This window comes from Macrotis lagotis, chromosome 1, assembly GCF_037893015.1.
Source record: "Macrotis lagotis isolate mMagLag1 chromosome 1, bilby.v1.9.chrom.fasta, whole genome shotgun sequence".
NCBI classification, from domain to species: domain Eukaryota; kingdom Metazoa; phylum Chordata; class Mammalia; order Peramelemorphia; family Peramelidae; genus Macrotis; species Macrotis lagotis.
In genome coordinates, this window is record NC_133658.1 from 291,417,488 (window position 1) to 291,561,666 (window position 144,179).

The following is a 144,179-nucleotide window of genomic DNA, read 5'->3' on the forward strand; positions in this document are numbered from 1 at the left end:
GGTGCCTTCCATAATCTTGTGGAGAAATGGAGTTGAGGAGCTCAGTTGTACTTCTTCCAGTTAATCTGCCATCTCTTATCTAACTTTTTTTAGGTTTTTGCAAGGCAAATAGGGTTAAGTACCTTGCCCAAGGCCACACAGTTAGGTAATTATTATGTGTCTGAGACCAGGTTTGAATTCAGGTATTCCTGACTCCAGGGCCAGTGCTCTATTCGCTGTGCCACCTAGCCACCCCCTCCTATCTAACTTCTAAAGAGGTTTGTGAGAAAAACCTTTGATGATTTATCTTTGACTCAGTAATACATTACTGTATATGTGCCCCAATGAGATCAGAGACATAAAGGCCTCATATTTACCAAAACATTAATAGCAGCCTTTTTTATGGCAGCATTTGCTTCTGCTGGAATTGTAGCCACATCTACTAAAGACTGGAAAAGAGAATTCTTGCCACCAATGTGCTTGGCATTGCCAAGTGATTAAATGCCAGATATAGATATAATTTAATTAGAGGAAATAACATTAAAGAAGATGCATTAGTTTTGTATTTTACTTCTACATTCTAAGAATCAGGGGACATTTCCACTGGAATTGAAGCTGAAACCTTCTGTATGTATGTCTCCCTCTATATGGAATGTGAGCTTCTTGAAATCATGACTATCTTGCTTTCCTCTTTGGATATCCAGTGCTTAGCAGAGGTGTTTTGCATATAATAAATGGTTAATAACTTCTTCTATTCATTAATTTTGAGGGGAGTTTCTGGAGGAGTTATATTTTCTATGGAGAGGGCTAAATCCCAAACTCTTGAGCTTGGAATTATATGTGGGACAACTTTCCAGACTAGCACTGTCCAGGAGATTCCCCTCAGCTGGTCAGATGCCTAAATTCTGAGACTGTGCTGTCCTGGAATTTCCCATTTCTCTCTTTGGGAGACCAGGGTTCAGGAATTCTCATCATTTGTCCACCCATTTGCCCTCTGTTGCTGCTACATGGTTGACACAGCCTTGTCCTTGTTTCTGGATGGTTGGAATTCAACAGTGTCTGGAACTCTCCTCTGGAGCCACATGGATGAGTATACAAAACCCTCATGTGTTCTTTGCCCAAAGAGAGTCTCTAGTGTTTCTTAGGTATTGGGGAAAACTTACTAGAACTTAGTCCTGTTCCTAGCTCAGCTAGGTCCTCAGGATTTTAAAGATAAATTGAAATGAGCGAAAAGAGAGCCAAGGGGGTCCCTCAGTTCCTATTGAGTGACCAGTATCAAGAAGTGGCTCTACCATATCAGTCCCATAAGAGTCCGAAGCTAACCAAATTATTCCAAGCTAGTCAATGAAACCCTGATTCCAAAAGTGCTTGTTCATATTCTCTGCTAGCAAAACATAAACAAAAACCCTGAAGGTTTCACCATCCTCCAATGCCATTAAGATGATCAATAACTCCCTCAATTAGGCAGCTAGGTGGTGTAGTGGATAAAGCACCGGCCTTGGAGTCAGGAGTACCTGGGTTCAAATCCCATCTCAGACACTTAATAATTACCTAGCTGCAAGCCACTTAACCCCATTTGCCTTGCAAAAAAAAAAATAACTCCTTCAATTAATCCCCTATTATGGGGATCCTTGCTCCCTGGTATTGGTGGAAGAACTGGTGAAATTCTTCTGTGATCTTTCTCTCCAAGTTCAAACTTTTGGATGTGAACTGAATAAGCTATTGCAAATAAGATGCCTTATTTGTTAACCACTTGTTAATCAATCAATTAATTAATTACTTAGCATTTATTAATTTCTTGTTATGTGCCAGGCACTTTGCTAGGGTTAAAAGGATGAAAAAGAAAAAAAAAGACAAAACTCCTGCTCTCAGGGAGATTCCATTACACAAAGGGAGAGATTTACTTATACAAACATATAGAGAATACTGTAAATATAAAATAAATACAAGTTGGGGAGAGCACTAGTATTTGAGGATCAAGAATGGGCAGTGAGGTGAGGCAATGGATAGAGCACTGATCCTGGAATCAGGAGGACCTGAGTTCAGATACAACCTCAGACACTTAATAGTTTACCTAGCTATGTAAAAAAAAAAAAAAAAAAAAAGGCTTCATGCAAAAGATAATTCTTGAGCTAAATCTTGAAGGAAGAGAGGAACTCTGTGAGCCAGACCTGAGGAGGGAGGGTCCACTTGGCATTGGGGATGACCAGTGCAAAGGAACAAAGATGGGAGATGGAGTGTTAGAGATTGTGGAACAGAGAGGACTGTTGGTGGGGGGTGGGGAGGTGGAGAAAGAGAGTATGGGAAGGGGAGTAATGTGAAGAGCCTGGAAAGCAATTCTTCCTCACCATCTTTTCCCTTTCTCACCATAAGATACTGTTGAGGTATCAATCTGAAGTAGAAAGATTAGCTTATATTTAAATGAATGTATTTATCACCTCTAGCATCCATTGTGTATATCAGGTAGACTCTACAGAGGATAGAGCACTAAGTCTATAGTTTAATGTTCATTTGTCTAGTCTCTCTCTCTTTTTGTATTGATATTATGTTAAAGCCTCTGAAAACTATAATGGGACAGCTAGGTGGCACAGGGGATAGACTAGACTTGGAATCAGGAAGACCCTTCTGCATGAGTTCAAATCCAGCCCTAGACACTAGTTGTGTAATCCTGGACAAATAACTTAATCTTGTTTGCCTTGGTTTCCCCATCTGTAAAATGAACTGGAGAAGGAAATGGCAAAACTACTCCAGCACCTCTGTCAAGAAAACCCCAGGGGTGGCTAGGTGGCTAGGTGGCGCAGTGAATAGAGCACTGGCCTTGGAGTCAGGATTACTGGGGTTCAAATCCTACCTCAGACACTTAATAATTACCTAGCTGTGTGGCCTTGGGCAAGCCACTTAACCCTGTTGCTCTGAAAAATCTAAAAAAAAAAAAAGAAAACCCCAAAAGGCATCATGAAGAATCAGACATGACTGAATTGTCTGAACACTAACAACAAAACTAAAATGAGAGAAAGTCTAAACCCAAAGTCACACAGCCTGGCTATCATGTAGCAACATCAAGAGGAAGCTGGCTTTGGTGAGTCTTCTCATCTCCCTGAGCCTCAGTTTTTCTCATCAATAATAAAGGATAAGGATACTACTACTCCTTGTCTCACAGATTAGCTTTGAAAACCAAAAAGTTCTATAGAAATCTATGTGGTCATTATTATTATTATTATTATTGTTGTTGTTGTTGTTGTTGTTGTTGTTGTATCATCATCATACCAGTGTATAGGATGATGCAAAGTAGGGATTCTAATTCAGGAATGAGACAGAGGGAATTGCCTCTGCCAGAGTCAATAAACCAGCTAGCAGGTGAAAGGAAGAGTAATGGAAATTTCACTGCTGCAGAGTGACTGAGAAACAAATCCTACTTTCCCCATCTGCTTAGGGCTTCCTAATAACCTTTCTCCTCAACTCAGTGTTAATTATGACCCTTTGAGGTGACCCAGACACCAGTCTTCTGATTAGTCTTAAAAGGTTCTTTAGAGGAAGCCTGGTATAGTGGAAAGAACATTCAATTTAGAATTAAAAGATTCAGAGGAATTTGTTTGCATTCCAGTTCTGTCTGATATTAGCTATGTGACTTTGGGTAAGTGACTCTCTGAGCTAAAATTTTATCAGTTTTTAGATGAGGGAGTAGGATTAGATGAATTTTAAATTTCCAACCAGTTCTAGAATTCTTTGAAACCTGTTTAAAATTCATTGATTTTTAAACTCATCATAATGTAGGGTCTTTCCAATCTTCTTTTTTATTATTATTATTTTAAAAGACATTGATTGTTTATTTAAAAACATTTAAATTTCCAATACTTGTAACAAATTTTCACCTTCAGTTTTTACAGTTTTGATTTCCAAATTCTCTTTCTTCCTCCCTCCCCTTCCCTCATGAAGAAGGCAAGCAATTTGATATATGTTATACGTGGGCAATCCTGTAAAACATACTTACATATTAGTCATGTTGTGAAAGAAAACACAGACAAAAAATACAAGGAAAATAAGACTAAAAAGCAGTATGCTTCAATGTGCATTCAGATTCAAACAATTCTTTCTTATTTTCTAGGCTTCTTACCCCTTAAACTTACTCCTGATCCCCCTCCATATCACTTTGATCTACTGACATTGTCTTAATGATCCTATAATAAGATACTCCAACTCCCAATTCAGTTCCTTTTCCCTCATTGTCACCCATGCCTAGCACGTTCTCTCTCTGTTTCCTCATCTCTGCCTCCTGGCTTCTTTTAAGCCTTGGCTAAAATTCCTGCCTTTGCCAAGAAACCCTTCCTGAAATAACAGAAAGGAAAATCTCATTCCAAATAGTTACAAAATGCACAAAGTATCTCAGGATTAATCTACTAAATCATTCGAAAGACTTGTATAGATTCAATTACAAAAAGCTTCTTAAAGAAACACAAAATAGTTTAAATAGTTGGAAGAATATTCAGTGCTCATGGATATCCCATGGCAATATAAAAAATTACAATATAACCAACATTAATTTATACATTTAATACATTATCTATCAAATTATCAAAGGAATATGTAATAGAATTTGAAAAATAATAAGAAAATTCATTTGGACAAACAAAAAATCTAGGATATCAAGTGAAATGATGAAATAACGTACAGAGGAAGGAACATTGTACTTCCAATTATCAAACTATAACATAAAGAAGGAGTCATCAAAACCATCTGGCATTGGTTTAAAAATAAAGAGCTAGAGATCAATGGAAGAGACTAAACAATGGAGAGTTAGAAATAATGGAACTTAGGGGTGGCTAGGTGGCACAGTGGATAGAGCACTGGCCCTGGAGTCAGGAGTACCTGGGTTCAAATCCAGCCTCAGATACTTAATAATAACCTAGCTGTGTGGCCTTGGGCAAGCCACTTAACCCCATTTGCCTTGCAAAAACCTAAGGAAAAAAAAAGAAATAATGGAACTTAATCACCCAGTTTTTAGCAATGAGAAAAAAATATATTACTTAGAAAAGACCTCCCTATTTGATTTTTAAAAAAACTGCTGAGAAAACTGGAAAGTAGTCTGGCAGCAATTATGCTTAAACCTACATCTTACACCATACTCTACAATATATTCTAAATGGATATGCAACATTTATTAAAGATATATTAATGATCATACGATTAAAAAATTAGAATAGAAGCAGATCATATACCTCTCAGTCATGGGAAGGATATATATTCTTAATCAAATACAGGATAAGGGCAATGCAAGAGCGAAAAGATAACTTTGATTACAGACAAAATTAATGCATTTTGGGTAACAAAAGAGGCAATTGAATGGGAACAAATCTTTCTCATATTTCTCTGTTAAGGTTTTTATATGTAAGATAGAGAAATAATTAATGGACACAGATAATAGATATAGATAATGAATACAAATCTATTTCTCTATTATTGATATAGATGTAGCTGTATATGTAGACATATATATAAATTTGTATATAGATTTAGCTAATCTATCAATCTATATATCACTAAAAGTCATATCAAACAAATAATTTGAACAAATAGTTCTCAAAAAATGAATTCCAAAGTATTAATAACAATAAGAAAGAATTCTCCAAATTTCTAATAATAAGAGGAATACCCATGAAAACAACTCTGAAGTTTTACTTTATATCCTTAAAATTGTCAAAGATGAAAAAGGATGAAAATAGTCAATTTGGGAGGGGTTGTGGGAAGATAGGCACACTGGTACATTGTTGCTGAAGCTGTGAATTAGTAAAATAATTTAAGAAAGTAGTTTGGAATTATGCAAATAATGTGACTAAATGTTCATACCTTTTGTCCAGATATTACTGGGTTTATACCCTAAAGAGGCCATTGATAAATAAGTGTCCATATTATATCAACATATTTATAGTAGCACTTTTTCTGTTAGTAAAGAATTGGAAAGAAAGTAGATGCTCATTGACTAATGGCTAAACAAATTATAGTATATGAATGTAGACTATTATGGGCTCCAAGAAATAACAAGTATAATGAATACAAAGAAGTATGGAAAGAATAAAGTAATTATAGTCAAGAAGCAATATGTACAATTACAACAATGTTAATGGAAACATTAGAAAAAGATGAATCAAAAGTGAATTTTATAAAATTACAAAGAATCAGTATGGCTCAAAATTAGAGGAAAATACCACCTCTTTGGAGAGTTGGGAAGTCCACAAGTATTGCATATTGCACATATTTTCAGAGTTTTTCAATGCATTGATTAATCAGTTATGCTGGGATTTTTCCTCTTCTTTTTCTTTCTTTAAGAAATGCTATTTGTGGGGGTGGCTAGGTGCTATAGTGGGTAAAGTACCAGCCTTGGAGTCAGGAGTACCTGGGTTCAAATCCGGTCTCAGACACTTGATAATTACCTAGCTGTGTGACCTTGGGCAAGCCACTTAACCCTGTTTGCCTTGCAAAAAGAAACTAAAAAAAAATGCTATTTGCAAGGCTGCTAGGTGGCGCAGTGGATAAATCACCGGCCCTGGAGTCAGGAGTACCTGGGTTCAAATCCGGTCTCAGACACTTAATAATTACCTAGCTTTGTGGCCTTAGCAAGCCACTTAACCCCATCTGCCTTGCAAAAACCTAAAAAAAAAAGTGTAAATTTTATCACTTTTGATCCTCACAAAAACCCTGTAAGGTGGAGCTATTATCATTATTGTCATTTTAAAGATGGGTAAACTGAGGCTTACAAGAAGGCAAATGGCAACCCTAGAGAAAATACAAAGAAATATTAAAGATTGGTTTGAAGTCTTGCATGCATTTCTGAAACATATTCTAAAATGTATGTTGTATGGTGTAAGTCAATGGAAAAATACTATTCCAAAAGATGAAATTTGTTTCGTGTCAGTTTGGGGGTATCTTACTTATAAAGTGCACTTGCATGAAATAAGTCAGGGTGAGGGAGCAGGAGGTGGGCCATCAGAAGGAAAAATAGACTTGGAATAAATTGTTCTGTCGTATAACAGGTTCTGGGCTTCCTTTTTGTCTCCTTGCATCCCACCCCTTGCTCTGCCCTCAAGCTCATTCCCAAGGGCTGTGGGAGTGATTTATCCTGGCCTCCATCTGGGGGTCTTACATAGTGACAACATTTTCAGAACCAAACATTAGGATACATATTCTGACAAAGTATGTGACCCTGTGCAGGTCAAATAATCTTCCTGCCCATCAGACAACCCTCTCTGGGTTCTAAGTTACTTACAGATTGTGGTATGCCTTTGTAGGGGAATTTCCCATATTGGTAAATCATTTGTCATATATTCTTTTGCCCTTTTTGCCCCCTCCTCCATTTATGATTTTAATTAACAATTTTGCCTAGCTGCTAAAATTGTACGCTCACATTTGGCAGGGTCATTTAATAAACATTCAAAAAGTAAAGGGTCTAGGAGGAATACAATGATAATGCACAAGAGCCTTGGTAAAGTGGGACAAATGACTGTTTTCCTGGGTGGAAGGTCTTTCTGAAGGTGGGTGAGAAGGGAGCATAGACCTAACTTTGGGAGTCCATCCTCCTCCCTGTCATTTTATAGAAGAAAGTGAGGCTGGGAATTCTTGAAGGGGTTAGCATTCTAGCTTTACCACTAAGAAATGTCAGAGCCAAGCAGCCCAGCCATCTGTCACCCCAGTTGAGCACATGCTCAGCTATGTTCATGGTTATAGATGTATGTAATGTGGGTGAGGGTGTGAATCTCAATGTTTCTTCAGTCTGCATTTCTCCATCTTTGGTGACTTATGTATATTTTTATTGCAGTGCTCACTGACTTGATTCATTCAGTCGCTATTTGCTGAAATATAGGAATTTCCTTAGCATTTCAATGGTTTATGGGGAGAGACAGCATGGCATAATGAATAAAGAACCAGCACTGAAAAAATTCAGAGATTTGCCCTGAGTCACGAAAACAGAAGAGATTAAGACAGGATTAAGTGGGGCAGCAGATAGAGCACTGGTCCTGACTTCAGGGGAACTTGAGTTCAAATGTGACCTCAGATACTTACCAAGTGTATGAGTCTGGGAAAATCACTTAACCCTCTTTGCCTCAGTTCTTAATCTGTCAAATGAGCTGGAGGAGGAAATGGCAAACCACTCCAGTATCTTTGCCAAGAAAATCTCAAATTGGGTCAGGAATAATGGGTAGCTAAGTGATGCAGTGGATAGAGCATTGGTCTTGGAATTAGGAGGATGGGAGTTTGGAACCAGCCTCTGACACTCACTAGCTGTGTAACCTTGGTCAAGTCACTTAACCCTGATTGCCTCACATCCAGGGCCATTTCCAGGCATCCTGATTTAGATCTGGCCACTGAACCCAGATGGCTCTGGAGGACAAAGTGAAACTGGTGACTTTGCACAGCCTCCCCCCCACTCAAATCCAATCCATGTGCTTGTCATAACTGCCTTCCTGATGTTGTGGTCTTCTTTGAAAATGAAGGACATACTGGAAGGCAAAAGAGCTTAGAATGCAGCCAAGAATCAACTACCCAGCAAGGCTGAATGTCCTCTTCCAGGGAAAAAGATGGACTTTCAATGAACTAGAGGGATTTCAAATGTTCCTGTTGGAATGGCCAGAGCTAAACAGAAGGTTTGATCTTCAGCTACAGGACTCAGGTGAAGCATAGAGATTGGAGAAGAGGGGGAAAATATGAAGGACTTAATGATGATGAACTGTATGTATTCCTGCATAGAAAAATGACACTGATAATACTCATATGAACCTTCTCAGTTAATAGAGCAGGTAGAGGGAGCTTTTATAGTTGAAGCACAGGAGAAAGCTGAATTTGAAGATAAAATATGGTGTAAAAATGAAGTCAATAGAAAAAAGGGAAATGTAATGGGAGAAAGAAAAAGGAGAGGGGGAATAGGCCAAGATATTTCATATAATAAGATTTTTCTTTATTACAATGAGATATTGCAATGATATGGAAGGGGGGAAGGCAAGGGGGAATGAAGAAATCTTCGCTCTCATCAGAGGTGGCTAGGAGAGGAAACAGCATATATACTCAGTGGGATATAGGCATCTGGAGTAAGAAGGAGGGGGGAGCAGGGGGAGGGGGGGAATGTGAGTGATGGAGGAGAGGATGGACCATGTGGGGAGAGTGGTCAGATATAACACATTTTCTTTTTTACTTCTTGCAAGGGGCTGGGAGTGGATGGACTGTCTGGGACCATAGGGCCAGGTGGATGCTGGGCCTAAGGGGTGGTATGGGGGCTCAGGGCCTTGTGGCCCCAGGGCCAGGGATCTGTCTGCTGCGCCACTCAGCTACTCTACAGCAGAGTCAGAGTGAAAGGAGAGAGAAAATATAGTACACGGTAGTGGGGAAATACGAAAGGAGGGAGTTGTGATCAGCAATGGCAACGGTGGAAAAATATGGAAGTAACTTTTGTGATGGACTTATAATAAAAAATGTGATCCACCTGCGACAGAGTTGTTGGTGTTGGAACAAAGACTCAAGCACATTTATTTATTATTATTATTATTTTTTTGGGGGGGTGCAGGGCAAATGGGGCTGGGTGGCCTGCCTGGGGCTGCATAGCAGGGTGATCGTTGGGTGTCTGAGGCCAGATTTGGACCTGGGTGCTCCTGGCTCAAGGGCCAATGCTCTGTCCGTCACCCAGCCACCCCTACTATTGTTACTATTTTATTTTATTTTGGGTCTTTTTTTTTCTTTTTTTGTTTTTGCAGGGCAGTGGGGTTGGGGTGGCTTGCATGTCACACGGCTGGGTGACTTTTGGGTGTATAGGGCTGGATGTGGGCTCGGGTGCTCATGGCTCAAGGGCTGGTGTTCTGTCCATTGCGCCACCTGGCCATACCTACAATTATTACTTTTTTTAATTTTAATTTTTTTTTCCTCTCCCCTTTACTTTATCGCTCAAGTGAGTCTATATTTATAGGGAGAGGGGGTATTTCATTTACTCTTAAACAAGAATATTTTATTAATGTATAAAAAATTATTCGTATAAAATGAGAATAAATATTAAATTAAAAAAGATAATTAGGCATAAAAAAAGAAAATGAAGGACAAACATTATTATTAGTTGGTCATGACTGAAAAGACTCAACAACAATGATGATTTGCAGTTTACTGATTTTTGAGGTGTTCCTGCTTACAATAAAAGTTTAAAAATTGGCTTCCCAAGACTATTCTCTTTGGCTTCAGCATACTCCTGAGTATCTTCCCAATACACTCTTCATCATTACCAGTTGATAGCAGTTTATCAGCTAGACTTAATTAGCATTTAGAAAGGCAGATTCTACTGAAGCAATAGAGGAAGAATAGAGTACCACCCCCTGCCTCTCCACCTTCCTACCCTCACTCAGTGTATGATATACTCTCCTATCAGGACCTACAAAGTCCAGAGTAAAGTTGGCTGAAATTTAGGGACTACATGTGGCAAAAGGTCATTCACAGCTTCTAGTGCCTGGAAGTCTTTTTCCTGAAGTTCTCACAGGGATGGTGAAGCTTTTATTCTGGGCTGCCTCTCAGGGTTCTGAAGCTGCTATCCTTCAGAGTATCTGGTTTGTCCTAGGCTCTTGATGCAGAAACTTCTGACAACATCTGTTGTGCTGGGAAAGGGCTTTCAAATCCTCCCCCTCTGAAATTTGCAAGGGGGAAAGGGAGAAGGCAGAGATTGAGGCTGATTTTTTTCTCAGTGGTTTGTCTGGGATGACTTCCACTACTAAGTAGCTGGGAGCACAAATGTTCAAATTTAGATTACTGTACTAATTTTATATAAAACCTCCGGGGTATGACTGAGTCCCTTGATTAATGAGAACAGCCTTCCTGTCACCCCAGTAGACATGCCTTTGGTTGATTTAATAGCTATATCTAGGCTTTGTTTTCATCTATTCACCTTTTTGATTGATTGACTCAATGTGGAGGCGTTCTTTCCTGACAAAGGTGTTAGGGCAGAGCTTCTTGTTAGTTACTTTAAGTGTGTAAGGACTAATAGGTGAATACTCCCCTTTAACATACATAATTTTGCAAACCTTAAATCACTATATAAATGAAAGTGGTTAGTGTTATTTCAGCCTGTTAGAACCTGCTAAGGTTATGCTCACTAAAATATTCAAGAACCCAGTCACACCACCACCACAAAGCATCAGAATAGGGCTTTAACCACACCAGTTTCTTTCCGACTGTATTTCATACTGTCTTTCTGGACATCCTTTTTGTTCAGCCAGAGATGGACTACTAGCTCTTCTAGCTTCATTCTTCCTCCTGCCACTTGCATGCATTCAGCTGTCCCCTGGGCTTAGAAGACTTTCCTGTAATCTCTTATTGTTATTATTTTCCCAATCCTAGCATGACCTTCTCCTCTGTGTTTTCTCTGATTCCCTCACTTAGATGTAATTCCATCCTTAAATTTTTAATCAATCTTTTGTATTCTATTTATTTGTGCAGAAGTCTGATTCCATCTTGTTTGACCAAAGTTTCAGGAAGGCAGGGAGTATGCCTTTTTGTATCTTTGCACTTATCCATGGCCACCTGGTGCCAATCACAGGGTCTCATATACAGTAGGAGCTTAATCAATGTTTTCTGAATAGTTGAGCCCGAGGGCTATAATTTTGAAGTCATGCTGCCTCCTTGTGGTCCTTGTGTAATGTATCCTCCCTTGTTTGATGAGAGCTTTTCTGCTTATCTATTAGTAGTTCCACATTCACTGAAAACCTTGTTCAGACTAGACTGTGTAAGAATGAAGAAAAATAGACTAGGAGAGCTCAGGGCATCTTCAGACCCTTATCCTGTCCATGACCCCATCCCAGTCACCATAACCATTCACAAACAATGTGGAGCCTGACGTGCCAGAGAACTGTTTGAGATCAACCGTCAGAGCTAGATGGGACCTCAGAACAAAAATCTTGTCCCTTAGTTTTATTCTTGCCTCTCCAACTACTGTCTACACAACCCCACCTAGACTGCCCTTTGAGACTGAGAATTCTACCTATCCCAAATTAAATTCATCATCATGTTTCCCTCTAAACCTGCCCCTTCTAACAATTTCTCCTCCGTATTCTGTTGACAATGTTGCCTAATTATGCAAACTCAAAACTTTGGAATTACTTTTGACTCTTCCCTCTTCCTCCTCCCTCTTATCTCCAAGTACTATTGACAAAACTGCCACAATAATTCTTGTAACTGTCCCCTCCTTTTCCCCTTTCTTACTGCCATCATTATGGTGTGGGTCCTAATCATCTCTGACTTGTACTAATGGTAATATTTTTAAAAAATCAATCTTTCTCCATTCTCTTGGATTTCCTATTTGTTCTTTACAAGCTTATCTGAATTATCTTCCTAAGGCTCAATTCACATCACTTTTGTCTCAAAAAACCTTTAATGGCTCCCCATTGCCCTTTGGATGAAAATATAAATTCCTTAGTCTTATATTTCAGGCCTTTCACAATCTAGTACTAATATACTTTTCATACTTCATTTCACAGTATCCTTCTTCAGTCATTCTCTACATCAGTATGGGTATTCTTCCCATTCCTTCTCATTTTAATCTTGAAATTCTACCTTTCCTGTAGCAGTTCTTTTTGTAGTAGAAAATGAACTGGAAACTAAGAGGGTGTCCATCATTTGGAAAATGACTGGACAAATTTTGATATATGAATAGAATAGAACACCATTGAGCCATTAGAAATGATGAAAAGGCTAGTTTCCGGAAAACCTGGGAAGATGTTTTTTGAAATGGTGCAAAGTGAATTGAACCAGGAAAACAATAACAACAACATTGTAAAGAGAGAGACCACTGAGAAATGTAATGATCAATCCATGTTTCAGAGGACTGATGATGAAGAATGTTACCTACCTATTGCCAGAGGGCTGATGGACTCAATATACAGAACTAGACATACATTTTAGGACATAGCCAATGTCGGAATTTATTTTTTTAGCTTCAATTCAATTCAATAAGTATTCATTAAGTGCTTACTTTGTTCAGCACTGTGCTAAGCACTGGGGTACAAATGAGAAAGGGAAAGACTAATTCTGATATAAAAAGGCTTAGAGTGACATTATAATCAGGGAAGATAGATTTTATTTTTCTTTCTTCCCCCCCCCCCCCAAAGGAAGGTTGTGGGGATGACAAAAAAATTTTTTTAATTAAACATAATTAAATTGTTGGAAAAAAGAGAGAAAATTCTCTTTACTCTTGATTCACCTTGGGTATCACCGCTTCCATTAAACTTTCTCTGATTCTTTTATCTGAAAATGATTGCTCCCTCGTCACATTTTGCTAGAGAACTTTGACTAGATTTTTCCTTTGTCCCAATCATATTCTATGTTGAATTTTACTCTATAAGATCATAGATTTAGAAGTAGAAGGGAGTTCTAAGACCAGCAGGTCCAATTCCTTTATTTTACAGGTGTCAAAACAGAGGCAAAATATTTTAAATTGCTTGATCAGGGTTAAACTTATTGATATACATTTCTTATATCCCTGCAAGGCCATCTCCAGTGTTCTAATCTGTATCTAGAAAATGGACCTAGATGATTCTGGAGGTGAAAGGGAGGCTGGTGACTTAGCACAGCCCTCCCTCACTTAAATTCAATTCACCTGCATGTCATGACATCACCTCCCTGATGTCATGATCCTCAGAGAAGGAAGGTAACCAGCAACAGATCCCTTCTGTAGTCAGGCCTGTGTAGCAGGGTTGCTGCAGCTGCCACTGAGACCTTGGGATGTCATGAGTTGCCTCTAAAATCTTTTCTAGCTCTAAAAAGGTGAACTTAGGTTCTTCTGTATAGGTATCACTTTTTCCACCTTTTATATCCACAATGTCTAGCATGGCTCCTGTCTAGCATGGAGACTTTAATTAAAGTCAGATGAATGGAACTTTGTTAAATACATTTTTTTTTAATTTTGGCCCCTGTAACAATTTCATTATAGGACAAAGAAGGAAAAACAAAGGTAAAAGCTATCATATAAACTAAATTACAAAAACTTTAACTCTTTTTCAAAAAAAATTTTCCCCCTTGTTTTTTCACATAGATTTTGTCAGACCGCTTTTGAAAACCGATAGGTATGCTTTACCATATATCGAAGATTACAGGTTTCCACCAAAAACAATCCAACAACCACCATCCCCCCGAAATAAAACTTTTATACTGAATGAATAGAATGTCGGGAAATAAGATGTCACAGTTATGAGACACTTCAGGCCCCTCATTTTACAGATGAGGAAAACTCAAAGGTACAGGCGCCAAGTCGCTCAGTGCTCAGCCCAAATTCTGCCTGCCCAGGGATGAAGGAGGGAGAGATGCCCGCAGCCACCCTGCGGCGGCCTCAGATAACGGGAAAGCTCTATGCCGCCCTGCGCCGCGCCGTGCGCTGCACCTCCGGGCCTCCAGGGGGCGCTGGCGGCCAGGAGCCGGCCGCCCCACTGCCGCTCCTCCTCTTCCGGTCTTTCCCCGGCTACAGCCGCAGTCACTTCCGGTGCCGGGTCCTGCTGCCTCGGACGCGGGATCGATGAGGGTGAGCGGGGCCGGCCGCCGGGGCTCCGGGGGCTGCCGGGGGCTGCCGGGCCGGCGCAGGGCGGGGGGAGGCGGGCCGGCCGTCGGAGCCGGGGTCTCCGGAGGGCGGGGCTGGGTCGGGCTCCCGCGCGGGCTGGGCGCGGACGGGCCTGCCGGTACCTCCTTCAGGCGCGATCCGAGGGGCCCGGAGCCGCCCCCGGCCCCCGCGGCGGAGGCGGAGCTCATCACCCGGGCAGCTCCCTCCCCGGATGGGCAGGCTGAGCCCCTCGCAGAGGGCCCGGAGCCTTCATTCATTGCCCGCTCTCACCACTCGCCAGCCTTTAAAACCGGCCCCTGCCCCGTCTGCAGAACCTCCCTCCCCTCTCCCAGTGCGCACGGCTCGTCCGTAGGGACGCAGAGCTCTTCGGGAAGCTGCTTTGGCTTTGATTCTTGTCCCATTTTTGTAGATGTGGAAATTGCGGCCCAAAGAAGTAAAGTGACCTGCCTAGGCACAAGTAATTGTCAGAGGGAGCGCCCCGTTGCCCCATTCAGTGCCTTGCCCTCTCGGGTAATAGCAGGTCTCTGCCCAAAGGGATGTAAATTTTGGTGGTGGTTGTTTTTGAGGAGGGATTAGGTAAAAGAGGCCAAACTCTGCCTCATAACTCAAACTGAGACCTGTTAAAGACCTTAGCTTAAAAAGCCCAAGGTCTTCGGTCTTCCCCTGCATTCAGGCCCACATCCAGTTGCTCAGATGCATATTCGATCCCTGGACCTAGATGGCTCCAGAAAAGAGATGAGGCTGACTTTGCACGGCCCTCTCTCCTATAAATCCAGTTCACTTGCAAGTCATGCCTCACCTCTCTGATGTCAAGGTCTCTTCCAGAACAAAAGACAAAGCAGCAACAAATCAGCCCATCTTATTCTGTATTCAGAGACACTGTATAAATAGTTCAATGGTACGAATGGATTTGAAGACCTGATTATTGTTTTGGGTATCATTTCCAAGAGTTTTAGTTTCTTTTCACAAGATTACAAGGAAAGTGTTTTTCAACCATTTCAAATACTGTGGAATGCATTATTACAAATAATAACTCTCCCAACCTAAAGTTCTTTGCTATATATCTTTAACTGATACTACACGGTAAGCTTTCTACTTATTTACTTAACTGGGGCAAATAACTTCCTCTCTTTATTTTCCAGTACAAGCTTAGCAAATGTTAAATTGAACTGGACTCTGTCTCCTTGGAGCTTGGAATCTCAATTCTATACAATTAGTGTATATGCTTTACATTGATTGGACATATATTTATGTTGCTATGTATAGAGCATTGCATCCCACAATGGGAAGAAAAGCAGGTAGGATGACACAGTCTTTGCTATTGTGGAGCTCAGTTTGGTAGGGGTATCAAAAATATATTAATATATGTAGAAATTATGCAGTAGAACCATATTGTAGGAAGTATGTCTTGTTATACTTCCTTGTTATACTTCCTTCACTAAATATGAAGAGGTAACAAGGAGAATATATATATATATATGGAAGAGGGATTAGACATGCTCCACATGAAACTTCTAGAGGGCAGACCTAGGAATCAATGGGGTAGAAGTTATAAGGCTGCTTTCTGCTTCACATAAGGAAAACTTACCAACAGTGATGAGCTGGTCTGTCTCCAGAGATCACTGGGAAGGCTAAATGACCGTTTCTTGGGATGTGGTCAAGGAAATGCCCATTCAGAAATGGGTTGCATTACATTTCCTTTGAATCCCTTTTAACTCTGAGAAGATCTGACTAAATACCTTAATTCAGCAAACATTTATTAAGTATCTGCTATGTGACCACACTTTCCTACATGCAGGGAGAGAGACAAAGATGAATTAAATAAAAAGCTTCATTCTCAAGGAACTTAGAGCAGTAGTTCTTTTTTTAAAGAAATATTTTTATTTATTTGGTTAAATATTTCCCAATTATGTGTTAAAAATTTTTAACAATCATTTTTAAGAATATTGAGTTCCAAATTCTCTCCCCCTCCTTGAGCAGGCAAGCAATTTGATATCATTTATATATGTGAAGTCATGCAAAACTTATTTCCCTTAGTAACCATGTTTTAAAGAAAACACAAACAAAATAAAACAATAAAAATAAAATAGATGACATTTTTCATCATGGCTCTTTTGAATTGCCTTGGATCATTTGTTGTCTTGATCAGAGTAGCAGCAGTAGTTTTAATGTTGTAGTAGCCCCTGACAGCTTGACTGCTACTGACTCTCACTATCTAAAATGGTAATGGTGATACACAGCAATAAACCACTTAGAGACTTCTTACAGGCCAAAGAAAAGAACATTTTTATTTGGCTAGGCTAAGGAGGCATTCTGATGGAAATTACAAGTAGAAATTACTTCCTGGGCTAGAATTCAGGAGACATGGTTCTGATACTCTGCTATGCCAGCAGGAGCTCTATGATCTTAGGAAAGTCACTTGACTTCTGGATCTTTGTTTATGTAGCAGTCAAATGAGGAACTTTGACTGAAATGATTTCTAAATTACTGTTCAACTCTTCATAGTCTGCGGTTCTGTCTTTTTTTATGCATGTCTTGTTTTTTGAAGTGATGTAGAAGTGCTCACAGACTCCACTGAGGGAATGAACCCAGATCAATTTCTTGATTTCAGAAAAAAACAGCCCTTAACTCTTGCGATTGATGCGAGTCTCCTTTGGGAACTCCAACCAAGCTACCACAATGCCCTTTCTTCATGGCTTTCGGAGGATCATTTTTGAGTACCAGCCTTTGGTAGATGCAATTTTGGGATCTCTGGGGATACAAGATCCTGACAGACAGGACAGTCTGGAGAGGTAATTTAATTCCTTTCCTCTATGGTTTGTCTAAAGCAATGAAGACTACCTAATGGTTATGACAAGTGGGAATACCCCCTTTCTGACAATGGATTTTGTAACTGGGACAAAGATTTTTGTAACCAGAGAGCCAGTGCCAGTCTTTATGATGCAGTGAGTCAGGAGTCAGGATACTATATTCAGGAGAATAGTCCTGAATTTTAATTGACTTTGTGGTTTTGAAGAAATCCACATTCTTACTTCAGTTTCTTCCTCTCTATTTCTTAATATCCTCCATCTGTAATAGAGATGAATGGGAAGAGGGCCTTTGTGTCAGTACTTCATAGTCAAATATGCCTCTGAAGTTGTTCGATCTGGTCATCAAATCTTTTTAAAGGGTATCGAAGGAGCAAACCCTTACAGAGTATTATGGTAAATCCTTTTGGAAGGGAAAGATTCACTCTCCTTATATGCCTTCTGCTACAACTTACATTTTCATTTATTGTTTATTTAAAAATTGAGGTATAACTATATTCCTTTATTGTCTCAGGCAAAATGTTACAGTAATATTCCTTTAAACACGGGTGTTATTTCAGCATTTAGAGTTCTGACCAGTGGGAGTGAATGAACCCCTTCTAGGAAAGTCTCCATTTATTCTTTAGAAAACCATTTGTGGCTAAAAAGCACCTTTTTTTAAAAAAAAAAAAAAAAGAAAACTATGGGGCAGCTAGGTGGCACAGTGGATAAAGCACTGGCCATGGAGTCAGGAGTACCTGGGTTCAAATCCGGTCTCAGACACTTCATAATTACCTAGCTATGTGGCCTTGGGCAAGCCACTTAACCCTGTTTGCCTTGCAAAAAAAGAAAGAAAACTATGCTGTTTTAAGAGGAGGTTTAGATGATCTCAAAAGATTCCTTCCATTTCTGACAGTCTTTCTTTTGAGGAAGTAGTGTGTTTTTTACAATAGTACATGGTAGACTTAGATGGGCATTTCCTTATTATGGAATTACTGGGAGTAGTGACAAAAGAAGGTAGATTGAGTTCTTGGTACTGTATTTTTTTTTAACTTGATGTCTCAACTCCTTGATATTGATGACCAAACAACCAAACTAGTCCTGAGTGTACAGGGGCATACTAAATATGACCCATCAGGCAGTAATTTGAGAAAACAACTAGAGAAGTCAGTGACAGGAACCTATAACTTTGCAGATCTCCAGTATTCAACACTGGCATGACATTTCATTCAACAGATAAACATCGTTGTACAAAAAGTTGTCAGAGAAAATTTTCTTTAGGGGATGAGCAAATACTCAAATGGGCAGTTTGAATACAGGACTAAATTACAATATTGAAGCACTATTTTTTTTTGTCTTACTAGTATTTTATTTTTCAATTACATATATTATAGTTTTCAGCATTCATTTTTGTAAGATTTTGAGTTCCAAATTTTTTTCCTCTTTAAGACAGCAAGCAATCTGATAAAGGTTTCATATGTACAGTCATCTCAAACATATCTCCATATTATGTTGTGAAGGAAGAATCAGAACAAAAGAACCACAAAAAAGAAAAAAAATTTTAAGTGAAAATAGTATGCTGTAATCTGTATTCAGATTTCCATAATTCTTTCTCTAGATGTGGATGTCATTTTCCATCGTAAGTCTTTTAGCAATGTTTTTGATCACTGTTTTGTTGAGAAGAGCCAAGTCTATCATAGTTGATCATCATACAATGTTGCTGTTACTGTGAACAGTTTTTCTGGTTCTTCTCATTTCACTCAGCATCAGTTCATGTAAATCTTTCCAGGTTTTCCTGAAATCCACCTGCTCATGATTTCTTATAGAACAGTAATATTACATTCATATACTATAATTTGTTCTGCTTTCCCCCTCAATTTCCAATTCTTTGCCACTATAAAAAAGAGCTGCTATGAATATCCTTGTACATATGGATCTTTTCCCATTTTTTATGATCTCTTTGGGATATAGACCTAGTAGTGGTATTGCTGGATCAGAGCATATGCAGTTTTGTAGCTCTTTGGGCATAATTCCCAAATTGCCCTCCAGAATGGTTGTTGCAAGTTCACAATTCCACCACTGGGAAGCACAGTTCTTAGATATTTTTTTTTTTTTAGATTTTTGTAAGGCAAACGGGGTTAAGTGGCTTGCCCAAGGCCACACAGGTAATTATTAAGTGTCTGAGACCCGATTTTAACCCAGGTACTCCTGACTCCAGGGCCGGTGCTTTATCCACTACACCACCTAGCCACCCCAAAGCACAGTTCTTTTTAACATTCATTAGGAATGTATTTCCATTCATACCAGATGTCTTATGTTTAGGTCTCCTCCCAGTGTGTTTCCTTCTAACCATTTCATTTCCTTCCTGTGTCTCAGCCCAACTTATCTGGCTGATGATGGAAGTCGGGTCCTAGTTCTCAGTGAGCTATTGGAGAGAGAGGCACATTCCCCCTTTTACCAGGAAGGTGTAAGCTATTCCCTGCTAAAGATGGCAGAGCTTGGCTTGACACATGCAGCTGACACCCTGTTGCAGAATGGAGCCAACCTCAACTTTGAAGGTCAGTTGATTAGTGATGTTTCATTCTAAAATGATTTCTCTGACAGGACTAAGTAGGCAACTTAAGAGTGCGACCTTACCTTGGTGTAAAGTCCAGGCCTTAGATGTTGTTTCTGGTCCTCTGATTCCTCAGGTATCACTTTAATTTTTACTGCTTAATCTCTGAGAGCAGCTACATTCATTTCAACTTGTGGGCAAATGCCTAATGAGGTGGAGAAGAGGACTTGGCTGAGTGCCTCCTCCTCTCCCTGCCTTTTAAATGGTTCTCTTGCCACCTCTATTCTAGCTGAAGCCCTGTCTTTGCTTCAGCTCCTCCTGTGTGATTGATTTTGCAGCCTTTCCTCAAGTCCCCAGTTATGTCGCCTCTCCCATTAACGTTAATGAAAATGCACCTGCTGGCACTGAGCCCAGGGCTAAGAGAAGATAATTTCTTGCTGCTTTTCTCTGAGCTGTCTTGCAGTTTATTTGTTAATACCGTGTGGAGAGGAGAGCAGATAAGCTGCTTTGGGCATAAATCATGGCACGAAGGCGTTAGTTTCCTGTCGTGTAAATGGCCACAGAACCAGGCTGCTCCATGCAAAGGAGAATGTGGTCCTTGGATTACATGGGGTAGGTAGGGCCTGGGCAATGGGCAGTCATGAGTAATGTATGGCTGGACAAGGCATTTTAACACAGTTGTGCTACTGGTGATTTGTAGCTGCTTTAATTACAGATAGAGGGGGTTAGAGCATGTTGTGCTTCTCCTTGGGGCTGGCTAGGTCTGTATTACTAGTATTGCACTTTAGGTTTGTTAAAACTTTACAAGGGAGGATTTGGCTGAGACTCACTAGCTTAAATTTGAACCACTAGGAGGGAGGGGAAATCCTGGTCTAAGACTTAAGTTTAGGGGAGGAAAGGTCCTACCTAATTACCATAGGACTGGGTAAATGGTTCTGTTAATCGGGAACAAAGCACCTACTGGTACCTCAAATTTTGGTTATTGTTCCTCTTAGATCTTTTGCCCTTGATACCTTGATGTTGTGACTGGCAATATATCTGTAGAACCTATTACTATGAGACCAAAAGTGGGTTCTGGAGCTAGGTGTGTGGGGTAATGTATGTATGTTGCTTTGGACACTGAAGTCTCATAGCCTCTTTGTCTCTAGATCCTGTCACTTATTACACTGCTCTGCACATTGCTGTCCTTCGCAACCAACCTGACATGGTAGAGCTGCTGGTGCATCATGGAGCTGACATTAACAGGAGAGATCGGGTATGCTGGTCCAGGAATAAAGAATGAAAAGGCTTGGTAGTTTGTAACCACCTCCACATATTATAGCTAACTTACATTGGCATTTCTCCAAAGCTTCTTTTAATGTCCCATCATCAGGAACCCATCTAGATTTAAATCCTAACTTCATGTCCCCCAATCTTCCCCCTCCCCCCCCCCCCCATTTGCAACCACTGGTGGCTTTTGGCTAACCACCTGCCCTGCCCCACCCCCTTCTGTTTTTTCTGCTCAGATCCATGAGAGTAGCCCACTGGACTTGGCTAGTGAGGAGCCTGAGCGGCTGCCCTGTTTGCAAAGACTACTGGATCTTGGGGCTGATGTTAACGCAGCTGACAAACATGGTTGGTAGCTCTTGGAGGATAAGATGAAGACATTCTATGAAGATTAATCCCTCCCTCAAACTCTTCCCTTGCAAAAAAAAATCTAGAATTAGGCAAAATGTGAATGGTAGTTTATTGTTTTAGCATAGGCCCAACTCTTAAGGCTGCCACGTTCTTTTCCAGTTACCTTTGCTAATTCTGTTTAGCCTTTCTAAATAAGGTACTAAGCATCCATTTTCTTCTCACAAGTGTCAAGTAATTCTTCTGAAAGTAACATACCAAACTTTATTCCCCTCATAGTTGACAAAGCAAACTAAAAATTAAGTGGCTTAAGAGCTGGAAGGGACTTAAGAGAACCAACAGTGGTCTTCAACTATCATGTCTAGATTCATAAAGGGGTGTTATCGAGGATTTTGTCCACCTTTTGTGGGCTACCAAACTAGTCCAGGGTTCACCTTAGGCTAGGGGCTTCAAAAATTAAAGGGTCTGTAAGTACTACTGTTTTTTAAAAAATATTTTGATATCTGAATTTTAATATAACTGGTTTCCTTTGTAATCTTGATGTATTTTATACATCCGAGAAGGGGTCTATGAACAGGATCAAAACAAAAAATACCTTTTCTGAAATATGTTCTCATCTTATAAAATCGTATTTAACTCTACGCCATCCCCTTAACCCAAGAACAGAGGACTAGAGGCTTTATTAGAGAGTGTTCAAGAGAACAGCAGCTCTAGATATAGGGGATATTTTAGAGGTAGCTTTTCCCCTATACATACAGCAATTCCTTGCTAGCCAGCAGTCTCCTTCATGAGGCTGAGTATGTTTACTGTTTTTTTTCCACAGGAAAGACAGCTTTGCTTCATGCACTAGCCAGTAGTGATGGGGTCCAAATCCATAACACTGAGAATATCCGGCTTTTGTTGGAAGGAGGTGAGTGGAGCTAGGCATTGTGGAAGTCCACTTTACCATTCATACTTCCTCCTTCTCCACTTTCTCACCTTACTTGGTTTCTTCAGATATTGGGTACACAATTTTACCATTCTGGTTTAGGTTTGTATCTGCTATGAATACCAGAGTACATTAATCTCTTTTAATTTATATATTGACCCAATTAGCAGTGTAATCCTCCTTTTATGTTCTAGGAGCAAACGTAAAGGCTACCACCAAAGATGGTGACACAGTCTTTACATGCATCATCTTCCTGCTCGGTGAGACAGTGGGAGGGGACAAAGAGGAGGCCCGCATGATCAACCGGTTCTGCTTCCGTGTTACTCAGCTGCTACTAGCCAATGGAGCAGACCCTAGTGAATGTCCGCCCCATGAATCTCTCACCAATATCTGCCTCAAGAACTTTAAGCTGCACTTTCCACTTTTGCGGTTCCTTTTGGAATCTGGAGTCTCCTACAATTGCTCCCTCCATGGTCCATCTTGCTGGTCTGGCTTTCATATTATCTTTGAGAGACTCTGTTCTCACCCAGGCTGCCCTGAAGATGACAGCCACTCTGAACTCCTGCAGAAAGCAGAGACTGTCTTGGAGCTCATGGTAGCTAGTTCTCAGAGAATCCAGCTGCCTAGCAACTTTGAAGTCAACCCCGCTGGCTGCTTAGCAGAAAAGATCAAGGTCCTGTACACTTCTTTAAAACAACTAGAGTACTGTCCCCCACCCCTTAAGCATCTGTGCCGTGTGTACATTCGCCAACAACTTCGACCTTGGCCTGTGGATGTTAAGGTCAAGGCCCTACCCCTTCCAGATAGGCTAAAGTGGTATCTTCTCATTGAGCACAGTGGTTCTAATGATGATGATGTTTGATATGATCCAGACAAGCTTTCATCTTCCCATTTGTCTCCCCCCCCCCCCCAGCCCTGTCCTCTTTCCCCTCCCCAGGATCACTTGAGATTTCCCAGGTTGAAAGACACAATGGTTGGAGCAGCTTTAACATGATAGTTTGACCATCTGCGCTAACTAAAGGAGTGTAGGTCCCTGGGTTCTGGGAGGAGAGAGGAGGTAGCCCTTTTCCTCATTTATCTCCATCTAAACAAAAAGAGGTTTGGGAAAGACATGGTTGTTGCTGGGTGCTAGGAAAGATAGGTGGGTATTCCCTAGGGTTTCTTGAGGTGCTTAATAGAAGCTTCATTCATTCATTCCTAATACAAGCTGTGTTATGTTAAAGGTGACCTTATGCCATGGGCTAAGGATCCCAACCTGAAGGGAACAGGCACTGGATTCTAGGTCTGGGAGGCACATTGAATGATATCCTTTCATTTTCATCTATTTTTAAGTAGTTTACTTGTTGGGCAGCAGTTTGTCCACTGAAACTTATCTCTAGAATAGTATTGGAGGGAACAAGAAATCTATGTTGGTACAAAGACAGTAGTGATACTGTTCTGTGAAATTCTTTAGTATTTTAGCAAGCACTTGGGTCTTCTGGGAGCTGTAGGAAATTCACAATTTTCCCTAATGGAAAAGCCGCTTATATAAGGTGAAGGGAGTTTAAGCCAGTCTCTTCCTATAATCGCTGGAAACCCAGAAATAAGTTCTATTTCAGAATTAAGAGATATGGGATGGGGCAAAGAGGTCAGACGTGTAGTCCCTTTGCTATTTTTTTTTAACCATGGTCTCTTAACTAATACTTGGCAGCTCCTGCCAAAGTGCCTTTTGGGTGGCAGGGGAAATAGCTACTGAGTGAAAGATAAGCTTCAGACCTCTTTCTAACAAACTGCACTCGAGAAAATTATTAGGTCATAGTGCATCGTATTAAATCAGGCCAGTTTCAGCTACCTCAACTTATCAATAGGCTGTAGGTAGTCTGTACAGAGCATATTAACATGTTGATAGTCTTAACTAACCAACCCCAATGTTAAGTTTATGGTTAAAGTGCCAAAACCAGGAGCTCTTATTTCACTTCTAGAAAAATAAGGAGCTATATATAACTTGTGTTTAAAGGCAATTACAAGTATATTTAAGTATATGGCCCTATTATCAAAGTCAGTCTTGTCTTTTGTGAGAGTTTCAACCAAGTATGGGAAATCACCATTTAGTTAAAAATCCAGACTGTGAAACTTCACTGCCAAAACCCAGTCATTATTCCCGCTCCACAAAAAAGTTAACACAAAATTTTTATTAAAGACATGCTGGCCATTTGAAGTTGTATAACACTATATACTATGCTGCACTGATGTTTGAAGTAAGCTAAAGTAATTAAATGAGATCATTTGTAAAATTAAAGATTGACAAAGTCTCTTTCTCTCAAGTTTTAGAGACACATTTCCTATCTTCCATTGTAAAGAACAGGAAAAGTTTTACCAATATACTCAGTAACCAGTGGGAAAAAAGTAGTGAACTATCAGATGAGAGTTCAGAAACAGCCCAGGCCAAGATATCAGCAAGAGTGTTTTCTGCTCATGAGCAACAGCAAACAACATTTTGATTCTGCCTTACATGGGGGTTTTAACACCAAATGAATTTACTTTTTATTTCTGACTGAAAACAACACTGCTAACAGCTTGCCACAGAAGAACCACATTCAAAAGCAAGGCACAGTGAGTAGAGTAAAACCACAAGCAAATTCTCTGCTCTAATCTTAGAATAACTGTGGGGGGCTTTAACCCTTTTCCTAATTATTGTTACATTTCTTAAGGATAGGGAGATAAGCACAAAAAATACTTAGTGAAACATTGAACAGTCCCACAACATGTTAATAGCTGTGAAAGGAAACAAAGCCTTAATATAGGTATTTTAACAGGATGGGTACAACTTGCTTCCCCCAGTTAGGTAAATAATGAAATCTTTTTTAAATTTCATCAGAAGCAAAGTTGAAGGTAATTTTACTTCCTGTTAAGAGAGCCAAACCTTTGACTTAAAAGAAAACAAGTCATCTGGTACAGGACCATGTTTTCCCAGACCCATGCTCCTGGAAGAAAAATAAGTCTCCAGACAGGCAAAGGAAGGGGTGGTAGGGAATGAAGAGATGGTTATGATCCAGGTCTACTTTCCATATTTGTTCACAAAAAAGCTGGTTTGCACTTCACTTTGAAACCTTTTCAACTCACCTTCCATCCTGTCCAGTAGCCCTTCACCTCCTGTGTCTGGTTTTTCTTTTAAATATAGAATCTATACAGAGTAAACTGACAGCAAACATATAGGTGTATTTGGCAGCCTTCACAGGGCTGTTTCTATCCTCTTGAACCATAACAACACAGCTGGACCCAACAGCTGTCAGTTGGTTCCAGTCCCCCTCCCCCCCAAATCCACACACTGGTCCCTTCTTGTGTCTTTCATGTCAAACTGGGCCTCATCTCATAGCAAAGCTGTAGACTTGATAAATCTCATCAGGGAAGTTTTCCTGCCTCTCTTCAGCCAGGAGGTTAAGACCTGCATGGCGGACAATCCTGCGTACCACCTCCTGGTCCCGACAAACACTGCTATCCACATCATCCATGATCACTCCTTCCTGAGCCATGTTGTCCTTGATGACAATGATGCCATTGGGCCGCAAGCCCACTTTGCACCTACGTAGGAATTCAGCAAGGTGCTGATCAGTAAGGTGACCTGAAAAAGACAGACAGGAATTAAGAGGTGGAGAAAATCTCCGTTACACAACTCTACATAGTGTGAAGTTCATTAGGGTACTTTCTTTCAGACAGCTTTATAAATATGATCACAAAGAAAGACAATGAGAATAGGTTTAGGAATGTGGGGAGCAGAACACAGGTTTTTTCACTTTACTTTTGGTGACAGCATGATTTCCTGTGAGGGATACTATGGTTTGTCATGGAAGGAGAACGCTCCATGATAGAAAAAGGGGCACTGCTAGTGGCTCAAAAGGCATTCTCAAAGAGGACTGACATAGTAAACATCGCATTACACAGCAGAGGCACTGAGAGTACAGTCTTCCTATTTCGAGTTTCAGAATTGGAGTAATGATGGTGTTAAATAAACTGGAGGCAATAGGTACAAAGGATTGTCAAAGCTGTATTTTGGCCTGTAGGATAACCCTAAAGAAATGAAAAAACGATTTCTCCTGGGATGAGACTGGAAGCCTAGGGTTTGAAAATTTCCCCTTGGTTAATCTACTGCATATGGGGTATATCTGTTTCTGATAATAATAAATCTTAGAGATTAAAAGTTTCTCCAAATGAACTATATTAGATTAAATAACCAATAATTGGGATACCATGGCAGAAACAGAAAAGAAGATCAAAGAATGTCCTACAAATTAGCAGAAACATTAACTGCCTCAATGACATTTCCTTCCTACTTCCAACCCCACCCCAGTGTAAAAGAAACCAAAGGATGATAGACCTTACCTATAACCCACTGGATCCAAATGACATCATAGGAGTTTGGCTCTGGACTGAAGTCCTGTAGGCCACAACAGAAATAGTTCCTCACCCTCCTGCCCTCTTCACCCAGGTAGGTTTTGGCCTTAATCAAGAAATCTTCAGTAACATCAACCATATCCACTATTTTAAACAGTGGCAAGAGCAGCCTTTTGGTGATTCGACCAATGCCAGCTCCACAGTCCAAAGCACAGTTAGTTCCTGTTCTATTTGGACCTTCCTGAAAAGAGGAGAATAGAATTAGTAAGAAAGATCAATGAAATCTCAAGGACCCTTTCAAAACAAACGGGGAAGATCCAGAAGCTGGGGATGAGGGAAAAATTGGAACTAAAAATAGTAGAACAGTTCATCATTAGAGGTACCTATGGGATCTATTTATTCATAGTCCTACCACTGCATTGTTGTGTTAACCTTAGCACATAGTTTTTCTTGGTGCTTCATTTTGTAAATTAAGATATGTTTTTCAGGGCGATTTGGGGTTACATGGTGACATCTGTAAGAGTTTTCAACATGGAAAGTATTTCAGATGAGTCATTAAAAAAGTAGGTTTTCTTTGTGAACTTTATGTTGAACAGATGATGGATATTATATGTAAGAACCTAAGTGCTATCTGAATATTTCTTTGTCATAATTATATAGAATTTAATTCCAACAATTTGACCATAAGGGGTATAAGTGGCAGACTGCCAATAAAGCATATTATAAATAAAAGTATCCTAAATCAATTAGCTATGAGACAGTGAGCTTACTACTACCCTACCATTGAAAAAGATCAAGTAAACTGGAAAGTAGCTGGATACATGGCCCATGTAGAGAGGTAGGAGGGAAACCTACAATATAAGAATGTGGTTGCTATGTCATATTACTAAGTTTAGAGTCAAAAAAGTAGTGGAAGATAGCTTTTCTCAAGACTGGATCTGGATATATCACTGAAGTCTCCTTTTATTGTCATGGATTTGAAAGGATCCTATGGATTCTTTTATAGTCACCTATACATCAGTGAAAAGAGAGAAGAGTGATTTTTTTTGGTAGCTGGTAATAACTAGGAAGCCTGAAGTGTTGCATGTAAAACACCCAGCTAGTTTGAGCTCCAACACATCAGAGCAGCTATTTATTCCCATTCAAATCACATTTTATGATGACAGACAATATTTTTCCACCCCATACCTGCCTGTGGAAAATCCCAAGACCTGCCTACCCTCAAAAACCTCTGCAGGAACTTCCTGGAGCTGTTGATGTCGATGTTGGAGATATGGCCATACCCCCCAAGCATGCCGTCCACTGTGGGAGGGACATCTTTCCAGTACTTCTCTGCCTTTAAGTAGAATTGGCTTTCATCCTCCACAACCTCACTTGTCATGATGCAACCAACTCAACACAGGCTGTTTCCTGGACACCAACACAATCAGCTTTGGATCCTCTCAAGAAAGAAGAAAAAGATTAACTTAGCACAATAGGAGAGATCAATTATCATAAGGTTCTTTATTCTGCACTCACAAAATTTGCCATTTAAGAAGGAAAGATAAGGGCAGTGGATAGAGCACCAGTCCTGGAGTCAGGAGTACCTGAGTTCAAATCTGGCCTCAGACAATTAATAATTACCTAGCTGTGTGGCCTTGGGCAAGTCACTTAACCCCATTGCCTTGCAAAAACTAAAAAAAATTTTAAAAAAGGATACACTCTCTTTTGGATAATATTCCTCTGTAATAAACAATTTCTACTAACAAATAAGAACAGAACCCAGCTGATAGAGTAAAAAAAACTGAGCATCCCATTGAATTCTACTGATGTCTGAAATCAGACTAAAATAACATTTTTGGGACAGAAGGTGAAATTTAAAAGGATGATATGCTAGCAACATAGCCTTTAAGGAAAAAATAATAGTTATGGTACCCACAAAGACAAATTTTGTGCCACAGAACAGGGTTTAATGTTCATAGAAAGTTTTAAATATTCATGTCCTGGCCACAATAAGGAGAGAAGGAAATAAAAGGCTCACATCCCATGTTTCTCTTTCACACAATCTGGGTATGAAGATTGCAGACTAAAAAGAATCTTAGAATCATAAATCTGTGTAATTGAGATGCTTATCTAAGTCCAATCCTTTCATTTTCCCAAGGAGGAAATGAAGACCCAAGGAAGTTAAATGACCAAAATCTCAGACATTGCAAATATCAAAAAATTGGAATTTGAACCCAGATCCTCTGATTTCAGAGCCTTCCAGGGTCACACACTTTCTCTTCTTCTGGGCTTTTAAAGCACCTGTATTTACTTTGGTTTAATTTCACAAGGCTGCACTGAACTAAGAAACCTGACACCCAAAGAGTAAAGCATTTGACCATAATCATATATTAGTAAGAACTGAAATACAGAATACTATTCTAGGTATCCTAAAGACTCTTAAACAATATAAACCAGAGAATATCTCGTGAAAAAGGAGCAACCAGATTGAAACAGTGACCTAGGCACAAATTCAAGGTCTTCAAAGTACTTTTTTCAGAGTAAAAAGAGCTGAAGGCTCTTTATTCACCAATTCTATGTTATGTTCTATTTAGCTTGTTCTGGTTTTGCCAAAACCGAAAGCCTGAGGTTCAGTGGACTTTATTCTGATAAGTACATCTCTCAGGAATAGGCAGTTTTTCTCTTTGTGTGATTTCATCAGCTCTCACAGGTCCAATCATCTTTTTGCAGTTGACAAGAATATCCAAGTCCAGCCCCATTTCTCTCCTAAGCTTGAATCAAATGGTACATCTCAAAAGCAATCTCAAACTCAATACATCCAAGACAGAGCTCATTTTTTTTTAAACTTTCCTTTTGGTTTTTAACATACCACCATGAATGAACAAGCATTTTTATAAAGCACCTAATATATAATATGCATCCTAATATTCTGGGAATGGGAATACAAATAGAGTGAGACAAAACTTGTCCTCCTTACATTCCAATAAGAAAATAAACATTCACAGATATGTAAAATATAAGACATACATTAAACAAGGATGCAGAAATCGGAGATACAAACTAAGAATTTAAGAAATACTTCTTGAAGCTGGATTGTACTTGAGATGGAAACTGAAGGGAGGCAGGGATTCCAAGAGTCTGAAATGAGAAGGGGTGGATGAAGGCTGCATGAAGGCTTGCAAGGGAGATAAATTTAACTATTTACAAGGAACAGTAAGGCAGTCAGTTTGACTAAAGCATAGATGGTGCAATATGAAATGGAAGGATTTTGAAAGACTTAATTCTAAAACAAGTTTTAAAATTTTACCCTAAGTAATAGGAAAACACTGAAAGAAACCATTAATCCGGGAGTTGTGTGAAAACTTTTATTTGACAGCAGAAGATCACTTAAGAAACTACTGTAATCTAAGTAAAATGTAAAAAAGGGATCCAACTAGGGTGATTGTGTTAGGGACAGAGAGAAGGGTATGACAGGACATAAGTTGAAGAGTAGAGTCACAAAAATTTGGGAATAGACTGGGTGAGGGTATCCATTCTCAAATTAATTTTAGTCTCCTGTGAAAATGCTTTCATGTTGTTAACTCTCCAGCAGAATCTAAGCTATTTGAAGGCAGAGGTAGTTTTTCCATCTTGTCTTTGTATTCTCAAAGTTGTGCAGTGTCTTGAACCCAGAAGTTCAATAAATGTTTGAATTTTACTGAAACTTTAGTTTCTCCTTTTTTAGGGAAACTTCAAATCCTCTTTTGACAATGAAATATAGTCCTACTTTTTGTCAGTCCTCAGCTCTTCTATTGCTACTCTTTCCCTTATGGTGACTTGACTAAGGCCCTGGGCCTCAATGATCAGGGCAGTCATTTCCAAATTAAATATCCAGTCCCAAAGTCTCTTTAGCTTTCAATGCTTATCTTAGCATAGCACTCCAAACTCAATATACCCAAAATCTACATCACTTCTCCCCAATATCTGCACCTTCTGGATTCCCTATGTTAACAACCATACCATCCTCACTGTCCATCAAAGCTTAAAACCTCAGAGGAATCTGATTCATCTCTCATCATCTGCTCAAGTACTATTTATCATCTAAATCTCATATTTAGATTCATGTGAATCTCATATACATTAACTCCTATTATTCCTCCTTCTAATCTGTTTCACATATGTACATATTTTAAAAACAGTATTTTATTTTTTCCAATTACATGTAAAGATAATTTTAACATTTTTTATAAAATTATGAGGTTCAAATTTTCTCCTTCCCTGTCCTAAAATGGCATTTTGACATGGGTTATGTATATGCAATCATGTAAAACATTTCCATACTAGTCAATGTTATGAAAGAAAAAGAATAAAAGGGGGGGGAAACCCATGAAAAATAAAGTGAAAATAGTATGCTTCAATCTGTACTTAAAACTCCCTCTGAATATGGAGAACATTTTTTACCATGAGTTTTTTGAAATTGTCTTAAATCACCGTACTGCTGAGAAGAGCTAAGTCAATATTAGTTGTTCATAACACGAGGTTACTGTTATATATATTTTTAAAATGAAGTTACTTGTCAACACAGGAACAGAAATTATTTAACCTGACTAGAGTTTCTTGCTTAGGAAATTCAAGTCAAAAACGAATTGGGGGGGGGGGGGGGCGGCGGCTAGGTGGCGAAGTGGATAGAACACTGGCCTTGGAGTCAGGAGTGCCTGAGTTCAAATCCTACCTCAGACACTTAATAATGACCTAGCTGTGTGGCCTTGGGCAAGCCACTTAACCCCATTGCCTTGCAAAAACTAAAACTAAACAAATAAATAAATAGGGAAGGGTGATGTGTAAAGTAACAAAGGGCAAGAAGCCAGAACTGGTTTCTTTCTTTACTGTGGACAAATAACTTATAAAATGACTAGAAAACAAGTGTTTTATTTTAGCACTGCATGTCAAATTCTGTGAATCAACTAGATGATGCCAATGAAGTAGGCTGTATGTTATCCTGGGGTAAGTGTATAATTGAATTTGAACAAATTATGTTAAGTACAGAATATAGAACCATAATACATCTATGTATCTTAATATATATTATACCACTATTGTGGTGAGGAGAAGGATAATGGAATAGTTACCAAGTTGTAACTCAGAATTCCAATTGTCAAGCAGGGAGAGGGAGAAAAAAATGCTCAAACAACTGAGGGTATAAAACTGTGAGGTCATTATGTGATTGTCCTGAGTGGCATGCTGTACTGGATCTTAGATATAAATATATCCAACTGCCCCTGTAATTCTACAATGTCAGCGTCCCTCCCATTCACAAGTACATTCTCAAAAAGGCAAGGAGGTACTCTGCCCAGAATAGCTGATAGAACCCTAGACCTTTTTCAAGGTCCTGAGATACGTGATGGAGGAGCTAATAGTAACCAGCCAACATCCAAAACAATGCTACCTCATTCCCTCAAGAGAGTGTTCATATTCCCCAACAGTAAAAGAATAGGTAATGGCCCAGTTGATATTTATCTAATTAGCATTTGGGGGTTATTTCACTTGGTTAAGGTCTGATGGGTAAAGCAGCATTCTGCTGATAAAAGAACGGGAATCCCCTTAAGGAGGGGGGAGGAAGGACATTGTGCTTTTAAAAAACCTAATAAAGGTACACTCTGCCTAATAATTGGTTTCAAAAAAGAGTAAAGATAGGCTGAACATAGGCTCATACATTTGGAGCTGAAAGGGGCTTTTCTCAGTTGATTACTTCCAATTTATCTTGAATATAGCCTTATCAGATTCTAAGTTCCTTGAGAGCAGGGACTGGTTTTTGCCTTTTTTTTTGTATCCTTGGGGTTTAGCAAATGGTCCCTGGCACATAAGCAACCACTTAAAAAATGTTTAAGGACTCGACTGACCTTAGGGCTATTCTACATTAGCAGTGTCAAACTGAAATAGAAAATGATCCCTACTGAAGAATATGTCAAATTAACATTATCTAAGGCTGTATCTTATTTTTATTTTATTTTGTTAAGTATTTCCCAATTACATTTTAATCTAGTTCAGTTGCACTGACAATAACCAGTAACTTGGTCACAAGTTTGACCCCTCTGTTCTGGACCAACCTCCCATTATACTAATAAGGAAAATGAGATTCAAAAAAGTGGGATTTGAATCCAGAGCTCTTTCTACTGAATCGGGTTCTTGTAATATTTTATTAGAATTTAGTCATACTATATTATTGTTATTGTAAATCTATACTGGCAGGACAATATTTGGGGAGGGGGAATTGACCCAACATATAAAAATTTAACCAAGACATTTTTTACAGAATATCTATAAAATAAAAAGATTGGGGGGAGGGGTGTTGATTTACTTGCAGTAGGATTCCTGTGTACTATCCAGGTCCACCAATACATTTACAATGGCATGACTGACAAACATTTGAGTTGTTAGGAATACGACATGATATTCACCTGTTACAAAGCAATGGCATTTGAGCAGAAACCATTTCAACTCCCACAGCTGATAGAACTAAGCTTTGAATAGGCCCGAGCCCTAACTTAACTTGGTTTTCTCACATCCGGATACATACTAAACTAAGCTCGTTTTGTCAATATGATAGCTAGGAACACCACCAAGGTCCAGCAACAGCAAACACTTAAGTCTACAGCCAAGAAGCATTTTCTATTCTGCAATATAATTCACAAGACTACAGAAAGTGAGGCATATGAGTAACTATTATGTGGTGGCCAAGACACTCCTTTCTATAATGTTATCTCTCCATGTGATTATCAGAATGAGAGAATGTCACAGTCCAGTGAAGCCAAGAGGTCTGCTAGTCCCATCTCTCTCCTTTCATATAAAACACAAGTCCGCGGAGAAGCCCTTATGCGCTGAGATCACAAAGTGAATTAGAAAAAGAAATGAAAACATTAAGGTTTAAGTACAAAGAAGGGAGGGGTGACTTGGCGAACTCTTGGGTTCAAATTCTATTTCTGACCCGTGGGCAGGGCACCTCTTTAGTGGAGCTCACCAAGCCCCCAAGGCGAGGCCCAGAGAGGGTGAGGGCCTTATTCAAAATCACTTTAGGTGAGAAGCACAGATGGACGGGGTTCAAACCCGGGTCTTCCGGCTCCACACTGCGGCTCTGCTCCCTAAGCGCATTCGTACCACGCGGTCCGCGCGCCCGCGGCAGGCGCCTCTCGGGGCTCCGGCACAGACCGCCCGGGCGGCGGCCACCCGGCCCGGGGCGGCGGGGCTGCGATGCCCGGCCCGGGGGCGCCGCACGTGCCTCCGGCGCCCGGGGTCACCCCCACCCGAGAGGGTCCCCACACGCTCCCGGGAGGGCGGGGCCGGCGTCACGTGGCCAGGCTCGCGCGCCGGGGGGATGGGCGGGCAGCGAGGCCGTTGGGAGGGAGACCTCCCCCTCCCCCCAGCCGCCGCCCCCGCAAGGGCCGCCCCCCGCTACTCACCCTCGGGACACAGGGCGGCGGGTCACCGAGGGCCGAGCGGGAGGGGCCGTAGGGGGCCTCGGCGGCGGCGGCGGCGGCCCGGACACCGCGGCCTCGGCGGCGGGACTCCCGTTCGGCGTCGGGAGCGAGCCGCGTGCGTTCCCTTTGTCCCCGCTACGTCACTTCCTCCGGGGGGCGGGGCGAGCCCCGCGGGCTGCCCTCGCCTTCCGAGGCAGCCGCGCGCCTTTGGGCGGCCCCGAGCCCTCCGTACTTACTGCGAGCGAGGCGCCGAGGACGGGCTGCCGAGGACGCCCTCGGGAAGCGGGAGGGCTGGAAAGCCCGGCGCAGGGCGGGGCCGCGGGCTCCAACACGAGGCGCCGCCGGCCCGGTGCGACGCGCCGACGAGGGCTGCCGCCGCGGAGGGAGCCGAGCGGGCGTGACGCGGCCGACCGCACGGAGAACCGGCGGAGGCTTCGGTGGCGGCGGGCGCGCGCCCCCCGGCGGGCGCGTGCCCGTGCCCCGACGGCCGAGCAGAGGCGCCGCAGTACCGCGGCGGGGCGCGGGGGTGGCAGCACGAGCCCGGCGCTGCCGGCTCCCAGGTCGGGCCGGGGACACGCCGCAGCGTGGGGGCTGCGCGGGGGGCGGGGGCGCGCGAGCCCTAGAAGTGAGAAGAGGCGCCGCTCTGCCCCGGGCCTCGGTGCCGAGCATCCTTAGTGCCAGGAATGCCAGTGGGTCCGTTTGGTGTGACCCGGGACCCGAGGGAGAAGCTGCAGCAGAGACCTGGGGGGCTTTCCCGAACTTTTCTTTTTTTTAGTTTTTTGCAAGGCCATGGGGTTAAGTGGCTCCCCAGGGCCACACAGCTCAGTAATTTAAGGGTCTGAGCCCAGGTACTTCTGACTGCAGGGCCGGTGCTCTGTCCACTGCGCCACCTAGCCGCCTCCCTCTACCCAGCTCTTAACCTCCCGCGGCTCTTCTCTATCTCCCATCACCTGCCTTCCAAGCCCTGCCTCCTCTTTCCTCCCAGTCAGCATCATGCATTTATTAAACCCTCACTGTGGAGAGGCTACACTATCACCCTCCTAAGCCCTCTATATTCTTTTTTTTTTAAAGATTTTATTTTGAGTTTTACACTTTTTCCCCAATCTTACTTCCCTCTCCCCACCCCCCACAGAAGACAATTTGCCAGTCTTTATATTGTTTCCATAGTATACAATGATCTAAATTGAAGTGATGAGAGAGAAATCATATCCTTAAGGAAGAAACAAAGTACAAGAGCTAACAAGATCAGACAATAAGATACCAGCTTTTTCCCCCCCTAAATTAAAGGTAATAGTCCTTGGTCTTTGTTCAAACTCCACAGTTCTTTCTCTGGATGCAGATGATATTCTCCATTGCAGACAGCCCCAAATTGTCCCTGATTGTTGCACTGATGGAATGAGCGAGTCCATCAAGGTTGATCATTGCCCCCATGTTGCTGTTAGGGTGTACAGTGTTTTTCTGGTTCTGCTCCTCTCACTCAGCATCAGTTCATGCAAATCCCTCCAGGCTTGCCTGAATTCCCTTCCCTCCTGGTTTCTAATAGAACAATAGTGTTCCATGATACACATATACCACAGTTTGTTAAGCCATTCCCCAATGGAAGGACATTTACTTGATTTCCAATTCTTTGCCACCACAAACAGGACTGCTATGAATATTTTTGAGCCCTCTATATTCTTCATCTGACCCTAATTTCCCCTCAATTCTACTTTCTTTCGCCTGAGGGGAGAAGGTAGAGATGTGCCTTTGCCTCATCTGACTATGAAGGGTCAAGGGAATACACCTGCCACAGCTGCAGGTACTCAAGCCTTTGCAGTCAGAGGTGAGGCTCAACTGCCTCCCCATACCACATTCCCAGCCACTCAAGTTTCTCTTTTTTCCCATAACTATACAAACTCCTGATACCTCACCTCTCCTATAAATCTTGAGGGGTACCATCATTTGGGCTATCAGTGCCCTCACTCTTATCCATTGCTGGGCTGGCACAGCGCAAGGGAAAAGACCAACTTCCCTGTCCCATAATTATACAGAGGACACACCTGAGTCCCAAATCTCTTCCATACAGGTATAACTCTGATAACACCTTATAGCTCTGACTGGCTTATTTTGCTAAGTTCAGCAGTTCTGGACCCCATATCTGCTTTGCTTTTGGGCAACCAAAATGAAGCTCACCCTAGACAATCCTTGAGCCACCAGGTGCTTAACCTGGTTGTTGTACCTCCAGCCCTGTAGCTCTCTTGGCTAATATTTATTGGTTTATGTGGAATGGTATGAGGTTAACTACATGGGGCCTAATGCAGGTCAAAGTCCATATACCCAACTGATAGTAATTATTCTTAATTCTAGGGCTCTAAATTGGCTTGTGTCTTATCCATTTCCCAGCTCCTGGAAGCATTATACTGGACCCAGTTCCTCATTTGTAAAATTTGACCTGGGGAAGATTAAATGCGTAGGGTTAGGGGACTGGGATGTGTAGGGCATTCCAGATAGAGGGTACAGAGGAAAGGCCAAAGCATTCCTGAAGGATAATGATTATTGGTCTAGTTTGATTGGAATGTAGGGCCCATGTTAGGAAGCTGATAGAGTTTAGCCAAAGAGGGGTTGATACCAGACTTGGATGATTGTACCGAACGTAATGAGTGAATTTTCTGGGTAGGGAAGTGCTATAAATCACAGAATCTTGCTAAAAGATAAATCTGACTGTGTGATATGGTTATCAGGGAGAGGAAAATATAATCTTGTAAATATCCAAGATTGACATGTCCAAAATATTTCAAAATGTCCAAAACAGTTCTTCCTAGTCTTGGGAGGTCAGAGAGACTCAAGCCCTACAGGGGGTGCTGTCCCACCCTCCATCTGGTGTAACTCAAGGGGGGGGGGCTTACAATAATGCAACCCTTCCTCATTCACCACCATCACACCTCTGCCATTTACTAACTGGGTAACCCTGGTGAATCGATTTACTTTTCTGATCATCATTTTTCTCCACTGTAAAATGAAGGAATTAAACTGAAAGCATCCAAGATCTCTTCTGGCTCTAAATATATGATCCTACAAACTTCTACCATTCTAGAATAGTCCCCTACCCTAGAGAGAATCCAGGACAGTGCTGCCACCTTGTGACCTAGGTCTAGATTGCATGCACTGAGCAAAATACCCTCTTACAGTCTGATTGATAGCTCAGTTTGGTGAGGGGAATCAGACCTAGTGCTGACCATCCCGACATCAGGGATGATTTCATCCTTGCCTACTGGGGGAGGAGAGGTTTATGGGTGGGAGGGTGTATCACATGTTCATCACCCACATCTGTTTGGGGCACCAGTCCAGAGAACTCCTTACCTCTCCTAACACCAGCAAATTTGTCGTCTTGAGAACAAAAGCTAAGGAAGAAGATAATGAGTTAAGGACCATCTCTAATCTAAAGAAATCTGGACAGAGCCCCGAGATCAAATCTGAGTCAGAAATTACCCCCTCCCTCCTTCCCTACTTTATGGCCTGAGAATGCAAAGAAAAACGGGATACATACATAGCCTAACCCATGGGAAGCTCCCAGTGTGAGGGATGAGAGATGGGAAGCTTGGGGTGGAAGAGATATCTGGAGAGACACCTTCAGAGCAGTCTTCCTGAAGAGGTTGTATTGGACTTAGATAAGCACTGAGGGGGTTATGCCAGGTAAAACCAAGTGTACTCCATTAGCAGTGTAGCCTATACCCAGCAGGTGTCTTGACTTTAAAGTTAGCCTCTGGAAAACAGTTTATCACTTTATCAATTAATTAATGAGGAATACTCTCCCTATGGGCTCGCATGAAATAATACCTGTTGCCCACTCCACCAAGCATGGCAACAACTCTAGCTGGAGGAACTTCAGATAAAGTTGTGACAGAACTTATTATGAAGATTTGCTTGGCATTGAGACAGGTGACAGGCAGGCTCTGGAATCTCTCCTAAAGGATTTTTTTTTTTTGGTTTTTGCAAGGCAAATAGGGTTAAGTGGCTTGCCCAAGGCCACACAGCTAGGTAATTATTAAGTGTCTGAGACCAGATTTGAACCCAGGTACTCCTGACTCCAGGGCCAGTGCTTTATCCACTGCGCCATCTTGCCGCCCCTCTCCTAAAGGATTTAACCACAGGGAATATTCTCAGAGTTCAGTTAGAAACATCCTGGAGATTAAAGGGGAACAGAGGAGAGAGATGACTTCTTAGCCTTGGGGCTATTGGCTCCTTATATCTGGAGCCCATCAGTGCCCATGGTGCTGGACTCTGCTCTGGTACTTGGGACAGGGTGGCATGACTACAGGACCACTTCTGACCAGGTCTATATCTGTCTGCTGTGAACATATTTTCTTTACTCCTTCATTTGGAGACTTGTGTTTGCCTCTTCTCACTCTCACAAGAGTGGAAATAGGAAGGTACTCAGACAGACTGAAGGGTTTCATAGATTTGTGGGTTCTGGGGATGAGCCAGCTTTGCTTTCTTAAACCTTTTTCTCCTTTTTCCTCCTTTCTTTCCTTGAGAGACTTTCGAGAACTCATTCCTCTTTTCAGTTAAGATACATTGCAATAGGAGAGGGTTTGCCCACATACTACACTATGTCCCCTTCGTGGTTAGAGATGAGGTGAGACTCTGCCTTACCTGCTGCCCCCTCAACCGCATATCCCTGCAGGATATATGGGTAAATAAATAGGTTATCAGTTTGAGGGAGGCAGCAGTGGCCATGACCTGAAATGTAGTAGCAGTCTAACCAGGAGAAGATTAAATTCAGAGTGACATCAGAAGTCAGGGAAACCCATCTTTCTCCCCATGATGTCCTGGTCATCCTATCTGAAGTCAAGGTTGAGATCTGGGGCTGTGAATGGATACTGACATTTCTCTCTTTCCCCCCTTTTCCCCTCTCCAGGACATGAAGCAGCAGTGCTGTCCCACAAGCATCCCATAAAATAGGAATGAGTTTTTTTGCAGTTATACTTTACTATAAACCATGTGCTCACAGGAAAGTTGATTACTTATGCCTCATAAAAAGAGAGAACAAGACTGTGCTAGGAAATTTCCCAGACATGAGGTAGGGGCAGAGCCAATGGAACTTCCCATAATTCTCGGATGATTCAGAGTCTATATTTCATATTACCCCTAGATCAATATTGAACCCAGGATGTTTCCTTTTTACACAATCACTCTTTCTTCTTATCATTTTTGGGTCATATATCACCTACCCTCCTCCATATTTCTTTTCATCAGAGGTCCATTCTATCTGTTAATAGGATTATCACTGTTTTTAGTCCCCCAGGATCTATTCCAGTCATCTTAGTTGACTTCCCAGAAAACACTGACCCCTGATTCCTGTTCCAATTCTTCACATTTCCCTACAACCAGCCTCAGTGATTCTATCTTACTATCCTCCAAGACAGGCATTTTTGGAAGAAAGGGTGATGTGTGGAGTCCAGAAATCTGGATTTGTATCTCAACTAGTGATGCAATGATGGGCAAGTTACTTTACTACTCTGTGCCTTGGTTTCCTCACCTGTAAAATGGGAATAATAATGCTCACATTATCCAGCACTGAGGTTATTGTGAAGAAAGCATTTTTTAAACCTTAGTGCACTCCATAAAGGTGCATTGTTATTGTCATAACAGTATTGCCTAGCAGTTAGAGCAGGGATTCTTAACCTGGGGTCCAATTGTGGACACATTTCAGGCATTATGTGAAATTGGATGGGGGAAAAATATATTTTTACCAAACCTATAACCGAAATTTAACATTTACTTCAATTATTTAAAAGTATTATTTTGAGGATAGTTATGATTACTACTTAGTACATTAAGATTTGCAAATTTTATCTTATTTGAGCTTGACCTCTGTAAATCTTGCTTCTGCATTACCTAACATGGTCAAATGATTTCCTAGAGGACAATGTTTACTGAATGAATGAGTGAATGAATGAAGCAAAGACAGGACCTTAAGAGAAGGTAGTCTTTAATCAACCAAGCACTATCTCTGAGCTCCCTAATTCAACTTTTGCTATTCCTTCCATCACAGCCTCCTTCTATGTTTCTTCTTTCATACATACACACATACCTACTAAACCTATGCTTTCCCCTCATGTGACTTCCAGTTATTAAGACACTTGTGTCTCATCCACCCCATCAACTCTTTCTGGTAACTCTAGGCTTCCTGTTCATTCTGAGTTCCAGGGTTAGCCTTCTCTCCACATTAGACCCACCACTATACTTATTACCTATACCGATCTTTAACTCTGGGCTGCCTCCAAAAGGAGAGACAATTCTGTTTTTCATATATTTCATACAATAAGCATTTGTTGAGGACATACCTCAGTTAAGCATTGGTGGGGGGGAGGAGGTATCAAAAAGAAAACACAATCTTTGCCCTCATAGAGCTTATGATCAATGCATTGGAAACAGCCTTAGAAACCTCTCCAGTTGACTACATTTTTCTCTTCCTTTGCCCTCATACTTTAGGACTATCCTTTTAATTCTGTTCTTTTCAAGTTCACCATAGTTCATTTGCTTTACATCCCCTCATGCAGAGGGTCTAGGAGGGTATCTATTCCACAGTCATCCAAGGAAATACTTCCTATGATTGTTCCAAATTAGAAAAGAAAACCACCAAAATGCAGTATAGATAGAAAAAACTAAGGGAAAGGTTTTGAGGAAAAGGTCATAAAAATAATAAGTTCAAAATGCTTCTCATTTGAGTTTTCCTCAGAGATAGCAAAGTGGACCTGGCATTAGGAAGAGCTGAATTCAAATTTAGCCTCAGATACTTACTAGCTATGTGACCCTTTGTGAATTATTTAATCTCTATCTGCTTCCATTTTATCAATGATAAAACAGGGGTCATAATACTATCTCACAAGGTTGTGATAATGTTTGTTGTCTGACTCTTTGTGATTCCATTTGGGGTTTTCTTGGCAAAGGTACTGGACTGGTTTTGCCATTTCTCCAGCTCATTTTGCATATGAAGAAACTGAGACAATCAGGATTAAGTGATTTGTTCAGGATTACACTGGTAATAGGGTCACATTTGAACTCAAGTCCTCCTGACTCTAGACCTGGCACTTAATCTACTGTACCACCTAGCTGCATGCAAGATAATATTTGTAAAGTCCTTAGTACCAATGCCTGATATAGTAGACAAATCCTTGTTCCTATCCCATCCTTACAACAACCCTTGTAAGGAAGTTACTATGGGTATTATTATTCAGTATGGATGAGGAAACTAAAGCCCAGAGTAATTGAGACTATACCTAGTATACCAGAAGAAGGCTTATGAATCTACATATTTTTCCTTCCAAAGTTTCTTCTCTTCTATACTATACTGCTTTTCCTCAGATGAAAATGACAAAATAGGAATAGGGGCATAATTTTGTCATGAATATAGCTTAGGGTCCCTTAAAACTATGCTCAGGTTCAAAATCATCTTTGGATTATTATGTACTCAAAACCATAGTGCACAAGCTCCCACTTGCTCCCCCCCCCATTATTAGACCATACCAGAGGATGTATTAATTCAAAGCAAAGACATTTAAAAAATAGCAAGGTAAAAAAACAAGGAAAAATCATCCTATACATACTAGGCAAAATAATCTACAGATTTCCATGTCCCTGATAGGAAAGGGAGCACTCATAGCCTGACAACCTCATACTCAGAGTTGCTTCCAGCGAGAATGTCTCCATCTGCAGAGCTGCTCTTGTATGTTGCTTCCTCCTCAGATGACCACTGCTGAGTTGTCCTCATTGATACGCCACTGTGCCACTGCTAATATTTACTGCCTTTTTGTCTGTTTGGGCTCTGCTTCTTCTCTAAGATGACCAACATCTGTTGCTTCTCTAATGAATTGTAGATACTGGGTAGCTTTTTTCCCTTAAAGCAAGAATTTTGCAGCTCTTTTTGAGCCTGTTGGTACCCTCAGGAGGATTTCAGTTTTTTTGTTTTTGTTTTTTTGAGACTAACCGTTGCCCTTAGTCAGCATAATGAAGAGTCCCTTGAGCCAAGACATTCTTTTTTTTTTTTTGGCTTGGCAGCGATTCTTTTAGTCCCCCTAGATACTTTGTGGGCAGGATTAAATATCTTTCAACTCCAAACATATTCCTGGAAGCTTTTATCAGGGCCATACATATTACTGTGGAATTTTACTTAGAAATACTAGAGAGGTAGAATACTAGAATAAATAGTAGAAATACTAGAGAGATGGTTTTTGTCCTGGATTCCTTTAGCAACACCTAAATTACTACCTAAAGTAAAAAACTGATTCTCTCCTAAAATTATCCCCGATACCCCATTGAATACATTGTTCTCCTCATTCTGCCTACTTCTCTTTTCCATGGTTCCTACAAGATATTTCTGTGCTTTTTTGTTTTCCAGTAGTTCCTTACAATTTAAAATTATTCCATTAATTCCTAATTCCATGTTTTTGTCCATTATTCAAATGATTAACATGCTTTGTTTTCAAAATATGTTTTATTTTTCCTTTTTTATTTCCTTTTGTTTATTTATGTTATTTGTTTTCAGGGTGGCCCTGGATTCTCAAAGGCTAAATCAGGGGAGAACAAGTTTTAGTAGAAGTTTCAAGCTGGAAAGGTTTGAATACAGAATCCACAATGGACTCTGTCTGCTCTCCAAGGATTAACCTAATTGAGTTTGGAGTGAAATGAAATAAAAATTCACAAAGATGTTATAAGTATGTGTTCATGGACCTTTTTTTCTGCTTAATAATGTCATTTTTTCCCCAATTTTTAAAATTATTTTCCCAATTATATGTAAAAATAATTTTCTTTTTTTTTAGGTTTTTTTTTTTTGCAAGGCAATGGGGTTAAGTGGCTTGCCCAAGGTCACACAGCTAGGTAATTATTAAGTGTCTGAGGCCAGATTTGAACTCAGGTACTCCTGGCTCCAGGGCTGGTGCTCTATCCACTGTGACACCTAGCCACTCCTAAAGATAATTTCCAACATTCATTTTGTAAAGTTTTCTCCCTTCCCACTTCCTTTCCCCCACCCTAGAATAGCTAATAATTTGTTATTGGTTACATATTTCTAAATGTTGTATGAAAGAAGAATCAGAACAAAAAGGGGAAAAACTAAGAGAAGAAAAAAAAGCATTTAAAAAGGTGAAGATAGTATTTCCATTTTCCATTCCTTTAGAATTATCTTTGATTGCCATATTGTATGGTATAGTGTATCTTTCATAGTTGGTCATCATTCCGTGTTGTTAAGGTGTATAATGTTTTCCTGTTTTGACTTGCTTCACTCAACATCAGTTCATGTAAGTTTTTTCAGGCTTTTCTAAAATCTGCCTGCTCATAATTTCTTACAGAGCAATAAAATTTCAATATATTCATATATTACAACTTTTTCAGCCATTTCCCTATTTGATCGGCATCCCCTCAATTTTCAATTCTTTTGCTACCACAAAAAGAGCTACTAAGAATATTCTTGTGAATGTGGGTCTTTTCCTCTTTTTTGTGATCTAGTAGTGGTATTGCTGAATGAAAGGGTATGCAGTTTGATAGCCCTTTAGGTTCAGTTCCAAATTGCTTTTCAGAATGGTTGGATCGGTTCACAATTCTATGGTGAGTTGTTCTTGCAAATGAAATAAATACTGATAAGCTTATTGTGTAGTATGTAAATCTTATGAGTAGTATTTCAAGAAATGAATTTGAGAAAAAAATAAGTCCATAAATTGATCATTCAGACATGTGATTCTATATAGTACTGTTAAACTTGGAGATTCAAATAGTGTCAAAATACTCTCCCATAATGCTTGCTGGCCTTTTCCAATGTTTAAATATTTGCTACAGGCTACACTTTTTTTTTGTAAATACTACTTAATATTTCTTATTTGTTAAATGATTTATAGATATCATAAATGAATAGTGATTATAAAGAATATTGGATGTATTTTAAGGAAGTCAGTTATCTTGTTGCCAAATATTTTATTTTATTTTTCCTTTCTTATTTATTATTAACATTCATTTTTTAAAATTTGAATTCCAAATTCTCTCACACCCTACATTCTCTCCCCAATAAGGCAAGCCATGTGAGGACAACTATATACATGTGAAGTCAGCTATGCTTTAAATCATTATCATAATATATTGATTCATAATAATAAGCCATGTATTTATAATAATCAGTTTAAAAATTAAACCTTTGTAAAGTCCTATCATAGAAAAAGGTAGTGTAGTGATTAGAGCACTGAGCTTGAAATTAGGAAGACTTATCCTAAGTTCAAATCTGACCTCAGACACTTACTAGCTATGAGACCCTGGGCAAATCACTTAACCCTGTTTGCCTTATTTTCCTCATGTGTAAAAGAAACTGGAGAAGGAAATCATTCCAATAGCTTTGCCAAGAAAACCCCAAATGGGGTCATGAAGAATCAGACACACAAATGAAAATGACAACAACAAGAAAATTATAAAAAAAAGATGTGTTATTTATTGTTGTTTTAAATTATTCAAAAACATATTTTAGGGATTCCCAAAAATTCAATTTCTCATTAATGTATCTCAAATATTAATGTCTATTGGGAATTTAGAGACACTATAGTGAGAAAAATTATAGTCTTCTTTAGTGAAGGAGAGTATCTACACAGATTCTTGGAGTTAAAGAAGTGAAGAAAGAAATATATTAGATGGAGGGGAAAGTGTAGTTGGGTTGATGACACATAGACAAAGATTTTCACTATGTGTTAGCAAGTGATGATCATTACATGTTGTAGTGCAAACAGTACCATAACTCTACTAAGGAAGACAAAATTCACTTCCAACTAGTGTGAAGATGGGGTAGGTGGAGGATCAAAGAAAAAAAGAATCATAGAGTTAGATGGTTTTTGGAGTCCTCCTTGATAGGTGAAGGTGGGGGAATGGAAGGAAGTATTTGAAGTCTAAGAAACAGCAGTTTTGGTAGAGTATTAAAGATGGAAAGTTAAAGACTTGTTTAGGAACAGAAAGGAGTTCAAGTGATCTAAAATCTGGAATTTGTGCTGGAAATAGAAAGAAAAGGAAAGAAAGTGATATACTGTAGAGGACTTTTAATACCAAGTGAAGGGATTTGAAGAATTGCATACTGTAGGCAGGAGAGAGCCATTGAAGGTTACTGAACAAGGAAGATCAGTCTGGTTGTGGTTTGTAATGTAGATCTACATGAGATCTATACGAGAAGTGATTGAAATAGGGTTAGTGGCAGAGAGAAGGGAGAGAAAACTGATTCATGAGATACCTGTTGAACACATGTGTTCCATGGTATTTCCACTGTGGGTATTCCCTTCCCTAGTGCCTGTCAACTGATCCATGCCTTTTTCTCTCAGAGAAACTCTCCTTCATGTCTTCATAAATCTTCTTCAAAGAATCAAATATATCCTGGAGACCTTCCCCTGGGTTTTTTTGATATTCTATGAGCATCAGAGCAATAGCTACTATTTCTTTTTCTTGCCTCATGATTCTTTTTCCAGTCACAAATGTCCATGATGATGTCTTTGCCACCACCTGTTAAATGCAGGTTGTTGTAATGTGATGCAGTCTACTTTTACCCATGTATCTTTCCATTGCATTTTGGATCACTTGAAAGTTTGACCCTTCTGAGATCATGCTATTCCATGATTCATAACCTCAGATAGTTTGTTCTACAAGTCAAATGCTTTTATAGTAATAAAAATTATGAATATGGCAGGATGTTACATTTTTTTATATCTCCCATTCAATTGTGTGGCCATGAAGATGTGGTCTTTTATAATTATTTGTGAAAGTCTACTTATCCCCTTTTCATCAAGGAAATTCTTGATATATGCAAAGATCATTAGGATCAAAGTTTTACAGAAATAAGTAAAGAAGTATATGAGTAATTATAACAGTGCCATTTAAGTGTGATAATAACAACAAGTGGTCTCTCATTCCATACTTTCGTAAACTTTCCTTCTTGACATACCTTCAAATTTATTCTCTGAGTCCCTTTATAATTGTGTCCCCCTTCACAGCACAGATTTCCTTAGAGTGTTTGATCAGATTCAGTTGCTTTTCTAAATTTCAATGTCTTGGGAACTAGCTATACTTATTCATATAGTGTACTGGATACTGACATGTTAGAATCCACAAATGATGATTTTACTGTAATCAGTGATGAGAATAAATTACTATAGAAACACTGGTAGATCTGTTCCATTTCAAATATGTTTCTTATTTCCCTTCCAGTTTCAACTATAGATGCTCCTGGAATGATTAGACTGAGGAGGCATTGAGGAGCAATGGTGGTAGAAAAACAGTGATCAGAGGATCTGAGTTCAATTTCTAGCACTACTATTACTTCCTATAAGATCCGATTAACTTCTCTCATTTTTCTACACTGTAAAAAGAGGGAGTAGAACTTGATGACCTTTAAGGTCTCTTTCAATTTTAAATTCTATACACTGGCAAAGACTTATATGAGTCATAAATTGTAAGAATAATTCTTTTTTCTTCTCTGGTAAACCTTTGTCTCTTCCAGTCATCTAGTCTTAAAATACTTTCCTAAGGTAACCTCTTTCCCCTTTGCAAGAAGAAAATACTCAGACATGCTAGAGAGTTAAATTATCTTCCTTCAGTGCACCCTACCTTGTCAGGAAGTGATACAGTCCCCTCCAGAATTAAGATTCTGATTAAGATTCCCCTTCCACAAAGGGAAGCACTTATTCCTTTTTTTTTTAGGGTTTTTTTTTTTTGCAAGGCAATGGGGTTAAGTGGCTTGCCCAAGGCCACACAGCTGGGGTAATTATTAAATGTCTGAGATCAGATTTGAACTCAGGTACTCCTTCCTGATGCCAGGGCAGGGTGCTCTATCCACAGCGCCACCTAGCTGCCCTGGAAGCACTTATTCTAAAAACTCAAGCAATCCTTTCTTCAAATGAGCCTTACCCTACCATTGATTAACCCATATAGTTCTTCAGATGATTTAGTTTCCTAGTTTCCCCAACTCCTGGAAAGGGAAAGCATTTAGGAATGCTTGAGAGTGAAATAACCATTCCAATGGTGAGTCCCACCTCTCCCAAAGACAGTCCTCTGGGTCTATAGTATCACCTTGAAGTACTTACTTCTCAACTAGTCCCAGAAGCTCCTTTAGAAGTAATATATTCTTGGATATACAAGAGTCATATAACTATTTTTAATGAGGGGCAAAATTTTGGTTTACTTCTCTATAATACAGCTCCACCCCTGGTTCTCCTTAGCATGTCTTCCCTGATCTTGATATTCTCTCCTTGGTCCTTGAACTCTTCTTTGTAAATTGATTAATTTAGGCATTGGTTTTAGCCAAGCAGTGGGTAATGTGTTCAAGAGATGTACTCCAGGTATTTCTGTGCTTTTCCAGAAATTCCTTGCTGCTACATTGGCTCTATTGCTTTCTCTGGAGCTACATGTTCCCTTTTGACCTGATTCCTGGAGTGGCAGCAGGGCCCTCCAGGGGCTATGTCTGCCTGACTTGTCTTTGGATATCTTATTTTTTGTTTCTCCATTTCTTTATCTATTCTCCCTTTTAAGGACTAAATCCAAAGGCTTAAATCTGGTGCAGGACTAAATCATGACTTATTCGGTCACCCTTAATGTAAACTCCCAAGACTAAGTGAGCTGACACTTTATCAATCAAGGCACCCTCAATGCCAGACAGTCTAAAATGTGGGAATGTTTATAAACTATTTAGGGAGATGATTTCAATACCAGAAGAAAAGATTTGTCATTTAGAATCATAGAAAGCTGTAAAGCCATTTAGTCCAACTTCTTCATTTTAGAGATGAAGAACTAAGATCTAAGGAACTTCAACAATATATCTGAGGTCACACAGGTAGTAAGATTCAGAATTGGGATTTGAACCAGGTCCTCTAATTCCAGAGCCATTGTATCATCAATCTTGATCAGGCTCCTCCTGATCAACCTTCTATATAAACATTTTCCACATATTCAGGTTAGTAACTTGTTTAAATAAGGGCCAATTAGAAGTTTTCTAAAAGTACACAGTGTATTTTTCTTATTAATGAACAAACACAAGGGTTTACTTTGGTACTGGGCATTAGATGACACTAGAGATACAAAAATAAAAGTGAAACAGTTCTTGCCTTCAAAGAACATACATTCTATAAGGGGAAATAACATACATACCTATTCATATATTCAAAATATATACAAAATAAATATGGGGAAATAGATGAAAAAAATGTGAAACAAAAATGTCATTGAATACTTTTGTGCTGTAAGAAATGACACATATTGGGGTGGCTAGGTGGTGTAGTGGATAAAGCACCGGCCTTGGAGTCAGGAGTACCTGGGTTCAAATCCGGTCTCAGACACTTAATAATTACCTAGCTGTGTGGCCTTGGTCAAGCCACTTAGCCCCATTTGCCTTGCCAAAAAAACCTAAAAAAAAAAAAGACACATATGATGAATTCAAAGAAACATGGCAGGCCTTATATGAGTTGATGCAAAGTTGAAGGATACAGAACTAGAAAAATAATATGTGAGTTCGGGTACCAAGAGGCCACAGTCAAGATCACACAATATTTAACATCTACCACTCTAAAGTAACAGAATAAATTGTGATATCCCTAAAGGCAAAAGATATGGGCTTACAACCAAGAACTTACCTTCTAAAACAGAACATAATACAAGCAAGAAAATGGATTTTATTGAAATAAAAAAATACTAAGAATTCCTTATGAAAAGATCAAACTGAATAGAAATTTTGTAATGCAAATATAAAATAGATTGGCATAAAATGGTAAACACAGGTGAACAATTAGGAGCAAGTATTTATTGACCCCCTGCTAAGTGCTGGGGATACAAAAACACACTCTGCTCAGTAGGAGTTCATACTCTAAGATATATGATAAAATGCAAACAATTATATACAAACAACATATATATATATATATATATATATATATATATATACAGGATAAATTGGATATAATCTTGTATTAAGGGGAATCTGGAAATAATTCTTGCAGAAAGTAGAATTTTATCTGAGACTTGAAGTCAGATAAGCCAAGAGGATGAGATGAAGAAAGGTACAAATTCTAGGCATGAGAGATAGACAGTGAAAATGCCTGGAATTGGGAGATGGAGTGTGTTGGGCAAGAAAGAGGGAGGAGGCCAGTGTCACTAGATAGAGTAAATGGAGGTGAGTAAGTTGTAAGAAGACAGAGAAGAAAAGAAAGGGTCATGTCATGAAGAGTTAAAAGATAAAAACACAATTGTGTATTTGTTAAGATATAAACAACCTCTGGAATTTATTGAATAGGGGATGATATAATCAGACCTACACTTTAGGAAGATCAGTTTGACAGATTAAAGGAGGATGAACTGGAGTCTAAGTAGGGGAGAAAATTGAGCCATGGAGAACAAACAGAAAGCATACTCCTTCCAGTTTCATGACTCTCTTCTCAGTAAAGAAGAGGTGGTGGAGCAGCTAGGTGGTACAGTGGATAGAGCACTGGCCCTGGAATCAGGAAGACCTGAGTTTGAATTAGACCTCAAATACTTAATAATTACCTGTGTGACCTTGGGCAAGTCACTTAACTTCATTTCCTTGCCCCCCCCCCCCAAAAAAAAGAGGTAGGAAGCAAAGAGAGTAAAAAGTGTAAGAGAATAGAATGGAAGTAAATATATAATATTTAAAAGTTTTGCATAAAGAAATTCAATGAAGTTAATATTAGAAGGAAAAGTAGTAAACTGAAAAAAATATTTGCAGTGAATTTATCTGATAAATGCCTCATTTCCCAGATGTATAAGGAATTGATTAAAATGACAATAAGAACCATTCCCTAAATGATATCAAAAAGATATCTTTAGCTATTTGCAGAAATTCTTCAAATCATTATTGATTAGAGAAATATAAATTAAAGCAATTTTGAGAATCTACTTTACACCCATCAGATTGGTAAAGTTGACCAAAAAAAAGAGGAAAATTACAAATATTTGAGTGTCTGTGGGAAAACAGGCACTCTACTGCACTGTTGGTATGATTGTAAATTGTAATAGTCATTCTGGGAAGCAAATTGGAACTGTGCTCAAAATGTTCCTAACCTGTATGTACTGCTTGACCCAGCAATACCATTTGGCCTACACCCCAAAGAAATCAAAGAAAGACAAAAAAGGTCCTACCTGTACAAAAATATTCATTGTAGTTCTTTTTGTCATGGTCAAAAAATGGAAACTAAGGGGCTGTTTCTCAATTGAGAAATAACTAAACAAATTAAGGCATGTGAATATAATTGAATGCTACCATATTGTAAGAAATGAAACAGTTTCATAAATTTGAGAAGATGTATATGAACTAATGCAGAGTGAAGTTAACAGATCCAAGAGAACAATTTATACCATGTTAAATTATAAAAACAATTTTGAAATACTTAAGGACCTTGAGTAACAGAATGATCAATAATGATTCCAGATAAACAAAGATAAAGCATCCTTCTACCTTCTGACAGAAAGGTGATAACCTAATGCAGAATGAGTCACACATTTTTTGCTGGTATAGAAATTTTTTTATGATGCTTATTTATTAAAAAGGGTTTTTCCTCCAGTGGGTGGAAGTATGTGCAGAGAAGAAAAAAAAAACCCAAGTTTGCTCATTGAAAAATATAAAATTAGGGCAGCTAGGTGGTGCAGTGAATAGAGCACTGACCCTGGAGCCAGGAGTACCTGAGTTCAAATCCAGCCTCAGACACTTAATAATTACCTAGCTGTGTGGCCTTGGGCAAGTCACTTAACCCCATTTGCCTTGCAAAATCCTAAAAAAGAAAAATATAAAATCATATATTAAAATATTTTTAGGACAACAAAAAAAAAAAGAAAACAATATATGCAATGACTACCATATGAATGGAAAGAAATACCACCAACAAAAACAATCAACACTGAATATGGTCCCTGAAGAAGAGACATGAGAATACTCATCCCTTCCTTCTATATAGACTGTAAATAGAAAGGGACAAGGTTGGGAAGGGCTTCAAATACCTAAATCATGGAAATAATAAGGAACTGTTAGAATTTATCAAGAGGCAGGGTGGTATGTGATATGATCATAGATCAGCTTTAGGAAGATAGCTTTGGATCTTATGACTAGTGAGTAGTGGATGAATTGGAATGAGGAAAGTCTTGAATCAGGGAAACTAATCAAGTTATTGCAATAGTCCAGGTATGGGATGATGAGGACTAGCACGAGGGTGATGGCTATGAAAAGACCCTAATTGAAACTAAATGCTGAGGAATTTTAGTGATCACAATTGATTTTAAGAAGGGATATGATATCCACATCCAGAGAAAGAACTATGTCATCTGAATGAAGACCAAAGCATACTATTTTCAATTTTTAAAAATTTGTTTTATACTTTGTTTTTTCCCTTTCATGTTTCTTTCCCTTTTGTTCTTATTCTTTTTTTCAGAACATGACTAATATAAAAATATGTTTAACATAGTTATATACATGTATAATCTATATAAGATTACTCACTGTCAAGGTCGGGGGGGAAGGGATGGAAGGAAGGAGAAAAATGTGGAACTCAAAACCTTAGAAGAAATGAGTGTTGGGGCAGCTAGGTGGTGCAGTGGATAGAACACCAGTCTTGGAGTCAGGAGTACCTGGGTTCAAATGCGGCCTCAGACGCTTAATAATTTCCTAGTCATGTGGCCTTGGGCAAGCCACTTAACCCCATTTGCCTTGTAAAAACCTAAATAAAAAAAAATGAGTGTTAAAAATTATCTGAATTTTTAAAATTTTAAAAAAGAAAAGATATGACAAAGATGGCAGAGTAGAAAGAGCATTACAGCTGAGCTCTTTCTTCCAACATTCTTCTCTAAACAACTTTAATACCTCAAGACAAATTCTGGAGAGGCACAGCTAACAAAAGGTCAAGGTGATAAATTTTTTTCAGCCCAAAATAGCTTGGGAGATGTCTGTGGCATTTGGTTGAGAACTGACTAAGAGCACTCACAGCAGCAACACCAACTGTGGGCCTTAGAGGTGGCTGTGCCAGTAGCAACATCAGCTTCAAAGCTCTAGTTCAGATAAGGTAAATGGATTGGTAAATAGATCAGAAAGTTATAGGAGAGCCTCTTTCCTAGTACTGGATGGGGACCAGGCACTGTTTGGCAACTCCAAAGTCCATAATCAGTTCTGGGCCAAAGTTCCAGGGTGGAAAGGAGTGCTTACAGCTGCAAGGGAAGAGAGAGACCCTTCCTGGGTAAACACCAGAATGTAGACTAGCATTGACCATAATCTCTCCCTGGGTCATATCACCTTAGAAATACTGAAAACTTACAAACTTCTAAGCTTGGGACAGCCCCCCCCCCCACAATTCCTCACCACCATGAGCAGAGTCTAACCATAAGACAAAATTCAAAGTTAAGAAAATGAGCAATAACAAAAAAAGAACCCAACCAAAATAGGCCACATGGTGACAGGGAGGATCAATACACAGCTCAGAAGATAATGATATGAAAAGTTATAAGAAATGCCTGAAAGAAAATGAAAATTATATAGCAGTTCTTTTTGTGCTGGCAAAGAAGTAGAAATTGAAGAGATGCCCATCACTTGGGGAATGGTTAAGCAAGTTGCAGTCTATGAATATGATGGAATAATATTGCTCAATAATAAATTATGAACAGGCAGATTTCAGAAAGACATGGAAAGCCTGATATGAACTGAAGCTGAGTGAACACAACCAGAACATTGTACATAGTAACAGCAACATTGTTTAATGACTGATCAACTATGATAGACAGCTTTTCTCAACAATGCAGTGATCAAAGACAATTCTAAAAGACTTATGATGGAAAATGCCATCCACATCCAAAGAAAGAACAATGAAATCTGAATGTAGATCAAAGCATAATGTGGTTTTTTTTTTTTGCAAGGCAAGCAGGGTTAAAGTGGCTTGCCCAAGGCCACACAGCTAGGTAATTACTAAGTGTCTGAGACCGGATTTGAACCCAGATATTCCTGACTCCAGGGCTGGTGCTTTATCCACTGTGCCACCTAGCCACCCAAAGCATAATGTTTTCACTTTTTCTTAAGTTTTTTCCTAAATTTTTATTTTGTTCTGATTTCTCTTTCACAACACATATAATATGAAAATAGATTTAACATGATGGTGCATGTATAACCTTGATCATTGTTTACTGTATTGGGGAGGAAAGAGGGAAGAAGGAGGGAAAAAATTTTCAAAAATGAAAGGTGGGGGGGCAGCTAGGTGGTACAGTGGTTAAAGCACCGTCCCTGGAGTCCGGAGTACCTGGGTTCAAATCCGGTCTCAGACACTTAATAATTACCTAGCTGTGTGGCCTTGGGCAAGCCACTTAACCCCATTTGCCTTGCAAAAAAAAATAGAATGGTGAAAATTATCTTACCAAGTAATTTGAAAATATAAAATAGTATTAAGATTTTAAAAATAAAATTTTTAAAAGGCAAAGAGGAAAAAAGAAAATGAAAATTAGATACAAGTCCAACAAGAATTGCTCAAAGAACAAAAGAAAGCAAAACCAGTCTTTAAAAATTAAGTATAGTAGAGAAAAAAATTGAAAAAACAAATAAGAGAAATACAAGAAAATTATTTTTTGTATTTAATGTTTATTCTCATTTTGTACAAATAATTTTTATACATTAATAAAATATTCTTAAGAGTAAACTAAATACCCCTCCCCCCAAAAAAATATAGACTCACTTGAGCAATAAAGGGTAGAGAAAAAAATTGAAATTAAAAAGAAAAAAATAATAGTAACAATTGTAGGTATGGCCAGGTGGTGCAACGGATAGAGCACCGCTGGAGCCAGGAGCACCAGAGCCCATATCCGGCCCCATACACGCAACAATCACTCAGCTATGTGACATGCAAGCCACCCCAACCCCACTGCCCTGCAAAAACCAAAAAATAAAAAAGACCCAAAATATAATAAAATAGTAATAATAGTAGGGGTGGCTGGGTGGTGGATAGAGCATTGGCCCTTGAGCCAGGAGCACCCAGGTCCAAATCCGGCCTCAGACACCCAAAGATCACCCTGCTATGTGGCCCCAGGCAGGCCACCCAGACCCATTTGCTCTGCACCCCCCCCAAATAATAATAATAATAATAATAATGAAAAATGTGCTTCAGTCTTTGTTCCAGCACCAACAACTCTATCATGGGTGGATCACATTCTTTATGATAAGTCCATCACAAAAGTTATTTCCATATTTTTCCACCGTTGCCATTGCTGATCGCAACTCCTTCTTTCGTATTTCTTCACTACCATGTTTTATATTTTCTCTCTCCTTTCACTTTGACTCTGCTGTGGGGTAGTTCAGTGGTGCAACAGACAGATTCATGGCCCTGGGGCCACAAGGCCCTAAGCCCCCATACCACCCCTTAGGCCCAGCATCCACCTGGCCCTATGGTCCCAGACAATCCGTCCACTCCCAGCCCCTTGGAAGAAGTAAAAAAGAAAATGTGTTATATCTGACCACTCTTCCCCCATGGTCCATCCTTTCCTCCATCATTCACATTCCCCCCTTCCCCCGTCCCCCTCCTTCTCCTTCTTACTCCAGATGTCTATACCCCATTGAGTATATACGCTGTTTCCTCTCTTAGCCACCTCTGATGAGAGCAAAGATTCCCTCATTCCCCCTTGCCTTTCCCCCCTTCCATATCATTGCAATAGCTCATTGGAATAAAGAAAAATCTTATTATATGAAATATCTTGGCCTACTCCCCCTCTCCTTTTTCTTTCTCCCATTACATTTCCCTTTTTTCTATTGACTCCATTTTTACACCATATTTTATCTTCAAATTCAGCTTTCTCCTGTGCTTCAAATATAAAAGCTCCTTCTACCTGCTCTATTAACTGAGAAGGTTCTTGTGAGTATTATCAGTATCATTTTTCTATGCAGGAATACATACAGTTCATCATCAAGTCCCTCATATTTTCCCCTTCTCCTTCACTCTCTTCTGTTCAGCTCTGGCCATTCCAACAGGAACATTTGAAATTCCCTGGTTCATTGAAAGTCCATCTTTTTCCCTGGAAGAGGACATTCAGTTTTGCTGGGTAGTTGATTCTCGGTTGCATTCTAAGTTCTTTTGCCTTCCAGTATATTATATTCCAAGCCCTATGAGCTTCCAATGTAGTTGCTGCTAAGTCCTGTGTGATCCTGATTGCAGCTCCATGATATTTGAATTGTGTCCTTCTGGCTGCTTGCAATATTTTCTCTTTGATTTGGGAGTTCTGGAACTTGGCTATAATATTCCTAGGGGTTGGTTTTTTTGGGATCTCTTTCTCGGGGGGATTGGTGGATTCTCTCCATTTCTATTTTGCCCTCTGCTTCTAGGATATCAGGGCAATTTTCCTGTAGTAATTCTTTGAAAATGATGTCAAGGCTCTTTTCCTGATCATGACTTTCAGGTATTCCACTAATTTTTAAGTTATCTTTCCTAAATCTGTTTTCCATATCAGTTGTTTTTTCAATGAGATGTTTCACATTTTCTTCTAATTTTTCATTTTTTTTGGTTTTGAAGTATTGATTCCTGATTTCTTGTAAATTCATCAATCTCCCTGAGTTCTATTCTTTGTCTGAAGGATTTGTTTTCCTCAGAGAATTTTCTTATCTCTTTTTCCATCTGTCCAATTTTGCTTTTTAAAACATTCTTCTCCTCAGTAACTTTTTGAACTGTTTTATCCATTTGACCTAAGCTGGTTTTTAGCATGCTATTTTCTTCAGCATTTTTTTGGATTTCCTTGACTAAGCTGCTGACTTCATTTGCATGTTTTTCCTGCATCTCTCTCATTTCTTTTCCCACTTTTTCTTCTAACTCCCTCATTTGATTTTCAAAGTCTTTTTTTGAGCTCTGTCATAGCTTGAGCCCAATTTCTATTTTTCTTGGAGTCTTTAGATGCAGGAACTTGTGCTTCCTCATCTTTAGACTGAGTGTTTTGATCCTTCTTGGGCTCATATGCAAAATTTTCTCAATGATATTTCTCTTGTTTCTCTGCTTGCTCATTTTCCCAGCCTTAGCCTGTTTTTGGGGTGCTTCCTGAGCTTTTGGGACACTCCCACAAGGGTCTCAGTGTGTGAGGCTCTGTCCTCCCTCCTGGTCTGTGAATGACCATATGCGCTCCCCTCTGCTACAGGGCTGAGGTGGGGGGGGGCCCTGCTGTTCTATGGGGCGGCCTAGACTGCGATCAGGATCTTAATGTGGTCAGAACCCCAGAGTCCTGTTCCAGGGGCGGAAGACAGAGCTCTGCAGTCTCTCTCTCTCTTCATTCCCCTCCCTAGGCTCAGCACTCATGCCCGGGGGTCCTGCTTACTGGCTCCACCTGCTTCTGTTTCCTGGATCTGGGCTGTGTGCCCTGAGGGCTGGGCTTCACATGCTCACTCTGGCAGAGGTTCCCCGCTGTTCCCTCATTTTGTGCTTGATGCTCCCCGAGGCGTAGCTCAGGAAACTCTCCCCCTGCTGGGAGCCGTGGCTCCCAGAGCCCTGGGGCTGCCTCCAGGAGACTGAAGTTCTTTTGCTCTGGGGGGCCATCCCTCTGGCGGGCCACCCCTCCAACCCGGGGAGCAGAGCCTTTCTGCTCTTTTCCAGGTTTTCTTGAGTAGGAGAACTGCCTTACTGGGTCCCTCTGTGGGTTCTGTCTCTTGAAAATTTAATTAGAGTCCTTAGTTTATAGTTTTTATGAGAGAGTGCCTAGGAGAGTTCCTCTCTTGCCGCCATCTTGGCTCTGCCCCCCAAGAAAATTATTAAAAGTATTAACAACTTGATTAAGGAGGCAAAAAACTGAAGAAAATAGTACTTCAAAAAACAGAATTGGCTAAATCTTAGAAGAAATATAAAACTTAGAAGAAATATAAAACAGAGTTGGTCAAATGGGGAAAAAAAGTACAAAAACTCACTGAAGAAAATAATTCAAGGCAGCTAGGTGGCACAGTGGATAGAGCACTAGGCCTGGAGTCAAGAGGACCTAAATTCAAATCCAGCCTCAGACGCTTAATAATTGCTTAGCTGTGTGACCTTGGGCAAGTCACTTAACTCCACTGCCTTAAATAAAATTTTTTTAAAATAATTCCTTTTAAAATTAGAACTGGGCAAGTAGAAGCTAATGACTCCATGAGACAGAAGAAACAACAAAACAAAGTAAAAAAAAAGAAAAACAAAATTGCAGAAAATGTGAAATATTTCATCAGAAAAGCAACTGATCTTGATAAGAGATAGTTTTATAATACCTGGATAGTTTAAGGATTATTGAACTATCTGAGAGTCATGATAAAAAAAAAAGAAGCTAGACATCACATTTCAAGAAGTTATAAAGGAAAACTGCTCCGAAATCCTAGAACTAAAGGTAAAATAGAAATTGAAAGAATCTACTGGTAATCTCCTAAAGTCATCCCAAACTGAAAACTTCTAGGAATATTATAACCAAATTCCAGAACTCCCAGGTTAAGGAAGAAATTCTGAAAGACAAACATAAATTATTCAGATACTATGGAACCACAGTCAGGATCACATAAGATTTAGCAGCTGCTATTATAAGGATCAGATGATGGATTATAATATTTCAAGAATAACCTACCCAGAAAAACTAAGTATAATCCTTCAGGAGGAAAAATAGATATTTAATGAAATAGAGGACATTCTAAATATTCCCTGATAAAAAAGCCAGAGCTGAAGAGAAAATTTGATATTCAAACACAAGATTCAAGAGAAGTATAAAATGGCAACCATGAAAGAGAAATCATAAGGGACTTAAAAAAGGTTATAATACTGCTTATAATACTATATGATACATGTAAATCCTAAGAATTTTATCATTATTAGGGTTCTTAGAAAGCATCTACATAGACAGAGGGCAAAAGGATGAGTCATTTATATGGGGATGATCTTTAAAAAATGATGAGTGATAAAGAGAAATATACTGGGAGAAGGTGGAAGAGAGAGGAAGAATGAGGGAAATTATTTCACATAAAAGAGGCATGCAAGGAAGAGCTTTTACAATGGAGGGGGACATGGAGGGACAATGCTTAAACCTCATTCTCATCTGAACTATTTCAGAGAGAAGAATACATGTACAAACACATAAAAATCTATTCTAGTCAACATGGAAGTCGGAAGGGAAGGGGATTAGAGAAAAGTGTTGGGGGAGGGTGATAAGAGGGAAGGCAGATTAAGAGAGGTAATGGTCAGAAGCAAAGCACACTTTTAAGAAGGGACAGGAAAGAGAAGGATAAAGAAAAGAAAATAGAATGGAAGATTATACACAGTAAACAGAATTGTGAATGTGAATGGATGAACTCACCCATAAAATAGAAGTGGGTAGCGGAATGAATTAGAAGCTAGAACCAGCAGTATATTGTTTACAAGAAATATACTTGAGGCCAGGTGCAGCGGGCTGAGCCAGGGACTGGGCCGCCATGTGGGACATGGAGAAGGGCAAGAAGATCTTCATGCAGAAGTGCTCCCAGTGACACACGGCAGAGAAGGGCAGCAAGCACAAGACAGGCCCCAACCCGCACAGGCTCTTTGGCCGCAGGACTGGCCAGGCCGCTGGCTTCTCCTACACCGACGCCAACGAGGAGAAAGGGATCACCTGGGGAGAGGACACCTTGATGGAGTACCTGGAGAACCCCAAGAAGTACATCCCCGGCAAGAAGATGATCTTCGTGGGCATCAAGAAGAAGGGGGAGAGGGCCGACTTGATAGTCTACCTGAAGAAGGCCACCAATGAGTAACGCTTGTCCAGCGCCTTATTTATTTTAAAAAGCAGCCGATGAGACTTCTTTCCTTTTTGTACATGTACCATAATGACCCTATTTGAATTGGTTTCATTGACCTGAGCATTTCGATCATGAATGGCTATTCTAATAGAGAAATTATGTACATTAGGTAGGCTTGGGTTTAAATAAGAAATGATCCCTTCTCTCTGTTTTGGTCATAAGTCCAGTCACAACCAAGCTGTCACACTTGAATGTTTATTTTAAAAGATTTAGGCAACTTTTTTTTTTAAAGCAAGGGCTATGTGCCCCACATCTTAGAAAAGTTTTAATTAATCTGGCTTCTTTCACCAAACTATGGGGAAAGCCTACTTAATAATTTCATATGACTTTTACCTATTACGGGTTTTGGGGGGTGGGGGGAATTGTTCTTTGGGGGGGAGTTATGCCCCAACCTGTCCAAAGGCCAGTCCTATTGAATCCATCTTAAGTTCCCTAACTTTGTGCATAAATAACTTAATTACAATGATTTCATTAAATACTGCCTTTAACTTGTTGAAAGGCATTTCAGTGTATTGTCTAAGGACTGAGTAAAGGTCATCCCATCACTTCAGGAGTTCAGTTGGAGATAGAATCTCTTGACTTGCTAAGTAACTGTTTTGAAGACCTGTTGAATTGAAAGATTATAGACATGTTCTTAGTATGTTAATAGCAGTGGTATATTCACTTGGAGAGTCCAGTTTAAGGATGTACCATTAGTACTACATCTGTAGCCATATTTAAAACTTAATGTACTTGGAGGATTCAGTTGTATGGAGATGTGCCATTAGTTCATCCATGGTCACCCCCCAAAACTTGATTCAGCAATTAAACATTTGTGAATATACTTTTCCTGAAAAAAAGAGAGAAATATACTTGACACAGAAAGATACTTTAACAAAGAGTTAAAATAAAGAACTGGAGCAGAATATTACACTTCAGTTGGTGGGAGCTACAGTCATGATCTCAGGCAAAGCAAAAGCTAAAACTGACCTAATTAAAAGAAATAATCAAGGAAATTATATTATGCTAAAAGATGCCATTAATAATGAAGCTATATTAACACAGAACATATATGCATCAAATGCTATAGCATCCAAATTCTTTTTTTTTTTTTTTTAGTTTTTCGCAAGGCACTGGGGTTAAGTGGCTTGCCAAGGCCACACGGCTAGGTAATTATTAAGTGTCTGAGATCAGATTTGAACTCAGGTACTCCTGACTCTAGGGCCCGTGCTGTATCCACTGCGCCACCTAGCTGCCCCCTTTTTTTTTTTAGCATCCAAATTCTTAAAGGAAAAATTATATGAATTGAAGGCTGAGAAAGATTTGCAGGAGGAGAAAGAATTTAAGACTAGTCTTTTTGGGAGACCTCAATTTTCCCCTTTCAGAACTAGATATATCAAAACAAAAATTAGAAAGAAGTGAAGATGAATAAATCTTTAAAAAGTGAGATATGTTAGACTTCTGGAGAAAGTTAAATGGAAATAAGAAAGGGTATACCCTTTTCTCTGTTGTATGGCTGTCACAAAAATTGACCATGTACTATGGCATAAAAATCTCTTGAACAAATACAGAAGAGCACAAATATTAAATACTTCCTATTCTGACCATAATGCATTAATAATTACATTCAATAAAAGGCTTTGGAAGCATAGATTAAAATTAATTAGAAACTCAATAATATAATTCTAAAGAATTGGGGCAGCTAGGTGGCACAGTGGATAAAGCACTGGCCCTGGAGTTAGAAGGAGGACCTGAGTTCAAATTCAGCCTCAGACACTTAATAATTGTCTAGCTGTGTGACCTTGGACAAGCCACTTAACCCCATTACCTTGAAAAATCTAAAAAAAAAAAGTAAGGGGAAGAATGAATAGGTCAAAGAACAAATCCTAGGAACAATCAATAATTTCATTAAAGATAATGACAACAATAAGACAACATACTACAATTTGTGGGATGCAGCCAAAGTTGTGCTTAGGGAAAAATCTATATCTCTAAAACTTCTATCAAAAAAGAAGTGAAAGAGAAGATTAAATTAGGTAACTAAAAAATTTAAAAAAGAACAAATTAGGGGCAGCTAGGTGGTGCACCAGTCTTGGAGTCAGGAGTACCTGAGTTCAAATCTAGCCTGAGACACTTAATAATTGCCTAGCCGTGTGGCCTTGAGCAAGCCACTTAACCCCCAATGCCTTGCAAACCCCACCCCCAAAAAAGAACAAATTAAAAATCATCAAATACTGAAGTAGAAATACTGAAAATCAAGAGAAATTACTAAGATTGAGAGTTTAAAAAATTAGGAGTTGGTTTTTTATAAAAAAAAAATTGATAAGCCACTGGTTAATTTGATTTTTAAAAAGAAAAAAATTACTAGTATCAAAAGTAAAAGGGTAAAACTCAGCTATTAATCTAAGGTAGCATTGTTGGTGGAGTTATGATGGTATATGATTCTGATGGACTACTATTATGCTCTAAGAATTCATGAGAGGGATGACTTCAGAAAAACCTGGGAAGAATGAACTCATACAAAGTGAAGTGAGCAGAACCAGGAGAATATTATATATAATGTTGATCATCTGTGAAAGACAATGATCCAAGATAATTTCAAAAGATGGAAAATGCTGTTTGCCACCGGAAAGAGCTGATGAACTCTTAGTGCAACTGGAAACAAGATTTTTTTTCACTTCATTTAAAAAAATTTATTTTTGCAACATGTTTAATATGGAAATATGTTTTGTGTGAGTTCACATACTTAATTCATATCATATTACTTGCCTTCACTGAGTAGGGAATGGGTTGGAGGGAGGGAGAGAATTTAGAAATCAAAATTTTAGAAAATCAGAGAAGAAGAAGGAGAAATGGGAGAAGAAGAAATATGACACATCCCTCTCACTCCTTTGCAGAAGTAGGTGACCAAGAGACTACATTAGATGTTTGATGTCTTGTTTAGTGTTGTGGAATCTTTTTTTCCTTTTATTTATCCTTTATTATAAGGCATAGCCTCTGTGCGAGGATGGAGAGAAGAATGCAGTGGAAAATAGATGATGTAAAAACAGAATAGCAACAAAGTTTACTTTAAAAAAAGCAAAAAAAAATCCTTTAATTATAAAATGATTTCCATGGTACAGAGTGGCACTAGTAGATGGGATAGAAAGCTCTCATGTAGGAGGTAAGATTTTAACTGAGTGTTGAAGGAAACCATGGACTATATATGAGAAAATTGCTTCTGAATGGGTAACCAATCTCATATGAGTAACCAATCATTTCCAGTCAGTATGGATTCAATTTAATTTTTTTGTGATACAACTTAGTACTATCACAACTGTTGAAGAAATGACTAGTAATATTTATATATTAGGTTTCTCAGTATTCTTTTGGTGATCTCTATCATTGCTTAATCCTAAACCATGTTTTCTAGTCTATTTTTCCATCTTCTCCTAAATCCACCTTTCCAATGAAATTATCAAATATCAAAGTCTATGTTTGATTTGGTTAGTTGACTGTCAAGTCCTTTATAGAATTTCTGTGCTTCTTTATCTTGTTCAGCAGACATTGGCAGTCCTCTTGCCTATGTAAATTAATAATTAAATATTGCTGCATGAGATGACCAAGTGCCCCAGGAAATGTTTATTATTGCTCTTGGGTACACAAAGAAATCAAATCCTCTAATTCTCTTATTTGCTTCTCTCAGCCTGTGGGACATTTTTCCATTTGACTCAAACTTTCTTATGTTCGTCATTTCATTTTTAGTATTATGACTGTGGTTCTTTTCCTACAGTGGTATATTAGGTCCTTGGTCACTGAATAAAGAGTTCATGCTTAGAATTTTGTGTGGAGTTTTTGACTGAACTTGTGGTATCTATGTATTATTGTTTGTCCTTCATTCTCAAATAGGATAAGTGACATCATGAGGTGATGACTTGACTCATATGTGAATTGGATTTAAATGAAGCAAAGTTGAACAAAATCACCAGCCTCACTCTCTCTTCCAGAGTTATCAAAGGCTAGTGGCAGCTCAAAAGTCAAGATGACTGGTAAGCCTGGGATGCAGAGAATAACTTTGGTGTCTTTAATGTCTGACCAAATTTTAAGCATTCCACAGCACCTGATTCAGCTGTCTTCATGGCCATTGGAACAAATTGTTTTCATCTGCCTATTCCACAGGTGAGAGGGATGGGGCGGATTTTTCACATGCTTGGAGTAGGCACCCCACTAACTTACTGACCAAATTCTGTTACCTTCAATCTGGTTTGACCCATGTGTCCTGTTATACATACAATAGCTTCTTGTAGCCACATGTTAGTGTTGAGTTCCAGGTAAACACCAAATGAATAAACAGTCCTCAGAAGGGCTTGGCAGTCCTCACACCAGAGGTGCTAGTCCTCCCTGAACACCCATGCACTCTAGTGAATAAGAGGTCTCCAGAAGGGAACTCCCATCACCTGTGCAGATTAGTACCTTCTTAGCAATTTAGAGCATTGTCTGGGGGATGGGGGGGAGGGCACTGAAAGGACAAGAAACTTGTAGGATAAATCAGTATGTAGCAAAGGTAGTCCTTAAAGTCAAGTCTTTCTGCCAGAGCTTAAATTAATATTTATAGATGACCTAAGAATGGTTTGATGCTTAAAATCCTGTGTCCTCTTTTATTTCATTCTACCAGTGTCATCACAGACAATTTTGTATATTTATGTTTTATGGGTCACATGGCCAAACTTCCTACTATGATGCCATTATGGTATGGGATGGCTAGGTTTTTTAAGCCTGTGCTTGCATAATGCTTCAATTCTGGCAGATTCTACCAAGGTTGAAGACTTTGTGTTTAGTCCTAGCAATAGATCAGGAGTGAGCAGACTCCCTCTATAGATTTTGTTGACCAAAAAGTAGAATCTAGGATCTTGTAGGTTTTTATATAACAAGAGAAAATTTTCCTTAATGTTTTATTGATGAAATTCAAAATATAAAAATATGACTGGAGTTTTTATAACAGTTAGACTAGTATGAAGAATTAAATTTTGTGGGGGGGTGTATAAATAATATTTTTAGTTGAATTTCACAGTTAGTGTTCCCTGACATCAAAATTGAATGCAAATTTTCATCTGCTAATGCTGGTGTGTCATAAGATTTTACATACTTCATTTTTTTAGGGTTTTTTTGGTAAGACAGTGGGGTTAAGTGACTTGCCCAAGGTCACACAGCTAGGTAATTATCTGAGGTCGGATTTGAACTCAAGTACTCCTTACACCAGGGTCAGTGCTCTATTCACTGTGCCACCTAACTGCCCCTACATATTTCATTTTTGAAATTTTCTTTTCACACAAATAGGACCTAACAAATACTGATAGCAGCCCATGAGCATGTGATTTTAATAGAATCTATTGATAGCTTAGAAGAAATTTATAGAATTATAATGGATTCTTCTTTTGATATTTGACTTTTGCAAGTATCATTACATTGCAGATTAATTACTCTCAATTGAAGATTAGGCAGAAGCTCCTCAATTGCAAAGTTAAATGGATTTTGAAATATGAAAATTTATTTTGCACTAGCATAATGGTGGTTGAAGGTTATCCTTTTCATTCAGAAAAATATCAATCTTAGTCCTGAGCTCAGAAAATAGTAACCCCCCCCACACACACACACTTCTTTTCTTGTTTTAGCATGATGGGTATATACTGCTAGCAAAAAAAAAGTAATTATATTGCAATATGTGTGGCAAACGAAAAACTCTTCAGGGTAGTTATACTGATTTGTATTATAGTCACTGATTTGTAAGGAGCTGAGCAGCAGGGTGAATTAATGAAAGAACCGCCTATTATTTATCCCTCTTTTGCAACTATGTAACTTGACCATAGGATACACAAATGAATGAGCTTGTAATTATGTTCCAATAAAATTTTATTTATGGACACTGAAATTTGAATTTTATATAATTTTCACATCATGAAATAATTTTTAAATTTTTTTTCAATAATTTAAAAATTCTTAGCTCATGGACCATATAAAAATATTTGGCAATTGGATTTGACCAAGGACTGTTGCTTTCAATAGAGCATAGACTATATGTGAATCTGCCTAACTAAATGAGTACAATGTAGAAAAGACTATACTATAATCATCAGCAGGTTGGTCAGGAGGTTATAGATTCTTTGGATTCAAAAGATAATATGGAAAAATAACAGGATCTGGGTATTGGTTAGATTTGGGGGTTGAGAGGAATAAAGATGACTTAGGTTTCAAGCCTGTAGAAAAGGAGAAGTTAGGAGCTTTGTGGGGAAAGGTAAATAACTTCAGGCTTAGGCATATTACATTTTAGAGACCAATGAATAATCAAACCTTCTAACTTACTCTCACTCATCCATGTTAATCTATGTCAGCACACATGGAGCTAATCATTCTATTCCCTAAGAAACTCGAGATAATATGGTAGACTTGGGGGTCAGAAGCCTTGGATTTCCTGACATGTTTTCCTATAGCTTTCAGGAGCACATCTCTGTAGGCCCCAGCCCAGAGGCATTTGTCCAGAGAGTTGCGGCTAAAACTCTGGGACGAGCCTGGGCAATAGCTGAAATTGAAAAGGTAGCTAAAATTGCATAAGGAAGAATGAGAAAAAGAGAGAAGATGGCCAAAGGCTATTTTCCTCCTTTCTCAACTGGGGACAATTATTTTGTGAACTACCTACCTCATTGTGAGTGAGGTTGTAATGTGAGTAAGCGCATAAATGTAGTAGTAGTTTTGCCATTTATAATTGAAGAGGACCATCCCATCATGTATGCACATGATGGCATATTTGCACATTATGTTTATTATAGTGAAGGGGATGTGGTGCATAGACATCTCTCTCACTGTCTTTTCTAGAATTGTCCCACCCCATGGTCTGTTTTGGTAGGAACAGGACTTCAGGTGATGGTTTGGTGATGGGAGTGCTTGACCTTTTGAATATTATTTCCTTTCTATTTGTTCCAGTAATGCTGGGCTGTGACAACACAGTGCCTCCAAATCTGACTCTGGATGGTTTAGTCATCAGCATGGCCTTTTCCTCTCAGGTCTGATACCACACTCCCCTCAGAACCCAAAGGCTTTGTCTTCCCAGAAGCTTCCCAGCAGGTCATGGGAATAAGGCCTCCAGATTGCTAGTTGGTATCGTTTATGGTTGGAATTTCAATGGTATTTGATCATCTTTGAACTTCTAACCTTTGTTCTTGATTAATGAAAACATTTTTGCAAATGCTTTCACTATGGTCTGTCTCACACTGGTTCAAGATTTCACCTCTAGCAGCACAATATGAATATCCTCAGCTATCCCTCTTAATCAATTATGTCCCCAAAACAACAAAATAGGACCAGGATCCTCCTAGCTGGGGTATCCTGGTGATTTGGGTCTGCTTTTAACACTTAATTCTTTCAGAGTAAAGACTTTGGACCCTGTGGGACAGTCAATGAAGGGGGTAAGGGGTGGAGTGGCAATTGAGGGAGTGGCGAGAGGCAGGGACAGGTGATGGTTTGTCTCATGGCAGATGGACAGTTGGATCCCAAGATCCAACTATGAGCTTTTTAACTGCAGCAACTTAATATATATTATTGGAGCTGGAATTATCTTTGGCACCAGACTTGTACTCCAACAGATCCTCGTTAAAGGATTTAAAGTGTATTTGTTCCCATTACAGGGCTTCAAAATGTTTTTTCATCAATATGTAAGTGAATTATTGTTGGAATGATCACATTTAGGAGGATAAGGAAGAAGAGCCAGAAAAGGAAAAAGAAGGAATATTCAGAGAAGGAACAGCAGACCTGGGAGAGAGTACAATATCCCTGAAGCTATGGAGAGAAGGTTATTGAGGCTTTTCAAGGAGTGTCAAACACTGTGGAGCAGTAAAAATAAATAAATAAATAAATAAATAAAATATTGTTTTTGGTAACTGGAAGATTATGTGTGTCTTATGTTCCCTCATGGACTATTTAGATTGGAAGAGGGAGTTCAGATCAGTGAATGCCCATAACTGGATCAATCAGTCCTATAACAGTGATTTTCTAATGGAGTCTATTTTCTTTTGTCTTTAGTGAGCCAGTCCAAGAATGAGGACAAGAATAATGTCTAACTATTGAATTACCTGTGGAATTGAGGGGACTGAAGTAATTTTTCACTCTCTTCCAATCCCCTACTCCTCTCTCTGAACTCCTTTTCCTTTGCTCTGGAATTGCCTGTCTCATTGTATCTCTCCAGTTCTTCTAAATCTTAGAGTTTAGGATAGGCTTCCCTAAAAATGAGATACTTGTGGATTGTTGGGGTTGGCTCCATTCTTAAGATAATCACCAGGTTTCAAGGCAATGTCTCCTCTGGCCACTACCCTCTCTCCCCTTAGCCCTCTGTGCCACACTCACCTTGCCAGTTGGGGTACTGAGGAGAGAGATGAATCACAATGAACCTGAACTTGCCCCTTCAGGCAACAGGAGAGAGGTCAGTCTGGAGGACACAGAGCAGGGAAGATGCTCCTCACCAAAGTGAAGTCCCTGGGTTAGAAGGTCCTCTTCACAGGATCTTCTCTGGGCCCCACCTGGAGGGCCCAGAGGGTGAGTATGACCTGCTGTGCTAGCTCATAGAGGACAAGGAGAGGGAGGGGGTAGGTTGTGAATTAGAAAGGAGAGGAGTAGGAAAAGGGAGTACAGGCAAAGAGGCAGAGAAGTCATAGAACCAAAGAGAACCTAGAACCTGGAACATAGAACCTTGAGGCTAGAAAGGATCATTAAGATCATCTTGTTCAATCTTTTCATTTTATGGAAAACCAGTGAAGTTACCTTTTGGGGGTTACATAGTGGCTCAGTCAGGATTGGAACCCAAATGTTTTGCATTCTAGGGTTACCTCTTTAAGCCTCTAAAGGGGGAGTTAAGGGAATTAGAGATGGGGACTGACTTGGAAAAACAGGATTAGGGAAAAGGGCAGAGTGACCATTAGTTCAGCACATCCCAGTAGCAACCATCTAGAAAAACTCCTCTTGGACCTGACCTTGGGCAATGGTCCCTAATCCTGAGGCCACCAGGAAGATGGTCTCTTGGTCTGTTTCACCACAGTGTCTCCTGACAGTCTACCAAATGTTTAGTTCCTGGGTGCTGAAAGGGGATTTTAGGGGGATGTCTGTGTATGTCTCTTCCCCCTCCAGTTGCCTTCTTGCTACCTACCCCATCTCCCTCACATCTGACTGGATAATGATGAGCACCATTGAGGGAGAGACCAGGTATGCTCTGGGATCACACCAATTTATGAGTCCAGGGGTCAGAAGCATAAGGGTTTTCCCATGATTGACATCAGAAGCTCCCTGCTGGTGCAAGTTACCAATCATGGGGAAAGAAGGCAGCTGGGGCTCATTCCAAGGCCCTGGCCTATATTTTCATCACACCCCAACCTAAGGTAATCCAGTTACTTTCCTAGAAGGCAGGAGTAGAAAATACCTCAGGGCCAAAAGGGCTTGTTTCCTGATAGGGATATGTGCTTCTCCAAGGACATCAAACTGGGACCCCTGACCCAGCAGGGCAGGGCTCCAAGAGAAATCCAGTTACCCACCACTTGTTTACCTTCACACAGCAGGTCCAGCAGAAGCGGGAAAAGCTGAAGTCCAAGGCCATACACTGGGGACAGGCCAACAATGCTCAGGGTGGAAACAAAGGCCATGTGTTCCCAAGAAAAGAGACCCGGGCCACCAGTGAGAGAGAGTGTCCCCAGTGGAGCATAGACTGGGGATCAAAGTCCGTCTCAAGCACAGTTCTGGGAGAGTCACCACCCAATAGGCCCAAAGTCTCATGGGAACCAACAGAGACGCCCAACAGAAAACACCTAGAATATTGTAAGCCCCTTCCTAGAGCCCATGAGGGAAGTGGGAGAGGGGCAAGGAAGGGGTGGATGGGATGCACTATATAGTATTTGGGGGGTTCCCTACTCACTCCAAAGATACTGTCCCTAAAAGTTAGTCCCCCACCCCACCCAGCAGTAACAATAGGGAACCTACCCTCAAAGAAAGTGCTAGACTAAACATTTCTTCCCTTCCTTACTCCCAGCAGCATCATTTCCTATCTCAAGAGACAGTTCCTTGGGCCGCAGCTGTGACACACCTGGCTGTTCTTTTTCCTCTGCTCCTTCAGACTTATGGTAAGCCCCATGGTACTCTAGAACTAGGGGACTCACCCATTTTTCCCGGGCTTCCTCATGCAAGAAGGTGACCCTGGCCCCTAAGTCTTGGAGTTTTTTTGGTGATGTGGAAGAAAGTGGTGCTTTTTGTCTCAGAAGTCCCAGTTACTGTATTCCTAGGAATTGCCTTCCTCCAGGAACTTTTTGAAGATTTAGCTGCTGGACAAGCTCTCAATGAGTTACCCAAATGCCAATACATTCACTATGATCAAGAATTCCAAAGTGTGAGTTACAGAAAGATGGAGTTTGGGGTGTGTGTGTGTGTGTGTGTGTGTGTGTGTGTGTGTGTGGAAGAGAGAGAGAGAGAGAGAGAGAGAGAGAGAGAGGAAGAAGAGAGAGGGAGAGAGAGGGAAAGAGGGAGAGAGAGGAGAAAGAGAGAGAGAGAGAGAGAGAGAGAGAGAGAGAGAGAGAGAGAGAGAGAGAGAGAGAATGAATGAGAACAATGGAGACAGTGAGAAGGAAAGAGACTGAAGGCTTCACAGACCAAGATGATGTGTAGTGGGTCTAGGAGAGTTGAGAAAAATCAAAGGGAGATGGAACTAATAATTCTGCTGGATTGAGTGGAGAGAGAAAGGGGATCAGATATTGTTTCTCAAGTTGGATTTGATTCTGAAGATAACAGGTGGACATCCTACTCACATTTAAGTAGTTTAGGATGAAAAAAAGCAATGCTGAGAGACAATGAGTGGTATTGACATTAGGTGCCTCCAGAGAAATGTGGAATGGTAAAATAAAATACTGATTTTGGAGTTAGGACACATGAGTTCAAATCCTGCACCAGTTCTTTAGGTGAATACTTGTTTAATCCTCTAAAATGTCAGCATTGAAATAGATAATTTGTAAGGTTTCTTTCAGTATTCAATCCTGTGCAGGTATATCACTTTTTCAGCTTCAGGAATAGAAAATACAGAGGCAGGAAGAAATGCAAGGTGCTTAGCCAATATCTACAAGAGGAGTAATTCAGGACATGTTGTAAAGGAAGAGAAATAAGACTGGATAGGCATGCTATAAAATGTGAATGGTTAACGTTAAAACTAAAATAATTGGAATGAGTTAGTTATATTTTAAAATTGGGAGGTGGGGGGAGGAGAGAACTAGCATGATTATTTCCAAATGATAGAATCATCACTTGAGTCTTCAGGGTCATCCATTGATAGACATGAATTTTGAGGCTCATGTCAGCATGGACAACTCTGTCTGCTCAGGGTTCCTAGGGATCTTTAGATTTAAAGTTAGAAAGAACCCTTAAAAGATCACTGAAAACCCTTATATTTAATAGATGAGGAAGTAGACTGAGAGAGTAGAAAAATGTTACTCAACATCATATAGGCAAGAAGTAACAAGACTGAGATCTGAACTCAATTCTTCTGACTCCAGCATAGCAATCAGTCAACTAACCAATGACACTTATTAATTTTTTTGTTTTTGTTTTTTACAAGGCAATGGGGTTAAGTGACTTGCCCAAGGTCACATAGTTATTAAGTCTGATTTGAACTCAGGTCCTCCTGACTCCAGGGCCGGTGGCTCACTGAGCCACCCAGCTGAGCCACAACATCTTTTATTAAGTGCTCATTATGTATTAAACACTGTACTAGGCCTTGGGGACACAAGGACTGAAGTACCTGCCTTTGAGGAGCTTATAGTCCATCAGGAGATAACATGTACACACAGCAGTAGATATGAAATGGATCCAAAGTAAGCACAAGGCAACAACAGGTTTGGTCAAGGCTCTAGTAGCTGAGGGCAATCAAGACAGGCCTCTTGTAGAAGGGAGCACTTCAACTGAGCTTTGTAGGGAATTAGGAAGTCTAAGATGTGGAGATAGTGTATTCTAGACCTGTACAAAGATAAGGAAGCTGGAGATAGAATGTCGTGTTTGAGAGGCAAACTGTGTGTGTATATTTGGGGGAAGAGGGCAAGGTAAGTGGGATGTCATGTATAAAAAGTCTGGAAAGACAGGCTGGAACCAGTTGGTAAAGGGCTTTAAATATCAAGCAAAGGTATTTTTATATTCAGTCCTAGAGGGAATAGGGAACCACTAAAGCTTCTTGAGCTGGGGAATGACATGATGAGACCTATGTTTCAGGAATCTCACTTTGATAGCTGTGTGGAAGTTGAATTGGAGAGACTAGAAGAGGGAGAGCAATATTGCAGAAGTCAAGATGATAGATAATAAAGACCTGAACTAGGTGGTCATATGGGTAGAGAGAACTGACAAGATTTATCAACTGAATGTATATGGTAAGGAAGTGGAATAGGGAGAGGGAAGACCTGGGAGGAACTCTGTGGTTTGTAAATCCAAGTGATCAGAAAGATGGTAGTCTACTTGACAGAAATAGAAATATTAAGGAAGGTGGATTTCAGGGGATAGATAATCAGTTCTCTTTTGGATATTTTGAGTTTGAAATACATATAGGACATCCATTTTGAAATTTCCCATAAGTAATTTGTGATAAGGCATTAGCGACTGGGAGAAAAGAGAATAAGGCTGGAAGTTGAGATCTGTGAATTATCTTCATAAAGTGGATCATTATTAAGGTGATGAGATTACCTAGTGAAAGAGTATAAAAAAGAGAAAAATACAGAGCCTTGAAATATACCCACAGTTAGTGGATAGAAATAATAATAGCTATTACTTCTGTAGTTTACAAACTATGATTCACAAATGTTACCTCATTTATGAAATAATACTATGAGAGATAGGTGCTATTATTTCCATTCTACAGATGAGGAAACTGAGGTAGAGAAAGATAAAGTGCCTAACCCAATGTGAAACAGTTAGGAAATGTCTAAGACTGGATTTGATCTCAGGGCTTCCTGACTTCAGGACCAATGCTACTCTATATACCACTAGCTGACATAAATGAGGATTCAACGAGAGAGGCTGAGGACAGTCATTATAATAGGTAGGAGGACAACCAAGAGAGAATAATGTCCCAAAAACCCAGAGGGGGAGAGTATCAAGGAAGGAGAGAATGGCTAAATGTCAAATGCTATAGAGGGGTCAACAATTATGGGAATTGAAAAAAAAGCCACTAAATACAGCAATTAAGACATCACTTGGAACTTTGAAGAAGCAGTTTCAGTTGAGTGATGTGTTAGGTAGTCAAATTGCAAAGTGTTGAAAGATAAAGGGGATGACTAGAGGTGGCTTCCTGTAGAAGTTGAGTGAGATATAGAATTATAACAGCATTGGGATTTTTTTTAAACAAGATTGGGGATAACAGGTGTTTTTGGAGGCAGCAAGAAAGAAACCAGTAAATAGGGAGAGACTAAAGTTGTTGAGGTGATTATTGGAGCAGTATTCTCAAAGAGACAAGAAGAGATGAAGTGCAGGGTCTAAGCAGAATAGTTGGTCTTAGTGAGAAGAACTGCTTTTCATTAGGGTCTGAAGTTAATAAAAGAATAGAAAATTAACTCAAGAAGTTTGGGAAGGTAGCAAAGAAAGGAAGGAGAGTTTTCTTCAATAAAATACGGGACAAAGTCTGCAGCTGAGAGGGCAGGTGGGAGGATAGTGTGTAAAACAGGAAAAAGAAGAGAAGGTTTGAAACTACTTTTGTACTTTTGTGGGGCTTACTATAGAGTCAATTAGGGAAATGTAAAAGAATTCCCTGGAGACTGTGAGGGTCCAGTTGAGATTAGAGAACATAAATTTGAAGTGGAGCCACTCATACCAAATGGACCCACCTTCAGGGCTTCTTTTGTCAGTGGAATAGCAAGAGGATGAACTCATGGTAGTCACCCTTGTAGCACATATTGGTTATACATAGTAGAACCTTAATAAACATTTTTAAATGAGTGAATGAGTGGTCTGATTATCCAGCGGGGTGAATGAAAATCTTGGTTTTAGGTGATGTGATCAACTTTTAGGAAAAAAGGTTGGCAAAAAGTTTGTGATCCTTTTCTCCCCTCTTCCTCATACTCTTCACTGTTTTCCCACAGGCCAAAGAATAGGCAAACTGTGAAGCTTAAACCAGCTCTTATCACCAGTTGCTCAGATGATATACAAGGATCTCAGAAAAGGTTCTGCCCATTTCGAGTGCGCTTCGCAGATGAGACCCCCAAGGACATGGCAAGGCGATATTGGGAAAGGAACTATGAGGGTGAGAGATGCCACTATATCTATAGAGTCCCCTCTGAAGAGACCTCTGGCTTCTAGAACCAGGACAGAGGAACAAAGCAGAGACTTGGGTCCTGGCGTCCCTTGTAGGTAGCTGAGGGAAATACTACATCTTCTTTTAATACTGAGGCTAAAGGAGAACAGATATGGAATGTGCTATTTCCTCTTCAGCCTCCCATGATTGAACAGGACTCTCTGGAGAAAATCAAAGGAAAAAACATTTTATAGTTAAAGGAATATATGACTAGAAATTAAGAGACTTGGGTTTGTATCTCAGTTATGTGACCCTGAGCATGTCACATTATACTTCAAAGCCTCAGTTTCTGCATTGGTCATATAGGGGACACTGGAAGATGGCAATGAAGGTTTTTGTGTGAAATAGATGGGGCTCTTGGAGGATTTGCTAAAGCTTGAGGTCTCCTTGGCAAGAATCCAGGGTTACTACTAGCAATTCTTCGTGCAAAATCTTTTTAATTTAACATAATCAAAATTATCCATTTTGCATATACTTTCTTTCCTATTTAGTCATAATTCTTCCCCCCCTTTCATAGATCTGACAGTTAAACTATTCCTTGCTCTCTTGGTTGGTTTGTTGGGATCACCCTTTATATCTAAATCATTTTGACCTTATCTTGGTATAGGGGGCCTAGTTTCTGCCATAATATTTTCCAGTTTTCCCAGGAATTTTTGCCAAATAATGAGTTCTTCTCCCAAAAGCTGGAGTCTTTGGGTTAGCAAATAGTAGATTACTATAGTTATTTACCTAATCTATTTCACTGATCTACCACCCCATTTCTTAGTCAGTACCAAATAGTTTTGATGATTTCTGCTTTATAATATACTATATTTCCCCACATATAAGGTAACACCTTAATTTTGGGGCCTGAAATTTGAAAAATAAAATATATTATATAAAGTTATTGAGCTCAAGTTTTATTCACCATGAAATTCAAGGACCTTCTGTTCATAGCTTTCAGGCATCTTTTGGGCAAGTCTGGTGCATGGACACATGCTTAGTCTATTCTATTTCATGAAACTGAAGTACCAGTTGTGCCCTCCTTGGAAATCAGTCACTTCTTTTTCATCAGCAATTCTTCTTGCCTCCTGCTGAACCATCTTTGTGGACACAGGGAATTCCAATGGCCCTTTGCTCTTCAGTCCATCTCTTCAGTTCCCTCTCTGACTCAGGCCATTTGGCTGACTTGCCTCTCATGGCCTTCTTCTGCTGGGGGGTTTTCAGAAGGGTTTCTTCTTTCTGTAGCCAGTTTTGGATTGTTTTCTCATTGGAGAAGGACAAAACTTACATTCAGCAGCAGAATTTCCATTCCCTTTTGCAAACTGGATCACTCTGAACTTGAATTCAGCACTTGTACAAAAATCTTTTCCAAGTCATTTCTGGGCAGAATGTGGCAAAATGGAATTTAATATACCTGTAACAAATGTGAAACAATGAATGCAAAGACAACAAGCATGAAAAAGCAAGAAATGCAAGTAAAAAAAATCTACAACCACTATTTAAGAGGCTCCCAGTTTTAGACCCCAAAATTTTCAAAAAAGAGTGTATCTTATACACGGGGAAATATGGTAGTTTTAGATCTGGTGGGGCTAGCCCATCTTCCTTTGCTTTTTTTCATTAATTTGCTTGATATTGAACGTTTGTTCTTAAAGATGAATATTATTATTATTTTTCTAGCTCTAAAAATTAATTTTTTGTTAGTTTGGTATGTCACTGGATAAATAGGTTAATATAGGAAGACCTGTCATTTTTATTATATTAATTCAGTCTACCATGAGCAATTGATATTTTTCAAATTGCTTAGATCTGACTTTACTTATGTGAAAAATGTTTTAAAATTATATTTACATACTTCCTACATTTGTCTTGGCAGATAGACTCCCAAATATTTTATATTGTCTACAGTTATTTTAAATGGAATTTCTCTATCCCCTGCCTACTGGGTTTGTTTTAAATCCTGCAACTTTTTAAAGTTGTTCATTGTTTCAAGTAGTTTTTAATTGATTCTCTAGGCTTCTCTAAGTATACTGTCATATATCATCTGCAAAGAGTGATAGTTTTGTTTCCTTCTTGCCTAATCTAATTCCTTCAATTTTTTTTATTCTCTTATTGCTAAAGCTAACATTTCTAGCATAGTATTGAAAAATAGTGATATTATTGGGCATTCTTGTTTCATCTTTGATTTTATTGGGAATGGTTCTAGCTTATCCTCATTACATATAATGCTTGCTGATAGATACTGTTTATCATTTTAAGAAAAACTTCATTTATTCTCCTATGCTCTCTAGTGTGTGTGTGTGCGTGTGTGTGTGTGTGTTGGGGGGGATGTTACAAAGCAATGGAGTTAAGTGACTTTCCCAAGGTCACACAGCTATGTAATTATTAGGTGTCTGAGGCTGGATTTGAACTCAGGTCCTCCTGACTCTAGGGCTAGTGCTGTATCCACTGTACCACCTAACTACCCCTATCTTTCTAGTGTTTTTAATATAAATGGGTACTATATTTTGTCAAAAGCTTTTTCAATATCAATTGAGATAGTCTTATGATTTCTGTTAGTTTTGTTATTGTTATGGTCAATTATGCTGATAATTTTCCTAATATTGTACCAGCCCTGCATTCTTGGTATAAATCCCACTGTCATAGTGTATTATTCTGGTGATAGATTGCTGTAATCTTTTTGTTAATATTTTTATTTACAATTTTTGCATTAATATTCAAATGAGAAATTGGTTTATGATTCCCCCCCCCTCTATTTTGGCTCTTCCTGGTTTAGGTAGCAGTACCATATTTGTGTTATAGAAGGAATTTGGCAGGAATCCTTCTTCACTTATTTTTCCAAATAGTTTTTATATTATTGGAATTAATTGTTCCTTAAATGTTTGGTAGAATTCACTTATAATTCATCTGACCCTAAAGAATTTTTCTTATGGAGTTCACTGATGACTTGTTCAATTTCTTTTTCTAAAATAGGGTCAAGTATTTTATTTCCTCTTCTGTTAATCTGGGCAATTAAAATTTTTACAAATATTCATCCATTTCACTTAGATTGTCAGGTTTATTAGTATACAATTGCACAAAATAGTTCTGAATTATTGCTTTAATCTCCTCTTTATTGTGAATTCATCCTTTTCATTTTTGATACAGGTATTTTGATTTTCTGTCTTTTTTAATCAAATTAGCTAAAGGTTTATCTATTTTATTGGTCTTTTTCATAAAAACAACTCTTAATTTTATTTCTTAGTTCATTTTCTTACTTTCACTTTTATTAATCTCTTCTTTGATTTTCAGTATTTCTAATTTGCTATTTAATTGAGGATTTTTAATTTGTTCTTTTTCTATCTTTTTCAGCTGCATGCCCAATTCATTGATCTCTTCTTTCTCTCTTTTAGTCATGTAAGAATTTAGAGATAAAAAATTTTGCCTAATAACTACTTTGGCAGCATCCCATAAGTTTTGATATGTTGTCTTATTGTCATTCTCTTTGATGAAATTATCATTTCTGTGATTTGTTGTTTGGCCCACTCATTCTTTAGGATTAGATTATTTAGTTTCCCATTAATTTATTGTCTACTTTTCCATGACCCTTTATCATATGTAATTTTTATTGCATCATGATTTGAAAAAGATACATTTAATATTTCTGCCTTTCTATATTTGATTGTGACACTTTTATTCCCTAATACATCGTCAATTTTTGTGTACATGCCAATTATTACTATTTATTCTTGCCTCCAAAATGTCCTATGTTCAACTATAACCCTGGCATTTGAGCTAGAATACTGAGTTCTTCTCCTCATATCAAGGAAGCATCTTCCCTCCACCTGCAGAGGATGCACCAATTTTTCTCATTCCCAAAGTTGAAAGAAAGTATGAAAGAAAGTTTTTTTTCTTCCCTTTCCTCAAGGCAATTTTCCTTTATAGCTATGTTTAGGACTGAGAATGGCAAGAAAGGTTCTTAGGAGTTTTCAAAAGCCAAACTTGGAATAACAAGGGTATCAGAAGGTTCCTTTTTTCCCCAGTATGTCATGATCTGATTCAATTGGTCTTTGGGAATGTGGATGTAAATTAATTTCTATAATAATTATTTTTAGTCACCTAAATTCATTTTACTTGTGATTGAAGTTGTAACTATTATTAGGGCAGCAGAACAATTAAACTGTAAGTACAGAAAGACAGTCATTTCAGCCAAGAGCTCAAATGAGGTCTCTGTCTTACCCTGATATTACCTGTAAGTCTATACACTATAGCATGAAGAATCCTAATCTTATTCTGGGGCTATGGTTCTATAAAAGATTATTGTGTTTATAGGAAAAAGAACAAGGGAGTCAGGTGAGATCTTGGTCTCACTTTGGTGAGGTTCTGGAGAATTTCCTGCCCGAGTGGCTTTCCCTGAATTGTGAGTCTTGTGCACTGGGCTGTGATATAAGCTGCCTGAGGTCTTAGAGAAAACCTACACCAAAGTACTGAATAAATGATAATAACTGTTCTGGGAGGAAGTCAAGTGCCAGTTCTGAGACTTTCCTTTCTGCTTTTGTGTGTGTGTGTGTGTGTGTGTATGTGTATGTTGTGTGTTTTGATAGGGAATCTCAACAAAAATGAAATTCAAATTCATGTTTTCAGAGATAAGAAATGGACCCTACTCATTAATTCTACAACCATTTATTTTATAAGCACCCACTGTGTCCAAAGTCCTTTGCTAGATATTGGGAATAAGACACAGTCCCTGCCTTGGAGATAGTCTGACCTTGTGCAGGTCACAGCTTCTCTAGGCTTAAGTTTCCTCATCTGTGAAATGGGGGTTTCAACTCCATGATCTTTATTACCCTTTCCAACTCCAAATTTATGATCTTAGCAGAAATAAAGACATATATCAATGACTATCTTGCAAAGTAAAATGTTATATATCCTGTGGAGGTAGGAAGGAAGAAGAGTTTGAACCATTTGATCAAAGGTGTTTTCATAGAAGAGGTGTCATTTGAATTTGGGGCTTGAAGAATGGGTTCGATTTCAAGAAGGAAGGAAAGTAGCATTCCAAGTAGAGGTAGAAGCATGAGCCAAGGCACAGAGCTGGGAAAATGCAATGTGTGCTCTAAGAAAAGCAACTACAATGATTCCTTTCACATTGTGATCTGCAGGATTGACTCATGGTCATATACCCTAGGTTGGCGTAAGAAATTAAATGAGAATTTTGGGGTAGTTATGCAGAAGCCACAGATGACATAGAAAAAATTTAGAATTCCAAAATGCATAAAATTATATGTATAGATTTGTATAATCTCAATATTTTGTCTTTTAGTGCCACCATAATAATTTGATTTCTTCTCTTGTATGAAGGGAGAACAAAAAATTTAACACCTGCTCTATGGATAACTATAGTCATATTTGGCACAAACATAGGATTTGTGGAGACATATAGAAATATAGGCTCTGACCAAATCACTGAGGACTTTGAATAAGAAGCAAAAATGTTTAGATCTTTTGTCAATAGATGAATCAAGAAAGTTTAGCAATTGTGACAAAGTGTTATGGCTGTACACATATGGTGGAAGAAAACTGACCTTCAAGCCGGAGAGACCTTGGTTCAAATTCTACTTCTTTTGGACACATACTAGATAGATACTGCTGGGCAGGTGACAATCTTTCAGCCCCATAAGCAGCTCTGAGTTTCAAAGAAGATGACAAACTATTTCAACTGAGGAAGTTTCTTTTTTCAGGAATTCCATTTATCATTGAAATCAGAGGTCCAGTCACTTCTTTAATCTGGTGGTCTATCTAGGATGGACTAGAGGTCCAACATCCCTGTACTGAACTTCTGGCAGGTTGGGGAATGTAAAGAAGCATGGATGAATGTGGGAGGACTTTGCACCTGGGATGAACATGGTTATGAAGGAGGAACAATTAACTAAGGTCCTGAGGTTAGGGGACTGGAATGAAGTTCAAGCAAGATGAAGCTGTAACACAGTAGTCAGGATTTTCTTTCTCAACTATTGAAAATGCAAGGAGAGATACTCCTCTTTGGAACAAATATTGCCAGAATCTTAAAAAGCCAGCTTGTAAATGCAGAGAATATGCCTCCCCTGCTCAAGCCTGGAATTAAAACAAATAACTCCACCCCTAGCTCAGCCTCTTAATCTAAAACATTCAGGTTCTAGAGGTGAGTTCTGTTTGGATCTGGGAGATGGAGCTAGGGTCAGGTGCTGTAAGTTATTGGGAGGTAGTTTTGCTCAATAGAGAGAACATTATTTTTTTTTTTTTTGTAAGGCAAATGGGGTTAAGTGGCTTGCCCAAGGCCACACAGCTAGGTAATTATTAAGTGTCTGAGATCAGATTTGAACCCAGGTACTCCTGACTCCAAGGCTGGTGCTTTATCCACTACGCCACCTAGCCGCCCCCTGAACATTATTTTCTTTTAAAAAATGTTATTGATGCCTTTAAAATTTTTTATAACAAAGTAAGCTTGGATGTTTTCCTTTCTACTCCTTTCTTTTGTAACAAAGTGGGAATAAACAACTGAGCAAAACTAATAAACATATCTTCCCTATTTAAAATGAGAAGAAAGTATATTTCTTCATTTATTTCTCAAGGACCAAGAATTGGGCACTTTTATAATCATAATACATTTGGTTTCTTTTGATTGTTAACAGAATTTTCTAGCAATTAAAGTTAGACATAAAAAACAAATGGAAATTTTTTGTTCTGAATTTTAGCAAACCTTAAAAAATATTCCTATATACAAATAAAATAGAAAAGGGGGATAATAATAGCAGAAAAGATTTATGTACCAGGCAGTGTTCTGAGTGCTTTATAATTATTAGATCATTTAATAGATGAAATATGAAAATATGAGTCTCATATATAGCTTTCTTTAAAGTATACAATAAACTCAACATCTTAGTCTAAAATGTCTTGTTTGTCTTATTTTCCTTCAATTCTCTTATGTGCATTAAAAAACATCAATGACTCTCTTCTTTTTTTTTGACAATATAATGGTTCTCTTCTTCTACTTCAAATTCGCCCCAATTGTTTTTAAAAACTTAAAACAAGTAAACATAGATAATCAAAACAGTTCCATAAATTGTCATGTCTAAAAATATGTGTCATCCTGCTCTTCTGCTTTATCACTAGTCCACTGGAGTTGTGGTTGGTAATTGCATCAGTTTTTAAGTATTCCCAAGTTGTTTCCCTTTACATTGTTGTTACTGTATATATTTTTATCTTGGTTCTGCTCACTTCTTTCTACATTAGTTCGTTCAAGTCTTTCCAAGCTTGAAATCTCAGCTCTTTTATAATTTCTTTTGACATAATATTTCATTGCATTAATATTCTATAGTTTGCTTAACTATTCACCATTTGATGGGCATCATTTTGTTTCTCTTCCCTTGTTCTACAATAAAAAGAGCTGCTATAAATATTTTTTTGGAGAAATAATCTACCAGGGCAGCTAGGTGGTGCAGTAGACAGAGCACCGGCCCTGGAGTCAGGAGTACCTGAGTTCAAATCTGGCCTCAGACACTTAATAATTACCTAGCTGTGTGGCCTTGGGCAAGCCACTTAACCCCATTGCTTTGCAAAAAACCTAAGAGAAATAATCTACCTTTTTTGAAAAAAAAATCCATTTATGTATATGAACCCCATATTAGCATCATTGAATTTTGCAGAATTCCAACTTGTTTTCCAGAGAGACTGGACCAACTCACAGCTATTATATAAGTGTGCCTATCTTCTTGTAAACCCTTCAACAGTTGTGATTTTCCATTTTTATAATGCTTATCAATTTGGTGACTATGAGATGGAGCCTCAAAACTGTTTTAATTTTCATTTCTCCATTAGTGAATTGAAGCATTTTTTCAGATGGCTATTGGTCACTTGAAATTCTTGAGAATTGCCTGTTCATATCATTGAACCCTAATTTTGTTTTTTTAGAATTCTGTGAGCTGATGGAAAGTGGTGTGATAGTAGTGATAGATAGGTGAAGGAGGACTACCTCTCTTGTAGTTCTTAAGCTTTCTAGGGTAGTAAATGTTTAGGGTCCTCTACTTTTTGCTCCCTAACTGAGAATTCCACTTTTCTTTAGTATAATAGGTATTCAGATATTGTTGTTTTCTCCTCTCCAGTTCAGATGAATCTCCTTAAGGACTCAGAGTCATCTAAATCCTCAGAACCAATTTCAGGAAAACTGGGGAGTTGGATGGAGAAAGGCCGGAGGACTGGATCTCAACAGGCAAACCTGGGGCGAAACAAATCCCTTTTTTCTGGGAAATTGGACACCACACCCATGTAAGGTTTTTTTCTCTTTTATAAGCTTGGATTAGTTCCAATTTCTAGGGTCTTTTAACATGGTGACAAGATCAGTTCTGACCTAGATTCTATTTCCAATAGCCATCCCAGAAATGGCCCTATTGTAAAGATATAACAACAACAATTAATAATGACAATAATGATTTATGATTTTTATGGCTTCTATTTGGGTCAAATCCTGTTGTTGGTAGCTGGTTGTTGAAAGAAAAGTAGCTCCCACTGACTTTTCATGACTACGTAGACTTGCTCAGGATGTCCATGGTTGAATTTGAACTCAGGTCTTCCTAACTCCAGACCCAGACACCTAGCTCCTACTAGTTATCTTTAAAAGATGTTTTGAGGCTCATACATAGAGACTGCTAACAAAAATTCCTATCTTTGCTTTTTAAGTTGATTTTTATTGAATTCCCAAAGATAAATATCTTTGTGATTTCTCTCCTCTTTCAAGGCAGCCCTAAACTGACTGTCATACATAAATCCCAGACCAAGCCCCTCTTGGTCTTTGTTTGGGCCCTCATTGGCTCAGAGTGAATGTAGATAGCAATTATTTCTGTCTCCAACCAGAAACCCTAAGAGTCTTTCCCTCCCAAACTGATCTTTATTTATTTTTGACTATGCAAAAGACTCTATTGTGCAATGACCAGCCTTGATCTCTGAGAAACCCTGAGGGTCTTATCCTCCCAGTTTGGTTTCTTTTATTTTCTTTCCTTATTTTTTTTATTTTTGACTTGGTAAAAATGGTCATTCTTGCCTTCTCTCTTTCTTAATCTAATTTTAATCACTGAATGGGCATTGCCTCTTGTCAAATTGAGACCTCTTAAAGACCTTAGAGCAAAAAAATTGAGTTCTCGAACCACATCCAGGGCCAACTCCCATTGTCCTGATCCATATTTTGTCACTAGACTCAAATGGCTCTGGAGGAGAAAGTGAGGCTGGTGATTATGTATGCCTCCCACTTCTGCCCTAAAATCCAAGTCACTTGCAAATCATGGCATTACTGATATCCCAGATATCAAGATCTTCAAAAGACAAACTAGGCAGGGCGGCTAGGTGGTGCTGTGGATAAAGCACAGGCCCTGGAGTCAGGAGTACCTGGGTTCAAATCTCAGACATTTAATAATTTCCTAGCTGTATGGCCTTGGGCAAGCCACTTAACCCCATTTGCCTTGCAAAAAAAAAAAAAACCTAAAAAAAAAAGACAAACAAGAACAAATTACTACTCAGGTTCACTAAAAAGTATAACCTTGTTTGTTCTTTCATTGCTGCCTTGAAGTCCTTCAATTCATCTCTTATTGACTTCTTATCAAATTTCTCCAGTCAGTTCTTGTAGACTTTGTCCACTCTCCCTAAGCTTCTAGCTTTACCTTATCTTGCTCCCTGGAGCAAGGACTTGGGTTCAAATTCTTTCTCTGCCACTTAAAATCTTTCTCTTTATTGCTACTTGTATGGCCTTGGATAAATCACTTCCTCTCTGGGCTTCAGTTTTCTCATCTATAAAAGGAAGGGATTGGATTAGATGATCTTTAAGGTACTTTCCAGCACTAATTATGCTTCTCTAACTTCACTAATTTTTCTGAGAGGGAGATAATCCAACCCTAACCATCCTCCCCACACATCCCCCTCAAAATTCTGTCTTTACCCATCTTTTTCTAATCCCAATCTTCTTTCTCACTTTTCAAATTCAACCACGAGCTGAGTCCTGCCAATCCTTCAAACTCATCCCTACAGTATCCTACCTGGATCAATGGTCTCCTTACCTTAAATCCCCCCATCCTGCTATCCATTCAACATACTGTGGTGGGTAAAAGATAGAATGGCTTCTGAGTACACTGATTTATTAAGCGGCAATGCTCAACAAATTGAGAAGGAGGCCCTCTCATTTTTGGCAGTGGACCCTGAATACAAAGGGAGATAGACTTAAGACCAATTAACTAAAAGAAAACAAATAAATTGGATACAAAATTAGGTAATCTGATTTCTAATTGGATTTAAACTTTCTAAATTCAGAAGGGGAGAGCAAGCAAGTACAATTCCCTGAAATAGAAAAGGAGGAGTTCAACTCCCCTCAAGGGGTCTGTATGTACTCAAAGGAGCACGGAAACAATAACTGAGCGGTCAGTATGGGGCCAGTTTTCAGATAAGACACATTGGTGGCTTGAGATGTATAATTGTGCTGCATCAGTCTTTGAATTTGGTCAGCATAAGCTAAGTTTTACTTAAAGTTCTCTAAGAAATAGGTAGAGGTGGTCCAGCCTCCCAGTCATGCAGGACTAGAGTAAAATAATTTAACAAAATCCTCTCACAATTCCTAATTGATTGCATCTAAATACTTGGGGGGAGTAGGAAAAGGCTTTTTTTTTCTGATTTCAGGGGATTATACCTGTTTGCTCTCCCCCTCCCAAATTGAAATATACATAATCTTAATGGAAAATTCTGATCATATTAATCCCATGTCCAAAATTCTTCATCAGTTTCCCACTTACTGAAGTCCAAACTCATTGAATCATTGAATTTAGAACTGGAAGATACCCTAAAAACCATCCAATCAAATCCTCTAATTTTATGGATAAACATACTTAGGTCCAGAGTGATTGAAATAACTTGTTCAAGGTCACAAATTGCTGTGGTATAGTCCAGTGTAGTTAAATGTAAATATAGCCATTGAACTAGACAGAATATAAGGATTCCTGTTGGCTGCCTATTGACTTTCAAAACCACGTATTGGAGCAGCTAATTGATACAGTGGATAGAGCACAGGATCTGGAGTCAGGAGGACCTGAATTCAAATATAACATCAGACACTTGCTACTGTGTGACCCTGGACAAATCACTGAACTCTGTTTGCCTTAAGTTTCCTCATCTGTTAAGTAAGCTGGAGAAGGAGATGGCAAACCACTCCAGTATCTTTTCCTTCCAAAAAACCCCAAAATCCTCATATAAAAGAAAACCACTAATTAACATCCTCTCTGTTCTATGGTATTTTTATTCTTTTGTTAAAATGTCTTAGTTATATTTTAAAGTGATTTGGGCTGCACTTGGGAGGGTTACTTGGGCCAACTGCCCTTGTGTTTGACACTCTTGGTACACAGTTGATAGGGGCACTGCCCTTGGATTCAGAAAGAGCTAGTTTGAAATCCCACCTCAGATACTTAACTGTGTGATCTCTGACCCTTCCAAAAGTCCCCCCCCCAACAAAAAACAACTAGAAGGGAATTATCTGAGTCTCAAACTCTTTTTAACACTTTATGACTCTTCTACTAGATGCTTATTCTATTTAGTAATTTATTCAGTCATTTGTGTTTCCTGTGCTTCCTTCCTCCTATAGAAGTAAGGTCAATGTTTTATCATTGTATTTCCTTTAATGCCTACCTAGCATTCACAGTATGTGCTTAATTAATATTAATGGAATTAAATTTTAACTTGATTTTGTCTGTATAAAAATATTTAGTGGTGAGAGGGATAGGATGTTTTTAGCCTAACTCCTTTGTCCATCGTGCGTTTATATCAAGATGATTCTGGGAGATACCTACAAAATAAAAGGACTGGACAAATCAGTGAATGAAAGCTGTATTAAACACTTACTATGTGCTTAGCAAAAGGAATACAAATCCAAAAGCAAAACTGATACCCCAACCCCCCCCCAACTCTCAAATCATTGAACCTCTAGTCCCTAGGCAGGACTAAGGTCAGGACATCTGCCCTTTGTTGATTTATCTATTCTATTCTGGTTTCAGGCTATTCCAGGATTTGTCTGCTGATACTCTAAAGAAGAATTCCACCTGTAGTTCTCTTCACACCAGCTCATTGATCAACCTTGACTTCTCTGGCACCAAGACATTCCAGGACCATGCCAATGATCCCTCAGAGACAGGTTCCAGCTTCAGCTCTCTGCACAGCAACATCTCTAATGGCATTGACTTCTCTGGCAGCAGGCCATTCCAAGATCTTCCCACCTCGGAATCCCCAATGAAGAGTTTGACCTTCAGCAATTTATACAACAATCCTCTAGTTAAAATTGACTTCTCCAGCTCTAGGCCAGTCCAGGATATCTCCATGGATCCCGCTAAACACACCTCTCTGTTCAGTAGCTCAGTCACTAACAATGACAGAAGAAGCCGACCCCTTGGTACTGGAGCCTGCCCAGTGAACGAGAGCTCTCCTTCCTCGTGTGTTCCAGGAGTGGTGAGTAGAGCTACTGACTGCTGAAAGTCTCCTTAAGTCCAGTTCCCTACTTTAATTAGCTAAGTGGCTACCTGCCCCCAGATCACATCCTTTCTTTTTTTTCTTTTTTGTAAAGCAGTGAGGGTTAAATGACTTGCCCAAGGTCACACAGCTAGGTAATTATTAAGTGTCTGAATTTGAATGCTCTATGCACTGCTCCACCCAGCTTCCCTGATCACATCCTTTCTTACAGTAATTCTATTTTTTTCATATACAAAAACAGTGCTCATTGGAGTGTTCAATAGCTTAACAACTAGTTCTCTGGGGGGGGTAGACAAAAAGGGAAGGGGGGAGTAAATTTTGATTAAGCAACTTATGTGATTGACAAATATTATTTCATTTAATCCTCACAACTCTGGGAAGTAGGGGCTTTTATTATCTCTATTTTACATTTGAGGAAACTGAGGCAGAAAGTTTAAGTGACCTGCTGAGGGTCCCACAGTAAGGGTTGAGGCCAGATTTCAACTCAAGTGTTCTGACTTAGGCCCATTGTTCTATTCATTGTGATTTCTAGATGTCTATAGTGTTCACAACATACTTTTAAATTTGATTTACATAATTAACTTTTTCTCTGTTATTTTCTTTAAGCCTAGACAATAAACAAAATAATAAAGTAAACCTAATTGTAGCATTTTTGATTTCCAGGGTATGTAAATGCTCTCACTAAAAACTTGACAATTGACTCTCACAAAATGGTTTGAGCTGTCTCCAGCACACCTTTGGGTAGTGGCCTTAAATTGTGCCACCTATGTGACCAGTGGCTAGGTAAAACTGAACTAAACTTGTCAGGTGAGGGAATAGAGAAAAGTTAATGGACTAGGGCCATACTTGGCCTATTGTTTGAAATCCTTGATTTGTAAGGCACTTCAAAATTTTTAAAACATTTCTTCTATGATCACTTTTTTTAATTGATATTTTATTTTTCCAATTACATGTTATGAAAGTTTTCCAACATTCATCCACATACAAATGAATATTTTTAATTTACATAATTTCCTTCCATCCTCCCTTCTCACCCCCCCCCCCCAGCAAACAGGTGAATATTATAGTATACATTTGTGTTTAACATGTTTACAGATTAGTCATTTTCAGTTAGGATTAAAGGGGAAAGAAAGAAAACTGTGAGATAGAAAAGAAATACATAAGAAAAATTTAAAAAGTGAATGTAGTTTTCATTCTGATTCTGTAGAGTTTTTTTTGTTTTGTTTTGTTTTGTTTTGTTTTGTTTTGTTTGTCTTCCTCTGCATGGGGATAGCATTGTCTGTAGCTGGTCTCCTAGGGTTGTCCTAGTTGCCTGAACTGCTGAGAGGAGCTGTATTCACTATGCTCACTTTTTGAGCAATCTAATGCCCCTGTGAGACAGCCAAAGCAAGGATCATTCTCCTTTGATAATCCAGGAAACCAAGGCTCAGAAAAGGGAAGTAATTTGTCCAAGATCATAGAGGAAGTTAGAGATGGAAATTCTATTAGAATCCAGGTATCTTGATTGTCATGAGAGTCCAATGTTGGACTTCAGTTCTATTCAATGGTGTTGAGTTAAACATTCCTCTCACTTTAAAAAGTAAGAACAATTCAGTTTGATAATACTTCCTCTTAATAATGGCAGAACTCTTTTGCCTTCCTCCCCACCCCAATAATTTTTATTTTATTAATTCTGAACCCAACAACTACCAGGCAAATGAAAATTTTCATATACAGAATAGAACAAGAATAAGAGAAACCACTTCTCTCTCCTACATTCAGCTTGCTTTTTCCCTCCAAGATAAATTCAACATGTAACTTTTTTTCCACAAGGCAATAGGGTTAAGTGGATTGCCCAAGGCCACACAGCTAGATAATTATTAAGTGTCTGAGGCCGAATTTGAACTCAGGTCCCCCTGACTCCAGGGCCAGTGCTTTATCCATTTCGCCACCTAGCTGCCCCTAACATGTAACTTTCTAAGTTGCCCATTTGTCCCTTTGTATTTCCTTTCCTCAAAGATAAGTTGGGAGTTAGGATTCTGTTTTGCAGAGCCTGAAGGGACTTTAGAGATCATTTGGCCCTAGAGTTATCTTTTCAGTGGCCTGGACCCATGGGCAGTCTAGTGAAACCTAGAGACAGAATACTTTTTTAAGTTTTTTAAAATGTACAAAATAAAATAATTAGAATTATAAAAGAAAATCAAATCTTTTGAAATGGTTATCAAAATATAAGAATATGGGCTCTAGGATGAGAATTCCAGGTAGTCCAGAAAGACAGCCTTTCAGAGGTAACTGGGGATCTCCTGAGCAGAGGCAAGAGTTAAAACCATTACCAACAGTTTGACATAATTTGTTTCTAAGGGGCCACTAGGTGGCGTAGTGGATAAAGCACCGGCCCTGGAGTCAGGAGTACCTGGGTTCAAATCCGGTCTCAGACACTTAACAATTACCTAGCTGTGTGGCCTTTGGCAAGCTACTTAACCCTGTTTGCCTTGCAAAAACCTAAAAAAAAAAAATTAAGAGTTAAAACCCAATCCTGTGACTTGCCCTCCCCCCTTTCCCACCCCTAAAGACCCAAAGAGTCTTTTCCACTGGCCCAGGCTGGATTTCCTCTTTCCCTGCAGGATACCTTTGTACCCCACTTGCTGTTGCCTAGCCAGAAGCCAGGACAAACAGGAGTTTTCCAGTTCTTTCCTCCACTTAGCCCACACTGGGCTCAAAGGTAAATCAGTAACTTTAATTCAAAGACTAAAGAAATAAGACAGTAGTCAGGATGCTGGCTGAGGAAGAAGTTATTCTGGATCCATCTAAACTTGTAGCCCAAGGTGGGCAGGATCCATTTCCTATCCGTGGACATCATGGAGTAGATTTGCTTTGAGGTGCCTTTTCTGTCCTCCAGATGCAATAGAACCAGGAGCAGACAGAAACTCGAGACAAACCTTTCTAGAATCCTTGTCAAACCCTGCTGTGGGGGAAAAGCTTATGGATTGGGGATGCTGCAGGAGATAGTGGTTGGGTTGTCCTTAAGGAAGGGAGGGGTAAGGGGGGACTTGGGGTCTCTTAATTATATAGGGAAGAGTTCAATACCTTGGATCGATGGTTCTGGGGATGCTTAGTCCCTTCTTTTGCCCATCTTGTTTGTGGGAAGAGTCACCCACCAGCCAGAAATGAGCTTGATATGAAATGTTGGGGTCAGGTTGAAGCTGGACTTTTGCCAGCTCCCTCTTTGTGGGATGTGGGAGGAAGGAGAGAATCACTCTTCAGAGCACTAACTTCCTCCCACCCCTTGTTCCCTTACAACGGGACTGAAGTACCAACCAAGGCAGCTCTGAGCTTCCCAGATAGACAGCTAGCCAGAGTGGCTCCTGAAGAACAAGGCAACATGAAGAACAACATGGCAATCCCAGGGACACACGGGGTGGAGAGCAGAAGAGAGGGACAACTTCAGCAACTCCCTCTGCTGCTTCCCTCTTGACACACTCCCTCTCCCCTCCAAATAAAAATAAGTAAAAAAAAAAACAAAAACAGACACACAGCCAACCAATAGTTCCTAGGCTATGATGAAGCCTTTCCAGAAGCCAAGAGTCAAATGTCTTCTGAAGACATATTTTGGCTCTACAGAAGGCCTTCTCCCCTTTGACTTTTCCCAGGGCCATATGCTCCAAAAGTCCACTAGAGGAAGAACTCTCCAGCTCTGAGTTTAAATTATTCATCTCTCCAGACTCTCACTCTGGGCTAATAAGCCAACCCTGACATGAATTATAGCTCACATATCTGTAATGCTTTAGGGTTTACAAAGCACTATTCCCACAATAAAATAGTGGAAAGGGCATTGGATTTGGAGTCTAAATACTAACTGAACTCCTTGCTTGCTTGTATGACCTTAGGCAAGTCACTTGACCATTCTGGTTTTCTATTTTCTCATCTGTAAGTGAAGGGGGCTGGACTAAAGAATGGGAATTCATTTCCAGTTCTTAATCTTATTAGCCCCATAAGCATTCTTATCCCCATATTGGAAATGTGGAAACTGAGACTCACTTCCATCTGATATCACATACAGAAAGTGACACCATTGGACCTGGAACTCCACTTCCTTTTCTCTTTGCTGGTGAAACAGCCTTGAGTGCTATATAAGGCCTCTGTCACTAGATTGCAAATACCCATGCACAAGAGCATGCATCTGTCAGGTTATGTGTCCTTCAAGCCCAGGTTCATCTTCTAGCGCCATTTGGATCCACAAAGCTTTGGACTAAATATCTTCATTCTGGGGCAAAAAGAATGATTAATCAAGTACTAGGGTAATGGTAATATATGTGAAGAATAGATATTTGGGGGTGGTATCTCCCCCTGGCCTAGATTGTATCTGGATAGGAAGGGGAGGGAAAGGATGATAACGACCTAAGTCTAGACTGGAGTGGGCAGGTTAGTATGGACTACTCGAAGTTTATGTATCTGGATTAATCTGGACCTGCCCTCTGGACTGTAGCTGGCTATACAGTTATGACACTCATTCACAGCAAAAGATGGCCAAGAGGTCAAGCAAGTTGGGAAAAAATAAACAATAAAACACCTGATATTTTCCCCTCTTCCTTATTTCTGTCCTTTTCCACCTTGACATCTAGTTTTCCTGTTCTAACTTCAGAACAGTGGGGATAAATTCATTCACATTTCAGTGTTTTTAGCCTTTTTACCCCTGGGGTTAGTGAGATGGTAATGAATCCATTTTTAAAGGGGATCCCAGAGAAAGGTAAACACAAACTAAAGAAATGACTCACTAATAACTGAATATTTAACACAAGACCACTGGATATAACTTTGGATGGAGGGAACTTCCTGATGCTCTTCCAAACTAAACTAGTAGTTTAGGACTACTTTGCCTAGGGAGGCCACGACTCTTCTCTAACCTATTCCCTTTCCACTTATCCTGTATCCTCCAATATTTGTATTATCTTTATTTGTGCACTTATCCTTAGGTGATTCTAAAATCCTTGAGGGCAAGGTTTCATTTGCTTTGTATCAGCCCAGGATTGTTGGTGACTGACATAGAGATCCAGGATAAAGAGCTTAGAAGGGACCTCAGAGGACTTACCCAACTCTTTCAAAAGAAACTAAGCCCCAGGAAGCTTAATGAAGTGATTTGGCCAAAATCATTTTGTTGAAAATGGAATTTGAACTCAACTCCTCCAACTCCATTATTAATGCTCTTTCCACTAGTACCATAAAAATTTGTGTTGATGTGAATTGAATTGGTGGTAAGGAACCAGCTAAGCCGCAGACAGAAGGTAGTGGGAAGGGTGAAAGGGCATCCTGAAGACCAAAGATTTCTCCCTATACTTTCAGGAAGGAAGGAATTATGTATGCAGTAACCTCTCTGTTGAGATGAGATAGAGACCTAAGGACTGTTAGCATTCGGAATACTCCTTGGGGATTGGACTGAATTTTGTGGAGTTATAAATTTTACTTCTAATGGCAATAGACTGAACATACTAAATAGCAAGGGCAAGGTTGTCGAGTTTTCTCCCTCCCTCTCTCCTTCTGCAGCAAACCTTCTCCATTCCTCTCTTCCTCCCCTTATCTATACTCTTCTCTCTTCAGTCAGCAGCCTAAGCTCTAATATCTTAGCCTGGCTTGTTTGGATGAGCTTGAGATTTAACTCACTTCCTGTCCTGATTCACGAAGACTCCACCTCCCTCTCCCCTCACTCCAACTCTCACCCCCACTTCAAGCCGGCATCTCTTCCCCAAAACAGGGTAGAGAAAAATCTTTTGTCATTCTCATCAACCATCATCCACAAAACAAGTCGAGAGAGAGAGAGAGAGAGAGAGCGAGCGAGAGAGCGCTCCCTCGTTCCATCTAAGGGCAGTTTTCTATTCCCAGTATATCCCAGCATCTCCCCAGTCCGTCACCTCTGCCTCACCGCCCCCGTCCGCCAACACACCTGTATGCCACTGTCACTGCAGAGCCAGGTTGCAATGTCCAAGCGAGGCCACATGAGGGCAGTGTTGCCCTGGGTTTGCTTTCTGCCTCCGTCTCTCTTGGAGCTGGGTTAAAACTTCGCTGCTTCTTACTAATGGATCGGAAACTTTTCCTCTCTCTCCCCCCTCCCAAGTGTCAGCCTTCCTTTCCCCTCCCTCTTCCCCCTCGGCTTCTTCCCTCCTCCCTCCCTCCTTCTGCTTTCTCGCTGCTGCAGGCGATAATACCAGCCCCAGTCAGCTGGGCACTGGGGCTGTTCAAGAGATTTGGTGTGGATCGTGAATTTACCTTCAGCATCCTCTCTTCTACCTGCCCTGGCTTTTTCCCCCTTTTGGGGGGTAGTGGGGGCGGGGAGAAGGAATGCATGACTTTCTTCCTCCTTCCCCCCCACCCCTGGCCCCCTTCCTTCCTCCCTCCTTCCCTCCCTTCCTTCCTTCCCTCCCTCCCTTCATCCCTCCCTTCATCTCTCCCTTCCTCCCTTCATCTCTCCCTCCCTCCCTCCCTTCCTTCCTCCCTTCCTTCCTTCCTTCCTTCCTTCCTTCCTTCCTTCCTTCCTTCCTTCCTTCAAAAAACAAAAATCTGCCAGGCTGGCACATTGCAGTCAGCAAAGACCCCCCCCCCCCCCCCCCTGGACATTGAGTCTCGATGGAGCTCTGAAACTCATTGGAGGAGGTGCAGAGAGCCTTGCTGGCTCCTCACCACTCAGCCCTCCCTCCTCCAGCTCGCTGGAGACAAGCCCAGAGTTCCAACGTTATCTTTCCCCAAGATCTCAAAGCACTTCACCCACTGGGTGAATAATGGAGTTTCCTGAGTAAGGGAGCCTAGGGTTAGCCGTGTGGTTTTTTTGCTTCTGGCACAGAGAGAGAGGGCTGCATGGCAGAGTTAGGAATTGGAAATCAACTCTCCCAGTCCTCTTCACCACCACCCCACCTCTCAAACTCACATATCACACAGAATGTTAGCTAGAAATGGAGGGAACCTGGGAGATCATCCAGTCCAATCCCCTTATATGTACAGGGGAAGAAAATGAAGCCAAGAGACAGAAATGATTTGCTCAAGGTCACAGGAAAGGTAAATAGACTTGAATTGGAACCCAGGTCTTTGGAGTCCAACCCCCAAAACTCTTACCACCCAGATTCAATTCAATTAAATAAACATAAATGTCAGACACTGTGGCTAGGCACTGGTCTTAGATTTTGAAGGTGATGGGGGCTATATGAGTAAAGAGTTTCACAAGGTAACTATGGCCCAGACATGGCAGGATCCTAGATTTGGGCCTGGGAGGACACTTAGAGGAAAATCGAGTCCACTCCCCTCATTTTTCATATAAAGAATAGCCTTAACTGGCTTTTAGAACAGCTAGGTGGAGCTTATCTTCCTAAATCCAAAGCCAGGCCCTTACACTTACTGGCTGTGTGACCTTGGGCAAGTCACTTAACCCCATTTGCCTTAGTTTCCTCATCAGTCAAATGAGCTGGAGTAGGAAATGGCAAACTACTTCAGTCTCTTTTCCAAGAAAACCCCAGATGAAGTCACAAAAGGGTAAGACATGACAGAAAAACAAAAACACCAAGAGGCTAAATGACTTTCCCAAGGTCATGTGGAGAATAGAAGGCAGAGCTAAAATTTGTATTCTTGTCTTTTGTCTCCAAAACTATTTCTCTTTCCCTGTTAACTTCCATTCTTTTGGGAAACTGGCCCCTGATCTGCCCCTTCTGATAGGGGAGCTATCAAGGGTATTAGGGTGAAGGAGAATTGAGTGTTTTGGCATAGGGCCTTACCAGAGAATGCTGTCAAGACCCAGGGTTGTTTCTAGGCAGAGACTGAACCTGCCTGGCAAGTCCAGCTCCAAAGTCTACCCCATAGATAAGTTCAATAGGAGCCTTAGTTTCAGATGAATGGTATCTCCTGTGGTCAGGACTCACTCTTGGATCCTAAAAAATCATTTTCACTGTCCTGGGCAGTCAGGTTTCCAGTTTCTAGGACCCTGGTTCAATTCTTTCCCTTGACCTTTCATAATTCCCAACTTTGATGCCCAAACCCATTTCCCTCAGGAATTTTCCTCCAGGCAGAATACTGTCCTGCCCTATTCCCTCAGTGAGTAATTCTTTTCACCACCGGGTGTACACAAACCAGAAATAATCTTTGTCCCTTTTTTTTTCTGGTCCCTTCTCCCCACCCCATCTCTCCAAGACTGTCTTACTGGGTCTGACACCAAGTCAAACTTCTCCTGAGCTTGGAGCCCTTGGTTCATTGAGCTACTCCATTCTCAGAGAGAATGTGAGCAGAATATTCCAGGCATCCCAACCTCTGCATCCTGGCTCTCCCTAGATATTCCTTCTCTGCTAATAGGAATAGTCATAGAATCCTAGAATTTTAGAACTCAAAGAAAGCTTAGTAACCATCTAATTGAACCTTATTTACATAGGGGGAAGGTGAAACCCACATAGAAGTAACTTGCCTAAGGTCACATAGGCAGCAAGTAACAGAGCCAGTATCTCAACTTGATTCTCTGACTCCAGATGCTTGCTCTTCTGTTATCTACCTCCAGCTTCCTCCAGAAGGAACCAGCCTATGCTCAGTTGGGAAGTCACCTAGATGTTAATGTAGGGTGACCAAGGGGAATGCCAGGGAGAGGTGGGATCCCAACAATGAATAGGTGGGACTAAGACAATTCCACTCCCTTTCTCAGTCGCTACTTGGACAGGCACCTCCAATTCAAGATGGACTCGTAGTGACCTCTCTTTCCCTCTCCCCTCACCCACTGGGAACCCTAAAGGGGGGGGGGGAGGAGAGGGGTCCTGCCTGGGATCAGAGAAGCAAAGGGGTCCAGGGATAAAGAGCAAGTCCCTTTTCACAGAGACGGGTACATTTCCATTTCTAAGGCCTGGAAGGGAGCCAGCATCCTTTCAGAAGGCTTCATGGAAAAGCTCAGCAGGAACAGAACACCGCCTCTGTCTCCATGCTTTCCCAGCAGCTCCAGGGCAAGAGTCCATGCTGCTCAGCCAGCCAGGGGCTCCCCACATCTGGGATAGGCCTGCAACCTCCAGGAACCCAGGCAGCAGGAGGCCTTGGGAAGGTAGGGGGGCAGGTCAAAGAACAATAGATGGACATATTGTTCCTATCTCCCCCCCGCAAAAAACAAACAAACAAAAAACCCCTTTCTCTCTCAGAGCTATCCTATGTTCACTCCCTTAAAAATCATCAATTCAATACAGTAAACATGTATTAAGCCCCTACTATGTGCAAAGCTTTATGATTGTGGATAGGGAGACAAAGATGAAAAAACAATAATCCCTGTCTCAAGATCACAATCTAGTGTGTGGGGCTGATGGGTTTGGGAAAGGTGGGAAGACTTGTACACAAATATAAAAATGGTGAAGATGCCCCTGACCAAGTGCTATGAAAAAAATAACTGTGATAAACCACTTTTAGTTAGGGGGATTGGAGAACTCAGAGTTGGTGGTGCTAGAGCTAGACCTTGAAGGAAGAGAAGGGTTTCAAAAAGCTCAGGTGATGAAGTGATAACCACTAACAAGGATGTGCTCCATGAAGAAACAAAGGAGAATGCTAGATGAAATCTGGGAATATGTTGTTCATTGTCCAGTTTGACTACTGTAGAGTACATGAAGGCAAAGAGACTGAAATGTCGCTGGAAAGGGGCCAGCTATCTTAGATCTTAAAAGTCAGGCTAAGGAGTTTGTTTTTTTTTTTTTAACAAGGATATGCAATTTACTGGATATAAGGCTCTGCCCTAGATCTGGAAGGTAAGGGACATACTTAAGGGGTGGTGACCAAGAAGGAATCTCTTAAACCTTGAATTACTATGTAAATGTGAGTGATGAAATGGATTATTTTTTAAAAGTGTAGTGTGTAAGATAAGAATAAACCACATGAAAAGTCAACTAAGAATCTGGATCAGCATGACAGAGCTATGAAGGATACAAAAATAGGTGAGACAAGGACATTACCTTCAAGAAGCTTATTTTCTACTTAGGAGTGACAAAACAAGCACATTTTAAAAATATTAGAGGTGGCAATCAAAATAGAATGAATATTTCCAAATTTGAGAGCAAAATAATTAAAGCCAAGTTATCATACAGACTATTATGACTCAGTTGTGTAATGTTCATAGAAATGATTATAGAAACCTTTAGAAAAACAGATCAATGTCAATAGGTTGAGGCCAATTGACCTAGACCCTCAAAAGATATGAGAATTCTGCTAGTGACACTTAATACCTTAGGCAAATAAATATATGTGTATATATATATATATATATATGTATATATATATATATATATATATATATATATATATACATAAACTTTAGTATTTGTCCTTCATTCTCCAAGAAGACCATGTTATCAGGGAGGTGATACCATGACAATCACATGAATTTGAGTGGGGGGGGGCTGTGTTAAGTCACCAACCTTACTCTCTCCTCCAAAGTCATTTGGGTCTAGTGGTCAGATATCAGGATGATATCTGTGTGTGTGTATGTATATGTATACATAATTTTGAAAACCTTTAAAGTGCTATGTAACTATTAGGTATTAATATTATTGTTGCTTACCCTTAGATGTTTGGTCTATGTGTTGTTCCATGAGAAGTTTAGATCATAGATATTGTAGCAGCTCAAAGGAGCAGTCAAAAATCTGGGTGATCAGGCTTCTCAGAGGAGGTAAGACAGAGCTGGGATTTGAAGGATGGGGATGATTCAGTGAGGTAGTGAAGAGTGGGGGAGGCATTCCAGGAAGGGGGAACTGTATGGAAATAATGGGGGGGTGGAGAAAGGGCTAGTGGGAGAAAAGATTGTAGAGATGGTGGAAGGCCTTGAGTATCAAAGAGTCTGGAGTTTCCTTGACAGCAATTGGAAGCCATTGGAGGTTGTGTAGAGGGTAACATGATTCCTACAGTACCTTAGGAAGATTAATTTGGTGGTGGTCTCAGGAAAGCATAAGAGAATGAAGCAGGAAAAGACAGTGTGTTATTGTTATTTAGTTGTGTCTGACTCTTTGTGACTCTATTTGGGATTTTCTTGGCAAAAATACTGCTGTGGTTTGCCATTTCCTTCTCCAGTTTTTTTTTTTAACAGATAAGGAACTGAGATAAATAGAGTTAAGTGACTTACCCAGGTTTACACAGCTAGTAAGTGTTTGAGGTATGAGTTGAACTCAGGAAGATGAATTTTTCCTGATTCCAGACTTGGCTCTCTATCCACTGCACCACCTAGCTGCTCTAAAAGAAAGCTTTTATAGCTATTAATGATCAGTTAATATTAACTACTAGGGACCAGACACAATGTTAAGAGTTCAAAGACAAAACTGAGCAAAATGTTCAAAGACAAAAATTAAAAGGTCTTTATACCTTACTGAGATAAAAAATATGTATACATTTAAATATATGTAAAATCTATATAAAGTATGGGAGTGGGGAGATATTAGTAGATTCAGGGAAATCATCAAAGATCCCTTGTAAGAGGTATCAGTTGCAGTGCCCTTTAAAGGAATTTGGGGAGTCTAAGATATAGAGATAATTCCATAGGTGGAGGACAGCCTGTGGAAAAGTGTGCATGGGTAGGTAGGTAGACCTTCCTCCTGTTCTCAAAGCAAGATGTCTTCTTCAGTTCATAAAGCCCTTTCTGATGGATAGGTCAGCAGACCCATAGGCAATGGCCCTTTACTATGAATGATATTAGTTTCTACTACTCAGCATTGCATCTATTTACTCAAAGAAGAGAACCCTTCCTCTCTAGAGGTTTATAATCCAATGATACTCAGAGAGGTTAAGTAACTTGTCTGTGGTCCCACAATTAGTAGCCTGTCAATCTCTGTCTCTCCATCATCTAAGTGGTGAAAAAATAACTGCTTGGTGGATTGTTATTTGTGGATGGACTAACCAGGCCCAAGAAGAGGAATTGCATTTGTTAGCTACATCCAGAGGGTAACTGAGACAACTGAGCAAAATGTTATCATTCTCATTTTAAGTCTCCATCTAAGATTGGCCTACTATGGAATAGTAGAATGGTGTGCTTGCAAGAGGGCTATAAAAAGGTCTGGGTCTCATGGTACAATCTATCCTCTCTTGAGATTGCCATCCTTTCAAGTCAAGTGTCTCGGTTAAAGCCTTACCTCTTTGTGTGGTCCCTGTTCCCTTAGAAGGGAATATAACGGAGAAATGTCAAGGGGGAATATACTTGGGCATGGTGTAAAGATGGCCTGGCTCTGGGAAACATGGCAGGAAAAGCTACTTCTCAGAGCCCAGTGTTCCAGCAGCAGTCCCAAGCTCTGGTGAAAGGGAAATTACCATGATGGCTGGTTATGGAAATGGCCTGGAGATAAGAGATGGAAAGAATTGGAAGGTCAGTTGACCTTGGTAATTAAGTATAACTGTAGGGTTTATCCTTTGGTGATTGAGATAGTACCATTGCTTGAAATGAGGAGCCTTTGGGGGGGGCAGTAAGGGAATGAGTTTCATTTTAGGCAGACTAAGTATGCGGTGAGGAAGGGATATTCATCTGAAAGGGACAAATAGGCTCTGGAGTGAGGCTAAGGCTGGAGATACAAATTTAGGAGAGATTTGCATAGAGATGAAACCTAATAAAGTTAGACTAGATGAGAACTCTGTAAGGAGAAAATACAGATGAGCAGAGGACCAAGGACTAAGCCTTAAGAAACATTGATATTTAAGAAGCAGGCACAGAAAGAGAATCCAGTGAAGAAAATATGTGGAGTAGTAAGAGAAAAACACAGGACAGTATAGTATCACAGGAAGACTTTCAAGGATTGGTTGACAACAACAAATGTTTCAGGAGTTATCAAGGAGGATGAAAATGAAAAGACTCATGAATTTGGCAACTAGGAGATAATTGAACTAGATTAGAAATTCCTAGATTTCATTCAGCCACACCCACAAATATATAATCCTCTCTCTTTTTTCTTTTGAGTATTGAAGCATTTATATTTAAAAAAAAAAGAAGAAAACATAATTTAAGGTTCTTGGTGACCTTAGGGAGAGCAGATTAGGTATGTACCTTGCAAAAGTTCATATGGCTAATCAGTCTATAACTCAGACCTTCTGCCTCCCATTCCAGGACTCTGGAATAGTGGTTGTAATATATTATTGGAATATTCCCTTCTAAGAGAATAGGGACCACAAAGAGGTAAGGCTTTAACTGAGACACTTGACTTGAAAGGATGGCAATCTCAAGAGAGGATAGATTGTACCATGAGACCCAGACCTTTTTATGGCCCTCTTGCAAGCACACCATTCTACTATTCCATAGTAGGCCAGTCTTAGAGGGAGAAAAAATGAGAATGATAACGTTTTGCTCAGTTGTCTGTTACCCTCTGGATGTAGCTAACAATGCAATGCTTATTCTTGGGCCTGGTTAGTCCATCCACAAATAACAATGCACCAAGCAGTTGTTTTTTCACCACTTAGATGATGGAGAGACAGAGATTGACAGGCTACTAATTGTGGGACCACAGACAAGTTACTTAACCTCTCTCAGTATCAGTTATCTCATCTGCAAAATGGGGATAATACTTGGATTCCTAACTTCAGAGGATTGTTATGGGGTTGAAATGAAATAATGTAAATAAAGTACTACAGACTTGAAAGCTACATAAATGTCAGTCAACTAGTATTATTTTAAAGATATTTTATATATAAATTTATATATTATTTGGGTTGCTTCCTCACTAGAATTCTTATTTTTTATTTTTTTTATTTTTAGGTTTTTGCAAGGCAGTGGGGTTAAGTGGCTTGCCCAAGGTCACACAGCTAGGCAGTTAGTGTCTGAGGTTCAGATTTGAACTCAGGTACTCCTGACTCCAGGATCAGTGCTCTATCCACTGTGCCACCTGACTGCCTCTTCACTAGAATTCTTAAGGCAGGCAGGAAAGTTACTATTTTCTCTATCTGACATATGGGCATATTAAAGCCCAGAGAAGGAAATGACTTACTTAAAGTCACATGGCTACAGATTGCAGGGGCAAGATTCAAACTAAAACTGACTCCTAATCCAAGTACTGGAATCTTTCCATTTCATTACATGATTTTTGCATGTGCCTCACCCTGTTCTCAGAGTAAGATGCCTTCTTCAGTTCATGAAGCCCTTTCTGATGGATAAGTCACCAGACCCATGGGCAATGACCCTTTGTTATGGATGATGATGTCTTCTACTACCCAGCATTGCACCTCAGCCCCAAACATCTGCTGTCAGACAACTCTAGGTCCTAGATCTAGTGAAAATTAACTGGACAAAGAACACTGATGGTCCAAACACAGTGAAGGAGGAGGAGAACTGTAGCCTTAGAGAGGTAGAGGTGGAAAAATAGAGTGTAACTGCTGTTTTGGGATTTTTCAGCATGAAATTCTCTGATCCTATAATTCTTGAGGTTTCAAGACGCTGGGCAATGGGGTAGGCTGGAGAGATATGTAACCAATGTGTGGCTTGGTCTAGATCATTTCTAGATATTTCTCTCTCTCTCTCTCACTCTCTCTCTCTCTCTCTCTCTCTCTCTCTTTCTTTGTAGGAAGAATCTGTCAAACCCACTCTCAAACCTTCTAAGTGCCTCTTATCAGAAAGGGCATAACAATGTGATGTCATGGGAAAACAGTAGAGGGCTAGGAATCATGAGATCTGGGTTTGAATCTCAGATCTTTCACTAACATGGGGCAGCTCTAGGCCTCATTTTCTTCCTCTGAATGAAGAAGTTGGTGGGATGATCTCCAAGATTCCTTCTAATTCTATGAATCAGCTGGTTGAATAAGCCTGGGGCTACAATTCAGTGTTCAGGTTCTAAAACAGATAGTGTTATTTTTATTTTTTTCTGTTTATTTAAAACGTTCTTTTAAAAAATCTGTTCTCAAGCCTCCATGAAGGAGGAAAGTGATTGGGATGCAAGGTGCTGCTGCTTCTGTTTCAGACTTAAAAAAAAATCTTGACTATGTGGATGGGGGTAGGGCAAGCAATGATTGTACTCTGATAATGAACTTGGTGTTAGGAGACCTGAATTTGAATATTTTCTACTACTCATTAACTGGATGAATTTGGACAAGTCATTTTTACCTCTTTTGGTTTCAGTTATTTAATCTTTAAAAAGTAATAGTCAGCCTAGAATTTCTCCTATGTCTCTTCCACTCTTACCACTAGGCCTTTGGGAAAAAGGTTGTGAAAGTGGGCAGGACTGCCTTGCTTGATAGGCCATTCACATTCCTGAAAAGTTGAATGAATTTTTTTTTGTTTTTAGAGGCAATTGAGATTAAGTGACTTGTCTAGAGTCACACAGCTAGTAAGTATTTGAACTCAAGCCCTACTCACACCAGGACCTATATTCTATCCACTGTACCACCTAGCTGCTCCATAAAATATATTCCTAACATGAGTTGTTAGAGAAATGCTTTGCTAACTTTAAAGAGCTATATAAATATGAACCATTAATATTAATTTACTAGGGAAAGTCCTTTTAAGAAGTGAATTTGCCATAAAGTCTTCCTGATCCAAGTCTAACACTTTATATCATGGGATCATAAAGTTAGAGTTCTACTGGTCCAAATGTCTCATTTATAGATGAAGAGACTGAGACCCAATAAGGTTAAAGAAATTGCCTAGGATTTAAGCCCTGATCCCTTTCTCCCAAACCCAGTGAATTTTCTGCCATGATGAATCCCTCCATTTTTCTGGGTCCAACTCCTCTGACCTCCTCTGAAGATCTTTCCTGATTAGTCTCATCCCAACCCTTTTTGGGAATGGAAAGTCAAAGAGGAATGGATACTAATAAGAATAACTGTCATAGAATAACAACAACAAAAGCTAGAGTTTATATAGTGCTTTTAGACTTTCTTTTTTTAAAATTCATTTTGAATTTAAACACATAAGGACAAAAAAAGAACATTTTCATGTACACAGTATAACATGAAAAGAGGATGAACCATAAAATCATGAATTTACATTTCCTTTTGTTTACTTTTTTGAAAAACTATATAATAAGTACTATACATTATTTACAAAGCTACTCCACTTTCTATGCTTACTTCTAAATTTTCCTTTATTCTCTACAATGCACTTTTAATATTTTCCCTTCATTCCCACTCCACCCTCCAGATGCTACCATTAGACACAAATATGTATATGTAGAAGCTTTAAGGCTTTCAAAATACTCCACATGTATTATTTCATTGAATCTTTACCACAAATTCCAGGAAGTAGGTGTTATAATTATCTTCATTTTATAGATTAAGAAACTGAGAATGACAGAAGGGTTACCCAGGATCACACAGATGGTGAGTGTTCAAGACAGAATTTGAACACAAGTATTCCTTGTCACTTCATTCAATATTTCCATTTTACAGATGAAGAAATCAAGGCCCAGAGAAACCCTATCCAAAGTCACATGGTTGAGTAACAGAGCTAGGATTAGCCATCTCAGTTTAAAATCCCCTTCCCCATATCCCTCCTCACACAGTACATTTTAAGGGAGAAAAAATTCAATAAAAATCAATCAGTAAACATAAAATTTATTGGAATGATGTAATTTCCTAGAGCTAATCTGTCTAAAGCAGGATACTCCTGCCTACTGGTGACCAGGCTCAGTGAGGGTGAACTTCAACACAAAGGGTGAAGCCCAGAAGAGGGAAGGCTGGGAAATGGAAGAAATTATATTGATGGCTCCTTCATTGAGGTGCAGGGTCAAAACTTCAAGGGTCAAGACTTGGTCAGATTTTTACCCTACCAGTTATCATTTGCATTTGGATATGTCACTTAGGCTCTCTTGCTCTCAGTTTCCTCATCTGTAAAATGAGAGGATTGGATTGAATAGCTTCTAATCTCTAGAGCTATGATCCTCACATCTTTTGATCTCAGGGCCAGCATCCAGATTAAAGCCAAGGGGACCAAGCCATCACAGGGCTGGAACCCAAGATATGAGTCTAGGGCTCAGAGAAAGTCAAAAAGCAAAGATAAACTCTACATAGGATTCAATTGGTTCTTATATCACCAATGATGATATAAGATGCCCTGGTACTTCCAGGAAGTTCACTTAGCCAAGTACATTGGTAAAGGAGTGGGGGGCAATGGTCTTTTTTTCATTATATTTAAAAATTTGTATTAATACCTTTCATTTTTATCTCATCTTCCTTTCCAGACATATCTCTCCTCCTCGCTATACTAGAGACCTCATCCATTATGACAAAGAATAAAATGAAAAGGCTGGGGTAGGGGGGAGGCAGTGAAGAAAGTTTAGCAAAACTAACCAAGACATCAATGGAGAATGTAATTTATGTAATGTTTCATTTTCTTCACTGCTAAACTAGGTGATGATTATATATTGCTCATTTTGAGAGTTTTGTGGTTATTGTCATTTTCATTTCTATTCTTGTGGTCATTGTTTAGGTTACTTTTCTGGTTCTTATTTCATTTGGCATCAGTTGATATTAGTCTTGCCATGTTTCTCTGAATTTTTCATTTTTTTATGGCATAACAACAATATTCCATTACATTCATGAACCATGATTTTTTTAACTTTTCTCCAATCAAGTCTCTTTCTGAATTTTGTGTGCCCAATAATTCTTTCTTGGAATTTATCTGTACAGGATTCCTACATATAATCCTGCAAAAGGGGAAATTCAGGAACATTGAAATTTGATCTTGAGGGGAGTTATGTATCAAGTAAATGCCAACTTCAGGACTGGAATTTATCACACTGACAATGTACACAATCTAGAGCCCTGTCACAGTGAGAACAGACCAAATTGTGTATTATCTTGAACCCAAATCTTGGAATTGGGTGTTGGTATAATTGTGGAAATAGGCATCTCCTTTTTCTCTTCTTTGGAAAAAGTAGTGATAAACCTGCTTTCCAGGGGCGGGGGTGGGGTGGGGGTGGGGGGGGAAGGAGTGTCCTTGGCACTTCTATGGAACATCAAGACCATTTGGGGACATACTGCTGAATTCAGAGGAAGCATGGCTTCCCCACTATATTCCAAGATCTAGTTGGAGACAACTTGCAAGGCAAACTGAATTAGCTCCAGGCTACCCTGGTAAAACCAACTCCTTTTTGCCTCTGATTGTCCTGAAACCTCTGAGAAGGAAAGGCAAGTGAACTGAAGGCAAGATAGACCTTCAGAGTCACCAGAATTTTGGGTTTGTGGCTTTAAGTTAAACCCTTAATACTATTTTGCTGCAGCTTTCCATAGTTTAATTGAATCGAGAGTAAATCTAACTTGCAAATTTTCCCCTTTGATCTCTCTCTCTTTCTTTTTTTTTTTTTGTTAGCTCAACAGAGCATGGTTTGGAATAAAAATCATTAATGTTTTCCCTTTTCCTTGTTCTCTTCTCTGTTGCTTGGATCCAGAGTTCCCTGTGAGCTTCTAGTTTTCCCCCTCTGACTCCTCCTAGTTCCCCTCCAGGTGTCTGGCCTCTCCCCTAACTCTGGTTGACTGGACTAATCCTGATCTAATACCTGGGTCCTACTTGGCAGTCCTGGCTAATATACAGAATCAATTTCAGAACCAATGGTGGGGGGCAGGTTGACAATGACTTCCTGGAGATTAGCTTCGGTCATCACTATCCCTGCTCTATCCCAAGCAATAGAAACTTCTTCCAGCAGCAGACTCTTGACAACTAAGTGAGGTCTGAGTCATCTCTTGGGCCCAGAGCAATGTCCTCATCATGCTGAGAGTGCTTGGGGAGGAAGGCTCTAACAAGTGAGCCAGCTGGTGTTGGATTTAAATTTCAACCCTTCCCTCCTTAAACTCCAATCCATCTCCCTTCTACATCAAATGAGCACTACTTCTCAAATGGAAAAGCTGAGGTCCAGAGGGAAGGCTAACAGAGGCTTCAGGTTCCCATCTTTCAGGAAGTAGGATTTTTACATATTATATATATATATATATGTATATATATATGCATATATATATATATATATATATATTTCCCTCCTCTACCATATCCTACACTTCATTCTACCTCAGTATCATTCCCAGTCTTTTACTCCTTTGTTCCAGTTGCTGAAAAGGAGATGACCAAACCCTTCTTCTTGTGCTTTTGGTCCCATCTCTTCCAGTTCATTTCAACAGGTATCTTGCCCCCTCAACCATCTATTCTCTTTAATCTTGTACTTCTTCCTATCTACTGATTCCTGCTAGCTGCCTCTTGATATGTCCAGCTCTGTTCATGTTTTAAATAAATCTCCATATGACCCTTGCAGCATTCCTGAACTAATATATCTCACCTCTTTTTGCGGTCATATTCCTAGAAAAAGTCACTTAGACTCTGCCTGCCTACCTTTCCTCTCTCTTACCAAGGCATTTCTCAGTCTCTTGCAATCTGCCTTCTGATATCACCAAGCAACTGAAATGTCTTCCTCCATCAGTGTTCCCTCAATGATCTCTTCATTGTGAAATTTAGTAGTCTTTTCTTTCATTGTTCTTGACCTTTCTGCAACATTTTTCAGTTACTCTTTCCTGGATATTCAGATCATTGCCCTCTCCATTGGTTTTTATCCACCTTATCTGAGTGCTCCTTAATTTTCCTTTTTGGGCTCATCATACATATCACACTAGTTAAGTATTTGACAAAGCTCTGATCTGGATCTTCTTTTCTCTGTCCTCCTATCTCTATGCAGATGACCCTTCCTTAAATCTGACTCTCATCTTTCTCCTAAACCTATACAGTTTTATGTCAACTGGACATTCTCACTAGGATGTCCCATAGACATCTCAAGTCCATCCTACCTCAGACAATTTCTCTTCCTCCCACACTTGGAGTACTTCCACCACTATATCCAATCAGTTGCCTCATCTTGTCCAGTCTGCCTCTACGACATCCCTCTATTCATCTCTTCCACTCACACAGCCTCTCTAGTTCAGGCCCTTACTTCTCTTCTAGATTATTGCAAGCACCTCCTACCTGAATTCCCAGATTCTGGTCTCTCTGTCTGTGGCTCATTTACCCTGCAGCTGCCAAAATCATCTTCCCAAAACACACATAACAATAGCAGCAACAACAACAATGTTTATATAGTACTTACTTTGTATCAGATACTCTTTACAATTATCATATTATGTAACTGTCTTTCCTTGGCTCCCTATTGCCAATATGATGAATTCCTCTGTTTGTCATTTATAACGTTTTACAACCTGACTCCAGGCTACCTTGCTATGCTGATGCTATTCATCATTTCTATTAGTAACCTTGCTGATTCCCTAGGATTTTCCAGGTATAACATCTTTACCTATATTTGGGCCTTTAATTTCTTTCTCATATTACTGCTGTGGTCAGCATAAGACCCAATAATAGTGGAGAGAGTAGACAATTTGTGTCTTTTTTTTTAAGGTTTTTGCAAGGCAAATGGGGTTAAGTGGCTTGCCCAAGGCCACACAGCTAGGTAATTATTAAGTTTCTGAGACCAGATTTGAACCCAGGTACTCCTGACTCCAGGGCTGGTGCTTTATCCACTACGCCACCTAGCTGCCCCTTGTGTCCTTTTCTTTACACAGGTTATCTGCAAGCCTAGATATACCACCTTCCTCCCCTGTGCCCCCTACTTCCCTTAAGGTTCACTTTTACCTGCTATATCCTAGAGGACATTTTTACGGATTGCTTTAGTTGTTGCTTGTTCTCTCCCTTCTCAAATTGACATCTATGGACTTAACTATTTATGTAAACAGTAAAATGTAAACTCATTAAAGTCAGTTTGTTTTAAATTTTATCCCCAGCGCCTTTCACTGTGTCTGGCATGTAACAGATCCCTATTGAAATGAATTGGACCTTCACATTTTATCTAACTTCTCTGCACCTCATTTTCTTCATCTGTAAAATGGGGGAACAGCTAGGTGACACAGTGGATGGAGTCCTGGTCCTGGAGTAAGGAAGACTCATCTTCATGAGTTCAAATCTGACCCTAGACACTTACTAGCTAGGTGACCCTGGGCAAGTCATTTAACTGTTTGCCTCAATTTCCTCACTTATAAAATAGACTGGAGAAGGAAATGGCAAACCACTCCAGGATCTCTACCAAGGAAACCCCAACTGAGATCACAGAGAGTTGAACTAATTGAAAAAGAGGACTAAACAACAACAAAAATGGAGGGTTGAACTAAAGTGGTATCTAAGGTTCCATTTAACTCTAATATTTATTATCCATTTTTAAAATTTTATTTATTTCAGACAATGGGGTAAGTGACTTTTCCAAGGTCACATAGCTAGGCCATTATTAAGTGTCTGAGGCTAGATTTGAACTTAGGTTCTCCTGATTTCAGGACCAGTGCTCTATCCACTGCACCATCCCTTTTACCTGTTTTCTATGTTTGGTTCCCCTTTATTTCATTCAAATTCCATTTATAATAGCTTCAATTATTAATTATCAATTTTTTTCTCCCAGGCTATTTTCTTCTTATCCCTTGCCACCTTTTCCAAGGCTGTCCACTCCTCTGATGTTCCACTTAATATACTATACCACACGGTGAGAGAATCGGCATAATTTTTGTGCTCTACCACCACTTCCAGACCCTCCTGTAGTCACTTATTTCCATTAAGAAGCCCCCCAAAATAAGAGGAGTCCAGGTTGTAAAAGAACTTTAAAAATGAAACAGGATTTTATATTTGATCTTAAGGTTATAGAGAGTCATTAAAGTTTATTGAATGGGGAAGAGGGATGAATGGCCAGACTTGTATTTTAGGAAGCACTTTGACTGCTGAATCCAGGATGGACTAGAGTGGAAAGGAAGTGTGAAGTGATGAAGACCTGAGTCAGAGTGGAACAGTGTTTGGAGGAGAGATATAGTGCATTTATTAGATGCATATAAAAGTTTGTAGCAATTGGTTCCATATATTGGTAAGAGAGAATAAGTGAGAAGTCAAAGATAATATTCAGGTTGACAGAAGGATGGTTATCCTCTCAACAATAAAAGGGACATTTGGAAGAAGGGAGGAGCTAGGGGAAATTTAGTTTTGGACACATTGAGTGTAAGATGTCTACAGGACATCCATTTTGAGATATCCAACTGGCAGTTGAAGATTTGAAGTTGGAGGTCAGCATCCTGTTTGAGACAGGATAGATAGATCTGAGAATCATCAACAGAGATGTTATTAAATCCATGGGAGCTGATGAGATCATCAAGTGAAATAGTACATAGAGAGAAGAGAAGTGGGTGGAAGTCACAGTCCTTGGAGACCCTTATGGATAGCAGTCATGGAAGAAGGTCCAGCAAAGGAAATTGAGGAGTGGTCAAATAAGTAGGAAAAGAACCAGGAGAGAGTGATATCTGGAACACTAGAGAGTATCAAAGAGAAAAGAGTGATGACAAAGACTAGAGAAGTTAACAACAAAAAAAGCTTGAGAAATGAGAACTGGCTGATGACTTTGGCAATTAAGAGATCATCCCTTCTTCATAGAAAGCAGTTTTATTGGATGATGAAATCAGAAGTCAAATTGTAGAACATTAAGAAGAGAGTGAGAGGAGGGGAAGTAGAGTCCTTTATGGTAGAGGACCTTCTCATGGAATTTAGTCACAACATGAAATGATAGCTACTAGGAATGAACATATCAAATAAGGGCTATCTGAGGATGGAGGAGACATAAGCAATCTAATAAGGGTTAGAGGCAGTTCAAACCCAAGTCCAATGTGCCATTTCTAAGGCTCACATCTTCTGAAAGGTGAGAGATAGAAATACCATACATATAAGATATTTTTATCATTATTAAGCTGCTATATTTACCTTCTTACAGGGTGTAGGCAATTGAGAGGTGAATTTGTTCTCATCCCCATAGCACAGAGGATGACTGAGACTAAGAGGCAGATTGTAATTTCCCTTGGAACCACTGAGGTGAATCAGCTCTGGTCTGCCACCTTCTTGGGTGGAGAACTCTTAAGCAATGCAGGAAGGGTGGGGTATCTAAAGGAGGCTTCCCAGGAGGTCCCTAGGTCAGTCACAACTAGATCCTGACCCTGGGACCTTCAACCAGTCCCAGGCCAGTAGAGTTCTAAGACCCCAGGTTCTTTTCCCACCACTTGAAGGCCTTGGCTAGAAGCCCTTTCCCCATCCCCACTCCCTCCCCTTCCAAACTACAACTCTCTCTCTTGGGCCCTGCTTGGACTTGCCTGGGCCTCCGGAGGTATGTGCCCAGAGCCCCAGGAGTTATGGGATGAAAGAGGAATCTGCTAAAACTTGTTTCCCTCCCAGAGCACATCCCTCCCCTTCCAGCAACCGGATCTCACTGGAGGCGGCTGGCCCTTTGATCTCAGTGGAGCAAGTCAGTTCTGCCTTCCACCCCTCCCCTTCTTTTCCTCTTCACTCTCCCCAACCCCCAGGCTCTAGAGGAAAGACACAAGGAGTCACACATTAAAGGACAAGTTTTCTGTGGCTGATGGCCTCAGAGCCATTATTGAGGTCTCCCTGCCCTTCCCACCTCCCCCCACCCACTCCAGAAGCTCTTCAACCTCCTGATGGGTGGGAAGAGGGGGCAAGGGTTGCAAATTAGAGAGGGATTTGTTGGTCCTGCCCTTAAATGAGAGATACTGAAAAATTCTTTCCAATTCAGTAGGTATTTTAAAAAGCACCTACTAAGTATAAAGCAGTCAGATGGATCAGTATATAGGTACTGGCCCTGGAGTCAAAAAGACCTGAGCTCAAATCAGAGCTCAGACATGTCTTAGCTGTGTGACCTTGGGCAAGTCACTTCACCTAATTTGCTTAGGAGTCAGCTAGAAAGCTCAGTGGGTAGAAGTTGGCCTGGGGTCAGGGAAGACCTGAGTTCAAATCCAGCCCTGAACACTTAATAGTTATGTGATCCTGGGCAAGTCACTTTGCCTTTAATCCATTGGAGAAGGAAATGCCAAACCACTCCAGTATCTGCCAAGAAAACCTCCATGGCCCCTATGGTTTATGGAATCACAGAGATTTAAACATATCAAACATGGCTAAACAACTGAACAGCAATTTGCAAGGCACTGTAAGGAAGGAGCTCCTGGAGGAAAGAAGAGGATGAGTGGTTCAGTGGTCAGGGATCTGAAGCAGGAAAAGAAAGTGAAATGAGAACTTGCCTTTTTGTGCATTGACCTCTCTTCACTGTGACCTGATTGACCTCCTTGCTCCCCTCACCCAATCAAAATCATAGGAAGTATCCACCCAAAGAGGCCAAACCTAGATGTATCCTGAAGATACATATAGGAAGAGAGAACTAGATGACTGTCACAGAAGTCAAGGATGAGAACAAAGGTCGATCCATTCTATGGGAAGCAGGTCAACCCTGGTTATCAACCCATTGAGGAATTTCTTGCCAAAGTCCAGTCATTTCATCCCCATCCCAAACAATTCTTCTTCCTACCCTAGGCTCACTAAAGTCATTCATTCATTCATCCCCTTCTGTCCTCTTGTCCTCTGAGTGTGTTCTCCAATGTTTTGGGGGTTTCCCAGAGCCAAAAGAAGGAGTGAAATGTACTCTTGGAATTGGCATCTTTGCTTGAGAGAAGTATGTGACCTTGGACAAATCCTAAACCACTACAAGTATTAGTTTCCTCATCTGTAAAATCGGGATAACAATACACTTCTTACCTTACAGGACTTCCAGTTGTGTAATAAAGAACTATAAAAATGTAAATAATTATCAAATTACAAATGAGGTTTGTTATTCATCAAAACATTTTATTGAGTGAAATCTAAAAGAGAACACTGGTGAAAGGCAACAGCTACGTTTGAAAGGGAAGCTGTGGTTGTGTGACAAAGATTGTCCAGATTGAGGTAGAAAATTTGAATTCTGATCCCTGTTTAGCCAATAAGTAGGTATATAATCTTGGGTCAGTCCTTAGACTGAGCCTCAGTCTCATCTATAAAATGGGGATTCCTTATGAAGATCAAACAAAATAATGGGTGTGATCAATTATAAGAAAATTCCAAAAATACAAGACATTGTTGTCAGTGAGAAGCAAACAGAGTGCCAGAAGGCTGAGTATTGTAGTAAAGTAGACGCAGATTCAAAGTTAGAAGATCTGGGTTCAGATCCCAGCTTTTTTTTTTTTTTTCCCTTGCCTTTAACAGTCTAGCCCTGAGTTTCCTCAAACACATTCCAGGAGCCCAGAGTCTTTGAGGTTTTCCTTAAGAGACTTCAGCTATTTTCACTGACCATTGCCATGTCAAAAATGCTAGCTCTCCTCATCTCTACCTTCTGTCTTCCTCCAAGTCTCAGATAAACTCTGCTTTTCTTTCTACCAGAGACCTTTCCCAATTCTCCTTAATCTTAGTACCTTCTCTTGAGACCAATCCCAGTTTATCCTGTCTATACCCTGTTTGCAGGTTGTCTCTCCAAATAGACTGTCAGCCTCTTGAGAGCAGGGACTGTCTTTTGCTTTTCTTTGTATATCTAGATTGAAGCAGAGGGTCCCCAGGATAAAGGAGACATTTTATAAATCTTGTCTTGACTTGGGGGGGGGAAAAAGAAATGAGAAAAGGTTCCTTCCTATGGGCCAGGAATTTTTCCTTGGCTTGCTTTCCCTTCTTTTTACCAAAATGATTGCAGTACCACTCCCCTCCCTGTCCTTGCAAGGGCTTTTGAGTGAATGCTTGCTGTAGGACCTGTCCTTTCAAACTGCCCCTGAACTTGGTGGGAGAGTGGGAGAGTCTAGACCCGGTTCCTGCTGGGGAGCTGCTGAGTCACCCGGTTGTGTAATAAGGCTGGGCCGGGAGGCAGCTCGGTGCAGGGGCAGCTCCCGGGAGCATCTGCTGATGACTCAGAAAAGCATGGGGCCAACTCGAATGACTCCTACACATAATATTAAAGCAGCAGAATCTGGCATCAAGCAACCTCAGAGCTGGAAGGAACCTCCCAATGAAATGTCAGAACCAGGATCTTAGAACCCAGAATGTTAGAGCTGGAAGGGGCCTGAGAACACAGGATGTCAGAGCTGGAAAGGATCTAGCACACAAAATGTCAGAACTGGAAGGAACCTGAGAACACAGAATGTGAGAGTTGGAAGGGACCTAGCACATTAAATGTTAAAACTGGGATCTTAGAACTCAGTATCAGAGCTGAAAGGGGCCTTAGAAAGAATGTGAGAGCTGAACAGAACCTAGCCCACAAAATATCAGAACTGGGATCTTAGAATACAGAATGTCAAAGCTGGAAGGACCTTGAAACAAAGAATATCAGAGCTAGAAGTAATCTTAGAACACAGAACATCAGTTGGGAGGGACTTTAGAATATATAATGTCAGGGGAAAAGGGGATGGGGGACGGAGAAAGGGAAGGGGAGTGGGGGAAAAAGGGGAAATAGAATATATAATGTCAAGGGGTGGCCAGATGACCCAGTGGATAGAGCACTGGCCATAGAGTCAGGAGTACCTGAATTCAAATCTGACCTCAGACACTTAATAATTACCTAGCTGTGTGGCTGTGGGCAAGTCACTTAACCCCATTGCCTTGTGAGAAAACTAAAAAAAAAAAAAAAAAAGAATATATAATGTCAGAACTATAAGGCACCTGAGCCAAAAGGAAACTTAGAAAAAGAAGTTATAGACAAGGAAATGAAGACACAGGGAGTTTGAGTTAGCACTAGACTAGAACTGAGCTTCTATCAGATTGCTTCCATTCTGGTTCTCTCTCCTTATGCCACTTTGCCTATTGGCAAATGTTTTATGTCCCTTTCCCATGCTCCCACTGCAACAGCACCTAGAAAAAGGACCTCCATGGATAAGAGATGTGTACTTAATGTTGACTGAATGAATATTTGGTAAGTTTAGTTATTGTTGATCAATCAACACTTTTTAATTTAGTGGACATTTCCCCAGGAGTTGTAGATCTGTTTTTTATTTCTGTAAATTTTGGGGCACGGGGCAGCTAGGTGGCACAGTGAGTAGAGGACCAGACCTGGAGTCAGGAGAACCTGACTTCCAATCCGGCCTCAGACTCTTAATAATTGCCTAGCTGTGTGACCTTGGGCTTAAACCTATTGCCTTAAATAAATAAAATTTAAAAAAATTGGGGGTCACTGTACAAGCCTGGGATATAATGGAAAGAGGTTAAGTCTTGGGGTCAGGAAAACTACTTTTATGTCCCAGCCCGATGCTCACTAGCTATATGACTTCAGACAAGTCACGTCACTTTTCTGGTTTCCTAATCTATAAAAGGCAAGAATTGGACTAGATCATTTCTAAGACCCTTTTCTGCTCTGAGTGTGACTTTATATCCAAGGGATCTTGGATGTCAGAGGGAGCCTTCAACAATCCCACAGTCTGGCCCCTTTCTTTCCCCCAACCTTTTAAAATGCAAATGTCTAAGAAAAGAGCAAGCTGGGAAAATTTTGAAAATCAGGAATCTACTAATATTAGGTATTTTCCATTTGTGAATGAGTTGATCAGATCTTTTCCTGAAAGTAGACTTTGAGAAAGGAGACAGGGTGAGAAAGCATCAGGAAAATTTTGGAGAAAGGGGAAATCTTCCAGCAGGTCATCTTTGGTTTCCAGTCACAATGTCAAGAGATTGATCCATTCTGTAAGCCAGGATGGTTTATAGATTTAGAGCTGGCAGGGATCTTGGAGGTCATTTAGTCCAATCCCCTCATTTTATATTGGACAAAATGAGACCCAGAGGGGTTGAAATTACACAGGTATTACTTAGCAGAGCCAGGTCTCCTAACTCTGAATCCAGAATTATTTTCCACTGTTTGATATCATAGGACTTAAAAGCTCATCTACTTAAAACTTCATTTTGCAAAAGGAGAAACTGAGGTTCATAAAGGGAAATGATTTCTACAGTCACACAGGTGGGAAGTGGTAGCACCAGGACTTCCAGGTCATCTGACTTCAGAACTGGTATTTTTTCCACTTTGCTAAGGGGACAACTCATTGTCTATTGCCCATTAGCTTAGGATCACAAGATTATTGAGAGATGGAATCAGGAGTGAACTGGTAAATGTTTTAATCCAAAAAATGTAAACATAATCCACTTTGAAGTTTAATTTTTATTGTTAAAATTTTTCTCAATTACTTTGTTAAGTCTAGACAATCAACAAAATAATAATTTAAGCCCTGATTTACAACTTTGCTGAATTATGAGGTGTTAAATGGTTACACTAAAAATTTAATAATCAGATTCTCATTTGGAGCTGGCTCCCCACAGACCTGGCTAGAAGAGATCTTAGAGGTGTTCTATCAGTCCTTCCAAGTCCAAAAGGTTGCAGACAAACCAATTATTAAGTTTCGACCAAAACACAAACGACAAAAAACCATAATGAAACTGTACTTAAATCTTTAAGAACTGAATTGTCTGGGGCAGCTGGGTGGAGCAGTGAATAGAGCACCAGCTCTGGATTCAGGAAGACCTGAGTTCAAATCCAAATTCAGACACTTAATACTTACTTAGCTGCGTGACCTTGGACAAGTGGCAACTCCATTGCCTTGCCAAAAAAAAATTTTCACAAAACTAGAATGAGCCAAGCACATATAGTGTACCTAGTGAACACTTAGCAAATCTCTCTCTCTCTCTCTCTCTCTCTCTCTCTCTCTCTCTCTCTCTCTCTCTCTCTCTCTCTCTCTCTCTCTCTCTCTCTCTCTCTCCCCCTCTCCCTCCTTCCTTCCAACCATCCATGTCTATCCATCTATCTGTCTATCTAGTATGTATGTGCTTATTGTTTCACCCCAGTAGAATGTAAGCATTTTGAAGGCAGGAACTTTCATCTTATTTCCTGTACCCAGCCCAAACTCTGGCACATAAAAGGTGCTTATAAGTGCTTGTTGAATTACATCAGACCCTATCTCACCCTCAGGTTGTTGTGGGGAACCTGACACTTAAAGTATTATGCAAGTGTCCATTGATATTTTTATTATTAACCTTCAGGGAGAATAAAAAGGCTCCTCTTGAAAACTATTTGAGGAAAGCCTTGCTAGCCATGCAACCTCTCACCAAGGATGTGTCAGCTTACTGTAGATTGTACAATCACACCTTGGGTCTCTCCTATTTAGTATAACAGGATGGAAAAACTGCCCTATAGCCCAGCATATTGGAGACTCTGGAAGAGTCACAATTAGTCCTTTACCCACATTTAATTCTTTTTTTTTCCCCCAAAGGATTTGAAGGAAAGTAACCCCATACCAAGGTGGGTGGGGAGGAAGAGCAAGAAGGGGTCTTGCAGAAGAATTTAGCAGAAAGAACTCTGGTTTTGGAGTCAGAAGACCTGAGTTCAAATCCTGACTTCTCCTTATCTGTGTGATCTTGGACAAATAATTTAACATCATTGGGTCATAATTTTAGAGGGGGTTGAATTGATAGCCTCTAGGTCCTTTCTAGAGCTAAATCTATGATCCCATTATTTCCTAAAAAGAGGATTGAAGGCTTGATGTTAATGTACTCATCTCTTCAACTAATCATTTCCTTTTCAGTGACTTTATGAGTTCTCTCTCTAAAATAAGTCCATGGAGCCAGAAATCTCAAAGATCCCTCGAGCTAGAGCTCTGATGTTCTATGGTCCTCTGACTGGTATATGGGCTACAATTATTCCCCTCAGGGCACTTACAATCTAATTGAAGTTTGTTGTTGTTCAGTTGTTTCAGTCATGTCTCTTTGTGACCCCAGTTAGGGTTTTCTTGACAAAGATATTGGAGCGGCTTGCCATTTCCTCTTCCAGTTCATTTTACAGATAAGGAAACTGAGGCAAACAAGGTTAATGGACTTGCCCAGGGTCACAGAGCTAACTAAGTGTCTTAAGATCAGATTTAAGCTCATGAAAATGAGCCTTCCTGATTCTAGGCCTGGCACTCTATCCTTTGTTTCACCTATCTTCCCCCATCTAATTGAGGATATATGTACAAATACTTAAAAATATCTAACAGTAGAAAAAGGCCAAAAGAAAAGTATAGAGAGGTCTACTGTAAACTGGGGGAAGAATCAATCAACAAAACCTTTATTAAGCACCAATTATGTACTGGATTCTGGAGATACAAAACAAAATTGAAACAGGCCCTGCCCCCAAGTAGTTTATATTCTGTGGGGGAGACACCATGTACATATAGTTATACACAAGATAAATATGAGATAATTTTGTGAAGAAGTGATTGGGAGCGGGTGGAATTATAAAAGATTTAAAGAAAGTTGATCTTAAGCCAAGCTTTGGAGGAAACTAGGGAAGGGAGAGTGCATTCCTCTCTGAGGAATGACCACCCCAGACCTCAACTATCCCTTTTAATGAGGTCCAAACTGGCCTGGCCCTTGCTGAGCCTTCTGCACAATGCTCCATCTTCCTTCTCTAGAACTAGAGAGGGAGAATGAGAATGATTTGGATCAGCAGACAGGAAAGAGGACATTCCAGGGAGCCAAGAGGTAGGAATGCAGGAGAGGCATAGGAGATAAGATTAATGCTAGCCTGAAATAAACGGCTCTCAGTTCTTTGGAGAATGTAGGGACTGGGCATCAGCTGACAGCTCCTAGCATGCTGAGCTCCGGAGAAGGGGGGCCCACATGCCAGACATGCCTTCACCCTTGAGTCAGATGCCTTCTACAGGCCTGATACTGACTTCTCTGACTTTTTCAGATCAGGAGGCTGGCATGGGAATCTGCTCTGTTGTTGAGAGTGGGGGAAGGGGAGGTTTCAGCTACCTGACCTCCTGGTTGATTAAACTCAAGTTCTCAGGTCCTGGGCTTGGAAGCTTATCATAAATTTCTTTTTAATCTGGAAGATCTAGACCTAAGAGCTCAGTCTCTGTAGGCAGTATATCATTTAGTGGGTTCTTCAAGCAACTAGAGGGTGTAGGGTGTTATTCTAACTTCTGGTCATGGTGGGAGAGTGGGATGGGGGGGGACTAGGAGAGAAAAGAAATAAAGAACAGAAGCCTTGTCCTAGTAGCATTTACTATCTTTGTAGGGAAAACGGGACAGATTCAGATGAATGGCACAGAAATGCCTAGACAAGTAAGTGACTTGGTCCCTCTGAGTCCTGTGTTTTCTAAAAGTAAAATGAGGGCACTTGGATTATATCAGTGGTTCTCAAGATTCATGGTCTCAAGATCCCTTTACACTCTTTTTAAAAAAAATTATTTTTAATGCAATGGGCTTAAGTGACTTACCCAAGGTCACATAGCTAGGCAATTACTAAATAGCTAAGGTCGGATTTGAACTCAGGTCCTCCTGACTCCAAGGCTGGTGCTCTATCCACTGTGCCACCTAGCTGTCCCAACCCCTTTGCACTCTTAAAAAAATTACTGAACTTCCCATCTATTGTTATTTACTGTATCTATTGATATTTATCATATAAGAAATGAAAACCTCTTAGTATTATTAGGAGAATAGTTTTGACCTGTAGACCTCCCCCCACCCCCCACCAAGTATCTTAGGGAAGGGTGACTGGGGGAAAGAAGAAGCATTTATTTATATGCCAGCACTGTGCTAAGTGTATTATAAGTCTTCTCTTGTTTGATCCTCCCAGCAACTCTGAGAAATAGGTGCTAATTATTACCCTCATTTTAGAACTGAGAAAACTAAGTGACTTGCCTAAGGTCAAACTGCTGGATTTGAACTCAGTTTTTCCTGACTCCAGGCCCACTGTTCTTCTCAGTGGGCCCCCTACCTGCAACGGAGAACACTTTGAGAATTGCCTAATTGGTGATAACTTAAGGTTTCTTTCAACTCTGACATTTTTTTCCTATGTCCTAACATTCTTTCCTGTTGAATTAATCCATTTCTTCTATTCTAACACTCTGTGCTCTGAGATCCTTTCCATTTCTATACAATAAATAAATATAATAGAACAAGGTGCTTTTTTTCTTTTCTCATTTTGTATTAATTTAAAAATAAAAAAATGAAGAACAAATGCAAATTTACATACAGTGTGTCCCAAAAACCTTAGTGCAATTCAGTGCTGTTAAGTTCTTGTAGCTTAGTTACAAGCAGTGGATGAAGATTGCAGGTGCCCTGTCTTCCTGTGAGAGAGCTGTGTTGAGGGGAAAAAATAACAAATCTTGGAGCCACAGAATCACAAACTGGTAGGCCTGGAATGGGCCATGGAGATCATCTCATTTTCTTTTACAGTTGAGGAGACTAAAGTTTTACTGCTTTTAACAAAATAAGAATTATTTGCACAGCCCATTTTTCCCAGTAGCCCCATTAATAGGAACAGAAGTCTAGAGTTGGAAAGGAACTTCAGAAGTCATCCAATCTACTTTTTTTCATTTTGAAGATACAAAATTTGAGACCTGGAGAGGTAATCGTTCCATAAGAATTAAGTAGTATGAGTTGGGATTTGAACTCCAACCTAAAAAATCTGGAGGTTTTAGTGGCCTTTAAGCTCCATGAGTCAGCAGTTGGATGGGGCAGTCTCACCAAAAGACCCTAATATGACCATAGGCTTAATATGCTGTGGCTAAATCTTTTTAGTTTTGTATGATTCTTTGTGACCCTATTTCGGGTTTTCTTGGCAAAGATACTGGAGTGGCTTACCATTTCCTTCTCCAGCTTATTTTACAGATGAAGGAACATAGACAAACAAGGTTAAGTGACTTCCCAGGGTCACATAGCTAGTTAAGTGTCTGAGGTCAAATTTGAACTCAGGTCTGCCTTACCCTCACCACTCTACCATACCACCTAGCTGCCTCTGGCTAACTGAATTTATTTTATTTTTTTTTAGTTTTTTGCAAGTCAATGAGGTTAAGTGACTTGCCCAAGGTCACACATCTAGGTAATTATTAAGTGTCTGAGGTCAGCTTTGAACTCAGGTACTCCTGACTCCAGGGCCGGTGCTCTATTCACTGTGCCACCTAGCTGCCCCCTGACTTTATTTTTTAATCATAATTTCCTAGATTATCTCATTTATGCCATTTCCTGCATGCAAGTCATTGTTGGCATTTGCTGCAGCTTACTTTTGTCCATGATACAACTATCCCTTCCACATAATGGATGTTAGGGACACAGCGCTCCCACAATCTGGGAAAATCTGTGTAAAATATTTTGGCCATCCCTTCTTACTGGAGTAGAATTCTAAATTATTATGGTATTAAAAGATAAACTATGTTGATATTGTACAGTACTATACAAATATTTTATGCATTTCCTAGCTTCTAATATTTTTTTCTGTGTCAACTGTTGACCTACACATGTCATCGACAACTTCGACAAAACTTCCCAAAAATTCTCATTTAGTTTCTTAAGCCAACTCACAATATATCAAAACCACAATGGGAAAAGTCACAATATGGAAGGGATAACTATATGTTTTTTCTAGACAGCAGCACATTTTTAAATGCTCCATGGCTCTCTGGGTCACTTGTAATTCTGATTCTTGAACTGTTCAACCATTCATGGTCTGCAGATGTAGAATTGCTAGGAGAATCTTGGGGTTTCCCATACAGAGGTTAAAAGACCTAGGCAGAAGTCAGTCAACAAGCATTTATTAAATTTCTACTCTATACCAGTCATTGTGCTAAACACTGGACAAACAAAAAGGGGCAAGAAACAGTCCTTTTCCTTATGGAGTTCCCAGTATAATGGTGGAGAAAACATACAAACAACTATACATATGAACAGGATAAATTAGAGATAATAAATACTAGTATTCTCCTCTAGGCTGGTGAGGTCCTTCAGGTGAGCTTCTGTCATTTACCCTTGCCCAAAGGCTGTCCATTTTTACCAATTATGACTCCATTTAATTTTGAAGAGACTATATCTACATTTCATTCCCTTCAGTTGTCAACAAGCCCATCTGTGCTGTGTACCAGTTGACCATTTTCATTTCTGGAGACAATGCACCAACTTTTGTTGTTTAACCCATTAATAAAAATAAACGGGTCTGTCACTGGGAAAGCCAAGCTAAGTAGGATGGGTGGGGATGGGGAAGGGGAATAATTTTGACCCGACTTTAAGAGTTCATCCATAAGCCGTTATCTGGTTCCAATCCCATATTCCACCCCCAACCCCTTGCTGAGCTATATGTGTTTGGAGGGGAGGAGATAGTGTTTTTTTGGGGAGGAAAGCAGAAGCACATTTTTATTTATTTTTTAATTGTTATTTTTATTTTGAATTTTTTACAATTTTTCCCCTATTCTTGCTTCCCTACCCCACCCCCCACAGAAGGCAGTCTACTAGTCTTTACATTGTTTCCATGGTATACACTGAACTAAGTTGAATGTGATGAGAGAGAAATAATATCCTTAAGGAAGAAAAATAAAGTATTGTACCTGATTGTTCACTAATGGAATGGGCAAGTCCATTAAAATTGATCATCAACCCCATGTTGCTGTTATGGTATACAATATTTTTCTGGTTCTGCTCATCTCACTCAGCATCAGTTCATGCAAATCCCTCCAGGCTTCCCTGAATTCCCATCCCTCCTGGTTTCTAATAGAACAGTAGTGTTCCATGACATACACATACCACAGCTTGCTAAGCCATTACCCAATTGAAGGACATTTACTTGATTTCTAATTGTTTGCCACCACAAACAGAGCTGCCATGAATATTCTTGTACAAGTGATTTTTTTAGACATTACTAAAGTATTCTTGTTTAAGAATATTTAACAATATAGAATATTTAACAACAAGAATATTTAACAATATAGACCCTCATGAGAAATAAAGTAAAGGAAAGGGGAAAAAAATGTGTTCCAGTCTGTGTTCTGATACCATCAGCTCTGTCTCAGGTGGATCACGTTCTTTATGATAAGTCCATTATAAGTTATTTACATATTTTTGCACTGTTGCTGTTGCTGATTGTAATTCCCTCCATCCATTCCTCCCCACTACCACATATTATATTTTCTCTCTCCTTTCACTCTGTCCCTCTTCTAAAATGTATTGTAGGGTGACTGAGTAGTGTAGCAGACTGATCACTGGCCCTGGGGCCAAGAGGCCCTGAGACCCAGCAACCATCTGGCCCAGGGTCCTGGACAGGCCACCCAATCTCAGCCCCTTGCAAGAAGTAAAAATGAAAATGTGTTAAATCTGACTGTTCTCTCCTATGATCTACCCTCTCCTCTATCACCACATCTTCCCCCTTTCCCCCTTCTCTCCTTTTTTTCTTTAGACAGCAGCACATTTTTAAATTTAATTTTCAAATTAACATTTCCCTATCATTTTAGTAAGTCTAGAAATCAATAAAATAATAAACAAGATCTAATTTGTAGCATTTTCCTATTTCTAATGTTTAAGTGTTACATTGAATATTTAACAATCAGCTCTCCTAAGTTTGTGGGAGCTTGCACACTGCTCTGAGAGGAAGCAGGGTAAAATAGAAAAAGTAGTTCCTTTCCTCTCAGCATTTTAAAGTCCTAAGTAGAAGTTCATGACAAATTCTCTCCTCAGGGAAGAAGAATGTTACAGTTGAAAGAGCACTGAATTTGGAGTTAGAAATCCTGAATTTGAATTCTGGCTAAATTGATAAATGGTCAAAGGATATGCACAAGTAGTTTTCAGAAGAAGAAATTAAATATATCTTTAGTCATATGAAAACATGCTCTTAATCATTACTGACTAGAGAAATACACATTAAAACAACTCTGAGGTACCACTTTACATCTTATCAGATTGGCCAATCTAACAAAAAAGGAAAATGAACAATGTGGGAAAGCTAGAACACTAATGAATTTTTGGTGGAATTGTGAACTGATCCAACTTTTCTGGAGAGCAATTTGGAACTATGCCCAAAGAGCTCTAAAACTTTTTGTACCACTTGACCCAGCAATACCACTACTAGGTCTGTATCCCAAGGAGATCATTAAAAAGGGAAAATGACTCATGTATAAAAATATTTATAACAATTCTTTTTGTTGTAGCAAAGAAATGGAAATTGAGGGAATATCCATCAATTGGAAAGTGGCTGGTATATGAATGTGATGGAAAACTATTGTTCTATAAGAAAACATAAGTGACTGGACTTCAGAAAAGCCTGGAAAGACTTACATGAACTGATGCTGAGTGACATGAGCAGAACCAAAAGAACATTGTACATATTAATACAATATTGTGTGATGATCAAATACGATAGGCTTAGATCTCCTCAGCAGTATAATAATCAAAGACAATTCTAAAGGACTTGTGATGGAAAATGCCATCCACCACTAATACATTGTTGGTGGGGATGTGAGAGCAATTTGGAATTATGCCCAAAGGGCAACAATAATATGCATAGCCTTTGATCCAGCAATACCACTATTAGGTCCATACCCTGAAGAGATTGTGGAAAAGAGTAAAAACATCACTTGTACAAAAAATATTCATAGCAGCCCTAGGTGGTGGTAAAGAATTGGAAATTAAGTGAATGTCCTTCAATTGGAGAATGGCTTAACAAAATGTGGTATATGTATGTCAGGGAACACTATTGTTCTATTAGAAACCAGGAGGGATGGGAGTTCAGAGAAGCCTGGAGGGATTTGCATGAACTGATGCTAAGTGAGATGATCAGAACCAGAAGAACACGGTAAACCCTAACAGCAACATCAGGATGATGGTCAACCTTAATGGACTTGCTCATTTCATCAGTGCAACAATCAGGCACAATGTTGGAGTATCTGTGATGGAGAATACCATCTATATCCAGAGAAAGAATTTTGGAGTTTGAACAAAGACCAAAGATTATTACCTATAATTTTTAAAAAGCCCATTATCTTATTATGTAATTTTGTTATCTCTTATACTTGATGTTTCTTCCTTAAGGATATGTTTTCTCTCTCATCACATTCGAATTAGATCAATGTATACCATGGAAATAATATAAAGATTGCCTTCTGTGGGTGGGGGAGGGAAGCAAGATTAGGGGGAACATTTGTACAATTCAAATTAAATAAAATCTTTCTTTAAAAAAAAAGAAAGAAAAGAGAGAAAAAAGAAAATACTGTCCACATTTTGAGAAAGAACTATAGTATCTGAATGTAGACCAAAGCATGCTATTTTCCCATTTTAAAATTTTGTTTTCTGCTTTATGTGGTTCTTTTCCCCTCTCTTGATATTTTTGTCCCCTTTTGTTCTGATTCTTCTTTCATTACACGACATATAGAAATATATTTAATATAGTTATACATTTATAACCAGTATTAGATTACTCATGGTCAAGGTTACAAGGGAGGGAGAAAAATGTGAAACTCAAAACCTTACAAAAAAGTGAATGTTTAAAAAAAAGTGAATGTTGAAAGCTATTTCTGTATGTAATTGGCATGAGAAAACAAAACACATAAAATCCTGGGTTTGAATTTTGGTCTGCTATTTACGTGCTTTGTGATTTTGCCAAATAACTTGATTTCTCTGGATTTTGGACTGCTCATCTGTAAAATGACTAGATTGGACTAAATTTCCAAGATTCCTTCTAATTCTAAGTCCTATGATCATATACAACTTTCTATTCAATAAATCACTTTTCTTATTCAATAAAAGAACCTCTTTCAATAAATACTCTGCTATCATGTGATCATTTGGGAGCTTGCCTGGTCAGGGAGAAAGGAGTGCTTTCCTCTCTACAGCTGGGAGTGGGAATTAGAGGGAAAGTTATTCTGTTTGGGGAGGCCATAAGAATAGAAGTGTCCCTAGCCACCAGGTAGTACACCACGGATTATTAGACTGGACCAACCTGTTTCTAGCCTACCTTTGGGTGAAAGGGGAGGGAATATTCAAGACAAATGAGACAAAGAGAAGAAAGAATATTCCACTTAGAAAGGACTTGGGCTTGGGGTCACACATCTATTTCTTGGGTTTTTTCCCAGGCACAAGTCATTTGGAATGAGTCTCTCTCTAGTGATTGAGTAGAATATTGAGAGGAAGTAAATGACAGGAGTCTTTAATGTTGCTATGGTGGGCTGAGCTGTGATCCTGTCCCTTTGGATGCCTGAGCTAGAGTCCAAGTTATACAATTTCCCCAACTAGCTGCAAAACAGACAGAGGGGATCAGTCTTGCTCCAAGGAAAGACAAGGATTAAACCAAACTAGACCTGTGACTCTAGTCATCCCTTTGGGGTAATCGAGTGACATACAATTAAAATGTTTTTATTAATCTATATCATAGTTATCCCAAATATCCTTCCCTCTATCCCTCTCAAACTGATTTCCCATATAACAAATTACATTTTTGTTAGAGAGGAAAAATAAATCAACACAACTGATCAATACACTGAAATCGTTTGAAAACATATGCAATGTGTAACATTTATGGACCTTTCACCTGCATAAAGGGATAGATTGGGAATGTCTTCTTATATCTCTTCCTGAAAGTCCTGAAAGTCCTGCTTGATCTTTATAATTTTCTTACATTTATTTTATTTATTTATTTTTTTAGGGCAATGGGGTTAAGTGGCTTGCCCAAGGCCACACAGGTAGGTAATTATTAAGTGTCTGGGGCCGGATTTGAACTCAGGTACTCCTGACTCCAGGGCCGGTGCTCTATCCACTGCTGCCCCCTCCATGCTTCTTTATATTCTTCACACATATCATTTCTTACAGCACAGTAATGTTTCATTGCATTTCATGTACCACAATTTGTTTAGCCACACACACACACACACACACACACACACACACACACACACACACTTTTGTATATATGCATAAAAAACCTTATCAGAGAAATTTTATACAAAGATTTTTTCCATTCAACCATTTTCCTTTCCATTCTAGATGCATTTATGTAGAAACTTTTCAGTTTCAAATAATCAGTTATCTATTTTGCCTTTGCTATTGCCTCTATCTCTAAGCATAACTGGACAAGGTGTATGATGTTTCCCTTCTAATTTTGTTATACCACAATCTTTAATACTAAGATCATAAACATATTTAGAATGTTTTATGGAGGGTGGTCTAAAGTGTTGCTCTAAACCTGATTTCTGCCAAATAGTTTTCTAGTTTTCTTAACAACTTTTATTAAAAAGTTTTCCCCCTATATTTTGCATTAGGGGAAACATTAGGTAATTAAGTTCTATTATTTCTGATTCTCTCTTGTCTAGTCTCTTCCATTGATCTATCTTTGTATTCTTTTTTTGGGGGGGGGTTGCAAGGCAAATGGGGTTAAGTGGCTTGCCCAAGGCCATATCTCTGTATTCTTTAACCAGATCCTTTTGATGACTGTTGCTTTTCGATATAGTTGGAGATCTGAAAGTTCTCAATATGCATATAGTCCTCCTTTGTTCTTACTTCTTTTCATTATTTCCCTTTATAGTCTAGATCTTCAATTTTTCCAGTGAGTTTTGTTATTATTTTATTAAACTATATAGCATAATGGTATAACATTAAAAATATAAATTAATTTTGGTAGTAAGGGCAGTTAGGTGGCACAGTAAATATGGTGTTAGGCTTGTAGTCAAGAAGACTCCTCTTTGGGGCAGCTAGGTGGCGCAGTGGATAGAGCACCGGCCCTGGAGTCAGGAGTACCTGAGTTCAAATCCAACCTCAGACACTTAATAATTACCTAGCTGTGTGGCCTTGGGCAAGCCATTTAACCCCATTGCCTAGCAAAAGCTAAAAAAAAACAAAAACAAAAACAAAACAAGAAGACTCCTCTTTGTGAGTTCAAATTGTCTCAGACACTTACTAGCTTAGCCTCAGCAAACCCTAAACCCTGTTCCTCAGTTCCTCATGAACTGGAGAAAGAAATGATAAACTATTTTATATCTTTGCCAAGAAAACCTCAAATGTGATCATGAAGGGTCGGATATGACTGAATAATGACACAATAATTTTAATAGTATTGTCATGCTTATTATTTTGTCACGGCCTCACCATGAGCACTGGTTATTCTTCCAGTTCTTTAATTTGCTCTTTATTTGTTTAACGCTTTGTAATTGAATCTATACAAATCTCTTCAGTGTTTCCCTCTGTTAATCCCCAGATTTTTTATGCATTTTGTCATTGTTAGGAATGGAAAATCTCTTTATTATTGCCTCTTTGATTTTGTTATTATTATTATACATAAATAGTATTGATTTTTGAGGATTTTTTTTTGTATCCAGAAATTTTGCTGAAGTTATTATCTCAATTAGTATCTTTGCTTATTCTCTATGATTTTCCAAATAAATCATCATAACATTAACATATAGGAATAGTTTTATCTCATTTAACTTATGTTTATGACTGTAATTTCTTTCTCTTGTCCAATTGCTATTGCTAGCATTTTCAGAACAATATCAAAAAAAATTGTTGGGAAAGTGGGCATCCTTCTTCATTCCTGTTTTCATTTTTAATAGGATTATTTTTGGCAGATTATTTTCGGCAGATTATTTTCTTCATGTCAAACCATCCTCACATTCCTGGTTTAAATCCCCCCTTGGACATAATGAATAATTGGTTGGGTGAATTATGTAGTCTGTTTGACAGGATCTTATTTAAAACTTTTGAGTTAGGGGCAGCTAGGTGGCCCAGTGAATAGCACACTGGCCCTGAAGTCAGGAGGGCCTCAGTTCAAATCTGGTCTCAGACACTTAATGATTATCTAGCTGTGTGACCTTGGGCAAGTCATCTAATCCCATTGCCTTGCCCCCCAAAAAAAATCCTAAAAATTTTTGAGTCATTGTTCATTAATGTTTGTGCACATACTTTTCTTTGTTTTATCTTTCCTTTGTTTAGGTGTTAGCACTCCATTTGTCTCTAAAAAGGATGCTGATCAGGTTCTTTCTTTCTCAATAATTTAGAATAACCTTAAAGTATAGGTGCTACCAATTCTTCAAAAATTTGAGAGAATTCTGAGAATTCATCAGGCTCAAGAGTTGCTTTTTTTCTTCTGTGACTGGGTTAAGATCTCAACTAAAATGGTTTGTCATCTCTTTCTCCAATTCATTTTCTGATAATTTGGAATTTTATTTTTTAAGGCATTATATTTCTTTTGTCTTCTTGCTTTTGTTATCATATACTTGTGAATAATTTGTTCTGTATATTCTTTAATTTCGTCTGGCTTTACTGTGATTTTACTGTGCTCATTTTCTATTTTATTGATTTCATTTTCTATTGTCTTCTTTTTAAGATTATTTAAGGATTTATCAATTTTATTATTTTTTCAAAGAAACAATTTTTAGTTTTATCATTCCTATTTTTGTTTCTAATTTTTGTTTCCCCTCCAATTTTTAATATCTTTACTTGTTCTTATATTATATTTATTCCTTTTCTAATTTTTAAATGAATATTAAATTTATTACTTTTTCCTTTTTTATTTTGTGAATGTATATTTGTAAGGATATGATTTTTTTCTCCTGAGGACTACTTTAGCTACATCTCAGAAATGTTGGCATATTCTTTCATCATTATCATTTTCTCTAGAATTCTTTTTTTTTTCTTTGATCCACTCATTATTTAGGGTTTTACTGTTGTCTCCCTTTGGATTTGTATCTTTTGTTTGTGATCCCAAAACTCATGTTTTTTATTATTTTTATGTTCTGAAAAGGATATATTAACATTTCTAACTTTTTACATTTGTTTGTACAGTCTCTGAAAACTATATGTAATTGGTTTTTGTAAAAAAAAAATCATAGGGTGGAGAAAAATATGTGTATTCTTTTTGCTGTTCCATTTTGAAGATGCCATAAGTCTTTCAATGCTAATTTCTTCAGCAATTTGTTCAGTTCTATATCTTTTTTTGTTTATATTTCTGTTAGATTTATTCAATACTGAGAGAGTTATTTTGAAATCTCTTGTCTTTACTGTATTATTACTTTATCCTTCTTGTAGGTCAGATATTTCTTTTATGAATTTGGGTTATATATTTGGTGTGTATACTTTTATTATTGATATTGGTTTGTAGTCTAAGGTTCCTTTAAACATAATATAGTTTCCTTCTTTATCCCTTATTATTTTTTGAATATCATTTTTTGTTTTGTCAGTATGATTGCAATTCTTACTTGTTTAAAATTCTCTTAATGGACAATAATTTTTTCTATTACCTGAATTTTGTGTTCTCTATGTCTTTGTTTTTTTCCCCCCTTCTTTTTTAGGTTTTTGCAAGGCAAATGGGTTTAAGTGGCTTGCCCAAGGCCACACAGCTAGGTAATTATTAAGTGTCTGAGACCGGATTTGAGCCCAGGTACTCTTGTCTCCAGGGCTAGTGCTTTATTCACTGAGCCACCTAGCTTCCCCTACTTATTTCTTATAAGCAACAGGTATTGCCTTTTCCATTCTGTCACTCTTTCATTTTATTGGATTGTTTAATCCATTCACATTTAATGTTATAAGAATTAGGTTTATATTTTTCTGTTTATAATACTGGATTTTTTAAAAAAAGTTAAGATTCTCCTTCCTTTTTTCTGTAAACATATTAGTATGTTCCTTCAATTACTTTAAAGATGTTTCTGATCTCTACTGGCTCTTCCCTTTACCCTTAATACTCTCTTTACTTGTTATCCTTTTTCCTTTGGGATTTTCCTTATTTCTTTTTATCTCCTGCTTCTACATGGTTATATAATTCATCTTTCCTTTTTTTTCTCAGTTGTGTGGAGTCCTCCTTCCTCTCCTCCTTTCAATTATATTATTTCATAGTTTTAAAATTTTTATTTTTTATGCCCCTTTAAAACTGGATTTCTCTTTCTTTCTTCATAAGCTATCTTCTCTTTTACTCTACTCTTGACCATCATCTAATTCATGACTCCTATAATTAATTTGGTAACCTTCTTTTCTCTATATTCCTCACATAATCAAAGCTCTCTAGATATCAGTTTTAGGCTTCCCTGCTAAGTGATTTCTGCCATTGCTTTGTAGAACTTGCCCCATCAGTTCCCCCTTTCCTCACTCCCAGAATAATGGCAACTATTGCAAGTGTCAGAAAGAATATTTTTCCCATGGGATAGCCTTTCCCCTACCATGACCCTGATTATGCAGCCCATTATATTCTCTAGTTACCTTCTCTCCCCATTTGCGTCAAAAATCTCCTCCTAGATGCTCTTCCATTCCCTACAGTATCAGTTGCCTTTTGGAGTTCAAACTTCCCCCGCCCCCCCACAGCAAACACACACACACACACACATATACACACCTCAAGGCAGAACAAGTAGGCTTTTCTTTTTTCTTTAAAATATTTTATTTTTCCCTAAAACTAATTTTTAGCATTCATTTTTCTAAATATTAAATTTTAAATTCTTTTCCTCCCTCCCTCCATTACCCTCTCCCTGAGATGGTAAAAAGCATTCTGATATAGGTTATACAATCATGTAAAACATATTTCCATATTAGTCATTTCATGAAAGAAAACTTGAGAGAGAAAGAAAAACTATAGAAAGGAAGGAACGGAAAAAGAAAAAAATATATTTCAATCTGTATTCAGACTCCACTAGTTCTTTCTCTGGTTGTGGATAGCATTTTTCATCTTGTATCCTTTGGAATTGTCTTGAATCACTAGACTACTGAGAAAAGCTAAATGATCCACAGTGGTTCCCTGTACAATGTTACTATTATTATTCCAGTGTTCTCCTGGTTCTGTTCACTTTACTCTGCATCAGTTCATGTAAAGCTTTCCAGGTTTTTCAAAATCAACCTGCTCATTATTTCTTGTGCACAATAGTATTCTATCCCAACCATAAAGCACACTTTGTTCAGCCTTTCTGCAAATGATGGGCATCCCCTCGATTTCCAGTTCTTAAACACCACAAAAACTGCTATATATACCTTTGTACAAATAAGTTCTCCCTCCTTTTTAAAATCTCTTTGAGATATAGACATAATGGTGGTATTTGTTGAATCAAAGGGCATACCCTTTGGACCTTGTTTCAAATTGCTCTGCAAAATGGCCAGATCAGTTTTCCCATATCCCCTCCAATGTTTATCATTTTCCTTTTCTATCATATTAGCCAATCTGATAGGTATAAGGTGGTACCTCAGAGTTTCTTTAGTTTGCATTTCTCTATTCAGGTGAGTCAGAACATTTTTTCAAATGACTAGAAATAGTCATAGCTTTTATTTATTTGTCTGAAAACTGCCTCTTCATATCATTTGACCAATTATCAATTGGGGAATGACTTGTAGTCTTAAAAATTTAACTCAGTTCTCTGTATATTTGAGACATAAGGCCTTATCAGAGATACTTACTTGCTTTCATTGTACATTGGTTTTGTTTGTGTAAAACTTAATTAATACAATAAAATATAATACAAAAAATTAATATAATAAAAATTATCCATTTTACATTTCATATCTCTCTCACTTCTTTGGTCCCAAATTCTTCCCTTATCTACAGTTCTGATAGGTAAACTATTCCATGCTCCCCTAAGATGAGCAGATGTTTTAAGCATCAAATCCCCCTGACCCCTCCCTTCTTCTCTTCCTTTACTGACCATTACTCTTTACCCAAAGGAGAATTCATTATTGAAACTCCATCCCACTTCCAAAACAAGGCCTCCTTTCTCACCTCTCTCCTTATTAATCTTCCTTTTTGTCTTCCTCATCTACTATACTGTAGTTCTCTTTCTAAAACCATAGGCATCACCCTTCCCTTATTGCTAGTCTTTGTTTTGACCCCCCCCCCAGTACTTCATGCATTTCTTTTTCTTCCTGTTCCCTGCTTGCCTTTCATGTGTCCCCCCATGTTGTAATAAAGCTCCCCACCAAGAAAATTGATTCACCCATAGACAGGGTGATATAGCTACCCCCTCCTCCCCCAAAAAACCCACTGATTTACCTCTAGGCCAGGTTCTACTCATAATGCCCCATGCCCATTTATATACTCTTCACTCTTCACTCTTACTCTACCAGATTTCCATCCCCCTCTCCCATCTCCTTCTGTATATTTATAGAAGTTTCTTACTAGTTTTTCTGTTTCTGTTACCATCCTTAGTTCCTGCATTTCTGTTATTTGGCAATGTTCAAAAAGCAAATGATTTTTTTCAGTTTTGGTTTTCTTTCTAAAAACATTTCAAATGATTCTTTATTATTGAACATCCATCTTTTTTTCATTTATTGTTAAGCTCAGAGAAGTAAGTCCAGACTATATCAGGAACTCCAATGCTATTCTGAACATATTACTCCATTCCCTCCTACATTTTCTGGTGAGCGCAGAATAGTCTTGTATTAGTTGAATTTCCTTTCCTTTGTATTTTTCTTTCTCCCAATTACCTTTTAGAATTTGTTTCTGAATTGATTGTTAAATTGTCTTGGAGTTTGTAGATGTGAGTGTTTTTTGGAGATGATCTGTGAATTCCTTCAGTTGGTAATTTTGTTTATAGGTTCAGAATTTCTGAGCACTTATCTTCTACTTTTCTTAAATTATGAGGTTCAGTTTTTTGTCTTGACATGTTATTCTGAGAGACCTATGATACTTAGATTATCTCTTCACATACTGTCTTGGAGAAAAATATATTTTGCTTATATTTGAGGATACTTCTTTTTAATGTTGTTGCTTTTTGCTTTTCTTCCTCTAGATTGTCCTTCACTACTATGTATTTGCATTCCCAATCTATTGTTTGCTCTTTTGTTTCTTTGATAAGGATTGCCATCGCAGAGTTCAGTTTTTCTATTCTGTTCATTATTTTGTCATTGAAAGACATATGATCTGATTTTGCTGCAAATCCGTGTCATTTTTCTCATTTCTCTTCTTAACCACTTAAGAACAGCTTGTTGTGGTTCTGTGTTCCACTCACATTCCATAGAGTTCTTAGCATCAAGTGTTGTATCATTTTCTTTTATCTATGGAAGCCCAAACTTGGAGGCCATATTTCCCTCTCTTGTTAATATTTTCCTTCATGATCTATCTGCTTTTGTTCAAGGTCATTGAGCTTTCTCCTTTCTGTGATCTTTATTAATATCAGTCTTTTTTTTCTTCTGATTTTTCCCTTGTCATTTTCTAACTTTATCCTCTCTGATGATAGTTTCTTTGGGAATTGGATCTCAAAGTACCTCTGCTTTCTCTCATGCTGAGTAATTCAGAGCTCAGCAGCCTAGGTTTCTGCTTCACTTGACTTTTGAGTGGTCTGCCCTGGTCCAAGTGGAGGCTGTGCTCTTTCCCTCAAATACCACTTTGCCTCTTCTTCCCACTTCACCAAGTGTCCTGTCCTACCTTGCAAAAAAAAAAAATGGTGAAAACTACTGTTGTATATAGTTGGAAAAACAAATAAACAAAAATATTTAATTGAAAAAAAAGAGTATTTCAAACTTCATGTAGTTCAGTTCCTTCATTTAAGAGTTGAAGAAACTGAGACCAAAAGAAGTGAAGTAATCTGGAACAAGCCAGTTCAGAAAGCTGATGCACTGGCACTGTGAGGGTGTCTACCCCAGAACTGGCAATTCAGTATTTGGCATTCTGGTGCCAGGGGCCTGTCCGCCTCAATGGGCTTGAAGGGTTGTGGTGTGCTGGCTATCTACTAAGGCCTGGACAAACTTCAACAGCCTGGAGCAGAGGTATCTATGGCACTGGAAAGAAGGATGGAGAACTAGGGAGTGGGGTTGGATATTGTAAGCCTAAGAACTTCAGTCTGTTAATGTAGAGAGGGAAGAAGTACTGAGTTTAGCAACAATGAGTGTTGGTTCATAAGTTTCATGGTTTTTTTTTAAACTTCTTTTGACTTCAGAAATTACTTTTTTTTGGCACATAATTTCATAATTGAAGAGGTTTGAGAGGTTCCAGAAATCAAAAAATGCCTAGTCCTCCATCTTATTACTCACAGAACTAACTCCCTTCGGTTTAATCCCTAGACACTTTGGGGGTGATAAGGGTGACTACACATATTATCGAACACAGCAGGATTTTATTGGCATATTTTCAACAGTAATTGTGAGATGAGGGGGTCTGAGTGGCCTTCACTCATTTATTCATTGATTAACTCATTCACTCATTCATTCATTGATTCTCTAACTTATTCACTCAACATTAACATTAACTGGGGCACTTATTGTGGAAGTAAGAGGAAGACATAATTCCTTCCCTCTAAAATTTAGGCAGAATGGCAAAATGGGGATTCAAAAAGTCAAATAATGACCAAGAAGACATTAATGGTAGAACTATTTTGAAGCACTAAAGTGACCAATGCTAAGTGTTGGCTATAGGCAAATAAGGATAATAGATTGCTAAATGGAGGGAGAAATCACTGAAGACTGGGGTGTTCAGTGAAGACTTCTGAGAGGAAGATAGATTTATTTTATTTTATTTTTGCAAGGCAATAGGGTTAAGTGACTTGCCCAAGGTCATACAGTTATGTAATTTTTAAGTATCTGAGGTCAGATTTGAACTCATGTCCTCCTGACTCCAGGGACATTGCTCCATCCACTGTGCCACCCAGATTCGAACTGGATTTGAAGGGATGGGTAGGATTTGAAGGGGCAGAGAAGTGGGAGGGTTATCTCAGGATTTTGGTCACAGAGGTTAAGGAATTGAGAAATCCAGGCTCTCAGTGTCATAGAAACATAAACTTAGAGCAAGAATGGTTCTCAGAACACAGAAAGGGAAAAAACTCACATGTACAAAAATATTCATAGAAGTTCTTTGTGTGTTGCAAAGAATTGACAATTGAGGGGATACCCATCAATTGGGGAATGGATAAACAAATTGTGGTATATGTATATGATGAAAATCTATTGTTTTATAAGGAATCACAAGGGATGGGACTTCAGAAAAGCCTGGAAAGACTTACCTGAACTGATGCTAAGTGAAATGAGCAGAACCAGAAGAACATTATATATACTAATAGCAAGACTGTGTGATGATCAAACAATAATCAAAGACAATTTAAAAAGACATGTGATGGAAAATATCGCCCATATCCATAAAAGGATCTGTGGAGTTTAACTGCTTATTATCTTTAATATTTAAAAGTTGTTTTATGTATTATGTCATTTTCCTCTCTTTTTTCCCTTTCATTTTGATTTTATTCATCTTTCACAATATGATTAATATGGATCTAGGTTTAGCATAGTTATATATGTGGAGCCTATATTAGATTGATTTCTGTCAGGAGAAGAAGGGAGAAAGGGAGTGAGGGAGAAAAATGTAAAACTCAAAACCTTGCAAAAAAATGGTGAAAACTACTGTTGCATGTAGTTGGAAAAATAAATAAATAAAAACATTTAAATTGAAAACAAAGAATATATTTCAAAGCTCATGTAGTTCAGCTTCTTCATTTAAGAGTTGAAGAAACTGTGGCCAAAAGAGATGAAGTAATTTCCCAAGATAAAACAATAGAGCAAGGGTTGAAACCCAGGACTATTAACTCCAAATCTAGCATTCTTTAAATTGTAACATTCTGTCTTTCCTTAGCTCCACATGCTCTCCCCAAAAGTTTGATCATTTTCCCCAAAATGCTAATCAATTTATAACCCATGAGCTGAAAGGGACTCTTTCTTAGCCATCTCTATGCCACAGGAAAGTGAACTAGACTGCCAAGCTGCTGATCATCTCTAACTTGATGAAATGCCATGGCTGATTTGGTAATTCATAGAATTTTTCGAAGTACTTCCCTAGTTGGTATGTCTAGTACTATGTACTAGGACCCCAGGAAACCCAAGCAAGAAAAAAAGAAAAGATATATTAATTGTTAGGATTGAGAGCTAGAAGAGACGTCAGTCTCATTTTTTGTGAACATCCTCCTCCTCTTCAAACAGATATGGGACCTTTCAGAGAAACTCTGAAAATCTTGGTGAATCTTGGTGAGATGTAAAGCCCAACTTTTCTAAGCTCAGACTTTGAGTATTCACTTCTAGCTGGACAGAGTCACCCTGAAGAGAGCATGATGAGAAAAGACAAATTCATTGTATAGTTTCCCTGTTATTCTTTTTCTAGTTCACATGTGGGAAATCTGAGACACTAATGCATTGTTGGTGGAGTTGAGACCTGTTCCAACCTTTCTGGAGAGCAATTTGTAATTATGCTGAAAGGCCAATAAAACTGGGCATACCCTTTGATCCAGGAGTACCACTACTGGGTCTGTATCCTGAAGAGAGATCATGAGAGAGGGTAAAAATCCCACATGTACAAAAATATTCATAGTAGCTCTGTTTGTGGTGACAAAGAATTGGAAATTGAGGAAATGTCCATCAATTGGAGAATGACTATAAGAAATCATAAGGGATGAAATTTTAGAAAATACTGAAAAGACTTGCATGAATTGATGCTGAGTGAAATAGCTGAACACACTAATAACAACATGGGATGATGATCACTTTTGTTCATTTAGGCAGTACAATACCAAAGACAATTTTAAAAAAATTATAATGGAAAATACCATCCATATACAGAAGAGGAACTGTGGGTTTAAATGAAGACCAGAGTTTATTTTCTTCAATTTTTAAAAGTTTTTTCATATATTGTAATTTTTTTCTCCCCAATGTTTTCTTTTGTCCTTTTAGATTTGGTTTTTCTCTCACAAAATGATTGATATAAATCTATTGTTTAGTATGGTTATGAATGTAGAGCCTCTATCGGATTGCTTTCTGTTGGGAGGAAGAGAAAGGGAAGGGAGGGAGGGAAGGAGAAAAACGTAAAACTCAAAACCTTGAAAAAAATGATTGGTAAAAGCTACTGTTGCATGTAGCTGGAAAAACAAATAAATAAATTATTTAAATAAATAAATAAATAAATAAAGGAATATATATTTAATACTAGAGATGATTGGGAGTTACTGGAATTTGAGAGTATGTGAGAGTGAAATGGTCAGATCTATGTTTTAGGAAAATCCACTTTGACAACTGTGGAGGGAAGTGATCTTTATGTTCAACCAATCAGAGAATGGATCACATCCCACCTTCCCCAAAACAGTCAGTGTGGAGGTTTGTTTAGAATACATACCTAGCCTTGTCTCCCCCATCCCACCTCTGGCCCTCCACTGGGCAAGCTCCTAACCACTAGGCAGTGGCCTCTCAGGATGGTTCTAACCTTATTCAACTTCCTCAGAAGGAGCTACTCAGATACTATGTGGAAATTTCCCCTTCAGAGCCAGCATAACCACCTCTGCCTTCCTGATCACCTCTGAGGTTGTAGCAGGTGCCCTTGGAGGGGGCAATGACCACAAGGCATGGATTCATTATTATCTTCATCATAGATCTTATTACAATTATATTTGTCCTTAAATCCATCCCTTCTCCAAACTTCTGATGAGAACATTACCATCCTTGAGTCACTCAGGTTCACAGCCTTCTTATCATCCTTGCCTCCTCACGTTCCCTCATCTAGATGGTGTCTTGGCCTGAAGTCAGATTGGCTAATATGACAGAAAAGGAAAATGATAAATGTTGGAGGGAATGGGGAAAAACTGTGACACAAATGCATTGCTAGTGGAATTGTGAACTGTTCCAATCATTCTGGAGAACAATCTGAAACTATACACAATGGGCTATAAAACTGTGCATATTCTTTGATCCAGCAATACCATTATTAGGTCTGTATCCCAAAGAAATCAAGTTCAAATCCAAGTTCAAATCCAACCTCAGCATTTTTACCTGGGTGACCCTGGGTAAGTCACTTAAATTCTGTCTGTCTCAGTTTCCTCAACCATAAAATGGGGGTAATAATAGCTCATAGGGTTGTTGTGAGGATCAAATGAAATAATCGTAAAAAACATTTAGCATACTGTCCCCTCTTTCTTGTCCCTCATATCCATCCACCCATCAGATCATGTTATATCTATCCATAGAAAATATCTTGAATTCATCCCATTCCAGATACTATCCTAGTTTAAACTCTCTTCACCTCCTACCTAGACTATTATAATAACCTTCCAACTAGTATCCCTGCCTCAAACCCCTCCTTACTTTAATCCAGTTTCCCCATAACTGTCAAAGTGATTTTTCCTGAAGTGCAGGTCTGACCATATTACTCCTCTGCTCAATAAATACCAGTGGCAACTTATTGGCTCTAAGATCAAATATTATTTCATCTTTATTTCATCCTTTTAAAATGTCTATTTTGGTATAGGTTTTAAACCTTGCATAATAATTATTATGAAGTACATATGTAATTTATAAATAAATATCCATATTTTGGATATCTGTCTCACAAATTTTTCACTGATATGATACACAATCAAAAAAATTTGATGCCCACTTGTGTAGAGGATGCATTGGAATAAGGAGAGACTTGGGGCAGGAAAGACTGCTGCAATAGTCTACTCAAGAGCTGAATTAGGGCATCTCTTGTCAGCATGCCTTGACAGAGGAAGATCTACACCAATGAAATGATAGGTTCTTGAAATATTGAAGTAAGAATAACAATAATAGAAAGAGTACTTTCATAATTGATAAATGGTCAAAATATATGAACAGGCAATTTTCAGATGAAGAAATTAAAGCTATCTATAGTCATGAAAAATGCTCTAAATAACTATTAAAGAAATGTAAATTAAAATAACTCTGAGGTAACATTTCACACCTATCAGATTGGCTAATATGACAGAAAAGGAAAATGATAAATGTTGGAGGGAATGGGGAAAAACTGTGACACAAATGCATTGCTAGTGGAATTGTGAACTGTTCCAATCATTCTGGAGAACAATCTGAAACTATACACAATGGGCTATAAAACTGTGCATATTCTTTGATCCAGCAATACCATTATTAGGTCTGTATCCCAAAGAAATCAGAAAAACGGGAAGAGGACCCACATGTACAAAAATATTAATAGCTGCTCTTTTTGTGGCAGTAAGCAATTGGAAATTGAGGGGATGCCCATCAATTGGGGAATGATTGAGCAAGCTGTATTATATGTTATAATATTATATGTTATAATATATATTATATTATAGACTATTGCTCTATAAGAAATCATGAGGCGAACTTCAGAAAAACCTAAAGGACTTACATGAACTGATGTTGAGTGGAGTGAGTAAAACCAGGAGAACTTTATACACAGTAACAAGCACCATTGAGTGATGATCAGTTGTGATACTTAGCTCTTCCCAGCAATGCAATGATCAAAAATAATTCTAAATGACTTGTGATAGAAAATGCCATCCACATCCAGGGAAAGAAATCTGAATGCAGATCAAAGCATACATACTATTTTCACTTTTTCTTATTTTTTTCTTTTTTTTTTCTTGTGGTTTTTATCCCTTTCCCTTTTCCCCCTGATTCTTCTTTTTTCACAGCATGACTAATATGGAAATAAGTTTAACATGATTGTGCATGTATAACTCATATAAGATTATTTGCTATCTTGGAAAAGGAGGAGGAAAGGGAAGGAGGGAGAAAAATTTACAAAAATGAATGTTGAAAATTATCTTTATATATAACTGGGAAAAAATAAAATACTATTAAGACAGAAATAAAAAGTAATAGACTGAAATAAGATGATTTAATCTCAGTAGTAATCCTGATACAGGAATTTATTTTTACCCCTGTATTGATGTGTAAGTCCTCATCACCTTACATCTGGACTATTGCAATAGCCAGCTGGTTGCTCTGCTACCTTAAGTTTCTTGCCATTTCCACTCCAGTCAATCTTCCAATTAGCTGACAAATTAGTCTTCCTTTATCACAATGGTCATCAAACTTTTTTGATTGTGTATCATATCAGTGAAAAATTTGTGAGCACAGATGTCCAATATATGACCATGTCACTCTTACTACCCTATTTCCTCCTCCCCTCCCCATTCAATAAACTCCATTGGTTGCCTATCACCGCCAGGATCAAATATAAAATCTCTGTTTGGTATTAAAGCTCCTTCATAAACTGGCTCCCCTCCACTTTTTCATTCTTTTTTATACCTTATTTCACCCCCTCCCTCCACCTCCCCACTCATCCATACTCTGTGATCTAGTGGTATTGACTTTCTTACTGTTCCTTGCATGACAGTCAATTCTCTCATATCAGGAATATTCTCCTTTCTCATTTCCACTTCCCAGCTTCTCTGACTTTTTCAAGTCCCAGTTAAAATTCCATTGCTTCATTCCTTTCCTCATTCCCCTTTAATGCTAATGTCTTCTCTTTGTTGATTATCTCTAATTTAGCCCCCCCTCCCTCTCTCCCCTCCCTCTTCTTCTCCTTCTCCCTCTCTCTCTCTCCCTCTCTCTTCCTCTTTTTTGCATGTTCCCCTGTTAGACTTTGAGCTCCTTGAGAGTAGGGAGATCTCCCCCCCCCTTTCTTTTTACCCTTAGAGCTTAGCAAACAGGAGGCACTTAATAACTGCTTATTGATGGACCAAATGGAGGAGAGTCTGATGCAATATAGCTTGGAGCAGTAGAAGGATGGCTTCACTAGCAGCCAGCAGCACTTGAGTTCTCATCCCATCTGTTCCACCAGCTTGCTGAGTGACTTTGAACAAATCATTTTCTCTTGGAGCCTCAGTTTTCTGACTCCTAAGATGGAGGACTTTGACTGATGATCGTTTGGTTGCTATTGTTCTGTGAACTCATTTAATGTTCCCTTTTAATTAAAAGAGTGGACTCTTCCCCTCTTCTCTCTCTATAGATGCCCCCTCTCCAAACCTCTAAGCCCCTCTCTTTCCCCAGAAGGAAGCAGAGACTCGGAGAAAGTTAGCTTCCCCCTCTGCCCTGCCTGCCTCGCAGCTCCCTATCTCTTCTTCAGCACATGGACCCTTGAGGAAGCTCTACATTGATTGCCAGGCAGTTTCCATGGCTCCCGGCAGCCAGGATGCCTGCTGTTCCCTCCAGATGCCAACAATAAAATCCAGCTCCAGACTTTGTGGAGGCTGCCTCAGGTGAAGGAGTCTGACTGAGTGGAACAGGTAGAGGACTGAGGAGGTAGAAGCTGGCTGAGGAGGGGGTAAAGAGAAGGAAATCCCAGACTGGATTTCAAAGTTTTCCTGGAATGGACTCTTTGGAAAAGGGGGAAAATGGCTAAATTTGGTGGTGGCTATTAAAGTGGGGCCATACCGTCGGCCAATGCAGGTTGCTCCCATATCAAAAAGGGCACCTTTCCAATCATATAAGCTTCTGCATTCATCCCAGCTGGGATTCTGGAAATGTCTTCTCATGTTTCTTCTTATTATTTTGATTTTTGCAAGGCAATGGGGTTAAGTGACTTGCCCAAGAATTAAATATTAAGTGTCTGAGTCTGGATTTGAACTCAGGTCTTCCTGACTCCAGGTCTGGCTCTCTATCCACTGGGCCACTTAGCTGCCCCTCATGTTTCTTCTTAAGAACTAGAAGTTTGAGTAAATGAACTTTTTGGTCGGGAAGCCATGGAACTTTCCCCAGGCCTCAATTTACTCTTCCGGTCTTGAAGAAAGGAGGAAGACTGACTCACTGTCAGTCTGTTTGAGGGAAGGTGAAGAATCAAGTTTGACTCTGTGTGGGTGATTCGATCTGTCTGGGCCTTAGGACAAGAGCGAATCATCCAGGTTCAAGAAGTTTTCTTTGCCCTCCTGTACAAACCTCAGGTTCTCTCTGGGCTTCCTCATCAGTCCTAGGAGGGGACCAGATTAGGTAAAGCCAAATTGCTTAAATTCCTTCCAGCATGAATGTTCCATGTTCTGCTATTCCCTGGCCTAGGCTTTCTCACCTCACAGGTCAGAGAGGAGGAAAAACCTAGGGGCCAGCCTTAGTATCATGGTCAGAGGATTCAGACCCAAGAGCTCTTTCTCCCCAAGGCCTGCAAGAAACAGAGACTGGTTTCTGTCTTTGACAAACAGCCACACAAAGAGACCAGTTAGAACAAAAGCATAGGACTGAAGCCAAGGCGGAAAGCTAGGGGGTGGGGAGATGTCTCCCATAGGGAGGAGGGAGCCCGCTCTGCTGGGTTCTCAGGCCTCGGCCCTGGGAGTGGGCGGTTCCCAAGAGGTCACAAGCCTTAAGCTGGTCTATAGATCTGGTCCAGGGGCCATGGATCCTGGCCTCTGAAGGGTCATCTCTTTGGGGGCCAGCACAAAGGATAGGGAAGGGTTCAGAGAGTGCTTGTTCTTTGTATCTCAAAGATCTCAACAGTTGCTCAGTCCCCAGTCCCCTTCTCTGAGTTTTACCAGGGTGGGAACCCTTTCCTCTTTTAAACTTTGCATCTTTGCACACTGTTGGTACTTAACAAATCCTTGTGGATTATTAAAACGTTGAAAATACAGTGCTTAGCACACAGAAAAGGCTTTGGCAGAAATAGCATTGGTCATGATCTTGGAAACCAGGTTTTGACTCTTCATTAACCCTAGCATCTTGACCAAGCTTTAACCTTTCAGAGTCTCAGTTTCCTCATCTGTAAGATGGGAATGATAATACTGCTATTTCTTTCAGGACCATATAAATCAGTCATCATTTTTATTCATGATAATGATATCAGTTATCATAGAAAGAGTAAGATTAGAGGACCTGGATTTTAAACCTGACTCAAGTTGCTTCCTATATGACCTATATGACCTTGGGTGATTATTTCACCTCTCTGGGCCTAAGTTTTTTCCATTGTAAAATGAGGTAGTTGGGCCATGTTCTCTAACAACTTTTCCAACTTAAATTCTATGATCCTTTGAAAGAGTGGGCTAAGTAGGGACTGTAAACTCTTAAAAAAATGTATCCAGGGATTCATTGAGAATTCTCAGTTACTCAATTAGAAGCAATTTAAAAAGTCTCCAACTTTCCAAGTGTAGGGTACAGTGAGCAGGTTTGAGAGGACTGGAAATAACATAGGAAGGAGATTCATGGGAATATTCCTTCAAGGGCCTATAGTTACCTAGATATCTGGTGTATACCTATCTATCTATCTATCTATCTATGTCCCTGTGTCTGGACAGTGAATAGACCTATGTCATTCTTTGACTGGTCTGTGGGGAGAGGGGGAGGTGAGGGGTGGAGATTGGATTTTGGCGTTGGCAAAAAGGGTTAATCCATCTGGCTCCTTCTGCCTCTAGCAAGCTTGTTTATAGCCTTGGCCAGTCACGTGAGGCCAGCTGCTGCTGTTCTGCCTGCAATCCCCATCCCCTATAAATATCTAAGCCTTTTCCTGAGAGATCCCACAGCTGAGCCCTCCAGTTAGAATGCAGCCCCTGGAGCCCACCAGGCCAAGGTTGCATGGAGGAGATGAGCAGCAAGGCACTCTGGAGCCTCTGTGCATAGAGAGAGAGGGATTGAGGTGGCCAAAATGTCAGGGCTGGGGAATAAGCCAGGGCCAAACCTCACTCCCAGTGCCAGCAGAGCTAAGTAGCACTACTGTCACTGTGAACCAGTGATGCCCCTTCCCCCTTCCTCATGGGGTAGGGTGAAAGAGCAGTCAGTTGCCAGAGGAGGGCATCCAGACAAGGACCTCCTCTCCTTCTCCCCTGTCCCCTCCAAACCCTTGGTGAATAAGAGCTTGCTACCTCTGCCCACAGCAGGATAGAGCATTCCAACTGTGCCCAGGTGACTGAGCCCTGTTCCCAAGGCAGCTCTTGGCCCCCAGCCCAAGACTCCTACTGAGTCAGCACTGAAAGACTTGGTTTCTTTTCTAGGTCACAATCAGAGAGGCTCAGCCTCCCCCACTCCTCACTCTGGGCTCCTGGGGCCTTTATGTAAGCTTTTATCTCCCCTTCCTCTAATAGGGCAGCTCCTCACACTGGGGACTGTTGCTTAGATGGGGAGGAGAACCTGAAATGAAACCCTCACTTCTATGTCATTAGAGATGGGAGGGGGATGAATTTCAGTAGTATCACCCTACCTCTAATACTTGCATTTAACAAACCAAAAGATTAGACCAAAGATTAGGTCTTATTATGAAAAGTACCTAAAACAGTTCATGATACATCATAGGTGTTCAATAAATGCTATTACGTTCCCTTCCCTTCTCCTTGGTTGTTTGGGGCTGGGAGGGAGACAGTTATCTATCATGAGGTCATTATTTAATCAGACTCGGAGGTGAACTAAGACTGTAGAAATTTAGAGTTGGGAGGACCTTTAGAGATCATTTAGTACAACCTTCTGTTTTTGAAAGGTAAGGTAACTGAGGTCCAAGGCCACATGTAGTGTGAGTGACAAACCAAAGCTTAGACTGGACCTTATCAAACAACCTACCAATCACTGGTCCCTCTACCAGTGAGGGGATCCAATGGCTACCCAGATTAGGTAAGGGGGTATCCTCTCCAAACCTCAATCTGTTCCCACAGGCCCAGGACCAATGCAAGACTCTCAAGGAGAGCTTAGCCACCACTGGTGAAGATCCATTCCATACAGCACTGGGAAGTTGACCGGCTGCCATTCAATTCTGGGCCTCAGACAACAAAAGGGAAAAACTGTGTGATTACCAGCTCTGTGATCACAGTTAGAACCACTCCAATCTCTCAGGTCCCTTGAGCCCTGTAAGGAACATCAAAGAATCATGGAGGGGGAAAGGTTGGGTGACTGCAAGAAGCAAACATATGAAAGAGAAATGGAAGGAGAAAAGGAGAGAGACAGAAAGACATACAGAAGGAAAGAGACAGAGAGAAAAGATCAAGAGATAGATCCAGAAAGATAAGAGAGAAGAAAGAGATATAGACAGACATAAAGGGAGAGAGAAAGAGAATTTTGTGAAATGGATATATGACTGGTGGATGGAGTGTGTGTGGGGGGGTAGTGGTAGTATATAGGGGAAGTAGAAGATTGCATCAGGGATGCCTACATAGGACCAGTATAATTTTCAGAGAAGACCTAAAAGAACTAGCCACCTTCTCTTCCTATCAGCTCTCTGGGCTGGACTGGGTTAGGCTAGGTTGACTCAGCCAAGGGCAGACTTAGTGGTTCTGGGAAAGGGCCTCCTATTCAATGAGGCCTTTGCTTCCCCCTTCAACTTCAAGAAATCTAGGCCAAGCAGATCTGAAATGTGTTTCTACAAGTTAGCATGTCACTTGGAAGAAATGTGCCTTTGCTAATCCCAAGCCACCCTGCTGACGTCAGGGTGAGGCAACATCTGGGGAGGACAATTCTTCCTCCCTGACTCACCTTGGCTGCTGAGGGCCCAAGGCCACTCTTGCCAAACTTCATACAGGAAGAGAAAGTTGGGTTTAGAAAATCTCTACCAAGAATGTCATTCAAATTTCCATGGTGCCAAGTAAGACTCAGCTCAGATATTTCCACAACTATGGTAGGGATCCCAGCTTCAATCTCACAAGGGACTTGTTCAGCCTGGAAGGGGGTCACCTCTTTATTTAAGCCAGAGGTGGTATTATTATTATTATTATTATTATTATTATTATTATTATTGTTATTATTATTATTATGGCTCATCATCCAATTTGAGCCAAGACTGCACTTACCACATCCTCTCTAGGTCCCTGATGGCTAGTGAGCAGAGGAGTTTAAGATACTTGGATCCCTGCTACTTGGTACTTATGTTGGAGTCCACTCTGGGACCTTGAGTCACTTAGCTGTGTAGATGGAATAACAAAGAGATGGTAAGATTCAAAACATAATAGGGCAAGCAGAGAGAAGGGAGTACATTGCCCAATAAGGGAGCACATGAGCCTTTGTGGAATGAAAACAAAGATGCTTCAGATTGAGATTATTGGCAGAGAGGGTGAGAGGTGCCCAATTGGAAGGGAGATTTAAAAATGTCTCTCCAAGTTCCCTCCATGATAATAAAACAATGCAAATTACAAAATTATTAATAATTAGTTTTATAATTGTTATAACTCATATTTCTTTATATCTTTTAGGTTTGGAAAATGCTTTCCTAACAAGTCTG

The 144,179-nt window shown here is 39.5% G+C and overlaps 3 protein-coding genes and 1 pseudogene across 8 annotated transcripts; 3 read left to right on the forward strand and 1 right to left on the reverse strand.

The window, feature by feature from the left end:
- The first annotated feature begins 14,445 nt into the window (after nucleotides 1-14,445).
- ASB6 (ankyrin repeat and SOCS box containing 6) lies at nucleotides 14,446-24,705 on the forward strand. Of its 2 annotated transcripts, XM_074210965.1 has the most exons (7): nucleotides 14,446-14,509; nucleotides 17,157-17,337; nucleotides 19,708-19,889; nucleotides 21,034-21,140; nucleotides 21,391-21,499; nucleotides 22,323-22,409; nucleotides 22,622-24,705. In XM_074210965.1, the coding sequence occupies exons 2-7, from the start codon at nucleotides 17,186-17,188 to the stop codon at nucleotides 23,287-23,289; spliced, it is 1,305 nt and encodes a 434-aa protein (XP_074067066.1). In that variant the 5' UTR covers nucleotides 14,446-14,509; nucleotides 17,157-17,185; the 3' UTR covers nucleotides 23,290-24,705. The 2 variants fall into 2 exon arrangements, with proteins under 2 accessions (XP_074067066.1, XP_074067067.1); XM_074210966.1 differs by lacking the exons at nucleotides 14,446-14,509; nucleotides 17,157-17,337 and having other exon boundaries at nucleotides 19,796-20,497.
- NTMT1 (N-terminal Xaa-Pro-Lys N-methyltransferase 1) lies at nucleotides 23,383-67,547 on the reverse strand. 5 transcript variants are annotated; one of them, XM_074210972.1, is made up of 4 exons: nucleotides 67,362-67,547; nucleotides 28,018-28,237; nucleotides 26,787-27,039; nucleotides 23,383-26,028 (listed from the first exon to the last, which is right to left on the reverse strand). In XM_074210972.1, exons 2-4 carry the CDS (start codon nucleotides 28,177-28,179, stop codon nucleotides 25,772-25,774), a joined length of 672 nt encoding a protein of 223 aa, XP_074067073.1. In that variant the 5' UTR covers nucleotides 28,180-28,237; nucleotides 67,362-67,547; the 3' UTR covers nucleotides 23,383-25,771. The 5 variants fall into 5 exon arrangements, with proteins under 5 accessions (XP_074067073.1, XP_074067071.1, XP_074067070.1 ...); XM_074210970.1 differs by lacking the exon at nucleotides 67,362-67,547 and adding an exon at nucleotides 34,471-34,571; XM_074210969.1 differs by lacking the exon at nucleotides 67,362-67,547 and adding an exon at nucleotides 34,217-34,360.
- On the forward strand, nucleotides 57,347-59,263 carry LOC141516758 (cytochrome c, somatic pseudogene; annotated as a pseudogene).
- A 745-nt stretch (nucleotides 67,548-68,292) lies between the features above and the next one.
- LOC141505268 (uncharacterized) lies at nucleotides 68,293-111,939 on the forward strand. Its single transcript, XM_074210967.1, has 8 exons — nucleotides 68,293-68,386; nucleotides 68,561-68,819; nucleotides 69,034-69,121; nucleotides 73,103-73,263; nucleotides 81,411-81,573; nucleotides 85,329-85,776; nucleotides 88,401-88,498; nucleotides 107,142-111,939. Exons 4-8 carry the CDS (start codon nucleotides 73,230-73,232, stop codon nucleotides 107,224-107,226), a joined length of 828 nt encoding a protein of 275 aa, XP_074067068.1. The 5' UTR covers nucleotides 68,293-68,386; nucleotides 68,561-68,819; nucleotides 69,034-69,121; nucleotides 73,103-73,229; the 3' UTR covers nucleotides 107,227-111,939.
- The last annotated feature ends 32,240 nt before the right edge of the window (nucleotides 111,940-144,179 follow it).

Excerpts from the sequence above, each read along its gene's own strand:
- ASB6 (XM_074210965.1), top strand. The coding sequence starts at position 17,186 with ATGCGAGTCTCCTTTGGGAACTCCAACCAAGCTACCACAATGCCCTTT. Across the intron at positions 17,338-19,707 it reads AGACAGGACAGTCTGGAGAG|CCCAACTTATCTGGCTGATG; the intron begins GTAATTTAATTC and ends CCTGTGTCTCAG. Across the intron at positions 21,141-21,390 it reads ACATTAACAGGAGAGATCGG|ATCCATGAGAGTAGCCCACT; the intron begins GTATGCTGGTCC and ends TTTTCTGCTCAG.
- LOC141505268 (XM_074210967.1), top strand. The coding sequence starts at position 73,230 with ATGGCAAGGCGATATTGGGAAAGGAACTATGAGG. Across the intron at positions 73,264-81,410 it reads TTGGGAAAGGAACTATGAGG|TTCAGATGAATCTCCTTAAG; the intron begins GTGAGAGATGCC and ends TCTCCTCTCCAG. Across the intron at positions 81,574-85,328 it reads AAATTGGACACCACACCCAT|GCTATTCCAGGATTTGTCTG; the intron begins GTAAGGTTTTTT and ends TTCTGGTTTCAG.
- NTMT1 (XM_074210972.1), bottom strand. The coding sequence starts at position 28,179 with ATGACAAGTGAGGTTGTGGAGGATGAAAGCCAATTCTACTTAAAGGCA. Across the intron at positions 27,040-28,017 it reads TCCTGCAGAGGTTTTTGAGG|GAAGGTCCAAATAGAACAGG; the intron begins GTAGGCAGGTCT and ends TCCTCTTTTCAG. Across the intron at positions 26,029-26,786 it reads TTGGATCCAGTGGGTTATAG|GTCACCTTACTGATCAGCAC; the intron begins GTAAGGTCTATC and ends TGTCTTTTTCAG.